The 133,485-nt window shown below is 43.2% G+C and overlaps 1 protein-coding gene and 2 long non-coding RNA genes across 5 annotated transcripts; all 3 read left to right on the forward strand.

The window, feature by feature from the left end:
- Positions 1–9,902: 9,902 nt before the first annotated feature.
- On the forward strand, positions 9,903–31,231 carry LOC125118681 (uncharacterized). Of its 2 annotated transcripts, XR_007132874.1 has the most exons (6): positions 9,903–10,052; positions 10,360–10,461; positions 11,728–11,846; positions 25,384–25,438; positions 25,902–25,976; positions 31,125–31,231. It is a non-coding gene; the product is annotated as an uncharacterized LOC125118681 (long non-coding RNA). The 2 variants fall into 2 exon arrangements; XR_007132873.1 differs by having other exon boundaries at positions 25,384–25,976.
- A 19,808-nt stretch (positions 31,232–51,039) lies between these two features.
- Positions 51,040–53,154, forward strand: LOC125118266 (uncharacterized). The gene is made up of 2 exons (XR_007132805.1): positions 51,040–51,464; positions 52,243–53,154. It is a non-coding gene; the product is annotated as an uncharacterized LOC125118266 (long non-coding RNA).
- A 370-nt stretch (positions 53,155–53,524) lies between these two features.
- Positions 53,525–105,318, forward strand: SMS (spermine synthase). 2 transcript variants are annotated; one of them, XM_047764514.1, is made up of 11 exons: positions 53,525–53,713; positions 75,215–75,335; positions 77,734–77,824; positions 78,338–78,402; positions 83,584–83,759; positions 84,696–84,850; positions 85,293–85,382; positions 96,032–96,146; positions 97,371–97,450; positions 103,275–103,390; positions 104,809–105,318. In XM_047764514.1, exons 1-11 carry the CDS (start codon positions 53,665–53,667, stop codon positions 104,846–104,848), a joined length of 1,098 nt encoding a protein of 365 aa, XP_047620470.1. In that variant the 5' UTR covers positions 53,525–53,664; the 3' UTR covers positions 104,849–105,318. The 2 variants fall into 2 exon arrangements, with proteins under 2 accessions (XP_047620470.1, XP_047620472.1); XM_047764516.1 differs by lacking the exon at positions 53,525–53,713 and adding an exon at positions 54,170–54,267.
- Positions 105,319–133,485: the final 28,167 nt, after the last annotated feature.

Consider the following 133,485-nt stretch of genomic DNA (forward strand, 5'->3'; position numbering starts at 1 on the left):
GGCCCTTTATCTTTCCAAAAAGTCGTTTGTTTTCCCTAAATGTCCTTTTTCCCCTGCTTCTAAGAAGTCATTTGTTCTTCCACAAGTGCCCCTCTGCCCCTTCCCATCCCCTTTAATTGTTGGTAGATAACCCCTAAATTCTAATTGCCTCCTTGAATCACATCCATTTATATATATAATCAAATCTAGGGTTTTTTTTTTTCTCTTGCTAATGTCTTTTCTCAGTTTGATTTGCAGGCCCCCAAATCATTAACTTAAGAGGGTAGAGGAGTTCCTGCTGTAGCACAGTGGGTTAAGAATCTGACTGCAGCAGATCAGGTCACTGCAGAGACGAGGATTTGATCTCTGGCCCAGCACAGTGGCTTAAAGTATCTGGCATTGTCACTGCTCTGATTCAAATTCAGTCCCTGGCCTGGGAACTTCCATATGCCACAGATGAAGCCGTTAAAGAAAAGAAAAGAAACAACTAAGAGGCTAGAGGAAAAGTTGTGTTCTCTCCGACAGACTAAAGTGTCACGGAACTCTCAAGTGGTTCAGAGAGCGAGAGATAATAAAGCAAATATGGCAGAATGTTAACAGTTGTTGAATTTGAATGACGGGTTCAAGGCAGTTCTTTGTACTCATCTTGAGACTTTTGTATGAAATTATTTCAAAATTATTTTTAAGAAAAGAACTAGCTTCTGCATTTATTGATCATCTCCACTGTTATTTTCTATTTTCATCTGTTTCCAATATCAACTCTCTTTTTTGTCTTTTTAGGGCTGCACCTGTGGCATATGGAAGTTCTCAGGCTAGGGGTTGAATCGAAGCTGCAGCTGCTGGCCTACACCACAGCCACAGCAACACAGGATCCAAGCCACATCTGCGACCTACACCACAGCCCATGGCAACACCAGATCCTTAACCCACTGAGTGAGGCCAGGGATCGAATTCATGTTCTCTTGGATACTAGTCAGGTTCGTTATTGCCGAGCCACAGCGGGAACTCCTCATCACCTTTTATTTAACGACTTCCCCTGAATAGAAAGAATGAGGGAAGATGGAACTACCTTTGGGTTTGGGCAAATTATATCTGTCTTAATATCATCTTTTTGAGGATAACACCTTCAAAAATTTTGTGATATAAACAGGCCCACACTAGGCACTCAATAAATGTTATCCCCTCCCCTTCAGTTCAAATCTTACTGCCTTTATGAAGCCTTCCCTCATCACCCCCCACAATAGCAACTTATTTTGTATCACACCGTACATTTGGCTAATTGGCTAAATTTCATACATTTCTTCTCTGATTTCTCTCTTACAATCATTTCCTCTGCCTTATAGGTTGGGCCATTTAATGAAGTTAAACGACTTGGCTAGATAAGGGGTTTGTATGTAAAACATATAAACAGCTCATACAATTCAACTTAAAAAAAAACTAAACAACCTGATTAAAAAATGGGTAGAAGACCTAAATAGACATTTTTCCAAAGAAGACATGCAACATACATGAAGGCCAACAGACACATGAAAAAATACACAACATCACTAATCGTCAGAGAAATGCAAATCAAAACCACGATGAGGAGTTCTAGTCGTGGCGCAGTGGTTAACAAATCTGATTAGGAACCATGAGGTTGCAGGTTCGATCCCTGGCCTTGCTCAGTGGGTTAAGGATCCGGTGTTGCTGTGAGCTGTGGTGTAGGTTGCAGACACAGCTTGGATCCCGAGTTGCTGTGGCTCTGGCGTAGGCCGGGATCTACAGCTCCGATTAGACCCCTGGCCTGGGAACCTCTATCTGCCGCAGGAAGCGGCCCTAGGAAAGGAAAAAAAAAAGACCAAAAAAAAAAAAATAATGAGGTACAACCTCACACTGGTCAGAATGGCTATCATAAGGAGTTCTCTTGTGATACAGCGGGTTAAGGATCCAGCATTGTCACTGCAGCAGCTTTGGGTCACTACTGTGGTGCAGGTTCGATCCCTGGCCCAGGAATTTCCATATGCCACAGCCCCACCCCAAAAAATGACCACAAATAACAAATGTTGGTGAGCATTTGGAAAACAGGAAACCCTCATACACAATTGATGGAAATGTAAATTTGTGCAGCCACTGTGAAGGACAGTTTAAGGGTACAGTTCAATGTCATTGAGTACATTGTGCAAATATCACCACTCTCCATCTCCAGAACTCTTCCTCTCACAAGACTGAAACTGTACCCTCCCAGCCCCTGACAACCACCATTTGACTTTCTTTCTCTATGAGTTTGACTACTCTAAGTATGTCATACAATACTTGTCCTTTTGTGATTGGATTTTTTAATTTAGCATGTCTTCACAGTTCACCAGTGTTATAGAATGAGTTGTAGCACATGTTTTTAAACCTTCTTGGGTTTTAAAAACATTTGTGCTCATGACATTCACCTATGACCTCATGTGTCTTGTTTCCCTTCCTGGTTTATAGACTCCTGAAGAGGTATGATCTTGTACTTGCTCTTGGTAAGTCACCTCATGGTGCCTCGTTCATAATAAATACTCAATCAGCTCTTGTAAGTGGATGGATACCGGCCACTCTATAGTAGAAAATGATCCGCTCTTATCCTTGTATATTCCACTTGCATTCTGCTCTCAGGCATTGGACACAGGGAGATGAATGAGCATAATTGTTCTTTCTACCGTTGCAGTGGGAGCCAGACATAACTTAAGATGTTTCCCCAGGTTGAAAATATGGTAGGCATATGAGTTTTAGGCATGTAGAGTCAGCTCCCTGCTCACTGTGAAAAAATATATATGCAATATTCTTTAAAGAAGATAAAAGGTCTTTTTTAGCAATATGAAGTGAGGGAGAGTTTTGTCATTTTTTTTCTCCTCTGAGAAAAAAATCAAAGTGACTTGTCACATTATGATAAGAGTGAACTTTTCAGTTGGCTGGTCATCAATCTTTGGTGTCATCTGAGTCTGCTGGAGATCCATTTGCCTTGTTATGTTATGCTTGATTAAATAGTTCCTATAAACATTAAGAAATAAAAAAGAAATGGAGCAAGAAATATTGGAGGTCTAGGTTTAAATTGGCCACCCGCTAGTGACAGAAGGTGAAGTTTCTCGAGACCCTTCTTACTAGCACGCCCAGGCCTCTACCTCTTTGAAGCGGTAGAGCTTCAAGGGCAAACCTGGCTTCAGGAGCCCTGTGGGGAATGTGGCCAGGTCAGGGGCAGCCCCAGGAAACTCACATGTCTTCATCACTTCATCTGGCAGGAGCTGCTGCTGGACCACATGCCACCACCAGTCCCACTCCCAAAGCAGAACGTTCAAGGAGTGTGTCTGAAAAGCAGAAGGCACCTACCTGCTCCCAGAAAGAAAGGCTGTGCTTCAACCAGCCAAAGCTGAAGAGTCTACTTCAAGCAGGGGCATCCTGAAGAGATGCAACTGGAGGGATTACTCAAGAGTTTCTGAGCCAGGACCTCTGGCGCACTTTGCAGAGTGATTGGTATGAAGTAAGTGGATGCAACCTAAAAAGTAAAGTGGTTGAACATACTAAGTGATTTCCCTTTGCATGTCTGTGAAAACACCATTAGCACATTTTTTGAACATGCAAACTCTGGAAATAAGGCAAAACACAGGATTTTAAAGCATCTCCCTTACTAAAGGGGAATCAGCGGGCTTTTATTTTAGCAACCTACTATAATTTTCACCTACTCGCGATTGTTCTATGTAGTATGAAATAACTTCTCATACCGAATTGGCTTACCTTTTTAATTTTCAAATCGCGACAAGAAATATAGAGAAAAGGTATCTTTGCAGAATATTCATGGAACTTTGGTAATATCATAGGTTTTTAAAGTGAAGAACATTCTCCCCAAATATTCCTCTCTCTCTTTTCTCTTCTGGCAGGGTCTGTTTCCCATAATAGAGGCTAAAAAATGTCAGGTACTCCCTCTCCCACCCTCATTACAGGTAAGGCTAGCCATATGGCCCGGGTCTGGTCAATGAGCATTTCAGCAGCACTCTCTCTAGAGGCTGCTAAAAAGATTTTCTGTCCTGATGAAAGCAAGATATTTGAGGAGAGCTTTCTTTCCCACCTCTTCCTTCCTGTCATTTCATAGACTACAGAAGCTATGGAGGGCCATATGCAGTCATTAAGCGGTAGCAAAAGTGAACATGCTAAGGATAGAGACATACAAGGATGGAAAGAATCTGGATCACTGATGACGACTGTTTAAACCTCTTAGAGGTAAGACTATAAAACTTCCTCTTACATATGCCACTTTTAGTTGGGTGTTGTTATTCACAGATGAAAGCATCTTAACTAATCCAAGGAGATTTAAATATAGTCCAGGAGGAAATTATTTTACACCAAGTATTTACTAATTTTCTCTCAGATATTGGGAGGGCATATTATTGAGCATAAGTATATGAGAAAATCCTTATAACACTGGGATCACTGGAGGCTCCCAGGATAGAGCCCTTGGGGGTTGCCCTGGTGATGTCTCCGGTATTGCAGCATCAGAAAAAGTTGTTTATAATGTGTGAGGAAAGACATACTACAACAGTGAAAATATACATTAGAAAATTTGGGGGCCAAATTTATAGGCACAGTTACTGTGGCTCAGTGGGTAAAGAACCTGACTAGTATCCACAAGGATGTGGATTCGATGCCAGGCCTTGCTCAGTGGGTTAAGGATCCAGCATTGCTACAAGCTATGGTGTAGGTCACAGATGCAGCCTGGATCCCACACTGCTATGGCTGTGACATAGGCCTCAGCTGTAGCTCCAATTCAATCCCTAGTCCGGGAACTTCCATATGCTGCAAGCACAGCTATAAAAAGAAGAAAAAAATTAATTGGTTTATATTTTAAGGCAAAGATAAGACTGCCAATCTTAATTAGACAAGGATTTTCTTCAGGATTTACTGATAAAATATTTTGATTCACAGGTAATATATAATGAACAAATCCTTTGTTTTACTTTTTGTGTTTTAGGGGGTGTTTTTTGTTTGCTTTGATTTGGGGTCTTCCTTCCTTCCTTCCTTCCTTCCTTCCTTCCTTCCTTCCTTCCTTCCTTCCTTCCTTCCTTCCTTTCTTTCTTTCTTTCTTTCTTTCTTTCTTTCTTTCTTTCTTTCTTTCTTTCTTTCTTTCTTTCTTTCTTTCTTTTTTCCATTTTTGCCTGCCCTGCAGCATATGAAGTTCCTGGGCCAGGGATCAGAGCTGAGCCACAGTTGAGACCTATGCCTCAGCTGTGGCAAAACCGGATCCTTTAATCCACTGTGCCAGGTGGGGACTGAACCTTCATCCTGGCACTGCAGAGACACCACTGATTCCATTGTGCCATGACGGTAACTCCAAATCCATTGTTTTTACCCAACATTTTGCTAGACAGCTATCTTCATTAACGTTTTAATTTTAATTTTTTAATTTCTTTTAGGGCTGCACCCACGGCATATAGAGGTTGCCAGGCTAGGAGTCGAATTAGAGCTACATCTGCCAGCCTATGCCACAGCCACACCAATGCGGGATCCAAGCCATACCTGCAGCCTACACCACAGCTCACAGCAAAGCTGGATCCTTAACCCACTGAGCGAGGCCAAGGATTGAACCTACAACTTCATGGTTACTTGTCAGATTCATTTCCACTGGGCCATAACAGGAACTCCTTCATTAACATTTTAGATTTATAGTAATTTATATGGAACTCGCACATTCGATTTACAGATTTGTAACACTTACACTTTGCACTTGATGTCCATTTTACTTTTCCATGTATTTGCTGAAATAAGACATGCATTTTTCTCAAAAATGCATCAGGTCAAGTGGAAAAAATGAAATTAATATGAAAATATCTGTTAAAGGTGATTAGTATCCAGGCTTTCCGTAGTATTCATCTGTCATTCATCTGGATGTAATCAGAGCTTATCATATACAATTAATATACCATATGTACCAAACCAGTGGTTCTCAACCGGGATGACTATGTCCCCCAGGGGCCATCTGGCAATGTCTGGAGACAGTCTTGATTGTCACAACTGGGGAACTGGCAGGGTGCCAGTGGCATCTATTGGGTGGAGGCCAGGAATACTGCTAAATATCCCACAGTGCACAGAACAGACCCCCAAAACAAAGAATGATCCAATCGAAAATGTCAATATGTCTAATACTAAGAAACTCCAGTCTACACCAAGCACCTTGATGTTTAAAATACAGTATAAGCTGATTTTGAAACCAAGTCCTCCTAAAACTGAATCCCTTTGCCAAGTTTATGATTAACCTCTCTATCCAAAACTTTATTCCCTTTCTTGTCCCTGACTTCTTCTCCTCAAGACTGAGGAGTATCGAAGAAAAGAGGGATTGAACTTAAGCAAGATCTAGAGTTCTTGTTGTGGCTCAGCAGAAATGAATCAGCTAGCATCCATGAGGACACAGGTTCGATCCCTGGCATCGCTCAGTGGGTTAAGGATCTGGCATAGATTTGGTGGCAGAGGTGGGATCTAAATCAACTTATGATCGCATTCAGGGACAACAAGAAACACAAATGTTGTGCCCTGCAAACTCTTTCAAGTTCACTGTCTTTCTTGCTGTTTCTGAGGGCCAGTGGTAAGTTCCTCTCAATTTGAGCTCTACTCTCTTTGCATTCAAGCTCCCAATCTAATTGGCTTTCCTTTTCAGAACAAGTCATCTTTTGCTGGTAAATAATTCTTCCTAGAGCTCAACTGAGCTGGCATATAATTCTGTCTAGAGCCAAGCCCCTTGCCTTTCAGACTGCAATACCCAAGGTTTTTAATGGAATATCCCAGGCCTTGATTCTTTACCTAGATTCCATATAAGGAACTGCTGATAATTTAGTCTGCAATCCCCCATTTGTTTGGAATCCTTCCCCAGATTCCATGTTTGGAACTCCGGTGGTGGCAGCTGCAGTTCTCCCTTTTGTTTGGAATCATTCCTCAGTCCCCATTGCTTTGAGTTTGTTGGTTCAATCCCTCCCCAGTCTAAGGATCCACAGGAATGGTGGTGTGTATTGGGCCATCTGTGGCCAGGACACAGTAACATCTCTTTGTTACTGTCCCTATCTTCACATGTTTGACTTATTTTCTGTAGATAAAGGCTAATTGCTAGTGGGATCCTTTACATCCAGATAGCTGAACATTCTACTCTTCCAGCACACCTGCTTATTTTATGTCTGAGAACTGTGATTCTGGGAGGTGTAAATAGTTTTTTTTAAACGGTAATATCTTGCTAAGTTTGTTTTGTGTCCTGAGAGCTTAGCTTGGTAGCTGAAATGGTGAAGGCCTAACATATGGCTAAATAGAAATGCGGGTTAAACTCCATTTGCAGCCAAGAACTTACCACCCTGCTGCCAGCCCTCAGGGAAATTATACTAGCCATTACAAGGAATGTTCCAAATGAATAAGATTATAAGATTATTTTTAAAGTGACTTCAAAGCAAGGGCTCTCAAATCAAACAAATGGAATGGAATACTGATTTTAAATAGAATGCAGAAGCCTCCAAAAGTTTTTGAAATTCCAAGATAGCTTTGTTGAAAGATTCATCACAAAAGGCTAATTAAAAAACTATGGAGTTTTCACTGTGGTGCAATGGGTTAAGGATTCAGTATTGCTGAAGCTATGGCACAGGTTGTACCTGCAGCTCAGATTCAATCCCTGGCTGGGAACTTCCATATGCCATGGGGGCAACAACAAAAAATAAAAACAAAAACAAAACAAACAAACAAAAAAAACAAATAAAAAAGACACAAAAAATATTTAAAACAACACCTAGGCATCCTGCATTTTACGCTCCTAGGGTTTATTATCAAAACACTGGCCCAGGAGTTCCCCTCGTGGCACAGTGGTTAACGAATCCGACTAGGAACCATGAGGTTGTGGGTTCAATCCCTGGACTTGCTCAGTGGGTCAAGGACCCAGCGTTGCTGTGAGCTGTGGTGTAGGTCACAGATGCGGCTTGGATCCCACGTTGCTGTGGCTCTGGCGTAGGCTGGTGGCTACAGCTCCGATTCGACCCCTAGCCTGGGAACCTCCATATGCCGCGGGAGTGGCCCTAGAAAAGGTAAAAAGACAAAAAAAAAAAAATTGGCCCAAAAATTGATATCTTAATTGTAATTAACTGTGACACTGGAAGACAGATTATCCTCAAAAGCTTTCAACAGCAACTTCAATGCTCCTGTATGGGCACCTCCCAGAATTGATAAAACTCTGAGAGATTTTTTTGGTAAAGTGCTAAATTGTTTCCTGAAAACACCAAGGGGAAACAAATTAAAATTAATGTGATTGTTTAATACTGCCAGAAATGTTTACTGTTTATCCAAGCTGGATTCTAACAAGATATTCGAAAGGATCGAATAACTATATGGTCAGAAATTCGGCCAAATTGAAAGCTGATATTCAGAGCCTGATAAGAATTTTTTTTGTACTTTCTCCCCTTAGTTAAAACTATGTACACAGAGAGAAAGATGCAAGTTGGAGAAAAGGTAGTTGGAAGAGCTGGTCAACTTCTTTATCAGTCAGGCTGCAACCCTGAAGTTTAAAATCCACCTGCTTTTTTTTCTTTGCTGTGGGACTTCAAGGCCTCTTCGAGGTGTTAGAACTCAAAACCTCTGACCAAGACAAGAATTACCAGACCCTTATTGCCCCAACCATCTCATTATAATGCCTTTCTCCCACCTTGAGCAACCTGTCCTACTCCTTCCTACCCCTACTAAGAAAGGCAAGTAGCTCACTCCTCATCCTGCCTCTAGAGGGGCCTTGTATGGCCCAACCAACCAGTAAGTGTATCACAAGACCCTACTTTCCCCCAACTAATCAGCAGGTCAGCAGGTGTATCCTGAGACCTTTCCTCTCTCTGGTCTATAAAAACAGACACGACCACCTGGTCGGGGTCAGCTCTCCCCGATTATCAGGAAATTGTCCCACTGCACTAGCAGCATCTCTTAATAAACTTATCTTTCTTTTTGCCTCACTATGAATCTGGAAAATTATTTTCTAACTTGCATGCACAGACCCTGACATTTGCCAATCCCCCAACCTTTACCTATTCCTCTCAAAATGTTTTAAAAGATCAGGACATTGGAAGCAGAATTGTCTTGCCTTTAATCTGTGCCTTTGTGATCCAGATTTTCTAGCCTCTAGCCTCATCTTCTCTAGGACCTAAGAGCCTTTTTTTTTGGTGGGGGTTGGGGGAGGGAAGGGGGGGCACGCCTACTGCATATGGAAGTTCCCAGGCTAGGGGTCTAATTGGAGCTGTAGCCACTGGCCTCTGCCACAGCCACAGCAACCTGAGATCTGAGCCATGTCTGCGACTTACACTACAGCTCACAGTAACACCAGATCCTCAACCCACTGAGCTAGGCCAAGGATCAAACCTGCATCCTCATGGATGCTAGTTGGGCTCATTAACCACTGAGCCACAATGGGAACTCCAAGAGCCATCTTCTGAAATACAAACTTTGGGGAGAAATTTCTCATCAGCAGGGAAAAAAAAAGGAGATATTTGCTAAGTGGGCTAATGAGAAATCTTACAAATATTCTTCCCAGATATTAGTAACTATAAGTTCTCTGTTTGCACCTGTCTGTATATATGTCTAGATAGATAGATAAAGGTATGACAAGTATAAATACGTCAAATTTTTTTCCATTTCTTTCTTTCCTTTTTTTTTATATTTTTAGTACCGAACCCATGGCATATGGAGTTTCCCAGGCTAGGGGTTGAATCAAAGCTGCAGCTGCCAGTCTACACCACAGCTACAGCAATGCTGCATCTGAGCCATATCTGCGAACTACACCACAGCTCATGGCAATGCCAGATCCTTAACCCACTGAGTGAGGCTAGAGATTGAACCCACATCCTCGTGGATGCTAGTCACGTTCGTTACCACTGAGCCATAACAGGAACTCCTCCATTTATTTCTTAGATTGACTGATTAATTTTTCATCAACATATACTTGGTGTAGCTGGCAGGATATCAGAGACACCTGCCAGAGGATATCCAGAGTCTACTTGGAACCTGCACTTAGTATGAACATGAGTGCTTGAGCCCCACCAGCTTCTCAGTACTCCTCAGTTGTTCTGGTGAGTTCTCATATTTGGACCTTCATTGTTTGAGTGATGATCCTAAAAATTTTATTTGAGCTGGTTTGCACTAAAGACTTGGAGTCTTAAGGGGGTACTGGAACATTTTGTAGGAGGGACCTAGCCTGTCTGGGCAAAAGGCTCAGGGAAACAGGTGCCCAGGTTTTTATTGAATTTGTCTTAAATTAAAAAGAAAATGACTCGATATATACTCTGAACAAAACTTACGCTGGTGGGAAAAAAAACAAACAACTTTTGCTAGTGAAATGAGTGACTGAAGAATAAAGAGACATTTTGCTCCTTTCAGCCATGTGGTGTCCTCAGGCAACTGAGGACCTGCCAGCAGTGTCTGAAGATCAGTCCTCAAGATTTGCAGCAGTTCTATAGTGGAAACCACCACGACCATTATGTAAGTAGTGCTTGGGGGACGCGCGGCGTTTCACAACAGAAACTGATTATCTAGCACTCTGAGCACCCACCAGGGTTTTAGCCTGCAGAGGGAGAAAGCAAGCCATGTAAAAGAAGTTGAACTGAACCCAGGGTAACTCCGTGGGGAGCTAGACTCAGAAGCAGCACACATGTGATCCACCACACCGTCCTCAGAAAGTTGTTGAGATCATATCTCATATCTGAACGAAGCTATGAAATGAATACTGAGAAACTGGCCCTCAGAGGCCAAATAGCTCCCATGCAGACAGCCACCTATGGGATACTAGTTGGGTTTATGTATGCTTGCAAGTACTTAATTGGGAACTAACAGAAATCGGGCCCTGAAATGGCCAAGTTGGGGTTCTTTTGACATTTCAAAACAATTTTGAGTGCATAGTTACAGCCAGAATTCATATGTTCCTACGAGGTCTACTGGAAACGAGACTGGCTTCTAAAAATTAGATTAACAGGGAAAAATATTTGTAGAGCTAGCTCCATGGATCCTTTGACTTGGAGGATCCACTAAATTGTTAAAATTTTAGAGAGCTGTCATCTTAAACTATTGTAACTATTTTAGTGGGTATGAGGAAGCCCCAAAAGTCTTCAAAATTCCAAAATAGCCTCATTGAAAGATTTGTTATAGAAGGCTAATGGAAGATTAATGTTATAAAGGTACCTAAAACTTTAACAACTGCTCCCCTCTATCCTTCTTTTATTGAGTATTCATTCTAGCAATCTTTTGAATTCTCTTTCCACTCAGAAGGCACTCTTAAGTGGTTAGCTTTAGAAATGGGACCTTTAGAAATGAAGCTGTATGCAAGCCTCTTCAGATCAAAGGCCAAAAAGAAGGCCATAGTTAGAGAATTCCTTAAACCCAGGGAGGGTCCTCAAAAGTGTTTGTGAGTAGATCGCCAAAATAGGAAGCCACTGGTCTTACTAAATAGACCATAGCTGACATTTGGAGCCTGATAGGAATGGGGGGGCGGCTTCTCCCTTAAGCTAAATGAGGACGAGTAAAACATTCCGACATAGGTGAATGGGTGCATCAGTCATTGGCTATCACTGAGGTGGCCACCCAGTTCTCTGAGGAAAAAAAATTGTCCTTGCTTTTACAAATCTGGTCTTTATAGGACCAGAAGTATGGCTCCAGAAGTAACCCACCAATCCTTTTACCACTCCCCAAATGTCCCCTATTTATCTTGAGGCTTGAGGCTTTTTTTTTTTTCTTTTTTTGCCATACCCGCAGCACATGGAAGCTCTTGAGCCGGGGATCGAACCCATGCTGCCCTTGTGACCTCTGCCACAGCTGTAGCCATGACAGATCCATAAGCAGACATGCCAGAAGGGAATTTCCTTAAGAAGTCTGTAAGTATTGAGAAAAAAAATTTTTTTGGCCTTAAGGGAACAAATTCACTCTAGGACAACCTTGTCTTTCTCCTCATGCAAATGTTCTATGTGGTCTTCTCTAGGAATTCTTATCTCTGCCATCTTCTTAAAATACAAATTTTGGGAAAGGAGATAGGTAATTTGGAACTTGATTTGCCAAGGACAAATAGAAATCTTAAGTGTCTTCTCCATAAATAGTAGTAAAAAGGATTCAGCTATGTAGATTTGTTCTGTCTGCCAGAAACTCAGTTTGAATCCAACCTCTTTTGTAACTCATGTTTTTTAAATTGTTGTACCTGATTCATGGCTGGAATTTCGGAATAAGAATTATGAGGTCTCTTTGTGTTTATACATATCTATATGTGTGTTGTAGATATGTGGCATTGCCAAAATTAATTTGTAAAAGAACTTTATTGAATCGGCTTAGAGGAAATTCAGCACTTATATATAAGTAGTCAAATAAAGATGATACTAGCCATAATAAATTTCAGATTCACATGATCTTGGAAATACTGTTGAATTAACATCTGGTATTAAATTTAACTTAAGCTCGTTGATTTGATTAATACAGATGTATCTTTAGAGTCATCAACATTAAGTAAAGTACTTTTATTGTACCGAGGTTTACTAGAAATCAAATAAGATCTTATTCTTCTTACAAAGTTTGTCAGCAAGGGAAATTACTTGGTATTATGAAACTTTAAGTAAATGTGAATGAGGTGAGAGCTTTATGTAAACTGTTTAGGAATAATTGTTTTGGGAATGACTGCTTGAAGGATAGTATCTCTAGATTTTGGTAACTTGAAAATAAACCAAATTATGAGAATTCATTCACTATCCTGGACATTTCAAATAGGATACAATATGGGAACATTAATTGCTGGGCAGATCTAAGTTTACCTTCCTTTGCCTTCTTGGGAGAGGAAGACTAAACCATAAGTTAGTGGATCAGGAAATGCTGGTATGACAGTTTACAATTACTTGCTTCTTAGTTTTCACTAGAGACCAAAGTTTGAAAGTTAAGAATTATAAGGGAAGTACTCAGTATGCAAGGAAATTAGGATTTGTGTTTTCAACAAAGAAGGTATGAGGCATGAAAATACATTTTGTTGAAGAAAAAAGGTGGCTTTGTCCTAGAGCTGGTTGTTTCTGAATGCAAAAGAAAGTGAAAGACAGATTAATATGGATACAGAAGATTGTGGGAGGTTTGTGGAGGAGGAACACTGAAAGAGTTTTGTGCATGTTCAGGATGGGCTAAGATAAGATTGAACTTAATTAAGAAAATAAATTTTAAAGGCAAAGTGATATAAAACCTGAATTTGGGAGTTCCCTGGTGGCACAGTGGGTTAAGGATCTGGTGTTGCCACTGTTGTGGCTTGGGTGACTGCTGTGGTGCAGGTTTGATCCCTGGCCTGAGAACTTCTGCATGCTATAGGCATGGCCAAAAAAAGCCCACAAAAAAAACCAAAAAAACAAACAAAAAAACCCCCCTGACTTTGGTTATTGAAGAGGACAAAGCTTTCTTAAAATATTGAACTGCTTTTGGTACTATATTATGAGCTTCTGTGTTAAAGTGATCTATATTTGTCACTGAGATCTTTTGTTATCACTGCCTAAGTGAATGGGTCTTGTTTCACGGTGAGCTCTGATTCTATTTGATCAAGTGTTTTAAAATGTTTTGATATTTTTGACGAACTTCCCAAAAATCAAATCTGAAATGAAGTTCATTTGACCTCTTGCTAATTTTGAGTTTTTCCAAAGGGTTCTTGGAACACCTCAAAATATTTGTTTTCTCTCCATTTCAGAGAGAGGCATATTAAACTAATCAGGCTTATTTGGTATGTTAAATTACATGAGAAATATTGTCAAATGAGTGGTGATAAATCTCCTTAGATTATATCATATGGGTAAATGTTATTAATACAGGCATTCTAGAAAAATTCCTAAAAAAAAAAATTCCTAAAATTCTGCTATATCCTGGTAAATTATATCAGTGATAATTTTAATAATTATATTTGTTGCATGTCACTATAACAACCAAGTTTCTTTTCAGTTGTATTGTAATCAGATCTTTAACTTGGCATTTTAAGTCATTTGTAGACAAATATTGTTGTACTCTCATGCTTTTGCAAAAATGCTTCATCTTCAAGAAGATTCATTGGAAAGACTTTTGATGAGTACAAAATTGTACTTCTGGGAGTTCCTGTCGTGGCTCAGTGGTTAACAAATCCGACTAGGAACCATGAGGGTGTGGGTTCGATCCCTGGCCTTGCTCATTGGGTTAAGAATCTGGAGTTGCTGTGGCTCTGGTGTAGGCCGGCGGCTACAGCTCCGATTAGACCCCTAGCCTGGGAACCTCCATATGCCGCGGATGCGGCCCTAGAAAAAGACAAAAAGACCAAAAAAAAAAAAAAAGAAGAAGAAGAAAAAAGAAAGAAACAAAACCAAAATCTACTGCTGAACTGGAGAAGAAATTAAAAAAAAATCCTAGTGGGAAGTCTGATGGCTTCATAAAAAGGCTAACAAAAGGACTGATTACTGAGTGAGCTGGTGAATATGGCTACAATGTTTATGGTTTTTAATCCATGTTTTCTAGATAAGGAAACCTTTAAATTATACCTCTGTAAGTAGAACTTACAGAGGTATAATTTAACTTTTATATATGAGAAAACTTTTATCTTTTCTCTCAACCTGATCCCTCCAGAAGGTGGAAACTCTTAGGCTCCCAGCAGCTTTCTCAGGTATAAAAATGAAGGCTACCTCCTAACAAGTGCAGGAATCTCAAGGTATTTGGGGGACCTCGAGAACAGAGGAATTCTCCCAAATCCATCACCCAAATCCATCATAGATCCATCATTCAAATCTATCATAGTCAGAATCTATGACATGCCCTTGGTTTATGGCTTTCCCGGCCTTTAGGTTTTTAAAGTTCAATTCGAGGTTCTTTATGAAAAGTTCCAGGACAGCCAGTTTAAAAGAGTCTATATAGTCGATTAACCAGGCATTTGGTAGAAATGAGGGTCATTTTAGAGACAAAAAGATTGTTTCAGTGAATATTAAATTCTAGTTAATTCATGAAGGTCAGTATTTACTAGCTACAACTCATTTCCCAGATAGCTCCTTGTAAAGTTTAGTTATTAAAAGAACACCCTAAATTTGTTTATAAAGTGTATCACAGTAATTAACTGGATGAAGATTGGATTTGCCATGATCTACAACCAGGAGATTATTCATCCTGGAAAAGATATCAGATAAAGGACTCCCAGCCATGTTGGAAGAAACCATATCAGGCTTCTCCTGAATGAACTGAAATTCCTGTTTTTGGAGTTCCCGTCATGGCTCAGTGATTAGTGAATCTGACTAGGAACCGTGAGGTTGCAGGTTCGATCCCTGGCTCTGCTCAGTGGGTTTAAGGATCCGCCGTTGCTATGAGCTGTGGTGTAGGTCACAGACACGGCTCGGATCCCGAGTTGCTGTGGCTCTGGTGTAGGCCGGTGGCTACAGCTCCGATTGGACCCTTAGCTTGTGAACCTCCATATGCCGCAAGTGTGGCCCTAAAAAGGCAAAAAAAGAAAAAAAGAAAGTAAGAAAGAAAGTCTAGCACTGTGCCAGCTAATGTTACTGCCACTTCCACTAAGTGAGACCCCTTTTACCTGCCCAATTAGTGATGCCTGTTCTGCCCATAAATAGTCCTTTATATTAGATGTCGAATATTGAGTAGCTCCTAACAGGACCCAGTGGATTTATGGAGCAAGTTAATGACCTTGGCTCTTCCCAGGTTGGTTAGGGAGATGCACAGTTGGTTTACCTTGGTCTCAAGGTCACTTACAGGCAGCCTTGCAAATAGCCCCTGCCAAGCTGTTCATCTATGTTAATGTAGGCACTCTGGGTTCTATCTGTTTTCCACTGGTGTGACCATTTGTCCACAATATTTGTAAATTCATCTTATGACCCATGAAGTGTCACATTTCTTCTCTGAACAATCTTCTTCCCAGTTTAGGTGAAACACAAGGAAAGTGATTTGGTTCAGGAGGATTTGGGCTTAAATCCTTGTTAATGATATTGTGGTCCCCGCTACCAAAATGGAAGCATTTGTCCCCAGGGGAGGACAGCAAACCAAAATTTACTTGCACTTTCAATGTCCCCCAAGAATGTGACCTTGAAGCAGGCAATCTGAAATTTCCTGATCAATACTAGTGAGGTAATCTGCATGATAAATATCCCTCCTTGGATATTTATTTATTCATTTCCTGGCGCAGCAGAAACGAATCTGACAAGGAACCAGGAGGTTGTGGGTTCAATCCCCGGCCTCGCTCAGTGGGTTAAGGATCTGGCGTTGCCGTGAGCTGTGGTGTAGGTTGCAGATGCGGCTCGGATCTGGCGTTGCTGTGGCTGTGGTGTAGGCTGGCAGTAACAGCTCCAATTAGACCCCTAGCCCGGGAGCCTCCATATACTGCAGGTGCGGCCCTAAAAAGACAAAAAGTACAAAAAATATATATATAGGGTTAGGGTTAGGGTTAGGGTTAGGGTTATATATCCCTCCTCTTCCCTTCCCCCCAAAGAGATGGCCTGGCCTGAAGCAATCCTTTCTTTTCTTTTGCTACAACCTTCTTGCTCCACCTTCCTTCTGTCTATAAAAATCTTCTATTTTGTACAACCCCTCAAAATCCCCTTCTGTTAACTAGATGGGATGCTGCCCAAGTCAATTAGATCTTCAAATTTATTCAGCTGAATTTTGGTTTTTAACACATCCTTGATGAAGCCTTCCTTCCTGGAACTCCTTCTTTAAAAATACTGTTTATCTATTCTTTCTGAAGGTGAACCTGAAGTTGACTAATATTGCAAAGAGTCTTCCCCCAAGTGTGGACTATTGTTATGAGTTCGATGTAAATTATATGTCTGTAGGAAAGTCCCTTAAAAAACTCCTCAGACTGGATTGGTTTGCTGTACAGCAGAAATTGACAGAACGTTGTATATCAACTATAAAAAAAATTTTTTTTAAAACTCTTTGGGAGTTCACGCTGTGGCACAGTGGGTTAAGGATCTGACCACAGTGGTTTGGGTTGCTGTGGAGGTGTGGGTTTGATCCCTGGTCCAGGAACTTCCATTTACCTCGGGTACAGCCAAAAAAGAAAATAAATAAATAAATAAATAAAATTACCTTTACACACTATGAGCATATTTGGAGTTCCCGTGTGGCCTAGTGGTTAAGGATCCAGTGTTGTCACTGCTGTGGTGTGGGCAGGATCCCTGGCCCAGGAACTTCTACATGCCATGGATGCAGCAAAAAAAACCAAACAAACTGAAACGAAACAAAAAAAAAAGTCTTTGTTCCTCAATACTTCGCTATTTATAGAATAGGCACCTACTTTGCTTGTAGAGATAATGTGAAAACATTTTACTTGGAAAGATAGTTACCATCCAAATCTTAAATCTGATATAAGAGAGAAGGTAAAGAACAGCAAGTTTGGAGTTCCCGTAGTGGCGTAGTGGTTAAACAAATCCAAGTGGGAACCATCAGGTTGCGGGTTCAATCCCTGGCCTTGCTCAGTGGGTTAAGGATCTGGCATTGCCATGAGCTGTGGTGTAGGTCGCAGATGTGGCTTGGATCCCGTGTTGCTGTGGCTCTGGCGTAGACCCATGACTACAGCTCCAATTAGACCCCTAGCCTGGGAACCTCCATTCGCCACGGGAGCGGCCCAAGAAATGACAAAAAGACCGAAAAAAAAAAAAAAAAAAAGAAAGCAAGTTCTTCCTCATATTTATAATTTAAATGTCTTTTTTTTTTTTAATTGTTGGCAACCCTTTCTTATGTCTTTAAAGTCTGACCTGGAACACAGAGAAGGAAATTCATTTTCTTTTTAAAGATCTCTAAGGAAGATTGTTCTGCAGTCTATGAGGCTGTTCTTAATATCTAGCCTATAATTTGTCATGCTAAGACATGAAACATTACAATGTAGACTGATATAACTAGTTTGGAAAGCAATTTACAATACTTTCAACTAACCTCAAAAATTTCCATGGGCTTTGAGGCAGTAATTCCTTTTCTGGGAATATATCCTAAGTATAGATTAGGCTTTCTACAAAGAGATGTTCCTAAAAGTGTGATTTACCCTAGTGAACAACTGGAAACTATTAACTGTCCAACAACCAAAATAGGAGGATGATAGATTCTATGGACAAATGACTCAGCATTATATTCACATAAAGCTGTTTAAAATTGTTTTCATAGAACACACGTGATGACTTAGGGAAATACTTTCAATAAAAAAGAGAACAGAGAGTTCCCACCATGGCTCAGTGGGTTAAGAACCCAGCTAGTATCCATGAGGATGCAGGTTTGGTCCCTGGCCTCCCTCAGTGGGTTAAGGATCCGGCCACTGCTGTGAGCTGTGGTGTAGATCGCAGTTGTGGCTTGGATGCCATGTTGCTGTGGCTGTGGTGTAGGCCTGCAGCTGTCCTGATTGGCCCCCTAGCCCAGGAGTTTCCATATGCTGCAGTGCAGCCAAAAAAAAAAAAAAAAGAGAGAGAGAGAGAGAGAACTGGAATTCTCTTGTGGCTCAGCAGGTTAAGGATCCTGTGCTGTCACTGCTATGGCTCGTGTTGCTGCTGTGGTGTGGGTTCATTCCCTGGCCTGGGGACTTCCACATGTCGCAGACATGGTCCAAAAAAAGAGAGAGAGCAAGAGAACAGGATATGAAACTTTGTTCACTGCATGACTGTAACAGCACAAGAAAAGAAATCAAGCAACATCCTGTAAACTGATATCGTCAAAGCTGTTTATACAGAAATTCCACTTTTATTTTAAAGTTGTATTGAAGTATGGTTGATCTACAATGTTGTGATAGTTTCTGCTGTGCCACAAAGTGACTCAGTTATACGTATCAGAAATTCCGCTTCTAAGAGATGACCCTAGGGAAATGATCGGCAATAAGGAAATTAATCGCCATGCAAAAAAGTAGAGACAACTTTAATGGTTTTTTAGTGAAGAAGTGGAAATAATTCAAATGTCCAACAACTCAGAAATAAGGGATTAGTGAGGTCACTTATGGTACAAGTATACAGTAGAAAAATGAGCAGACAATAAAATGATATAGAAACATATTTATTGACTTGACAACAGGTTCACAATATATTAAGTGAAAAAAAAATGTGGGTTAAAAAGAATGAATACACTTAAAAATCTCTGGATTTCCCATTGTGGCTCAGTGGAAATGAACCCAACTAGTATCCATGAGGATGCGGGTTCAATTCCTGGCCCCGCTCCGTGGGTTACGGAGCTGGAGTTGCTGCCAGCTGTAGTGTAGGTCACAGATGTGGCACAGATCTGGCATTGGTGGGGCTGTGGCGTAGGCCAGCTGCTACAGTTCCAATTCAACCCTTAGCCTGGGAACTTCCATAGGCCACACCTGTAGCCCCCAACCCCAAAATTCCTTAAAAGGAAAGAAAGAGATAAGAATGTTTATATGCGTAGATTTAATTCTGATAGGATATTCTCTGCAAAGTTAGCTGGCTATCTTTGAGTGGTGGGATTATACGATGGTTTTTTTTGGAAAATTTTGCTTATATGTATTTTTCATATTCCTTCAGTAAATCTACAATCACAGTGGTTGTGCTTTTGGCACCTGCTACTGGAGTCTGGCCAAAACGATCTCATTCAATACGAGCATTGTAGATAGTGCATAGATGTCTCAGGTGGAGAACGGAAATCACAAAAAAAAATAGGACATGCTTTTTGTGAAATCAAAAAGTAGCCATTCACTTGTTAATTGGGTATGGCAGAAAGAGGACAGCAGAGCATGCAAGATGCACATAGGCAGCAAACTTTGAAATTTACTCAAGATTATTCAACTAGGTTAAAAATGTAGCTTTCTTCTTGCTCTAAGTCTGCTGATTTACCTTGCAAGCTCCCCTCTTCTAGGTAGAAGCAGGGAGGGAGGAACAAGATCAAGGTCAGTTTATTAACCTCGCTTCACCCCCGTGATTTCAAATGTCTTTGTAAGTAGACAGTCTCTACTTGGATGACTCATTTGAGTGCTCAACTAGCAAGAGTTCCGGCCTTCCCTCGGCTCCTCTCCCAGGAGGCATCCGGGTGTGCGAGAGAGGAATGTGGCTTCCATGACCTCAAAGTGGCAGAAGGCAGAAAGTGGCAGTGTTAATCCTGCCCAAGAAAAAGCAGGATCTGGGCCTCATAGCCCTTCCCATCCTCTGCTTGCCCAGCAAGCTAGCTAGCACAGTACTCTACGGCAACCTGGAATGAGGAGATGAGGACTGCTGCGTCCTGTGACGGCCCTCCCAGACTCGACTCCGCCTATCTTTTCCCTACAACCCCATCCAGAATGTTGGGGAGGATGCTTTTCCCCCTCTCCTCTCCAGCCTGGGGGACCTTCCTTCTATATTCTGCACACGGGAGCCAATGCATTGAAAAGGACGCTTTGGGAGTTCCCATTGTGGCGCAGTGGTTAGCGAATCCGACTAGGAACCATGAGGTTGCGGGTTCGATCCCTGCCCTTGCTCAGTGGGTTAACGATCCTGCGTTGCGGTGAGCTGTGGTGTAGGTTGCAGACGCGGCTCCGATCCCGAGTTGCTGTGGCTCTGGCGTAGGCCGGTGGCTACAGCTCCGATTCGACCCCTAGCCTGGGAACCTCCAGATGCCGCGGGAGCGGCCCAAGAAATAGCAACAACAACAACGACAAAAAAAAGAAAAAAAGAAAAAGACGCTTTGTTATTTAGAAATCCCTTTCTCTAAAAAGCCTGGGTTTTATACATTGTCTTACTAAAAAGAGGTCAGGAAAATCAGCTTTGAAATTCAAAGCCGATGAATAGGTCTCTCTGTTCCAGCCAGCACCTGTCTGTCCTTTCTTTCCTGGGACAATATGCTTGATGACTCTGTCAGAAGGCGACCAGGAAATACCAAAATCAAAATGACTTGGTTTAATTCTTATAAAATGTGTTCCCCGGAGAGATGAAATTGGACGAGATTCATTTTCTTGGGTGTCTTGTGAGATCCATCTCTTTTCTTCATAGGGTTAAAGTGTAATTTTCAAAAACATGACTGCAATGAAAATATAAAGTGAATGCTTGTCACAAGTTTATGCTTTAATGAGGGAACTAACAGGATGATAAATCTGGTACAAAAGAGAATTCCAAAGACAGAGATATTCATAGGTTCATAAAGGAAAAGCAAAAGTTTGCTAAATTAGAAGCAAAACAGGGCAAATAAACCATAACCTCTGGAGCTATCACTTTGGCACAGAAATCTTTTGCATCTCTACCGGACAAAAATCCACAAGTTAACATGTCTGAGCTTTAATCAAGCCACAGGATGCTCCCATGGGAAACTGAATCCTTGGGTGGGCCTGGTAGATAAAGACCTTTAAATAAAGCCTCAGTCTCACATTGAGAGGACAAGCAGTCATCCTTTTGCCTTGTTTCCAAGTGTTAGGTCATTTTTCTTGACATAGTCAAATGCTGTGTATATCCCACCCAGCTTTACAGACAGGAACCCAGTCTGGGGGGAGCTGATGGAACAAAGAGCCATGAATGAATTTATAAAGCACTTACAGAAATGAAAGACGGGGCATTTAAAGCAAGTCCAGGTTTTTCTGCTTTAGAGACACAAATGAATAGCTATCTTTAAAAACATGAAATTGTGATGTTTTGCCAAGCCTATAGATTTTATTACCCTTTGCTTTTTGGGGATTCATAATCTAGACAGATTTAATTGGGCCTAAATGATTACATTACCAAGCAGATTAATCTGGTTAAATGAAACCATAAGGGTGTGTGATAATTTTCAAATATCTTAGGTTACGTAGGTTACCACAGCCCATGAAATGTATGCTAGCCTATTAGGTTACCAAAGTGACAAGCATTATTTCATCAATAAGGCATATTTAGAGTTGGCTGAAGTTTAAGGAATTTAGCACGGTTTACACATAAACCACTCTCCAACTGATAGTAGTTTTCAAAACAGTTCTGATTTCTAAAAGCTCATAACAGCTCATTTGTAATACCGTCCTCCCTATTCAGGTGGTTTATGAAATATCTTTTGGTTACAGAGAAATAAAAGAAAACGAATATTACAAAAGAACAAAGCCTGCTCTGAGTAGCAGTTTCCCCATGGAATTTCATTTTCTCAGTGGAGAGTAAGATCATCTGATTAAAAAGCTCAAATTCTCTGAAACTTTCTATTGAAGTCTATGGTGTGTAACATGAGCACATTTCTATATTAAGGTTATTCAGCTGTGGAAAACACAAGAGCTCACATAAAGCTTTTCCTTGAAAAGTTGAAGAAATCTAAGATGCTGCACGTTGGTGCAGAAATGAGAAATCTAAAGGTGTTGATCATGGACTGCTTGGCTGTGTGTTTAGTTGTTGTTGCTGTTTCCCTGCAAGAAAGCAAAGACAAACATTTGGGGAAGCATTATAACTCAAAAGCATGATCAAAGCTAAGAAATGTAAGTAACTGTGTCACAGAAACCTGGGAACATAGATTCTGTTGGCTAATCCAAATAGATAATCAATCATGTTCCTGACAGTGTGGAATGCAGATTCGCCTGCTATTTGCAGACTCTAGCAGGCAGGCTGAGAGCTTTCTTGAATACTGGAACCTGGAGTGGTTTGAGAAATTATTAGTTAGTGATTCTGAAATCTACAGGCTTTTTTTGGACCCGTAAAATTTCAAAATAATATTGAAAATGAACATGATATTCACATCTCATTTTGCCAACTAATAATACTGGGGGGGAAATTTACTATTTATAATTGCCATTTTATAAAAGATAAGGCTTCACAGACTTTGCTTTTTTAGGCTAGTTCATAATTGGATTCACCAGTGGATTTGAGGTCAAGATATCTTTAGGTGAGTTCTTTCTCAAATCTTTCACTAGCAACTAACAGGCACATAGAATTAATTACCTGTTATCCATGACTGATCAAAAATGGACACTGCTTAAAATGATCAAAATGAGACAGATGAGGGCAACTGGATTAGACTTTGGCTCCAGACAGGGGTTTGGTTCTTGAGAGTTTTTCTTTAGGATCCTCTTGTCTTAAGGATGATTTTTTTTTTTTCAAAATGACAGGAGATAGGAGATTTAAACATTGACCAAATTCAGACTGGAGTATGTATTCAGATTTTTTTCTGCTCTACCTGACCTTTAAACAAGAATCAAATCAATTCCTTAAATGCCTTTTACTAAATGTTGGGCTAAGCTTTGGGGCAAAATTTCTCAAACTTAGATCTTCATAATTATAGCCTGAGAACCTATACAAGCAGATATCAAGGTTTTAGTGTCATAGGTTCTGAATGACATCTGAGCTGGTGGCAGTGGAATCTCACCTTTTAACAATAATATAATTCTGAGACGTGTGGTTAATGAACCTCCATCTTCAGAAACATTGTTCTAAGAGCTATAAAGAAGTAACACTTCCAGAATTCTCTTGTGGCATAGCCTTGTCAATGCAATAGCTTGGGTCACTGCTGTGGTGAGGGTTCAATCCCTGGCCTGGGAATTTCCACATGCCATAGACACTGCCAAAAAAAAAAAGGTAATACTTGCAATTTCAGTAATGGCATACTGGTTCATTATGTTAATGAACAGAATTTATTAGACATATTTTTAAAGCATTAAAAAGCTAACAAAATTCTAATAAATTACTGGAATGAGATCCAGAAGAGAATAGAAATTCAGAGGGATGAGCCTGGTTGATTTTGGACTTTTTTGCCTTAGGGTCATTAGCTGACTTTGAATAGACAGTTGAGAGGATGAGCTGTCTTTGTAACAGTCTCATGAGACTAGGGGGACAAAAGTCAGGTCAGGACCGGCCAAGGTGAAGAACTGGTAAACAGTTCCCCACTCCATATGTACACACCCCTAGGGGTGAAGGTGAACTGGAAGCAGCTTGCTTAGAGAATCTTAAATCTTGAACTTAAACTAAGGCAAGCCTGGAAAAAAGCAAATGAACATCCTCTCTAGAGGAAGATAACATCAACCTGGGCACCAAATTATTTCTACAAATAAATTGTATACAATCAAAGATGACTAACCCATATTAGGGGACAGAAAACCATGAGCAAGAGCCACCAGGAAAAATGAACAACAAAATAGACAGAGAGGGACTCCACTGAGTAAATCGAAATGAATATTGACTATGTGAAACAATTGTTATGATGTCCTGTTCGGATAAATAGATTGATTAGATTGATATGTAGGTAGGTAGGTAGGTAATTTAAAATGCATGGCAATAATACCGTAAAGGTTTGGGAGGAGGGTAAATTGAATTAAATGCTATAAATTCCTCACTTTTAGAGGAGAGGAACAATACCAATTAACATTAGATATTTATTTTATTTTCTTACAATGATTTTTATTTTTTCTATTATTGCTAGTTTACAATGTTCTGTCAATTTTCTACTGTACAGCAAGGTGACCCAGTTACACATGCATGTGTACCTTCTTTTTTCTCATATTACCATGCTCCATCATAAGTGACTAGATATAGTTCCCAGTGCTATACAGCAGGATCTCATTGTTTATCCATTCTAGAGGCAATAGTTTGCATCTGTTAACCCCAAATTCCCAATCCATCCCACTCCTTCCCCCTTGGCAACTACAAGCCTATTCTCCATGTCCATGATTTTCTTTTCTGTGTAAAGGTTCATTTGTGCCATATATTAGAGTCCAGATATAAGTGATATCATATGGTATTTGTCTTTCTCTTTCTGACTTATTTCACTTAGCCTGAGAGTCTCTAGTTCCATCCATGTTGTTGCAAATGGCATTATTTTGTTCTTTTTTATGGCTGAGTAGTATTCCAGTGTGTGTGTGTGTGTGTGTGTGTGTGTGTGTGTGTGTATCACATCTTAATCCAATCATCTGTCGATGGACATTTAGGTTATTTCCATGTCTTGGCTATTGTGAATAGTGCTGCAGTGAACATGTGGGTGCATGTATCTTTTTCAAAGAAAGTTTTGTCTGGATGTATGCCCAAGAGTGGGAGTGCTGGGTCATATGGTAGTTCTATGTATAGTGTTTTAAGGTACCTCCATACTGTTTTCTAACATTAGATATTTATAAATGAAGGGTGCATGCTATAATTCTAGGATAACCACCAAAAGAATAGAAGAAGAGCACATGATTTCTAAACTAAAAGAGATTTTTAAAAGTGGATGATAAAAGTGATCATTCCATAAGATGGCAAGGAAGAAAGCAAAAGGAACCTAGAACAGATAGGAAAAGAGATGCACGTAGTAAGGCAGTAGATTTAAAGAAAAATATACTAGTAATTACATTGAATGTAAGTGTACTCAATTTTCCAGTGAAAAAAAACCCCAAAGTTTGTGAGATGGAAAACAAACAAAACCCAACTGTATGTTGCTTAAAGAGAAGCATTTAAAGCATAAGAACAAAGAAAGGTAGAAAGTAAAGAAGTGATATTTACCCCACTAACCACAAGAAAGCTGATATAGCTATGTTAAAATCACCAGGGTACTCTCTACATCTCATTTCAGGAAGGACCATGGAGAACAATGGACAAGGACAAAGCCAAAGTCCAGAGAGGACCAGGTACAGAGCATTCTTCCCAGAGAGAAGATCCGAGGACTGACACAAGAACTTCTTTCACTCTGGGGCAGGGAGTCTGTACTTCTTGTCCAACATGGTTCCTTTTCGCTATGCACCCCTGCTTTCTAGGCTTCTCTTTTCCAAGTGAGCGTTTTCACTGTACGTATCCTGGTTTTGCTCCACATTACATACTGAAACTTGAGTAGTGGGGGGGTATAACGTCCTGCTATTGTATAGGTAGCTGGAGCTGGACTTGATGGAGAGGACTGCACATCTCCCACGGAAGTTAGACTTCATTTATTACTCAGGAAATGGATTGTATTTTACATTATCTCCCAAGGGGAGGGTTGAATGTATTTTATGCTTGGAAATAAGGGTGTGCTTGGACATTTATACGGCCAGAGGTTTAGAAGCGTCGGAGTTTGCTAATTGTTCTCCGTGTCCATTTTCCCTTTCTGCACTTCAGTAATAGAGCTCCTCTGAGTGTGAGCTTACTGCACAACTGACCAGCAAGATACTACACTTCCTGTCTCCTTCCAAGGTAGGTGTGGTCATGTGACCAAGTTTGGGCCAATGGGATGGGAACAAAATCGAGATGTATGTTTATCTCCATAAAGATGAAGCTGCTTGCCCTGAATTTCACACCCCCCCCCCCCCATCAACTGGGAAATGGCGATGATGAAACAATCACTTGGGTGCTAAAAGGGTTGCTGAGAGTGAGTAGAGCTGCCTGTCAGCCTAGGTTCCTGTACCTCCTCATGGAACAGAGCAGTGCTCTGGAGCACCAAAGGTGAGTTGGAAACGTGGAAGTGAGGAGGAAGCGGTTGTTTTGAGCCTTAATAGCAAGTTGGAGTCAGGATTGGAGGCCTTGAAAAGGTTGAGCCCTGCAGAGAGAGTGACCAGGCAGATGGTGGTGCCACTGGTGGTGGGGGGAAGCTTAAGAAAGAGCTCCAGCTGCCTCACATGATGTTTATGATTCTATATCTCCAGGTGTACCTTTCGTAAGAATTCCATGCCCATGTTTCCAAGGGCTGGCCAGAATTTCTCTCTGGACGTCAGACTCCCCAAATTCGACTTTTCAAAGCTTAGCTTTCTTCCCTAGAGAGCTTTTTCTTCCTCTTATATTCCCTATTCTAGTTAAGAACTGCCCCTTTCAGGAGTTCCTGTCATGGCTCAGCAGAAACAAATCTGACTAGCATCCATGAGGATACAGGTTCAATACCTGGCCTCGATCAATGGGTTAAGGATCTGACATTGCTGTGATCTGTGGTGTAGGTCGCAGATGCGGCTCGGATCCCGCATTGCTGTGGCTCTGGTGTAGGCCGGTGGCTACAGCTCTGATTAGACCCCTGGCCTGGAAACCTCCATATGCCGCAGGAGCGGCCCTAGAAAAGGCAAAAAGACAAAAAAATAAAAAATATAAATAAATAACATTCTCCACTAAAAGGAACTGGAATCTGTGGAGAAATGGTTGGAACAAGGAAAGTACAAGCTGAATCTGAACTATTTTGTGATAAAATGTAAGGGAGAGCTCAAAAACATGATGGGGGGGAGTTCCCATCGTGGCGCAATGGTTAACGAATCCGACTAGGAACCATGAGGTTGCGGGTTCGGTCCCTGCCCTTGCTCAGTGGGTTAACGATCCTGCGTTGCCGTGAGCTGTGGTGTAGGTCACAGACGCGGCTGGGATCCCGTGTTGCTGTGGCTCTGGAGTAGGCTGGCAGCTACAGCTCCGATTCGACCCCTAGCCTGGGAACCTCCATATGCCGCAGGAGCAGCCCAAGAAGTGGCAAAAAGACAAAACAACAACAACAACAAAAAAAACCATGATGGGGGCATGTCAAAAGTTCACAGAAGCCAGCGTGAAGAACTTCACTGGCTAACGCTGGAACAATTTGAGCGTAAAAGCAAATAATAACATTAAGAGTTATAAGTTATTGAGGAGTTGCCATTGTGACTCAGCAGGTTAAGAACTTTACATAGTATCCTTGAGGATTCGGGTTTAATCCCTGGCCTCACTCAGTGGCATAAGGATCTGGTGTTGCCACAAGCTGTGGCGTAGGAGTTGCTGTGGCTGTGGCTGTGGTGTAGGCCGGCAGCTGCAGCTCTGAATCAACCCCTAGCCTAGGAACTTCCATATGCTGCAGATACAGCTGTAAACAAAACAAAACAAAATAAAGAGTTATACTTTATTGAATAAAATAAGAATCCATGAGTCCACATTTCAGTGAATGAACAAACAAGTAGATAAATAACAAAAGAAAGAAATCACCACTTGGCTACTATTATAATCATAGCTGATTCAGAGAAGAATCATCAATGTGTGCTAAAACCAGTGGGTGAAAGTTGAAGTAATAATAAGATAATTACAGACTCTCAAAGCACCTCTCCAGAAGAAATTTATTTATTAGCAAAAGGAAAGCAGTAATTTTATAGTTACTGGCAGATGCCAGCTTCAGCAAACAATCAAAATGAACATTCTCAATAACAGGTCTAATTGACAGAACGTGCCTCCTAGTAGGCTACCCTGAGAAGAACTCAGCATCACTTCTTCTGGATTCCTGCCCCAAACTCAGCATCACTTCTTCTGGATTCCTGCCCCAAACTCAGCATCACTTCTTCTGGATTCCTGCCCCAAACTCAGCATCAAAGTGAAAGATGATCTACCAAATAACTGGCCCACACACTCTAAAAAATATCGCTGTTACAATAAACCCAACTAGGATCCATGAGGATGCAGGTTTGATCCCTGACCTCACTCAGTGGGTTAAGGATCTGGCGTTGCTGTGAGCTGTGGTGTAGATTACAGATGTGGCCTGGATCCTGCATTGCAGTAGCTGTGGCATAGGCCTGCAGCTGCAGCTCCAATTCAACCCCTAGCCTGGGAACTTCCACATGCTACAGGTGTGGCCCTAAAAAAAAAAGAGAGAGAGACCAAAAAAAAAAAAAAAAAGAAAGAAATCACAATATTTTCACATCTGTGACATATTTATAATTTTTAATACTCTGAGAGCCACATTTTCAGTGTAACTGGTTTCCTTTCCTTTTTATTGCTATGTATGAAGTTTTATGCGTTCAGAAGCATTACTCTGAAAGGCCAGGCTGAAAGGGCCCCTGGGTCAAAAAAATATGTTGAGCCCTGGATTGGATGCTCTCTGGCTTTCAAAGTGCACATTTGTCCATAGACAAGATCTCTATCTGTCTCTCATGGAAAATGACTCACAACTTAGATAATCATCTCTGTGACAAGGTTACAGTGACATTTTGAGCATTCCTTATATGACTTGAAAGGAACCTCGGGGTGAAACATCCGCAGGCTGAAACTTTTAAACTCAACCTTCCAGATAAATCCTTCTATTACAATTTTTCTCTAGTTACTTTCATGGCAACATGTAGGAAAACAGCACCAGAAACGGAATGAGGAAACCTCGGTCTTACTCCCAGTTCTGCTGTCTGATCCTGGGAAAGTCACTGAACCTCCCTGAATCTCATCTTATCAACACATTCAGATGAGCTTTAAGATCTCTAAGTTCCCTTTACTATGTGTACAGAATATAGTAAAATTCTATATTTCTGCCTTACTGCTGGGTGTGTTCTTTGGGATTTAGCGCTTACTATTCTATCTTCAATGCATTCATTCATTTATCAAATATCGAGGTGGGAATAACTAAGTAACCAAGCTAGAGAATTCTGGGAAATTTTTCCAATGAGTTGCATTTCAGCTGGGTCTTAAAGGCTGAACAGAAATCTGTTATGTGAATAGAGGATTAAGCCATTCCAGGTGGAGAGGACACTTCCAGTGCCCAGGGCGCTCAGGGCCCCTAGCACACTGAGGGGCTTGATAAGAGTTCAAAGGAGACAGGATTTGTGCTGAGTCTGGCCTCCTTGGCTTAAAAGAAATGGGAGGAAAGTATAAACTGGCAAAGTGATATGGTCAAGTTTGTGTTTTGGAAAAACACTCCTGAGAGGAATGTGAAGCGTGGAAGAAACTGAAATCAGAGAGATCAGTTAAAATGGAAGATACTGCAGCCTTTGAGGTAAGAGATCCTGGAGACCCCAGTCAAGGCACCGAACGTGGGAATAGAGAAAGGAATGCAAAAAAATGGAAGGAGGAGGATTTCCCATCATGGCTCAGTGGAAAAGAATCTGACTAGTATCCATGAGGAAGCAGGTTCCATCCCTGGCCTCTCTCAGTGGGTTAAGGATCTGGCGTTGCCGTGAGCTATGGTGTAGGTTGCAGACGCGGCTCGGATCTGGTGTTGCTGTGGCTGTGCTGTAGGCTGGCTACTGTGGCTCCGATTTGACCCCTAGCCTGGGAACTTCCTTATGCCACTGGAAGACATGCAGCACATCTAAAAAGACAAAAAAAGGAAAGGAAGAAAAATGGAAAGAGGAGATTTTTATGAGAAACTGGGTGTGGTGCTGAAGGAGGCATCAAGGGCAACCCTAGCTTCTAGTGAGGACAACCAGGCCAACAGTGACCTTGAAAGGGGCAGTTCTTTTTTTTTTTTGTCTTTTTAGCACCACACTTGTGGCATATGGAGGTGCCCAGGCTAGAGCAAGGCCAGGGACCAAACCCGCAACCTCATGGCTCCCAGTTTGATTCGTTAACCACTGAGCCACAACAGGAACTCCTGGAGAATGTTTTTTAGAAACTATGATCTAGGTCCTGGGTATGTTCATTGCTACTGGGGTGGACCCTCTCAGCAGATAGAGCTGGGAAACAGATGGATATATATATATATATATATATATATATATATTGGATACATATACACAGTCATACATATCTATATCCATTTCTCTATCTGTCTATCATCTATCTATATTAAAACAGGTACCTTTTGTTCCGATCCAGTACAGCAGCGTTCAATCTAATCCTCTCTTTCCATAATTGTGACTACCTCTTCCAAAATAGAAAAATCTGGATCCCATTATGCACAACATATTAACTTACTTGCTCAATCCTAGAATGCATAGAAAATAGTTTCAGAATTGTGAAGTCTTGCCTATCCAGAAAAAGTTTCCTTACTAGAGAGTTCAAATTTATTTAGTGTTCTGTTTCTCTTTAGCCTGAAGGCATGTGGTACAAATTCTGTGTATCAAAGTAGCTTGGATTAATACTCCCTCCCCAATGTTATTATGTCATTTATTTGCAAAAAGCTGTAGTTGATTTTTTTCTGTTTGTTTTCAATTTTAAGGTCCCCTCAGTTGTTATTCTAAGCCACTAACTTCTTGGAGTTCCCATCGTGGCTAAGCAGAAGTGAATCTGATTAATATCCCTGAGGAGGCAGGTTTGATCCCTGGCCTCGCTCAGTGGATTAAGGATCTAGCATTGCTGTGAGCTGTGGTGTAGGTCACAGACGTGGCTCGGATCTGGTGTTGCTGTGGCTGTGGCATAGGCCGGTGGCTACAGCTCCGATTCGACCCCTAGCCTGGGAACCTCCATATGCCACAGGTGAGGCTCTAAAAAGAGAGGAAAAAAAAAAAAGCCACTAACTTCTGAGGTGGTGTATCAGGCAGCAATGGCTAACCCAGACACCATGGCATCATGTCACAAGGCACATGATGTCAGTTTGTCCCATTATCAGTGACAAAAAGTTGTATCATTTGGTTAAAGTCTTGTGTACCAGATTGCTTCATTATAATTAATTAGTAATCCGTGGCATGTCTCATCTTCTTTCTTTAGTAACTCTTGCTATGTGGATTTAAGACCACAGTAACAACAATCAAGGGACCCTACTTCAGAGTTACATTTTTCTCTGTGGAAATACCTGCCTTAATGCCGTGGGAAGACAGACAGAAGGTGAGCACCACTGGGTCAGGGTGGGTTGGGAGATAAATTAGGAGTTTGGATTAACATACACTACTACATATAAAATATATAAACACAAAGGACCGACTCGATAGCTCAGGAAACCATACTCAATATCTTGTTATAACCTATAATGGAAAAGAATCTGAAAGGGAATATAGGTATAATCAAATCACTTTGCTGTACACTTGAAACTTACACAACATTGAAAATCCACTATACTTCAATTAAAAAAAAAAAAAAAAGGTGAGCACCTTGACTGATTACCCAGTGAGTGGGCTGCACAGCTCCCAGAAAAAGGTGGAAATCCAGCTGTGATGAAAACACTTGATTCTATTTGTAGTTTGAGTCTGTGCTTAAGACAGAGTGCTACAAATTCTGTGTGGGTTTGCCGACATGTGATTCTGATCCCAAATCATGAGATTTAGAGAAAGAAGAAAAGCAAAGAGCAGTCTTTCTATTTTAGGCTTTTCATATAGGCTCACATGCCTGCTAAGAAAGAAGTCTATTAAGGACACTGCTTCTTTCTGTCACAGCAATACATTTGTTTCCTGGTTAGGATGAATATCATACCATATAAAACTAGTCAGGCCTATGTTGCCTTCTTGGTTCCATGTCTTTTTTATTATTTATTTATTTATTTATTTTGCTTTTTAGGGCCACACCCAAGGCATATGGAGGTTCCCAGGCCAGGGGTCAAATCGGAGCTACAGCTGCTGCTGGCCTATACCACAGCCACAGCAACATCAGATCTGATCCACGTCTGTGACCCACACCATAGCTCACCGCAACGCCGGATCCTTAACTCACTGAGCGAGGCCAGGAATCGAACCCTCAACCTCATGGTTCCTAGTTGGATTCATTGCCACTGTGCCATGACAGGAACTCCGGTTCCATGTCTTTTAATTTCTGCTCTTAAATGTACTAGTTGATCATATTCGAGCAATTAAATCATGGTCCTCTTTTTTTTTTTTTAATTATTTCTTTTTTATTTTTTTGGCCATGCCCACAACATGTGGAAATTCCCGGGCCAGGGATCAAACCCATGCCAGAGCATTGACCCAAGCCACTACAGTGCCAATGCCGGATCCTTAACCCACTGAGCCACACTTTGAGATGTTCGTGGCTATATCCCTCACACCTAGGATAGTACGAGGTAGGGCCTGAGTGTGTACATGCATGAATAGATGAATACATGGGGATTCCCATTCTTTCATTCATTCCTCACAGATTTATAGCATCCCCACTCTCCTGTTATGTGCCAGGAGCCATCCTAGGCATTGAGCTGCTGAGGTTGATAAAACACAGCCTCTGCTTTAAGGGCTCACAGGCTACAGGGAAAGAGAGAAACATAAACCATGAATTCTAAATCTTGAGGGGAGAGGCAGGCACTGATAGAAATATACTGTGGGTTTTTTTGTTGTTGTAGTTATAAAGCATTGTCAGTTTATTCACAATTTAGGCACGTTGATATGTTATTTACAAGGAAGGGCAAAAAAAGCAGAGCATCTCAGTGAGCTGCTGAAAGAACCTAGCATAGTTATAGAAAAGACAGTCGCAGTGTCATCACCATCATCATCTTTTTTTTTTTAATAGTAGTATTTGAATTAGCTGATGAGTACCTCGGATTACCAGTGTTGCTAAACTAGGGGGAGAAGAGGCCTCCTGTGGTTAACCTGAGTTAAAATTATAAAAGAATGAGATTTTTCTTAGTATAAACTGTAGTCTTAAAAATGAAGACAGGCAAAGAAAAAATATTTTAATATCATGTATAAGTCTTCCTATAGGTAATGGTAAACATATTTATATGTTTTCTATTTTTCTCGAACATATATTACCTAAAAATACATGAAAATAAGACTGATCTGTATATTCGATTTTCTTTCGTATCTTTTTAGGGCCACACCTGCAGCAGATGGAAGTTCCCAGGCTAGGGGTCAAATGGGAGCTGCAGCTGCTGGCCTAAGTCCCAGCCACAGCCACGCCAGATCTGAGCTGCGTCTGTGAACCAACACCACAGCTGATGGCAACACCAGATCCTTAACCTGCTGAGCGAGGCCAGGGATCGAACCTACATCCTCATTGATTGTAAGGTGAGTTCATTTCCTCTGAGTCATGAGGGGAACTCCCCATATATTCTTTTGTGACCTATTTTTTTCTCACTTAACAATACTCTGTGAATATCTCTATCATCAAGTATTATCTTAGGATATCAAGTTTAAAGGTAGCTCCAAAGTTAGATACAAATGTAACTATTAGTGTTATTATTTTTACCAGGCAAAAATCATTTCCAATTCAACTGGACCAAAAAATATATATATCATCGACAATCTTATCAACCTTCTCTACAAGTTAGCATGTAAATATGTAAAGTCATAGAGTCTGGGTGGTAATCAATAGTAATTAATAAGATAAATTTACATTTCTCTAGAGCTACCCTATTCGATATGGTAGCCACTAGCCATACATAGCTACCAAGCACTTGAAAGGCTAGTGTGACTGACTAAGGAAGTGCAATTTTAATTTTATTTAATTTTACTCAATTTTAACTTTAAAACTGAAGCAATGGAAAACATTTTTCCATATCAAATTCAGTAGAGCTACATTTCACTATTGCATCTTGTGGATATTGCTGTGTTTCATGAATCATCTTCAGTATTACACATAAACTCATCATCTCTCTAGTTAAGTGTAAAAGGATTGAAACAATTCATATTATTTTTTCTATGCATTAATTTAACACTGAAATGTGTGTATTTGAACATTTTATACAGACAGCACCATTATAGTGATACCTTTGTGAATCGTAATTGGTAACTAAGTCGAAATATTATTTATGCTTTAAATGATAACATAATTAAACTTTTTAAAAATAAAAATAAGTACAGACCAATTTTAAAATTTAAACCAAAGATGTACGAGTGAGGCAGAATTGAGTGGAGATGTGGGTACTAGCAATAGTATAAGAAGAGGAAAAAAACAGAGATTGGAAGAAAGTATGTTGGAATTTTCATGTAATTTGCTACAGTAGATCGAAATTAAACACTTACTCGTTGGATAAAAATTGTACAAAGATAATAAAGTAGACAATATTAAGGAGCATTTTTAGCATGTACAGAATGAATTTGATGAGAACAGTCAAAAAAGACTCAGTAAAAGTAGTTGACTACATTCAAGATGCGTGTCCAATGAGGAGTTTCTTGGTGGCCTAGTGGTTAAGTATCTAGTATTGTCAGTGCTGTGGTGTGAGTTTGATCCCTGGCCGTGGAACCTCTGCATGTTGTGGGCAAGGCCAAAAAAAAAAAAAAAAAAAGAATGTCCAATTAAAATTGTTTAACAAAATAACAGGCTCTGAACTTGTAACTTTGGCCAGCTTTATAATGGCTTAGATTCTTACACATAAAAGAAAACTGTTTTAGATAGCTATAGTAAAAATGACTTCAGGTATGGAAATTCTGTTTTAAAAATATAAAGGAAAGATTAAAAACAATATGTTTTTTAAAAAAAGAAAGCTCTACATTTAAAGTACAAAATAATTGCCTGTAGAATACAAGACCTTTCTAACAGTATACAAGATTAATTGATTCAAAAATTGGAAAAATGGCAAGTACTTTGCTTTAGCTTTAGATGATTCATGTAACACAGGACACTGTCTAATAGTTTGGGTATGTTTTGTCTCAAAGGACTGCTATATTTGCAGAAAATGTCAATTTATAGCCTAAAAAACCTTGGCAGAGATGTTTTTAAATCTTTAACATTTGTCAAAGGAGAAATTCAGTTAAATATGAAAAAAATATGTCACGACGGATGGTTCTCCAGCAGTTAGGTCAAAATTGTGGATCTATTGGAATTTTATAAACAAGAGGATAATGTTTTTCTGGTGACTTCATATCACTCTATGATACACACTGAAAATAGGTGTGCTCAGTTCTCTGGAACAGACTGTGAAAAGTGTCATGGATACACTTGTTGAAAATGTTCAGCATATACATGCAAATGCTATGACTCATCATCAGTTTATGGAAATGTTGAAAGAAGTAGACAATAAATTTAATGATCTTGTATTCATTGCCAGCACTGATTTGCACAAAGTTTTACAAAGTTTTACCATGCTTTTAACTCCAGTTAAAGATTTTCTTAAAAGAAATGCTTGCCAAATATTCATTAATTTTTAAAAAATGGCAACGTGATCTACATGTTTTCTCACAGATTTCACACTGCATATAAACAAGACAAATTTGAAACTCCAAGGAAAGGAAAAGCTTGTGATTTTAGCTAGGCAGGTGTAAGAATTTATGTTAAAATTGAAATTTTTCATGATTCAAGTCAACAATAGTGATTTTATATATTTGTCTAACGTGAATCAATATTTTAATTTAGAAGGTTTTAATTTCAATAGCATTATGTAAATTGACTGTAAATACTGGAAGAAAAATTTGAAGAATGCCTCATGTATATTGATAAATTTAGAATTGCTTCTTAAATAGTACTGTATGCCTTTGGGTTTAATGTTAAGAATACTAAGTTGGCGTTCCTGTCATTGCTCAGTGGAAATGAATGACTAGGAACCATGAGCTTGCGGATTCGATCCCTGTCCTCACTCAGTGGGTTAAGGATCAGTGTTGCTGTGAGCTGTGGTGTAGGTCGCAGATGCGTCTCGGATCTAGTGGTGCTGTGGCTATGGTGTAGGAGGGTGGCTATAGCTCTGACTGAACCCCTAGCCTGGGAACCTCCATATGTTGCGGGTGCGGCCCTAAAAGGCAAAAAAACCAAAAAAGAATGCTAAGTTGACACAAGTTACTGACTCTGCTTAACTTGGACAGATGTAGTTTTGAAACTTACATGCTTTAACTTTAAAGTCAAGTCAATTCTCCTAAAAAAAACCCTAGTTTTGGAGTTCCCTGGTAGCTCAGGGGGTTAATGATCCAGCATTGTCACTGACCTGGCTCAGGTCACTGCCATGGCAGGGGTTTGATTCCTGGCCCAAGAACTTCCACATGATGCAGGCATGGCAAAAAAAAAAACAAACCACAAAACACTAGTTTTGTCAATGTGGATGAAAATATCAAAAGGAAAATGATTTGAGGTACCCTTATTACATATTAAAAGGATTATATTTTGAATATATTGGGTAAAATAATATGTAATATTAACATCAGTTTCTCCAATTTCTTTTTACCTTTTTTGGGGGGTGGCTGTGCCCATGGCATATTTCTGGGGCCAGGTATTGAAACCGTGCCACAGCAGTGATGATGTTGGATCCTTAAAACACATTGATCCACCAGAGGGTTCCCTTTATTTCTTTTTTTTTTTTTAATATGGCTACTAGAAAATTTTAAATTGGATATGTGGCTCCAATGGACAGCACTGATCTGCATCAGGTAACATACTGCATCAGGTTGTACTTATTTGGCAATTCTCCAGTATGACATTGAAAGAGAACAGAATAGTCATTTTACTATTTGGTAAGTAATCTTATTCTGAAATTTGGGGTAAGTTTTCTTAACATTATTGGCTCATGAAAGACCATGTTCTGTCTGAGACGTGCAGTAACTCAGCAGGTTTAGAGCCTGTGTCTTTGGAAGAATAATAGCCGCTGAGTCGGAAAAGGAAGTCTAGATCCATACTGTGAGAAGTCTTTAAGCATTTGATCTTTATTATGCAGGCAACTGGCAGCTATTAAAGAATTTTGTTTTGTTTTGTTTTTTTGCTTTTTAGGGCCGCCTCCATGGCATATGGAGGTTCCCAGGCTAGGAGTTGAATCACAGCTACAGCTGCTGGCCTACACCACAGCCACAGCAATGCGGGATCCGAGCTGCATCTCCACGGCATATGGAGGTTCCCAGGCTAGGAGTTGAATCACAGCTACAGCTGCTGGCCTACACCACAGCTCACAGCAATGCCAAATCCTTAACCCACTGATCAAGGCCAGGGATCGAACCCACAACCTCATGGTTCCTAGTTGGATTTGTTTCTGATGTGCCACGACAAGAACTCCTACTGAAGAGTTTTTTTCATCATTAGATTTGTTTTCTGGAGAGGTAACTATTGAAGCATGTGGAGCATGAATCGCAGGAAGCCAGTATTACTAAGCAGAATAGAAAGAATAAAGGCCCAAATTTAGGTAATGGGAAATAAAAGGTGGGGGAAATAAGATGAACTTAAGAAAGATTTGGAGATTGGTGGAGTGTAGGAAGTGAAGAGAAAGAATAAAGAATGAGTCCGAAGTTTTTGATGCAGTCAGCTCAATGAATGGTGAGGGTACAGAGTCTGCATAAAAAAAAATACTTAGGGAGTTCCCATCGTGGCGCAGTGGTTAGCGAATCCGACTCGGAACCATGAGGTTGCGGGTTCGGTCCCTGCCCTTGCTCAGTGGGTTGACAATCCGGCGTTGCCATGAGCTGTGGTGCAGGTTGCAGACGCAGCTGGGATCACGCTGTGGCTCTGGTGTAGGCTGGTGGCTACGGCTCCAATTCGACCCCTAGCTTGGGAATCTCCATATGCCGTGGGAGCGGCCCAAGAAATAGCAAAAAGACCAAAAAAAAAAAAAAAACAACTTAGGAATAAACCTGGCCAAGGAGGTGAAAGACTTATATGCTGAGAACTACAAAACATTAGTAAAGGAAACTGAAGATGCTTCAAAGAAATGGAAAGATATCCCATACTCTTGGATTAGAAGAATTAATATTGTTAAAAGGGCCATACTACCCAAAGCAATCTACAGATTTAATGTGATCCCTATCAAATTACCCATGACATTTTTAACAAAACTAGAACAAATAATCCTAAAATATATATGGAACCACAAAAGACCCAGAATTGCCAAAGCAATCCCAGGGAAAAACAACAAAGCAGGAGGCATAACCCTCCCAGATTTCAGACAATGCTCCAAAGCTACAGTAGTCAAAACAGCATGGCATTGGCACAAAAACAGACTCATGGATTAATGGATCAGAATAGAGAGCCTAGAAATAAACTCACACACCTATGGTCAATTAATCTTTGTAAAGGAGGAGAGAATATAAAATGGGAAAAGATAATCTCCTCAGGTGGTGTTGGGAAAGTTGGACAGTCACATTTAAATCAATGAAATTAGAACACACTCTCACACCTTACACAAAATAAACTCAAAACAGCTTAAAGACAAATATAAAATATGACACTATAAAACTCCTAGAAGAGAACATAGGCAAAACATGCTCTGACATAAATTTGTACTGATGTTTTCTTAGGTCAGTCTCCCAAGACAATAGAAATAAAAGCAAAAACAAACAAATAGGACCTAATTGAGCTTATAAGTTTTTCACAGCAAAGGAAACCATAAACAAAATGAAAAGACAACATACAGACTGGGAGAAAGTATTTGCAAATGATGTGACTGACAAGGGCTTAGTTTCTGAAATATGCAAACAGCTCATAAACTGTTAAGCAAGCTAATAAGCAAGCTAATAAAAAAAAGGGGCAGAAGACATTTCTCCAAAGAAGACAGCCAGACCAACAGGCACATGAAAAGATGCTCAACATCACTAATTATTAGAGAAATGCAAATCAAAATCACAATGAGGTACCACCTCACACCAGTCAGAATGGCCATCATTAAAAAGTCTACAAACAATAAATGTTGGAGAGGGTATAGAGAAAAAGGTACCCTTCTACACTGCTGGTGGGAATGTAAATTGGAGAACAGTATGGAGGTTTGTTAAAAAACTGAAAATAGGAGTTCCCGTTGTGGCACAGTGGTTAACGAATCCGACTAGGAACCATGAGGTTGCGGGTTTGGTCCCTGCCCTTGCTCAGTGGGTTAAGGATCCGGCGTTGCCGTGAGCTGTGGTGTAGGTTGCAGACTCGGCTCGGGTCCTGCGTTGCTGTGGCTCTGGCGTAGGCCGGTGGCTACAGCTCCGATTGGACCCCTGACCTGGGAACCTCCATATGCCGCGGGTGCGGCCCAAGAAATAGCAACAACAACGACAAAAAAAAAAAAAAAACTGAAAATAGAGTTGCCATATAATCCAGCAATCCCAATCCTGGGGCTATATCCAAACAAAACTACAATTCAAAAAGACACATGCACCCCTATGTTCATAGCAGCACTGTTTATAATAGCCAAGACATGGAAGCAACCTAAATGTTCATGAATGGATAAAGATGTATATATATAGATGTATATATATATATATATATATATATATATAAATATGTATATGTGTATATATGTATATATACATCTGTGTGTGTATACACACACACATACACACACACACACGCACACATCTTTCCATATATGTATTGGAATACTACTCAGCCATAAGAAAGAATGAGATAATGATATTTGCAGCAACATGGATGGACCTAGAGATTATCATACTAAGTGAATTAAGTCAGAAAGAGAAAGACAAATACCATATATCACTTATATGTGGAATCTAAAATATGACAGAAATGAACTTATTTATGAAACAGAAACAGACTCACAGATATAGAGAATAGAACTGTGGTTGCCAAAGGGGAGCAGAGATAAGGGAGGGAAGGATTTGAAGTTTGGAATTAGCAGAGGCAAGTATTATATATAGGATGGATAAACGACAAGCTCCTATTGTATAGCACAGGGAACTATATTTAGTATCCCATAATAAACCATAATGGAAAAGAATATGAAAAAGAATATATATATATGTATGTACAACTGAATCACTTTTCTGTACAAAGAAACACAACATTTAAATCAACTATACTTCAATAAAATAAATTTCCCCCCAAAAATTTGTCTTTGTGGGCCGCACCTGTGGCTTATGGAAGTTCCCAGGCTGGGATCAAATCGGAGCTACAGCTGCTGGCCTGCACCACAGCCACAGCAAGTCGGAATACAAGCCACATCTGTGACCTACACCACAGCTCATGGCCACGCCCAATCCTTAACCCACTCAGTGAGGCCAGGGATAGACCCTGCGTCCCCACGGAGACTGGTCAGGTTTGTAACCCACAGAGCCACAATGGGAACTCCAATTTCAAAAAAAAAATTAAAATGTTTTAAAAAGTAAAACTTTACTCCAAAAAATAATAGAAAAAAAAATTTAAAAACAAAACACAGAGTTCAGTGTGTTCACTTGACTTTGTAGGGGGTGAACATAACCGATAGACGGGTCCAAAGCTCAGGGGAAGAGGTGGGAGCTGGGGAAGGAGCTTTAGGAATCTTCTGCATATAGGTGGCTAGAACTGCAGGAGTAGATGAGATCACCTGGAGGAGAAGTTCTCCACCTTGGCTGCACTTTACAATCACTTGGAGGGATTGGGAAACTCCACTGCCCAGGCCATACCACCACCCAATCAAATCGGGAGGGGACAAGGCATAATAATTTTTAAAAATTTTGAACTTCCCATTGTGGCTCAGCAGAAACGAATCTGACTAGTATCCATGAGGACGCAGGTTTGATCCCTGGCCTTGCTCCTTGGGTTAAGGATCTGGCGTTGCTATCAACTGTGGTGTAGGCCGGTGGCTACAGCTCCGCTTCGACCCCTAGCCTGGGAACCTCCATACACCATGGGTGCGGCCCTAAAAAGCCAAAAAAAAAAAAAAAAATTCCAACATGCAGTCAGGTTTGAGAACCATTGCTACAGGGTAAGGAAAGAAGACATACCAAGGATCCTGCCGAAACGCAGCATTTAGACAACAGAGAGCGGAACCTGTGAAGAAGTTCGTGAAGGAGCTGTCAAGGCAAAGAAGCAGCGGGAGCCCAAAGATAGTGATGTCCTGGAAGCCATGGGAAATGGAGGTTTCTACATTATAAAGCAAGTTCAAGGAATAAAAGAACCGAGAAAAGGTGAACAAAGATCACCGAACAAGGTGAAAGCCCAGCTGTCTTGGGGGAGAAAATACCCACACACATACATACACCTATGCGTGTGCGCATGGGCACAGCAGTCAGCGCCGAGGTGAGGTTCTCCCCATTATGCTGAGGAGCAAGTGGGAAGGACCAGGAGAGGCAAAAGGCTAGATTGCTCCAAGTTTGGGAGTTTGCAGGAACAAAGGACAAGGGCTTGCAAGGTTGAAGACTTGATAACTCCACATGGGATGAGAACAGACCATGGTGAGGGATAAAGTTAAGGGGAAACAGGGTGGTCTGGGAACTGAAGGTCTTGATGTGCTCAAAGAACAGACACCGTGTACCTATTCTGAATGGCCCATGACCTTAAGTGGAGCTGCTTCCTCTCCCCACCCCACCCTTAGTTTCTAGAATTACTGGAGTTGAGGAGATTAAGGAACTGAGACAAGGGCGTTGGTGGAATCTTCCACCGAGAAGCCGAGAAGCCGAAACTCCACCTAGGATGAGACAGGCGTTGCACTGAGGTCATACAGGTGTCAAAGTTGTCAGTGAAGGTGAGGTGTGGCCAGGAGCCTGGTGGAGAGTGACTGGGCTGGATGAGGCATGTACCTCCTAAGGGTTTTTATTAACTCTGGGAACAATGGGCTGAAAGTATCAAAAAAGGCCACCTTCCTGTTTTCCTCAACCCTGCATTTCAAAAGGCAGACTGTTTCCCTTAAGTCAAGCTTGCCTGTTACCGAGAGATTTAAACATGTCTCAGACACTGCTGTGTCATATACAATGCAGGAGCATTGCTTTTCTCACTTTCCTTGACATAGTCTTACATTTTTCTATACATTCATTGTTTTTTGATAACTTTTCATTTTGATATAATTTTAAATGCAGGCACAGAAAAGCTGTAGAAACTGTACAAGGAACACTTTTATACCCTTTATCCAGATTCAACCATTGTTGGTATTTTGCTTTATCAGTCTATTTTTACATGCATATTCCGCCCCCCCCCCCCCCCCCATCACTAGTTAGTTGGAGACATTTACTCAAAATGCTTGGGCTGTAATTTGTAAGAACAAGGACATTCTCTTATGTAACCACAGTACGCTGATCAAAGTCAGGAAATTTATCATTGCTACAAAGCTATTGTTCAATCCACAGTCCTTGTTCCACTTTTGTCACTTGTTCCAGTAATGTCTCCTGTGACTATTTTTCTTTCCTGGTCCAGGATCCAGTCCAGGCTCATACATTGTGACTTAGTTGTCTTATCTTTTTAGTTTCTTTCTTGTGGAACTGTTCTTCAGCTTAACTTTGTATTTCTTGACCTGGATATTTTTTGAAGAATACAGGCCATTCATTTTGGGTTTTGTTGTTGTTGTTGTCATTTGCTTTTTGGGGCTGCACTCATGGTATATGGAGGTTCCCAGGCTAGGGAATAGGGGCTACAGCTGCAGGCCTATGCCACAGCCACAGCAACACCAGATCCAAGCCGTGTCTGCAACCTACACCACAGCTCATGGCAATGCCGGATCCTTAATACACTGAGCGAGGCCAGGGATCAAACCAGCATCCTCATGGGTACTGGTTGGATTCGTTTCTGCTGCACCACAACAGAAACTCCTTTTTGTTTTTCGTTTTTTTGCTTTTTAGGGAGGCCATTCATTTTGTGGAAAGTCCCTTGGTTGGAGTTTATCTGATGTTTCTTCATGAATAGATTCAGGTTGTACATTTTTTGGCAAAAAGACCACGGAAGGGCTATTGGGTCCTTTTCAGTATGTCCCACCAGGAGGCACAGGATGTTGGTTTGGCCCAACTGGAGATCTTACTGTTGCTTCATAACAGCAGTGGAACATTCTTTGAGCTTTATTTTTCCCATTTGGCAGGCATTTTGCATTGCACTACAATTTTCTTTTTTGCACAAGCATGCTAATGTGAAGTTTCTAAATTAGTTTTGGTCAATTGCAAATAACCAAAGTGCAATAACCTCGTGTTTTTTAAGGAAACAAGTGTACGATAATGGAGTTCCTGTCATGGCTCAGTGAAAACAAATCTGGCTAGCATCCATGAGGATGCAGGTTCTATCCCTGGCCTCGCTCAGTCGGTTAAGGAACCAGCACTGCCGTGAGCTGTGGTGTAGCTCACAGACTGAGCTCGGATTCCACGTTGCTGTGGCTGTGGCATAGGCCTGCAACTGTACCTCTGATTCTACCCAACCTGTAGCCTGGGAACCTCCATATGCCAAGGGTATGGCCCTTAAAAGACACACACACACACAAAAAAAAGATAATATCCATTCATTTCTACTTGTGGAGTTTTATGTCAACAGGTATACTTAGATTAAACAAATTATACTATTTCAGACAAAATGAGAAAAAATTATTTACTTGTAAATAATGTAGAAAAAAGTATAGGAGTTCCCGTTGTGGCGCAGTGGTTAATGAATCTGACTGGGAACCATGAGGTTGCGGGTTTGACCCCTGGCCTTGCTCAGTGGGTTAAGGATCTGGCATTGCCGTGAGCTGTGGTGTAGGTCGCAGACACGGCTCGGATTTCGTGTTGCTGTGGCTCTGGTGTAGGCCAATGGCTATATCTCCGATTCGACCCCTAGCCTAAAAATTCCATATGCCGTGGGAGCGGCCCAAGAAAAGGCAAAAAGACAACAACAACAAAAAAGTATAAACTTTCTGACAGAATGAATATGGCATATGGACCCCAGGCTAGGGGTCTAATCGGAGCTGTAGCTGCCAGCCTATGCCAGAGCCACAGCAACGCGGGATCCGAGCTGCGTCTGTGACCTACACCACAGCTCACGGCAACGCCAGATCCTTAACCCACTGAGCAAGGCCAGGGATAGAACACTCAACCTCTTGGTTCCTAGTCGGATTCGTTAACCACTTTGCACAACGGGAACTCCCAGAATGAAGCTTTTTTTAAACAGCTTCAGCATATGGAAGTTCCCAAGCCAGAGGTCCAATTGGAGCTGCAGCCTACACTACAACCACCGCAACAGCAGATTTGAGCTGCATCTGCAACCTATGCCATAGCTTGCAGCAATGCTGGATCCTTAACCCACTGAGCGAGGCCAGGGATTGAACCTATATTCTCAGAGAGAGGACGTCAGGTCCTTAACCCACTGAGCCACAACAGAAACACCGAGCCACAATGGAGCTATGTATGTATGTGTGTAAACATTAATATATTAATATATTTTTTTCTTTTTGTGTGTGTGTGTTTTTTTTAGGGTCGCACCTGCAGCATAGGGAGGTTCCTGGGCTAAGGGGTGAATCAGAGCTGTAACTGCTGGCCTACACCACAGCCACAGCAACTCGGGAACAGAGCTGCATCTGCGATGTATACCATAGCTCATGGCAACACCGAATCCTTAACCCATTGAGTGAGGCCAGGGATGGAACCCGCATCCTCACAAATGCTAGTCATGTTCACTAACCACTGAGCCACAATGGGAACTCCAATATACTAATATTAATGTATCCTTAAAGTACAAGACTTTTATGATTAACATGGTGCTATGCCAGGTAATAAAACCAGAAGAAACCTCTGGCTTAGTGGAGAGAAGTAAATTATTTTTGCAGCATGGATCTTAACAGTAACTGCTGCATAATGATTTTAGGCGGATTCTTAGAGCCTGACAGAGGGGAGTCATGGGACTGGTTGTGCCAAAGGGAAGAAGCTGCAAACCGAGCCAAAGAAGATTTGAAAATAAGAGCTGTGTCAACATGCATAAATTCACTTGCTTTGAAGAAGCTGCAATGGGATCCAGGAACAGGAACAAAGAATATTTATTGTTTTGCCTTTGCATGCCAAAATGTAATCTCTCTTTTTCTTCTACTTTTTCCTTAAAACAACAATTGTCTGCATGTAGAATGAGTGTGTTTTAAATGAACCATTCAGTGCTTTTTTTTCTGCTCTCATTTCCAGTGCTGAGCAGCAATATGATAGCCTAGAAATCTCCTGACTTTGGAGTCAGACTGACCCACACTTCAAGCCTGGCTCTGCCACGCACTTGTATGTGCACTTCAGCAGGTCACTTGGCCTCATTGTCTATGTGTTTGTTTATTTACTTATTATTTATTTATGTGTTTACACAGGGAATAAACCTTGCTGGATTGGGAGGATTAAAAATGACATATGTAAAGAACTCCCAGTACTTTATAAATACTGTGGCCAATAGTGGACACTCAATAATAGAGGCTGGATATAAGGACAAAGTAGTTTCAAAAAAAGAGCCCTGGCCAGGGAGCTGGGGCACCAGGGTCCTGTTACCAGAAAACTGGGTTCATCTCTTGGTGGTTCTTGAGCCAAAAAACACAATGAAGCCAAAGATCTATCGGGAGAAAGAAGGAGTTATTACTTGCAACCACGTAAGGAGGACACTGGGGATCCTTCTTTGAACAGCAAAATTGGGGGAGTCTTTTGTTTGTTGTTTTGGCCCCACTCATGGCATGTGGAATTTCCCTGGCTAGGGATGGAGCCTGCACCACAGTGGTGACCCAAGCCACTGCAGTGACAATGCTGGATCCTTAACCCACTAGGCCACCAGGGAACTCCAAAAATGGCTTCTCTCATGTCAAGAAAGCCACGCCTGGTCCTGTTTTTCTGGGGAACCCCTACCCTAGCTGCTTACAGTCATGGTTCCTGAGCCTTCATTTTACTAACAAGCATCTAGTCTTGGGCTGGTCCCTCAAACTTTCTAGATTTTTTTTTTTTCCCATTAGGGAAGGTGTGTTGACTGGAGATGTAGTTGAAGGGGCGCTAGCATGCCGTCACTAATGCATGGTGGAAAGTTCTTCGCTGGCAAGCTGAGCATTGTGCTGCGGCAACACAGGTGAGCAAGCACACAAGTAACTAGTCCTGCCTGGATCAGGGTGTGTACATGAGCCGGGCCTTGAATGTTCACGTGTGGGCTTCTCCACTGTTGAAAGGAGGTGTTTCAGGACAAAGATCCAAGTGTCCATTGGGTGAAAGCGTGTGGTGAGGCAAAAGGGCGGCTCCCAGCCAACTCCACTGCAATCAACTTCTGGGATTATCTCTGACGGCTGAGTTGCATCAAAAACATTTAAGATAGGTGGACCCTCTGGGTTTTGGAAATCTTTTAGCTTTACTCTAGGGAAATGGTAACTGAAATAGGAATTGCCCTGTAAACCCCCAGGTACTTACCATTTGAACTGGGGCAAAGGAAACTACCAGTTAAACAATTAGTCTTAACTTGGTAATAGTAATAACTGTTCCATGGGTTGTTTCCAGTGCCAGGCACTGTTGAAGCGCTGTATTTCTATTAATTTATTTAATCCTCAGAATAACTGGGTGAAAGCGGTGCTGTTGTGATACTTCCTTCACAGATGAAGAAATTTTGCCAAAGATCTCTTGCTAAAGGTCACTCGCAAGCAAATGGAAGAATCAAGATTAGGATCCAGGGTGCTGACAAAGGCCCTGATCCTAACCATTCGGCAAACTGCCTTTCTAGAGACGGAATAAGGAAGGAATCGATCTTATAGGAAAGTATATATTGAACTAGTGCTAACAGTCACCTCTTTGAGTATAGCTGCAGTAAATGCTGCATTCAGATGAGAAGCCAGGGCATTTCTTGGGAGCAAAACACGCACAATTATTGGCTTTGGTAACAGTTTTGATTGTGTCACTATTTGAGCATAGGCGCTTAGATAATGCCCTGCAACAATTCAGTCTCCCCTTCCCTAGTGCGCCATTCTTTGCTGCAAGTGAGAGGAAAGGAGGAAGTGGGGTGGGTTGGACAGCATTTCACTTGGAGAATTGAGGGCTTTGTCAAGAGTTTCAAGTGGAGGCTGCCTTAAGGAAGGCTGGTCCTGGAGCTCCCTGGTGGCATAGCAGGTTAAGGATCCCGAGTTGTCCCTGCTGTGGCGCAGGTTCAGTGCCTGGCCTGGGAACTTCTGCATGCTGTGGGCGTGGCCAGAAGGGGGAAGAAATGATAATAATTCTTAAAAAAAAAAAAAAGAAAGAAAAGAAACGCTGGCCCCTGTGTATCTCCTTTGGGCTGAGTGATGGAGCCACAGGCCACCAATCTGCCCGCAAAGTCAGGCGCCCTCAAACTGGAGGACCCCTGGTGGGGGTGGGGGTGCTACAAGGACACCTCTCAGGGCACTGTGAGGCTGCAGGCAGGGGGAGAGTGGCTGCAGACAATAGCAGAAAAGGCCTTCTCATCCGTTTGTGTTCCCCAAGCTAGTTCTAAAAGGGCCAGTGGAGACACCAATGAGGATTATGACTGGCACTCAGGGTGCTGGCTTGCAATGTCTTGAGGAAAACCTATTTTGCGTTGCTGTAGCTGTGGTGTAGGCCAGCGGCTACAGCTCCCATTCCACCCCTAGCCTGGGAACCTCCATATGCCGCGGGTGCAGCCCCCAAAAGACAAACCCAAAAAACCCACAACCGTATTTTGTCATTTACTTTTCTTAAATAATCATCCAGAGAGTTCTACCAACAAACTCTTAAGGGACTTACAAATGGGCTGTGGATTGCCTGGCACCCTGGGGATCAGGAATACAGTCACCACCACCCCCAGTGCCCTGCCCAGTATCTGTAGAGGATTGGTTTCAGGACCCCCTCAGACAGCAAAGTCTGAGAGTGCTCAAGTCCCTTATATAAGATGACGTGGTGTTTGCATTTAACGAATCTTAAAATCATCTCTAGGTTATTATAATACTTAAGACAATGTAAACACTATGTAAATAGTTATAAATACAATGTAAATGCTGTGTAAATAGTTCCCAGACATGGGCAAATTCAAGTTTTGCTTTTAGGGACTTCGTGGACTTTTTTTTTTTTCTTTTCAATCTGAGGTTGGTCGAATCTGGGGATGCGGAACCATGGATGCGGAAAGCTGACTGTATGAGTCGTGCAATGGGCAAGAGAATGGGGAAGTCCTTTGGGCTGTGGGATGGAAATCCTGTGAAATCAGATTGTTATGATCATTATACAGCTACAGATGTGATAAATTCATTTGAGTAATAAAAAAAAGAGAGAATGGGGAAGTCCAGAGTGGGGAACTCTGGGTTGGTTGTCACCCTCATCTCCCTTCCCCAACACCTGACCCCAGAGAACTGGGTCTCTCCGCTTAGGGTCCTTTGGGGTGTCAAGCATGAAGCTCTATTCTTCAGTTCATTTCAAAGGACACAGATACTGAGGGCCTACTGTGTGCCAGGTACGGTGCTAAGCACTGGGAGGATGAAAAGTCCAGTCCTGAAGGAGCTCAGAGCCCAGAGTAGGGCGTGCCCTAGTAATAATAGCACCAACCTCATCATCATAGCCATTCCTTGAATACTTATGTGTCAGATACTGCCCTCTGTGCTTGTCATATATTTATTCATTGAATCCACACAACAGCTCTAGGAGGTGGATACTGTTATTATCTCCATTTTACAGCAGGGGGAGGAGACACAGAGAGATTGATGAACCCGTCCATCGTCACACAGCTAGTAAGAGGTTAGATAGGAACTCACACCAGAAATCAGTTTGGTGGAGATAGGCAATTGCTCCAGGGAGGAGGGAGGCAGGACACCCTCTCCAATCACATACTTCCTGGTGGGTAGGGGGACCTGCTGGTGGGAGGCAGGCAAACCCACAGACCTCAGCTTTGCGGAGTTGTGAGAAAAGTGGGGACGCTTTGAGACAACAGGCTGAGCCATCAGAGGCAGCACATGAAGGCGTGAATAGCTAGACGCTGAAGCCACCTGCCTGGGTTCAAATCCTGGCTCTAGTACTTTCTAGCTACCTAACCTCTTTATGCCTCAGTTAATCCTCTCAGGGCTGATAAAGGATTAAATAAGTTAGCATTCAAGGCTGAAGAATACTCTTCACTGGGAAAAGCACAACCATGAGGCTGGTTTCCCAGCAGCCTTCAATTTTGTTCCTTTTCGCAAACATCTCACTACTAAGTCCACCCCATCAGGCACTGACGTGAAATTTACTTCAGGTGATAAAGTTCACGTAATAGAAATCTCTCTACAGCTTTACCTTACAAACTTGGTTTGTCTACAAGTCTTTTATTTTTTTGATAATTTGGGGCACCTGTATGTAATTCTTTTTGGGGGGCCGCAGGTGCAACATATGGAACGTTCCAGGCTAGGGATCGAATCGGAGTTACAGCTGCCCTACAGCCACAGCAACATGGGATCCAAGCCATGGCTGCGATCTACACCACAGCTCATGGCAATGCTGGATCCTTAACCCACTGAGCAAGGCCAGGGATTGAACCGGCATCCTCTTGGATACTAGCTGGGTTCGTTTCCGCTGAGCCACAATAAGAACTCCCACCTGTATATAATTCTAAGACATTTACATCACCTCAAAAGGAAACCCCGTACCCATTAAGCAGTCACTTGGCTTCCCTCCTTCCCCCAGCCCCAGGACACACTAACCTGATTTCTGTCTCCATGAATTGACATATTCTGGACGTTTCAAGTGGAGCCATACAATATTTGTCCTTTTGTGACTGGCTTCTTCCACTTAGCATAATGTTTCCAAGGTTCACCTATGTCATGCCCGATATCAGTACTTCATTCCTTTTTATGGCTGAATAATATTTTGTTTCTCCATTCATCTGTCGGTGGAAATTTGGTTGTTTCCACCTTCGGGCCATTGTAAATAGTGCTCCCGTAAATATTCAAGTTTTGGTTTGAACACCTGTTTTCCATTCTCTTGGGTCTATACCCAAGAGTGGAATTGCTGGGTTGCAGGGTAACTCTGTGTTGAATGTTTTGAAGAGCCGCCAAACTGTTTCCCATAGCGGCTGCACCATTTTACATTCCCATCAGCAATTCCTCCACATCCTCGCCAGCACTTGTTATTTTCTGGCTTTTAAAATGTATTTATTTACTTGAGTCAGAGCCATCCTCATGGCTGTATCTATTGGGGTTCACATGGCTTTGGGATTTGGCGCTGCTACTCTTCACTTTGCATTGGCATCTCCTGGGTGTTTATATATTTATTTTAACAACCTGATGCCTGGGCTGCACCTGGGTCGAGGCCTGGCAGCAGCAATAGCTTTGAAAGCTCCCTAGGCAATTCCACTGTGCAGCCAAAGTTGAGAATCACTGTATCCAAGATTCCAGGCCCCTCTCGGTGGCTGTACACTCTTTTTAATCAGAAATTTAAATCGTGTTTAACTAGCTGGGCGAGGCTCACATTTGTCTGAGAAATGGTGGGGGAGTGATCCAGATTTCTGTCAGCCATTGTAACCCTGATAGCTAAGGCCAGTTTTTTTTTTGTTTTTTTTTTTGTTTTTTTTTTAAGAGAGGAAGTGATTTCATCACAGCTGCACACAGGGGGCAGGGAGGCAGAGTGTCTCCAAGGGTCCCAAGTGAACTGATGAAAAAACAAAAAAACAAAACAGCAAAACAAAAGGCTACTGGGTAGCAACCCCCCCCCCCAACCTCTCCACAAGGCAGGTTTGGGGGCAGCAGACCAATAGGTGGCCTGTGGCATTTTACAGTTAGCATCCCCCACTTCCCTGCCACCACTAACCGCCTTCTCCTTTTTAACAGAAGTGCTTTGCTGTTTTCGATTTTCTTCCTCCCAGGAGGTAGTTACTGCTGCTAACTGTGCAGGACAGTGTGGCTCTCCAGAGTTTTTAAAAACAGTTGTGGACATGCAAGTTGGCCTAACTGCCAGCACGCACATGGGCCCAGGTGAACCTGAGTTTTGGATAAGATTAGTAACTAGCACGAAGTAGCATTTTGCTAAGAGGTTTTTCCACTCTAAGTATTGACTTCATCTTATTGTCACCACCCTCCAGCCACTCCCCCGCACCTTTGCCAGGAACAGCTGCAGGGGAACAACCAAACACCATGGGGAACAGCAGGGTTTCATGGTAAGGAGGTGTCGAGAAGGACCACACGTAGGACTGGGGCCTGCGTCAGGTGCTTTGTGCAGCGAAGAAGGAAGCCTGGTCTTGCTCTGGTTTGGTGCCGTCAGGAAGCAGGCGTGAGCCCCGAGCTGGTGGCTTAGTAATGTCATCCAGAAGGGGGAAGACCAGACAAAGGCTGGGATTGGTGAAGAAGCAGCAGTTGCTCAGAGGAGTCAGGACCCAGGAACACTGGGTGACTTTGGTGGTTGGGACAAGTTCCTGCTTTGTCCATGTTCTGACATGATTAAGGAGTGGCCTTGTTTTTGATTTATCCCATCCTGGTCACAGAGTGGCCTTGTCTGATGTAAGGGCCCCAGGGAATTGCCTATGTTCAACAGGAGAGGGCCTGGCCTACTCCTGACGGATGCCATGGACTGCTTTTCTGTTTTAGGTCTCCTTTTGGCCAAGTGCAGACAAGGGCAGGCTAGAGGACATTGATCTGTGACATCCACATTTTCACCATTGCCATGGTTTTGTTGTTTGGGGAACACAGGCTGCAGTTGGGTAAGTCTCCTGCTTTTTTGTTTCAGGAAAAGTTGCTGATTTCTTTGATGTGACAACAGTTGCACAGGATACACACCGGTCCACTCTAACACAAGCAATTCCCACACACAAAGTGATGATTCATCCAACAGGCCTTGAAGCCAGGGGCCTAGATTATAAAACCCAGGCAAGGAGAACACGTTCCAGAATCCAAAGAGGTACTTACAGCCCAGCTGGAGGCATTTAAAAAGGCCTCAAGCCCTTGATTCCTGTTTGCATCCTACCTTCCACAATCTTGCTGGGATTGTGTCCTCAGTGGGTAACACATGCATTGTGAACATGCTTAAAATGACCCCAACAATGTCGGCTCCATTTCAAGGCCCATTTATCTCTAATGCTGTGCTAGCATTCTCAGGCCTTTTTGTTACACTCCACTTTTGCTGTGGCTATCTGATTAGTTAATGGCAGAGCATCTCAAGGGTTTTCATCTCGTCTACTCCGCACCTTCAGAAGCAAGGCGGGTGCCAGCGCTGGCCGCTGCCACCTGCCCTGCAGGACACAAGCTGCTGAGCAGGCCCGGCTACTTAAAGTGCAGGCCCAGCACAAAATGAAAACACGGGGCCCCTGGTTCAAAAGTCTCATTAACGATTTCAAGACAGCTCGAGCACAGAGTTAAGCCAAGTGCAGGGCCCTTCTGAGTATGAGGCCCGGTGCTACTGCACAGGTTACATGCTGCATTGTATATTTCACAGGTATGTGCTAAATGAACATATGTGATGTTTCTTTTCACCAAAAATAGAATGCAGTAAACATCTTCACGTTCAATTTTAAAAAATAAGTGGATGAGGCACACTGGAGACCTGTAGAGCCCTGCTGCCCTGGTAACGTGGCACAGGAGGACCAGCCACGTTCCCAGGAACTGGACTCTGGAGGAACATCCCAGGAAGCAGTCAGGAGCTGCAATCTGAAGAACAAGACAGAAGGCTGAGATGGCAGAATAGCTATGGAAATTGAGAACCCTGGATGCATGGAAGAAAGGAAAACATGCAGGGCAACAAACAGGTGGCTGGGAGCAGGAGAAAAGCAACGTGGGAGCTACAAAGGGGAGCAAGTTCTTAAGAAGATGGTCTGTTAAAGGACAGTCGTGAAGACATTGCCCAGTTCTTGTAGAAAGGTGGAAGGACTCAACAAAACAGCCACTGGGAACTGTTTGCGGAAAAGATGAGTATTTAGGTTCCTCCTGCGCTTTGGAGGGTCAAGAATTCACTGCTCTAGATTTTTTCGAGCCATTAAGGGCAATTTCTGCGGAGCTTGGGAACGCAGAGAGAGGCGCATGAGGGCGGATGGGATGAGGGAGGCATTGGCCCAGGGGTACTGTCGTGTAATAAGGGAAGGCTTTAGTGCACAGACACCCATGATCCCTCCTTTGCACATCTTCTTGAACCCTAGTCATAACCTTCAAGTCAAAGACAAGCCCACGGGGGGAGGTTCCCTGCCACGAATGGAGACATCAGTGATGGAGGAGCAACTCTAGGAACGGTGATTTCCCAAGTCAGCAGTAACATGGTCTTCCCCTCCCTTGCGTTTTCCCCATTCCCGTTTTTCGCGAAAACGTACGTATTTGAATACCCAAGGTGCCGAAACGCAAAGCCGACCCGGGCTCACGATAATGGAAATGACAATTCTAAAGGATTAAACTGTAGTATTTGAAGAGTTAAGAAAAAGGCGGCAGTACTTGTAGGCTCCAGGGTGGCTCCCAGCATTTTATTTTCTTGGCTTGATCGGGAAAACGGAGGGGCCTGGGCTCGGGGGCTGGCCTGGGGGAAGTGCAGGGGGTGGGCCCCCCGGAAGTCGTGCTGCGCGGTTTAAACCTAAGGTGACCTAACGGATGGCGGGAGCGCCCGCCCGATCCTCTGCGCGGGGCGCGGCCATTGGTGACGCACGCCCGGGAGCACGGCGCCCACGTTTCCACCATTGCCTTAGCGCGGCCTCACACCCGACGCTCGGAGTTCGGGGCTGCGGGCGTCCTTGCTTCCTCCCTCCCGGAGGCGGGCCCGACCCCGCCCCCGCGCCCCGGGTGGCTCCCGGCGGTCCCTCCCACCTCCTAGCCTAGGCCTCCCCGGCGCGGCGCACTCCCCGCCGGCCGCAGCCTGACACGCCGCGCGGCCCCCCAGTCTCCCCGGCCGCCTCCCCCAGGCATGGCACAGGGCCTCGCCTCACTATGGCAGCAGCACGGCACAGCACGCTCGACTTCATGCTCGGCGCCAAAGGTGAGGGCGCGCGCCCGCCACCTGCCCGGTCGCTCCCGCCGCCTGGCGGCTTGGGGCCAGCGGGGCCGGGCGGGGCGCGCGCCGCGGGCCGAACAATGCGGCCGGCCGCGCGGCCCCGGCCCCGGCGCGGGCGGCTCCCGGGCTGCCGCGTGCACCGGCGCCCGCGTGGAGGCCGCACTCCTGCTCCCGCCGCGCTCCGTCCCGGCGGCAGCGCGGGGCCTGGAGGGGCCGAGCAGCCCTCCGGGCCCCGGGTCATCCACCCGCGCCCCACGCGGGCTCGGCGGCTGCCGCCGGGGTCTCCTCACGCCTCCCCCCCACACACACGGGGAGGAAGACTCCTCGTGGTCGCGGCGCCCACTGGGGCGAGGGGCGTGCGCGGGGCCGGCCGCCCGGACCTTGTCCAGTTCCCCGAGGCGGGCAAATTCCCGCGGGGGCGGGGGCTTCCCTCGTGGGAGTCGGGGCTGGGGCAGGACCGCGCCGCGCTCGCAGGATTCTTAGCCGACTGCGTAGGAGACTGACCCCCGGAAAGGAAGGGGGCACGGGAAAAGGAAACGGTGACTATATTATTATTGGGGGTGGGGGGGGGGTGAGGTCCGAGCGCGGGAATTGTGAGTCTCCGAATCGGAGAGGCTCGGAAGACTGCGAGCCGACCCGAACGGAGGGCTGGGAAAGTGCGGACTGACTGCAGGAATTGCGGAGAGGAGGGTATTTTGCACGTTTTTTTTTTTTTTTTTTTTCTGGGTCCGTCTAACACCGTCTAACACGGGGCGGGGGGAGGGGTGGGACTGTTGGTCTCTCTTGCTGGTGGCTTTTAAACCTGTGAGTGCCGCAGACTGGAATCTGCGCTTCCCGTACGTCCCACTTGGAGCGTTTCCTCCAGGTCTGGTTCTTTCACTGTCTTTCCTCCAGTTGGCTGAAGCCACCTTTTCTGTTAGCATTGAAAAACATGACTTTCACACTTTCTGTTCCCCCGCCCCCGCGCCTGTTTTTTTTTTTTAAACTTCGGAGTATTCACTTTGCATTTTCATCCCCCTCCCCCAATTTAAAGGATTTCCGAAGGCATAAGGTGAATAAAATAAAAAAGACTGGGGATTTGAAGCGAGACCTAGGTTTGCATCTTATCTTGATGGGCTCTGCTTGTGACTTTGGCTCTATTTCTCAACTTGGCTGAGCCTCATCTCCTCTGGTAAAAACAAGGAAGGACAGTGCACACCGCATAGGGCTCTTAATGTTAGAGGAGTTGCTGGAAAACACTACTAGTTAAGTAATAACCGTGTATTTGGGTGTTCGGGAAGCAACTAGGAGAAAACTGAGCATTCACCCTCCTTTCTTAGCTGAGGCTGGACAGAAGGAAGGGAGCTGGGGAGAATCAGGAGATAAAGTGGGGATTGGAGATGGCTAGAAGGTTTTGTTGAGTGATTGCCCTGTCAGCTTTCAGATTTAGTAGTTAATGAAGGTTCTAGCATATTCAGTTTAAAGGTGAAGGGGCGGGGTGAGGCCTGAGGAAATAGTTGTTCAGCTCCTCGGAGTTAAGCCTCGGTAGCATCTTTGATGGCAAGCAAGTGTGAACGTTGACCAGCGCCTGCTGAGCGTGGCTTTTCGAGGCTCTAAGGAGGGTAATCTCAGGATGAGGCTGGAAGATTCTGGCACTTTGCTAAATCTGAGTGTCCTTGCCTGAAGCCTTAAACAGCTTTCAGCTTAATTCAGGTATTGTCTCTTGAAATGGTTGCTCACACAGGGCTTCTGTCTTCTTTTGTGAAAGTGGGGAAAAACTTTCGCTTAACTGTTGAAGAAAAAGCGAGAGAACTTGAACGTTTTGGAGCAGATGCTGGCCAAAGAGGGAGGAAGAACCATGGACGTGCAAGTTTGGAAAGGAGCAGGGGAAGCTGGCAGGTTCAAAGATGGGAGATGTGTGAAAGTGGCATCTAAATAACTGTGTGAAGAGAAAGTAACGTAAAAAGATGGAGGAATATTCCCAGCCAGAGTCTTGGATTGTTAATCTTCAAGATAATGTTTTGATGGCAAGGTGAAGAACATGCTAGAAAGAAAGAATACTGAGGAGGATGTGTATGATGCATGCGTCTGGGTTAGATCTTGAGCCCATCTCTTCATAACTTGTGGGAGTAAGAGAACTCTGGTTGGTATTCCCCCATCACTTGATTTTGTGTGAGGCATGTCACCCATACTGTCCATCCACACTTCTAAAATAAGGGGATCCAGCTAAACTAAGGTCTAAGTTGTTGGCTTTCCTTAAGGGGCACTTAGTAAGAAGTTTACCACCTGTGAGGTCTCTCCAAAAACATTTATTTTAATTGATAATGAGTCAAAAGGCATTACTCTTGGCGTGTGAGTATTGGATGTGACTCAACGGTGAGTCAAATGCCTGTGGAGCCTGGAATCATGTTCTTTTTCCCGTTTGTCAGTAATCCTTCCTAATGCTCCAGTTCCATGATGTGATTTTAATGGAATTAAACTTGACCCACTTATGTTATTATGCTGAGATTCCGTAGAACTTAGTTACCAGTGCAAGCCACCTAGTACCCAGCAGCCACTGGGCCACCAAGGGCAATTATAGGTTGGGCCTGGCGGTGCTTATTTAGTTTTGGCTGATGAGGTAACTCAGGCAATTTTAGTTTCTGCTGAAAAAGATCTCCTCTTTGATCATCTTGTAAAAGAAGTATTGGACTCCGAGGACCCTTGGGCCTAGAAAACATTTTGTGATTTCTCAGCCTGAGGCTAACGAGAACAAACATGTCCCATATTTGTGTAGCTTAAGCATCTCAGGGCTGGTGGAGGACACATTTGTTTACACTAGGCATCAGGTGTGCTGCATAGACAGGTGAGCGAGGTACGCATGGCTCCTGCCTGACCTGGAGAGGTCGCAGTCTTCATGTCCATTTCTCCCCCTGGGCTGGGGGTAGTAGCTTGGAACGCAGACCCCCACCGTCTGCATCCTGGACACACTTCTGATAGGTCATGGCTGTTGGAGAAGTCCTGGTTAAAATGGACTCGAATGATATGATGGTAAGGGTAGAAAGCTAGTTCAAGTCCACCTGGGGAAAACAAGGCACGCATTTACCTGTAGAATTAAGGGGATGGGTCTAATGGGGGAAAGTTCCTGTTACTACGTGTCCGTCTTTGGAACAGCTGATCTGTAGTTTCCGAAGGGAAACAAAGTGACTTATGTTATTCATGTTAAATTAGTCTTAGAACAGCAATCTTGTTTAATAAAGTAACAGAAGGCTTCTTGGAAATTAATGGGCTTGGCTGAAAAAGGTTTACGGTAGGGGTTCTTAAGTTGTGTGCCTTTGACTCTCATGGGGTAGCCTGTGGAGTGCTTCTTAGAATAAGAATTTCAAATGCATAAAATAACCCAGTTATTTAACATGACGTTATCAAAATAAAACCCCAAAGAAGTGGAATAGTGGGTAGTGATACACGCGTCTTCAGTAGCACATTGAAATACAATCTAGCCGCAGGCCTCATAGCCTCCCTAATTTCAAAGTAGAGCTGAAAAATCGGTATTTCCCCTGTCATGTAGTAAGGAAAAGCTGTGCTTTATTGGTGACGGTGGCCAGGTATGGTTGATGATTTACAAGCGTAATTGAAAATGCTGTTTCAATTAGTGAAGATAAAGATGTATATTTTTTCCCATCCTCGCTCACAGACAGCTCCCCCCCCCCCCCAACTTGTGTCCATTGGCCTCTGGGGAGTCCTATGGACTCCCCTGCCCCGGGTTCAGCCCCTCCTAGGAGCTAGAGAGAGAACTGGGACTGTATTTTCTCTATATTGGTCCTTTTGGGAGGAGGTTTCCACTCAGGCCAAAGTTGTAAGCAAATGTACCTGGTTCCTCTTCAAAACATCTTTTTGAAAACATAAAAGCCAATGTTTACTAATTGCCTCCTAGGCTAGGTATTGCCCTGAGCGCCTAATACAGTATTTGATGTAATCCTCACAGAAACCCTATGGTGGGTCCTCTTACCCCCATTTTAAAGAAGAATAAATAGGCCCGTTGAATTTTTTTTTTTTTTTAGCTCTTAAGTAGGATATCTGTGATTCACAGTCGTGTCTATTCGATTCCAAGGCCTTTGTTAATTCCCCAGCTGAGAAGCCTCTTAGTTAAGGTGCTGATTTTCAATGGCCGAAATCACCGTGTCCCTTTCCACCCTGCTCGCCCCCTTTTAGCTCTATCTGGAGACATTTTTTCCATATCTTTTTCCCTTGGGGAGGTGTGCTACTTGAATCTAGTAGGCCGGGGATGCTGCTAAACCTCCTAGAGCGCCCAGCATTGTCAGCCCAAGCAAAGTATCAGTGGTGCTAGGATAGAGAATGCCCCGTGTACGTTCTAACCAGGTTGTTGGAGTGATCTGGAGGAAAAATCAACAGCAAAATTTCCCTGGTTCTTTTTGGAAGCCTCTGGTGCAGGGAAGGAAGCTTGAGGTTTGCACTGGGGTCCGTTAGCACTTCCTACCCAGCCAAGCCTGTGGCTTCAGGTGACCTTTCCTCCCTGATAACCTGAATTATCGACCTCTCCACCAAGCTCCTGCTGTCCGTGTATTTATTGAGCGGCTTTCTAGCGAAAGCATATCGTCTTTGTGTGTTTCAAATAGCTACAACTATCAGCATAAAACCTCAACCAGTTTGGATTGCATCTAGCTTTTTTTGTTCTTTTGCTCAAGAGTAGAAAAGGCTTTCTTCCTATTCCCTCAGCATTATTAGCCCTTGTCCCATCACACTTTATCCACTGTCGTGACAGCCAACAACACTCACACCCACGCCCCTTGTTTAACAATGACACCTGGGGTGGCTGATGACTGGGAGCGGGAACATGCATGCGTGGGCCCCACTCTAGATTGATGTGAATCACAGTCTTTGAGGGGAGCGTAGTACTTGGAATTTGCATTTTTAATCAGCTTTCCTCGCAGTAATTCTGACACTGATTAAGTATGAGAACCACTATAATAGGATCCTCTTTAAAAACAAAAATCCCCCTTGTGCCAGAAACCTTTGAGGCACACGTCCTCCTCATTAAGTCCTGTGGATTCTACCTGTTACCCTCTCAGATTCCCTGCTTCCTGGCTACAGTTTTGGGCCACAGTCTCCCTACTTGTCTCCTCTGGGAAGGGCTCAGTCAACAGGAACTCAGTAGAGCCCTGTTCCCTTTCCCGTTTAAAACTTCTCCCACTGAGTCTTCATTACTCAGATAAAATTGAAACTCCTTATCAGCACTTACGAGGTCCGTGAAGGTTCTCCAGCCTCACCCAACACACAGGTGAGTCTCATACTCCCTGTGCTTTCAAGTAGCCAAGGGGCCCCTGGTCTCAGAATTTTGCAACAGCTTTGGGGAAGGTATTTTTGGTCTGTGCTGCAGGTATTTTCTCGTACCATAATTGTCTCCAGAGATATTTTTCTGGACTGCTCTGGGGAGGTCCCTTATTGGCATCTGCCTTCATTTGGCATGCTCTTTTGCTTTGTTGGGATTTTTTAAAAAACTCCCTCTCAACTCTGCAAAAGATTCTTAATTGCACTGATCATGCTCTGTTTGACCCCAGGCTGAATAATTGCACATTGCTAGGAATTCATTTTGAGAGCTTGCCATTAAAAATTTGTGTAAACCTTAATGGGTTTTTTAGAATATAATTGTAAAGTTATACCCATGTCTTTAAACCTGTAGAGGTAGTGTATGGTAGAATTCGTCTGTGCTTTATATCAAAAAGCCTCACCTGGTTTTTATGTGGTCCTTCTCTGTTATTTTAAATGCTTTGGGAGGGATTGACTATAATCCAGGCATTAGCAACAATGTCCACCCCAGCTAACGAGAGAGAGCTATTTTTTCAAATAATTTGAAGCTCTGCAGGTGATGGTTCTTAAAAAGAGCATTTTCCAATTAAATAACAAACTGGTAGATGATTTGTCTTGTGGGTTTTTTGTTTTGTTTTTGTGGGGAAAAACTGATTTTGTTTTGCAGTGGAGGAGTTACCAATTTGAAATCTTTATTTTCATCCTTTTTATTGTATAATGAAGTTGGCTGTGTTTGAATCACACTCACAGGCCTTCCCTACCTTCTTGGGAGGTGGATTGAAGTGCTGTGGTCTCCCGTAGCCTTGAAAAGGTAGAGATTTTGGTGTTGGACTTGGGACCATGGTAAGAATTGGCGTTAGGTGCTTTATAATTTGAATTGAGACCACCATGGTTATACTAACCTTTGGCAGGTAAGGATTGGTTAGAAAGTCACTGGATTGTGGTTGGGCATCTGTTTAAAAACGTGTTCAATAAAGCTATTACTGAGTTTAGTTTTTGGAATCACGCATATTCTGGGGGTTTTAATCCACCATTTCACTGCAGTTGTAACCTAAGCCTGTTGGTGTGCGCTGCGGCTCCAACCACCATTTCATGGTAGTTTAATTATAGGCTCAGTTCTTTTGAAAAGTTAAGAAAACTCCTCAATTGAATTCTGCAAGCCAAGTATGTAAACCATTGCACAAATGCTCTTTTAAACCCTTATAACTAGGCACTTTTCCAGACCCCAGGAAAAAGACAACTCTGGAGCCCTAAATTGCGGTAGGCCTGCATTTTGTTAAGCTGATGATGTCACCTGTGTTCTGGAATGAGCCCCTGAGCTAGTGGCCATACTTGCGATCAAAGGCATTTATGTGCTAAGCGGCAAAATCAAAAGGAGCTGGTAAGAGCCAGTAGCATGTTTTAGGTTCCTGAGCTGACTTGACCCTGGGGGTAGTTTCCCACGCATCTTAATTTCTCCCTTTGCATGAAGGTGCCAGTGATACCCAAATCCCACACACCGTGTTGTTGGGTGGGATGGCCAATAAAATGTTTGGAAGAATGTCAAATGATACATAAAACACTTAGCACTAATTGCAATACTTAGCACCACCGAGTACTTTGAAATCATGCCAGTGGATAAAGATGCCCAATTCTAAAGAGGTATGAATTTCACTTAATGAAAGATAAGGAAAGTTCTGCTGGCACAAGGGAGAGGTAGAAAATAATGAGTTGGCATGTGATTTGAAGGTTGGTCTACTTTATTTACAGGATCTCTCTAAGTTATTAAAGTAGAATTTTAAGAAGATACTTTGATTTTTTTTTTTTTTTTTTTTTTGGTCGCCCCATGACATATGGAGTTCCTGGGTCGGGGATTAGATCTGAGCAAGAATTGTGACCTACGCCACAGCTGCAGCAATGCTGGATTCTTAACTGGCTGCTATGGGCCGGAGGTCGAGAGAGAAGAGACACTGTCAGTCCCATTGCATCATAGCGGGAACTCCAACCGCTTGATTTTGAAGATAATACTTCCAAGGGTCTGTGTTGCATGACTCCATTTTCCCTGGAATGAAAATTGCGACGATAAGAAGCCCTCCCGAGCAATTCCTGGGATCCTGTTATATTTAGCACCAAATTGTCTCTTCTGAAGGACTGCAGGTCACAGTGGTTAAGCAAGACTCATAGGATCATGGGCATTCTGAATTTCTAGAAAATATTAGAAGATACCTCAAACTGGGTTCAACGTGGGACCCTTTCTCTTTGTTTATTGAGGTATTATTGACACATAACGTATTAGTTGCTGGTGTACAACATAATTTGATACGTAGATATATCGCAAAATGATCACAGTAAGTCTAGTTGACATGTCACCATAGTTTGAAAATTATTTTTTCCTGTGATGAGAACTTTTAACATCTCTTCTTAGCGATTTTCAAATATGCAGTATGATACTAACTAGTCACCATGCTGTTCATTACATCCTGTGACTTATTTATAAGACCCTTTTTCTTAGAACTGGTGCCGTGGATTATGCTTGGGGAAACAGTAATAGTGTAGGTTTTATAAATGTCTTAACATCCTTGCCTGCTACTGATAGTATTCATTGTTAAAATAATTTAAACTATTTAATGCTGCAGCTAAGTGGCTCAGTGGGTTCTGGGGTTGGCCTGTCAGTCCAAGTGTTTGATGTCCCTAAGTGGGGTTTGTCTAGGTTGGAGAGAAAAAAGAGTTTACCATCAGCTTATTCCCTTGGGAATATGATAGGGCTTTAAAAAAAAAAAAAAAGCATTTTGTGAATGTTAACTTGTTAATGGAGTTCCCTTGCATACTTTTTTTTCTTTGAATAAATAAGACGGCTTTCCTTGAAACTGTAGCAGCTGTTCAAGTAATGATTGATGCATTTGTCTTTTTTTACATGTTCTTGTTTGTTTTTAGTTACTCATTTTGGGCTACATACAGGCTGTAGGGAAATAGAAAGGGTGAAACCCAGATCCCTAGTCTTGCCACAAGTAGATAATCACTGTTGTTTTTGGAGTATGGGATAAATGCCTCATTTTTGTCACTTATATAACTAAGGGGGGGCAACACAATCGAGTGATTGGAGCCTGGCTGCTTGAGTTTGGGTCCTAGCTCTGTTACTTACTAGCTGTGTAACCTTGGGCGCATCTTGACCTCTTGGCCTTAGTGAACTGGCTACGCTTTGATTACTTTGTTGAACGGCAGCAGTGAGAGCAGACATCCTTGCCTGCTACTGATAGTATTCAGTCAATTACCATTAAGTACAATGCTGGCTGTAGGTTTTTGGCAGATGCTTCTTAGCAAGTTGTGGGCATTCTCTGTTGCTGGTTTCTGAAAGCTTTTATCTTGAACATGTGTTGAATTTTATCAAATGCTTTTTTTTTTTTTTTTTTTAAGGTCCAGGCCAGGGATCGAGCCTGCACCACAGCTGGCTCCTTAACTCACTGTGCCACCAGGGCACTCTGTCAAATACTTTTTTGCATCATTTTAATATCATGTGATTTTTCTTTTTTAGCCTATTAATATGGTGAATCATACTGATTTCGTAATGTGTATTTTGTAAATACATTGAACCAGACTTGCAGACCTGGAATAAATCCCATTTGGTCATGATATATAATTATTTTCATATGTTGCTAAATTAAGCATTTTAAGGATTTGTTAAGGATTTTTTTTTTTTTTTTTTTTTTGCCATGCCTGTGGTGTGTAGAAGTTCCTGGGCCAGGAATCGAACCTGTGCCACAGCAGCGGCTGTTGTGACAAACCCAGATCCTTAACCCCCTGAGCCATAAGGGAACTTCTGCTTAAGTTTTTTTTTGTTTCTGTTGATGAGAGATACAGATTTGGCCTATAGATTTCTCTTTTTGGGCTTTGTCTGGTTTTGGTGTTAGGATAATGGCTTCATAAAATGAATTTGGGGAAAAAAAAAAGAAAAAAAGGAGTTCCCGTCGTGGCGCTGTGGTTAACGAATCCGACTAGGAACCATGAGGTTGCGGGTTTGGTCCCTGCCCTTGCTTAGTGGGTTAAGGGTCCAGCGTTGCCGTGAGCTGTGGTGTAGGTCGCAGACGCGGCTCGGATCCCTCGTTGCTGTGGCTCTGGCGTAGGCCGGTGGCTACAGCTCCGATTGGACCCCTAGCCTGGGAACCTCCATATGCCACGGGAGCGGCCCAAGAAATAGCTAAAAAGACAAAAAAAAAAAAGAATTTGGAGGTGTTCCCCTTATTTTCTGGGAGAGATTATGTAGAATTGGTGTTAATTCTTTAAATATTTGGCAGCGTTCTCTAGTGAAACCAACTGGGCCTCAAAATTTCCTTCTTGTGGAGTTTTAAAATTTTGAATTCAGTTGCCTTAGCAGTTACAGGGCTATTTAGCTTATCTGTTTCATATTGGTGAGTTGTGGTGGTTTGTTTTTAGAGGCATTAGCTTATTATCTCTCAGTTGTCAAATGTATGTGTATAGAGTCATTTGTAGGGTTCCCTTATTATCCTTTTGGTGTCTGTAATGATATCTCTTGCTTTACTCCTAACATGGACCATCTGTATCTTCTTTGTCAGTCTTGCTAGAGGATTTCAGTTTTTTGATCTTTTCAAAGAAATAGCTTTTTGCTTTATTCATTTCTCTGTAGTTTTTTTATTTTCAATTTCATTGATTTCTGCTGTTAACTTTATGCCCTTCCTCTGCTTGCTTTGAGTTTATTTTTCTCTTTGCTAAGTTGTTGAAGTGCGAGCATAGATTAGTGATTTGAGACTTTAAAATGGAGGCCGGTGCTCTTAAATATTCTCGAATGTGAGATTGTTCCCATTATTAGCTGCTGATGTAAGTTCTATGTATCCCTTAAATTGCAGGGGACCTAGTTAGGTTACTAGCTGTTTTTTTTTTTTTTTTTTTTTTCTTCACATTTAATAAGTTGCTAAGTGAAGTGTAGGAAATGTTTCTTAGATTATTCTAGCCTCAAGTTCTAGAATGTTACCGCTGGAAATTCAGGTTGTAGAATTATAGCAGAGGGAGAAAAATTGGTTAAGGATTTAGAGCTGGAAGAAACCTCAGGCCAGGGGTCAACAAACTAAGGCCCTTGGGCTGTATTCTGCTCTGCTGGCCTCTTGGTGTACAGCCCTCCAGTAAAGAATGATTTTTGCCTTTTTAAAAGGCAGTAAAGTACACAAACGTATTTTGTTTTTGACTTGGCCTGCAAAGCTTCATGTCTTTACCGTGTGGCCCTTAGGAGAGCAAGCCTGCCTACCTCTGCCTTGAGATTATCTGAGGCCAGTGGCTTGCTTCAGAGGCATCTGGGAACATGTACAGGTACAGCTCCCAGGTCCCTCACAGGCTGACCTAGCACACGGCCCTCCCCATGTCGGGGGAGTTGTTTTGTGCCCTTCGTTCTCGGTCTGTGCACCATCCTCCAGCCACGCTCACTTTGCCAGCGCCTCCTTCTGCAGGGGGCGGGCCTGAGCACTGACTGGCTGGGCCTGCCCTGGGCAACCTCGGAGCCAGGGAAGGTGCCGGGCCGCCTCAGGGACAGCTCTGTTAGGAAGGTGTTCTTTGATAGCGCAAAGTTAATGAGGTCCAAACCGCTTTAGCTCTGGAAATGGTATTTCATTGTTGATCTGCAGCCTAGCGTAGACGCTCTGGCAGAAACCCTAGAATTTTTTTTTTTTTTAATAGAAACACAAATGCTGATAGGTCTGACCTTTGAGGGATTCTGCCCACCTAAAGTTAGTGGGAAGAAACCTGGGTATTCATGCTAAGTGCTCAGAAAACATATTTCATCCTTCCGGGATTAAAAAAAAAGAAAAAGTTCTCCCAGTTCTACTTTGGGAAAGAAATCTTGTTGTGGGGGAACTGAAGGAAACCTTCCCCATCCATCCCGCCTTGGGCCAGCCTGTAATCTGTCTCCTCTGTGGGGTGAGGGTGAGGCGGCAGGCCTCACGGTGGACTCTGATGAGCAGTTTTGAACGGAAGGTAAGAGGCTCGTCATTTTTCCTGGGCCAAGAGCCTCAAGCCTCGGACTCTGTAATGCCCCTCTTGCCACCTGCTTGTCCTTTTAATGATGCTGCTGGGCCTGCTTGGGTTTCCTTTAACTTCCCTTTCCTGTCAGGGTGAGCCTGACTCTCAGAGAGGGTTCACTATTGTCGTAACCTCTCATCCGTGTCTGTGCTCCAGCCCAGTGACCCCTTCCTCTTCTCTGGGGGCACGTGCCATGGTGTTGGAGTGCCCCCTGTTCCTCCAGTGACTCCTGATGGAGAGGGCAGATGGACTGATAGTGAGCGTCTCATGGCCACAAACTAACAGTGTCAGCTTGCCACCAAAAGAAAGCCAGGCTTTGGCCTAACCTCCCTTTTCTGAGACTTTTTTTTGTCTTTTAGGGCTGCCCCGCGGCATATGATGGTTCCCAGGCTAGGGGTCGAAGCGGAGCTGTTGCTGCAGGCCTACGCAACTGCCACAGCAACGCCAAATCCGAGCCGTGTCTGCGACCTGCACCATAGCTCACGGCTTAACCCACTGAGCGAGGCCAGGGATTGAACCTCCAACCTTGTGGTTACTACTCGGGTTCGTTAACCACTGAGCCACAATGGAAATTCCTCTGTGCCTTATTTTATCACTCTTGGTTCGCCTCCCATGTGGGTTAAGTCAGAATGTGAGGGCAGGAGTTCTCATTGTGGCTCAGCGGAAATGAATCTCCATGAGGACGTATCTTCGATCCCTGGCCCCACTCAGGGGACTAAGGATCCAGTGTTGCTGCGGCTGTGGTGTAAGCTGGCGACTACAGCTCCAGTTCAACCCCTAGACCCCTAGCTTGGGAACCTCCATATAAGGCAGGTGCAGCCCGAAGAAGACAAAAAAAAAAAAAAAAAAAAAAGGATGTACACCAGAGCTTGAGCCATGTGCCAGCTCTGCAGCGGTAGACCTCCGTGTGCCAGCTGAGGCTTGAGGCCTTTGGGGCAAACGGCTTACTCGGAAGAAGAGGGTACAGTACTGTATTAGTGTTCTGATTCCAGAGTACCGAGGGATTACGATTGTAGCTCATAGATTATTATTTTTTTAAATAAACCCTCCTTTAAGGGTTTATTTAAATTTTAAGGGTTATCTTCAACTTGAAGGGTTTATTTAAATACTCCTTAAGGAGATTGGCTCTCGGTTGGTATTATTTTAAAGTCAAGCCAGGCTCCTGCCCCCTTTCCAGTAGGTGTCGGGGCCCACGTGTCTGTGGGGAAATGGCCCTTGAGATGTTCTGCAGTGGGAAAGGGAAGGCCAGGCCGTGAAACAATTAGCAGCGAGTTTACTGTGTACTAAGTGGACCACAATGTGAGTTTTAAGAAATAGTCATTGTGGCTTGTACTGTAAACAGTGCCATATGGTTTTCCTTAGTATGTTTGCATAAAAAGAGCTGGGGGTGTTATTTCTGTATCCTGTTGTATGGCTGTCAGTCCAGCTTTGGTAGGTCTTTTTCTTTGTTTCTGTAGTTAATTTTTCTAGGTTTGATTTCTCTCCTCTGTGAATATCAGAAACTGTGCTCTGAAAATAAGCCGCAATTGTTGATGTCATGGTCCTTTTCAGTATTTGCAGCCCCACCCCGGTGCTGTAATTTATTTTTTCATTGAGGTAATGTAATTGCTATAATATTGTCTCAGGTAGAGGGTAATGTGAGAAAAAGTATGTATATATGTATGACTAGAGGTCACTTTGCTGTACAGTAGAAATTGACAGAATACTATAAATCAACTATAATGGAAAAAAAACAAAAAGATTCAATAAATGTATGTGTTGCTACAATGTGTATTTAACATTCATAACCACACGAAGTTAAAAATTGTTTTTCTTGGAGTTCCTGTCGTGGTTCAGTGGTTAACGAACACGACTAGGAACCATGAGGACGGGGGTTCGATCCCTGGACTTGCTCAGAGGGTTAAGGATCCAGCGTTGCCATGAGCTGTGATGTAGGTCACAGATGGGGCTTGGATCTGGTGTGGCTGTGGTGTAGGCCGGCGGCGGCGGCAGCGGTGGCGGCGGCGGTGGCAGCAGCTCTGATTCAACCCCTAGCCTGCGAACTTCCGTGTGCTGTGGGTGCGACCCTAAAAAGACAAAAGACAGAAAAACAAAACCAAAACTATTTTTCTTAAGATGAGAACTTTGCAGAGAACTATTAGTAAGTATAGTTACTGTGTATAGTTAAAGTACCCAAGGCACTGAGCCTGGCAGCAGACATACTTGAGTGGCAGGAAAGCGTCTCCAGCCTGAGACAGCACCTGTATGAGGCAGCTGCCCAGACCCTTGCTATTTGATGATGAGGGGTGATTGCTGGGGAGGGTAGAGAAGACCACCCCTTGCACTCCCTTTATTTACTCTGATGTCCATATCCTGTCCTAGGGTTGATTAAAGGGTAGAAGCTGGCTTCTGGAACTTTCTCTTGCCTTGATTACCTCACAGTAACTGAGAATCTGAAGTGCTGCCTGTGAGGCTGTTTTTGGACTGCTTTATTGAGATAGGACTCAGACAATTCCTTGTGTAAAGGACACAGTTTGGTGGGTTTTCGTATATTGCGAGTTGTGTGACCACTCCCACACTTGTGGACCATTTTCATTGTTTGAAGAAGAAACCCTATGAGTGCCCCTTCTCCACCACCCTCACTTCTAGACCCCCCATTCCTCCCAGGCCCTGACAGCCACTAATTTGCTTTCTGTCTCTGGGGATTTCCTTTTTCTGGCCATTTCGTGTAAACAGAAACATACAGTATGTGGTCCTTTGTGACTGGCTTCTTTGGCTTAGATGATGTCTTCACAGTTCACTCTGCTTCTGTGGCTAAATAACAGTCCATCGTATGGATAATGGCACATTTTGTTTATCCACTTATAACTTGATGGGCAATTGGGGTGTTTTCACTTTTTGACCATGAGTCGTGCTGCTTTGAACATTCCTGTCCGCCTGGGTTTTGTGTGATGAGATTAATCATCCTGCAGCTGTTGTAAACGTGGGACTATTATCACCAAGCTTTTGAATTTAAGACAGGCCAAGGAAGCACCTGCTTGCCCTTCGCTTTAATCCCTGGAAATTCATTAGGGTTTTGAATGTCTGAGAAGTCTCCTGATGCACAGACCCTTTGTTAAAAATAAAAAAAAAAATTAAGTATAATGTAAAATTTAAGTATTGAGCTCTTTTTGATTGTAAAAGATGAAGACTTTTTCATCATTTGATTTCAGTAATGTGGACCTGTCTCTCACCGTTCTTTTTTTTTTTTTTAAGTTACATCTAGCATATTCAGAGTGAGTTCAAAAGGTATTCTTGAACACTGGGACTGTTGGGAGCAAACGGCTTGGGTGGGAAGGGCCTCACGAGGAATGCGATGCTGTTTTGTTCTCAAGAGTGGTTATGCCAGTGGGGGGTGGTACTCGAGTAGATTTTTTAAAAACATGATATATTTTACATAGAGTAAGTTTTAGTGTATAGTTCTAAGTTTTGACCAAAGCATATACAGTCCTGTGACCACATCACTGTCAAAGATGAGGACAATGGAGAAGATTTTTAAAGTAAGTGCTCGCATGATTTCCAACTGTATTGGAGTTGTTTCCCTTTCTTCCTCTTTGGGGTTTAGGGGTCTGTCAAGAAGACCAGGAAGCTGTTAAACAGTGCACAGCTCAAGCCTGGCTCTTAGGCTCTCTGATAGCAGGGGTCTTAGGTGTTGGGGAAGGGATGCCTACGTTTATGCTTCCCCTTGTGGGGAGCTGCAGATGGATCTGGCAGCAGCTTCAGGGCCATCCTCCCCCGAAGAGAGTGTAGATCTCTGAAAGGCCGACGGGAGTAGGGCCACAGCTGAGCCCTCTGACCTGGAGGGGAAATGGAAGTGTGGGAAGAGAGGCAGATCAGAGGGAGCTGGCAATCAAGTACAAGTCAGGGCCTGGAGCTCTGGAAATACCAGGGCCTGGGGAGTGGGAGGTGGGCTGGGCTTTGGCTACACCACTTGGGCATGGTACAACCGTGGGAATAACCATCCACTTCTTGGAGCTTCAACTGCTTGAGCTTTGTGGGAGAGAGAGACCTAGGAAACAATAAAATGGAGAGGGGTCCTTGATGGAGAGTTGTGGAATATCCAGCCCCTATAAGTAACAAGATAGACTTGGCAAGGATAGAAATTCATCTCCTAATTTCATCTGCCAGGCGCTGCTTAAATGTGAGAGTGCAGAAAGGAACGCAGCCGCCTAATTTTGCAGAGGGGACTGGTGTGGCTCTGGCCCACAGCTGGTGCAGGGTGATGACCACAAAGGGGCAGAGATTTGGCATTGGGTGGCTTAAAGCCTTCACACCTTATGTCTAGAGTTGTCTTAGTTGATGCTTTTGAAGTTGCAAAAGACTTAAAGGTGCAAGGTCCAGGGGTGCGGAGAGTGCAAAGGTTTTCTGGATGTGTGGAAATTGCTTATTTCCTGAGGGCAGCCTCTAATGGAATTTACTTAGTTAAGGAGGTTACAGTATTGTAGCCTTTTAAAGCTGAAGAAGTTAACTGAAGCATATTTTCCTGCCTTTTTGCCAGAGTGCCTGCTGTCTTAGGTTTTTATTTGGTAGGAGTCTCTCTACTTCTTGGGCTAGTAAGGTTGGGTGGGTACAGTTTGTCTAATTAATTTCTGCCCATCTTATAGTCATAGGTGGCAGTGCCTGACTGCGAGGGGATGAACACCGGTGCCAGGTTCCTTATAGGAGCCCTGTGAAGTGGTGTCTCCACTTGATGGTGTAGGAAATTAGAGCTGTAAGTGAGGGGTGTCCTGGCCAGTGAGTGTGAGTGGCACAGAGAGGTTGTGGTGGGGGACCTGTGGGAAAAGTTTTAGGGGACCGTTAAGGGGGATCTTAGGTGACAGGGGTAGTAACCATTGGTGGGAAAGAGTACAGAAGTCTGAGCTGGCTTTTGATTCTGGACTTGAGATGGGGACAGTGTAGTGAGCATTTGGGTGGGAGACAGGTTCCAGCTGAATATACAGATTGGGCCATCTGGAGCTGATGGGCCAGGTCAGAGCAGTGAGCTTCGTTCTCCTAGAGAGGCCTGTAAATGGATCCCTAGGAGAAAATGAGTCAGGGAGATGAGACTTTGTCTTCCCTTGCCTTCTTTTGGTAGTGGTGTTTTTAATTTGGTCCAGATCTCCAAGTTGATTCTTTAAAGTTGTTGTTGAATAAACACGCCTGAAGTGGGCAGTAGTCTAGAAATGAGGACACATTTTGCCCTGGGTCAGGTTGCTGTGTTTCGGAGCACTTGGGTGGGAAGGCTTTGTCTGAGTGGTTCACTCGTTACACATACATCATTCTTGTCTGGCCAGGGTTTTCTAAGAACCTGTGCCAAGCAACATTTTATTAGCTTAGTTTGGATTATCATATTTACTTGAAAGCGGTGTGCTTATATCTTTTTTAGCATTGTGAATCTACTTTCATATTTTCTGATTTGTAGACATTTATGATTTGTATGACATGGCTATCGTGAGTTCCCAAATTTGGGTGTGTTCTGAGCCCAGGCTCAAGGTGTAACTCATGTGTAGAGCATCTAGTCGTTCTTGAGGGATTGCATTGCCTACCTCCCTTCTGCCCCTGGGAAATTGGGGTGTGGGGTCATCACTTTTTTTTTTTAACGAGGGGGCATCACTACTCATGTAGATATGGCTGGGATTATTAACTGTCCTGTGAGGAGCAGGACAGTCCTTCATACGGCTTGAGGAACCTTGATAGAACAAGCACATTTTGTTTGGTCACATGAAATGCTCCTTACTAGACAGGCATGGAGGTTGAAATTGGATAAGTAATTGCAGAGCATTTTCTGGGGTGCGTCATGGGTTGGTTACCTGTGACTATAGCTAGTGGGGAATTTAGACTCTTTTCAGGCCCCCTGTTTTGTTGAATATTTTCTGTAACCTTTTGGTAACTTGAGTGTAGTTAGTTTGCAGATAGTGGGGCTTTCTCTTTCTTCTTTGTATCTAGCGGTTTGGATCAGTGGTTCTCAAATGTGGCTGCACCTTGAAATTTCCCAGGGAGCTTTAAAAAGGTGATGCCTGGATCCCACCCCCAGATTTGTATTTAACTGGTCTAGGATGTGGCTTCAGAAGTTTTAAAACTCCTCATGTGATTATAATGCACAACTGGGGAGTCCCCTTCATGGCTCGGGTTAACGAACCCGACTAAGATCCATGAGGATGTAGGTTCGATCCCTGGCCTTGCTCAGTGGGTTAAGGATCCGATGTTGCTGTCAGCTGTGGTGTAGGTCACAGATGCTGCTCGGATCTGGTGTGGATGTGGCTGAGGCGCAGGCCAAGGGCTGTAGCTTTGATTTGACCCCTAGCCTGGCAACTTCAGTATGCTGTGGGTGTGGCCCTAAAAAGCAAAAAAAAAAAAAAAAAAAAAAAATTCGCAGCTGGGATTGAAAACCACTGGTCTTAGTTGTTCCAGAATCTCTGCAAAGATACGAGAAAAAGGATGATTAATTTAGCCAAATGGAATTTTCATTAATCCACAAAATGTTTTACTGAGCCCTGAGACCAAGGAAGCCACTTCTTGAAGGCTAGTGGAGCTCATGCCTTGGCTTCCAATTTTTACTTTAAAATCTTGATTTTGGAAAAGAGATTGGAGGCAGTTGTTGCAGCTCTAGCTCCACTTTGTGGAGTCTCCCCAAGGGCTGGGAGCAGCTTGACTGCGGAGCCCCCAGGTCAGGAGGAAGCTGACTATGAAGTGAGGTGAACAGTGGGCAAAATGGCATGGTTCCTCTATCCCTGGCAGGGCTGGCATGCTTGGTGGCCAGAGAGATTAGGTGGTGGCGACAGCCAGAAATGCCGTTCAGACCTGATGTGTTTGTGCTGAACTGGGGGGCGAGCCCACAGTGTAGAAATAAAATAACACTAAATTGGATCTCTTTTGTAATGTGTTTGCTTTTAATTTGAAACCTGGCTGGAGGGCCTCTATTAGCCCACTCAGTGCCTTTCTGCTAATTGTGCCACTTAGAAAAAGGGAACGGTCGCCATGCTGGGCTTGGCCAGCAGTCAAGGTCTTTGCATGCATCAGACAAAGACACCCCTTTTCCCTGCCCAAGGGACAGAGTTTGCCCCAGCTCGGGCCTGGGGCCCTCCTCCACTGCTCAGCCTGGCCAGTGGCACGCAGGGTGGCCCTGCCTGCCGGTCCCCTTTGCCAGCATGGCGGGGGGGGGGTTGTGTTCTGTTTTGTAATATGCCAACAGAACCCAGTTTTGAGGCCGTTTACCAGGAGTGATGATTTGTTTTATACACTTTCAAAACAGAAAACATCTGTTCTGGCCAAGGAGGGATTGAATAATTGCATAGTGGCTTTCCTATTCACAGTTTAAGTACTGCTGGGTGCACTTGTCTTCACCACCCCGTAGCTCAGTCACTTCCATGGTGGCCTGACCCCACCAGGCTTCATGGACAAATATGGGTGGAACGAGGTTGGTTCTTTGTATCAATTTTGAAAATGAAGTCTTTTTAGGGGGCCAAATTGGGTCTTAAAAACCACAGGTCGAGGGAATGTAATTGTGGCCTCCCCTTTTAATTTCTTGAAGCCAGTTTCAGAAGGGCAAAGCCAGCGAGGTTTTTTGCCCAAAGGCACAGTTTTGTTGGGAATGAGTGCAACTCAGAGGAGATGCAGAGGTCTGCTTGTGTCAGGTGATGCTGTGGTGTGGCTGCTGCTCCAGGGCCTCCTTCCTGATGGGGGCCTTTTCCTGGAAGAGGCCCCTGCATTTTGGCCGTCCACCCTGACACTCTCCCGCCCTACCCAGCTCCCCACTCTGTCTTCTGAAAGGAGGAGGTGCCTTCCTCTCTGGTGAACCCCTCCTGGTATTTTTATGGGGGGTCGACGTCCCTTTACTTTGCCCTCTGGTTGCTCTCACACTCCCTGGACCTCACAGGGCTCTGGGCTGGGGCCTGGACTCCACCTACTCGTGTGGTGCCATTTGGGGAGATGGTCTGTCATTTAGTTTTGTTTTAAATGTCGTCTGTGAGGTTTAGTTGCACTATTCTAATTGCTCAGTGTTTGGAGATGGAGAAGGTGAAAAAATCACCCCTTCATTGCCATTTTTGCGCCTGTTTGCTTTTGTTTCTTAAGCAAAGTTAAGTATTTTGGTGAGGTTATTTATCTGCTTGGGCTCTTGTTACAAAGTACAAACGGGGTGACTTAAAACGGCGGAAGCTACGAGTTCCTGTGTGGCTGAGTGGATGGAGGATCCGGTGTTGTCAGTGCTGTGGCTCAGGTTGCTGCTGTGGCGCAGTTTGGATCCCTGGCCGGGAAAGTTGTGCGTGCCTGCAGCTAAAACCGAAACAAACAACACAACGCTACGGAAACTTGCTGGCTCCCAGTCGTGGAGGCCAGCGTCTGAACAGAGAGTATCAGCAGGGACACACTCCCTCTCAGGGTTCCAGGAGGGAGCCCTTGCCTCCTCAGCTTCTGGTGGCTCGGCGTGTTCTTGGCTTGTTGCCGTTGTCACTCCCATCTCTACCTTTGTCTTCCCATCGTCAGCTCCTCGGCCTCCCTGTCTTCCAGTCCTCAGACGCATGAGGATAGTTATTGGATTTAGGACCTACCTGGATATTCCAAGATGATCCATTTCTAGATCCTTAAATCAACTATATCTGCAAAAACCCTTTTCCAAATAAGGTCACACTCCCAAGTTGTGGAGGTTAGGATGTGGACATGTCTTGGGGGTGGGGGGGCACTCTTCTACCCCCTACAGTAGGGGTGGGTGAAATCTTCAGATTTTATTTTATTATTTATTTTTTTTTTTTGCCTTTTTGCCTTTTTGCTATTTCTTTGGGCCACTCCCTCGGCATATGGAGGTTCCCAGGCTAGGGGTCTAATCGGAGCTGTAGCCACCGGCCTACGCCAGAGCCACAGCAACGCGGGATCCGAGCCGCGTCTGCAACCTACACCACAGCTCACGGCAACACTGGATCGTTAACCCACTGAGCAAGGGCAGGGACCGAACCCGGCAACCTCATGGTTCCTAGTCGGATTCCTTAGCCACTGCGCCACGACAGGAACTCCTGAAACCTTCAGATTTTAAATGGCAATTAATTTACATCAAAAAAGTCTTCATCTGCCAAAGTAAGACATACGTGCTGCCCAGTTTGGCCTCTGAACCCAGTTTGTGGCCTTCATTCTTACTGTGAAAGAAGGTGTTGGGAGCATAGTTGCAAAAGTTCACTGGAGATAGACTCTGTGTAGATTTAAAAAAAAATCCTGCCAGTCCTTTTTGGCACTCCTTAGTATGTGGAAGGAATTCTAGTGTAATTTGCTTGTGAAACCACACTGCGGTCAGCTGTGGATCTTTTTTTTTTTTTTCTTTTGCCCTCAGTTCAGGTCACAGGGATGCCTCATTTTGATGCTTTGCAGCCTATGCCGTTTTTTTTCCTTCATGTGGAGAAAACACCAGCCTGTGGAGGGCCCGTGGGACAGTACACAGTAACTCCTCTTGTCTCTTGGTTCTTTATCTTTCCCTTCTCAGGGAATGCGTTCTTTGGCAGATATTACTCGAGAAGAATAAATTGCATTTTGCCTTTTATCTAAGAAGCATTAGTGGTGGATGTTTGTGAGGATTCTAGCTTCAAGTGAACCTGCAGAGGTTAATGAAATGTCTATAACCTTGACCTTAGTCCTACCTGGGGACACTGAGCACCACTTTCGTGGCTGGGGGTGGGTTGTGAGAAAGGGGGTAGGTTGCTCACTTTCTACTATTTAGAAATAGTTAGTAGCGTCATTCCATTTTTTCCAATAATAGAAGCAAGCCATATTTATTGTAAGACCCTCGGAACATAAAGCCCAAGGTTTTGAAGTCCTTTATGGTACCCATCAGCAGTGGGTGGAATCCTGTACTAGTATTGTGTATCCTTGCTAATTTATTTAACTTAAAGTGGAATGTCATTTATTGTGCTTGTATTTCTAATTTCTGATTAGGCTGAGTATTTCGTTAGGCTCTTTCTAGTCTGCTGAATATGTCTGCATTTTTGGCACAGCTGTTTTGTGGTTAGTGTTGGTGCTCTTACTGTGTTACTGGGTAATCTGCAGCCTCTCCTTGTAGGGTTGAGAATGTTTCTACCCCATTTACAAAGGGGATGAGTGATGCTGGCAGCTATATTCAAGTTTTCTTAGCAAGTTTATTCATCCAACTGTGCCTCAGTTGGTTTGCTTCTGGACATTTCATGCTGACTGCTTGGCCTTCTCTCCTCTGTTCTCCAGCTGATGGTGAGACCATTCTGAAAGGCCTCCAGTCCATTTTCCAGGAGCAGGGGATGACAGAGTCGGTGCACACCTGGCAGGATCATGGCTATTTAGCGACCTACATCAACAAAAACGGCAGGTGAGGTGGTCTTGAGAGCTCCTGTTCAGATAGATCTGAGCACTTCAGCTGTGTGTGTGTGTGTGTGTGTGTGCGCACATGCATGCCTGCATGTGCCTGGGTGGTGGTGGTGGTGGTGGTGGTGGTGGTGGTGGTATTGGTATTGTTATGCAGAGGGTAGTGGTGGGGTGGTGTCCCCAGGTTTTTTCTCTCCTCCTTGGGCATCCCTGAGAAGGGGGCTGGAATTCAGTGCAGCTCAGCTCTACCCGCATAGTAGAATCACTTGGGAGCACTTTAACACAACTCTATGCCCAGAGGTACTCCCCCCAGAGATTGAGGCCGCTGGGCATCAGTAGTTCTCCAAAGCCCCTCAGGTGATTCTGCTGTGTGGCCAAGACCTAGAGCCCTTGAGCAGCAGTGTAAGCAGTGTGAACCAGCAGGCAGTGATCCAGAGTTGTTGAAAACAAAGGGCCGTGCTCCACCCCATAGCATTTCTGACAAGCTCCCAGGAGATGTTGATGCTGCTGGTTTGCTGACCCCACTGTGAGTGGCACAATAATGCATGATTATCAACTAATGCAGACCATAGTCAAATGCAGGATGTCAAAGTCTGCAACTAGCTTGACAGGAAGGATCCAAGAGTTCTAAGTATATTTTTCTTACGATTTAGAGTATCTATAGACTTTTTTTACCCAAGCAATATTTAAATGAAAGTTAATATGATAGTAGGAAAGGAAACTTAAATGATTGCGAACAGAAGGCACTGGTGCACTGAGCTTTTTTTTTTTTTTTTTTGGTTTGGCCCTGCCAGTGGCATATGGAATTTCCTAGGGCAGGGATCAAACCTGTGCCACTGCAGTGACAACACCAGATCTTAAGCCCACTGAGCCACCAGGGAACTTCATGTTGAGCTCTTTGCATTTCCCTAGGTCTAGATTTTTATCATCTACACTGGTGTGCAAAACTGCTAAGATTCTTCGTAATTTGCACTCTTTTTTTTTTTTTTGCTATTTCTTGGGCTGCTCCCGCGGCATATGGAGGTTCCCAGGCTAGGGGTCGAATTGGAGCCGCAGCCGCCGGCCTACACCAGAGCCACAGCAACGCGGAATCCGAGCCGCGTCCGCAACCTACACCACAGCTCACGGCAACGCCGGATCATTACCCCACTGAGCAAGGGCAGGGACCGAACCCACAACCTCATGGTTCCTAGTCGGATTCGTTAACCACTGCGCCACGACGGGAACTCCTGCACTCTTTTAAAATGTGAACTCCTGGTATTTTTGATGGTTTTCATTCCATTCTCCCGGTGGTGGGTACTAAGTACTGGAGTTCCATGTGGCTTCATTACTGTGGACCACATTCTCTTTGTTGTTTTTCTAATTTAAAAAACAAAAGCAAAAGCCAGCCACGCCCCACCCTTCCCAAATCTTACTGAGGCCCAGAAGACAGTACTGTGAGATGAGGGAAACTTGTACTTTTCAGCTCTTCATCTTTTAAAATATTTTTCAAATTTTTCTTTAACTATAACGTACACTACGAAGTGATTTTAGGAGTTACTGTCATGGCTCAGTGGAAACGAATCAGCTAGCATCCATGAGGACGCAGGTTCGATCCCTGGCCTCGCTCAATGTGTTAGGGATCTGATGTTGCTGCAAACTGAGATGTAGGTCAAGGATGTGGCTTGGATCTGACATGGATGGCTGTGGTGTAGGCTGGCAGCTGCAGCTCTGATTTCGACCCCTAGCCTGGGAACTTACATATGCTGCAGGTGTGGCCTTAAAAAGCAAAAGAAAAGTAAAAACCAAAAAGAAACTTTTTTTTTTTTTTTTTTGGCGACACCCACGGTGTGCAGAAGTTCCTGGGCCAGGGATCCAGCCCATGCTACAGCAGTGACGAGGCCAGATCCTTAACCCTCTAAGCCACAAGGGAACTCCATTAAAAACCGTATTTAATCTGCAGACTTTACAGAACATGCCACAGGCCCCAAACTCATTGAATTAAACCACCACTTGCTTGCAATCAGAAAAACAGGGCTTTGTTTTGAACTCAGAGGGTAACTGGGAGGACCCAGTTTGGCTCTTCCCTATCCTCCGTTCCTTTTAAGGAGGGATTAGTACACCTGGCAAATCACTGCTGTCAAACCTTCTTAAAAATCAGATTGACAGGACTTGCAGCTGAATCACTTTCTGGGCCCAAGACCCTGGTTTGAAAACCATAGCATTTGATGTGCCTCTCTAAAATCTAAAGGATTGGCACTTCTGCTCTCATGAAGAGGCCCTAGTAAGAAAGCAACGGGGTTAATTTAATTATGTAATTTAGGGAAAAGAAGAGTGGTGGGTTTGCCTTTTAACTGGGTTGGTGTCTTCTTTTGAGTGTCGTAGTGCAATGCCTAACCTTAAAATGATGTTTTCTTCTGTAGCTTTGCCAATTTGAGAATTTATCCGCATGGATTGGTGTTGCTGGACCTTCAGAGTTACGACGGTGATGCACAAGGCAAAGAAGTTGACAGTGTCAGTTTTCCACTTGAATTTACTCAAGTATTTGAGCATCCCCCAAACCGCTCAGTTTACTGATAATATTATTTTCACCTAATTACTGACTCTCTAGTTCACTTCATTTTAAACTTGCCTCCTTTCAGATAAGTGATTTTTTGTTCCTCAGTAGTTTTTTTAGGAACCCGGCTGTCATCTTTCCCTTGAGTGCTTGAGTACTGAATAATGATGTTACTTTTCCACTGGAGGGAATGTAAACCTTTAATCAGGATGGTATATCTGCAGTATCCTTGAGCTGCCCCCTTTCCCTTTATTTTGCTGGTACCTTAGGCTGAAGTGAGGGCTAGCTGGCCTGGGGGTGTGGAATTGGGGCAGGCCTGCGGGCTGCTGTAGGGATTGGCGAGGACAAGGGTATTTGGGTGTCTGCCAGGATCAGCTCTCTCAACATGACCTCAACCTCCTGGTCTGTAATTTAGCTATTCTGCTCAGCTCTTTGGATAAGCCCATTGGTTTCTTTTCTTTTAATTGTAGCTTTTGAACAAAGTAGAAGAAAGAATGAAAGAACTGAGTCAGGACAGTACTGAGCGGGTGAAGCGGTAAGTCCACACCTGAATCCTTTTATATTTGGTTAATAGATAAAATAACCGGAAGGGTGGTGGTATCCGTGAGCAGTGTCTAAGACGTGGAAGAGATCACAGTCTACTTCTGCTTCTGGCCACTGGTAGACTGAGGTACTGGGCCCTTCACACCAAAGCTTCCTTTGGTGTATATGAGAGATGCTGGATGAAATGCAAGACAGGCAGAAAGGAGATGTACACTGATTCCTAGGGACTGGAACTGTCTAACGCAGAGACCCAGGTGGGGCTGGCACCTCGGGGGGAAGCTAGAATAGTCCTCCCCGACCCTGGCCAGGAAAGAAAAGGTCCACTCTCTTTCCTCTGAGTTCTGGGCCCCAGAGTGGAATGAAGCAATTGTAGGAGATTTGGACTGGATGATAGAAAATTTGCCTCAGTGCTGAGCCGACTTTGCAAAGTACTAGGCCTCTCGGAGGCCACCCACCTTGAGCAGCCCCTGGTAGGTGTTTTTCAAATGATAATGAAGGCAGTTGAGCTTTTGTTGAGGAGTGCAGCCCTTATGCCCCCTTTGACTATTTAAAACAAATAAAAAACTGTTCAGTTCCCCAGTCTCACCTCAAGTCCACAGCTAATGGCTAGTGACTGCCATGTTGGACAGCCAGTGGTGTCAGATGTTAAAAGAGCTTGTGGAGAATTAACAGTTGAGGCATTTATAGGGAGGGATAGTAGTCTGGTAGGTCTTGGGAGTTAAGAATGGGAATTAATCTTGCTTGCAGAGCAAGTAATTCTGAGCAGTTTGCTCTTGTCCTGCCTCGGTGGCTCCTTATCAGGTCCCCAAAAGTAGGCCTGTCCCTTGGTCATAAAGGCGAACACAGAGACGCAGAAACAAAGTGACTTTACTAAGGTCAGGCCATCCATCAGCATATGGATGTTCCCTTATGCTGATGGATGGCTTCTCCAGTTGGGGTACTTTCCACAGGAGGGAATCCTTAATGGTAGTTTAAGGAAATTTAAGTACTTAATGGCTCATCCTGCTAAATTTGATCAGCCTAGAGGAAAGCCCCAGGGTAGATGTGAGATAATGGGAGTTAACCTCCAATTTGGATGCAACTTGGAAAGAGAGCTTGACACCTTGTAGAATTTGGCCACTGGATTGAAATCAGTCAGAGCACTCAGACTTGTTGACTCCATTTAAGTTCAGTTTAGGAGTCCTCCAGCCCTTCTCCATCCTTAAAGAACTCATCCACACCCACTCTCCTTTCTGGAATTTTCCTCATTTCCTGCTTGCGAAATTTTCCTAATCTTGCTTAATCCATCTGAATGGAACGGGTACCCTCTGTGTCTTCAATTCAGTGATAATGAATTGGCCAACATCAAAATGCCTAATTTTTTTTTTAATTGGTCTGGTTTTTATCAGGGTTACTTCTAGGAGTGAGTAAATGGATGGAATGTATTGATGGGCTTCAGCACTCCTGAGAAGCCTGGTTCCTTTGTGGTTTTGGTATGGGAGTTTTCCAACTGAGAGTGCAGTTACACTTGAGATTTTCAGTTCAAAACACAGGCCCTGTTTTTCCTTGTCACTGTTTTCGCATCTTTTCTTAAAATCTGGGCGGAGGGGGCAGGAAATTGTTGGGAATACTTTGTTGTTTGCCTTTTGTTTTTGGTCTCAAAAGGTCAAGAAATGGTGCCACTTTTCCGTCTGGGGAATGGCATTGTTAGAGATTGAATCATTAACAAATGACTCAGTAACATTATCTAAAATGGTGTACTCCCCTGTGGCTGATGAATTAAATCTGAATTTTCAATGAAGCAGCTGTGGGCTTTGTTAGAAAATTAGTTGTCATATCTTTTCGTTAAAAAAAAAAAAAAGGGAAGAGGAAAACAAGCTCACATCAGTTATATTGAAAAGAAAAATTTCTGGAATTTACAGTGTACTCAAGGCCCAAGGATGTGTTCTACCTTCTTTCTGTGATCTGTTTGCAAATTTTTAGCAGTGAAGTTCAAAATGAAGGTTGTGTAGGGCCCCAGAATATCTTCCTAGCGCATTCCAGAGAGATGGACGTGTTAGATTGAGTACTTCATCAAGGTCATGGCTTCCCCATCCTTAAAGATCCTTGGTGCTTTGTATGTCATTAAAAGCCATTGTGGAGTTCCCATCGTGGCTCAGTAGAAACGAATCTGACTGGCATCCATAAGGATGCAGGTTTGATTCCTGGCCTCACTCAGTGGGTTAAGGATCTGGCGTTGCCATGAGCTGTGGTGTAGGTCGCAGACATGGCTTGGATTTGGTGTGGCTGTGGCATAGGCTGGCAGCTACAGCTCCGATTCGACCACTAGCTTGGGAACTTCCATATGCTGTGATTGTGGCCCTAAAAAAGACAAAAAAGAAAACATTGTGTTGCAGTGGAGGAAAGAGCTTTTTACCTGCACCCAAGGCACCATTGACATGACTGAGAATGGGCGCTCTGTTCATTGGGTTTTTGCATAGTTGAGTAATTGCGTATTGCTGGCTGGCTGTCAACCAAGGGGTGGGTCTACCCCTGAAAGCTGTGAGTTGATGTTTGTCATTTTCATCCAGTGTCACAGGTGGCTGGCTCATGTTCTCACCTCATTCTACCCACCACCCATCAGCCAGCTGTGGGAAAGTCTTCCCCCAAGTCTTATTTGCCTGCTCTCAGGGGTTGTCCTGATTGGGCACCACATTTTACAAGAAAAACCTCTGGTGTGTCTAATTCAGCAGCTGAATTTGTTTGCCTAAAAGAGGAAGTGGTTAAGTCAGGAGAAGTTAGGATTAAATGAGTGTTTATGGGGATTTGCTTTGTAAATTCAGTGCTTTTTACAGATGTTAGTATTTCCTCATAGAAGCCTTGTTAACCTGTGACAGGTTCAGACTGCTCTCCTTGATCACCTCTTTCTAAGAGTACAAAGATTCATTAGAGCAAGTTAGAGGCAGTCTATCCCAGCATTCTCGGTACTCGGGGGTGGGTTTCCTTTGAGCCCCACTGTATTTGCGGACATAGGACTTGTATGCAGTTGTGTGCAGTGAGTTCTGGCTTTCTCTGTCATATAGTGTCCTCTGCTGGTAGTTTCTAGTACACTCACTCTATCTAGAATACTCAGTCTGTACAAAAACAACTGAATGAGAAAATCATCAGTTTGCAGCCACTCAAAATACTGGTTTAAGCAGGAATCTTCTAGAGCCAGAGCAATTGGTGAAGGTGTGTTGGGAGATTAGAACCCAGTTTCCCAAAACTGCCCCATACTCTGCTTAGTAATTTCAGAGAGAAAAAAAGTACAGTGGAGGGATGGCGTAGGCATCAGCTTCAACCATGTGGTCATGGAATTCCCACTGTGGTGTAGCGGGCTAAGTATCCAGCATTGTCTCTGCAGAGGTGCAGGTTCAATCCCCAGCCCGATGTGGGTTAAGGTTCTGGGTTGCCACAGTTGTGATGTAAGTCACAGCTACAGCTTGTATTGATCCCTGGGCCAGGGAACTTGAATATGCTGTTGGTGTGGCTAAAAAAAAAAAAAAGAAAGAAAGAAACCCCCACATGGTCATGTTTAGCATCACAAGTAATAGGACAGGCCCACATCTTGTGCCCCTTACATGGTGCTTGTATAAGATGTGCCAACTTTTTTTTTTTGTCTTTTCAGGGCCTCACCTGTGACATATGGAGGTTCCCAGGCTAGGGGTCCAATCGGAGCTACAGCTGCTGGCCTACACCACAGCAACACAGGATCCGAGGTGCATCTGCGACCTACACCACATCTCACAGCATCACCAGATCCTTAACCCACTGAGCGAGGCCAGGGATCGAACCCGTGTCCTCATGAATGCTAGTCGGGTTCGTTTCTTCTGTGCCACGACGGGAACTCCAAGATGTGCCAACTTGACTCTAATGAAGAGATCTTCAGGCAAACCTGCTTGAGAGGTTTTCTGAAGAATACCTGGTGTGATCTTGCCTGAGATGTAAATGTCATGAAACACATGGGGAAGGGATGACAATGACAGTGGACCATTTTAAATGAGGGTAAAAAAGGAAAAAAGCAAAATAGGGTGTATGATTCTTCGTGCAAAAGTAGAATAGCTGTGAGGGAGATTAATCATTGCCGTTACACACTTGAACATGGATTCTGTGCGTGTGGATGATGGTAATGGTATTCCATTCACGCGCAGTTACGTGGATATGCTTGCTAGTGGCTATTTGGTTATGTAGGCAGTCTTAGGAGATTACTGCTGGATTATTTGGGGGTGAAATGGAATGTCTGCAATGGCTGTTTTCTCCAGTTTTTTATTAGGGAAAATTTAAAGCATGCCAGAAAGGTTTTTTTTTTTTTAATTTTTTTTAAATTGCCACTGCCGCAGCATATTGAAGTTGACAAGGCTGGGATTGAATCCAAGCCTCAGCTGTGACCTCCACCACACATGCAGCACTGCGGGATCCTTTAACCCACTCTGTTGGGCTGGGATCAGACATGCACCTTCCCAGTGACCTGAGCTGCTGCAGTGGGATTCTTAACCCACTGCACCACAGCAGGAACTTTTTTTTTTCAGTCTTTTGTCTTTTTAGGGCTGAACCCGCAGCATACGGAGATTCCCAGGTTAGGCTAAGGGTCTTATCAGAGCTACAGTGGCCAGCCTATACCACAGCAACACTGGATCCACGCCGAGTCTGAGACCTCTTCCACAGCTCACGGCAACACCAGATCCTTAACCCACTGAGCGAGGCCAGGGATCGAACCTGCAACCTCATGGTTCCTAGTCTGATTCGTTTCTACTGTACCATGATGGGAACTCCAGCAGGAACTTTTTGGAAAAAAAATATTAAAGTATAGTTGATTTACAGTGTTGTGTCAGTTTATGCTGTATAGCAGTGGCTCAGTCATACGTATGTATACATTCTTTTTTTTGATGCATTCCATCATGGTCTATATGGTCTGTCATGGGAGACTGGATACAGTTCCCTGTGCTGGACCTTATTGTCTATCCATTCTAAATGTAATGCTTTGCATCTTCTGACCCCAAACTCCCTGTAAATTCTTATTCCACAATAGTCTTGAAATTCGCTAGTGGCCTTCTTACTGTCTGCCTGGGGTCATGTGGCTCCTGCACATTTTTGGTTGCAGGTCCTCTTTTAAGGCAGCCTTAGCCTAAGCAGCCTTTCTTGTAAGGTTCATTCCTGATTTCATATTTTTTTCCAGATTACCACCCATCGTTCGAGGAGGGGCCATCGACAGATACTGGCCCACTGCCGATGGCCGCCTGGTGGAGTATGACATAGATGAGGTGGTATATGATGAAGACTCGCCTTACCAGAACATTAAAATTTTACACTCGAAACAGTTTGGAAATATCCTCATCCTCAGTGGGGATGTTAGTAAGTATTCTCTCCTTACCCCAATTGTGTAACAAAGTGACAATGTGTTAGATTGTGTTTTCCTGACAGATACCACCATTGGTGGATGTGTCCAGGTTTGTCCTTGGCACGGCTGTTTTTTTTTTTTTTTTTTTTTAATTTTTTAATTCTTTAAAATATTTACAATGGATTAACCTGTGACTTGTCTGGGCTTTCATGTTGTGTAGTAGGGCCATGAAAACTTTGTCTTGATACTGTTTTCTTAGTGATTACTACTTGGATTTTATTTCAAAAGAAAACGTAGTTGCTTATTGAAGAAGTCTTTGTTATGGGAAATTTCAAACCTAAGTAGAGAAAACAGTATGATGAACCCACATGTCCTCAACATTGAGTGTCAACAGTGATCAACTCCTGGCCAGTCTTATTAACCCTAAACTCGGGATCACTTTTCTCCCTCTCATACTGTTTTGTAGCAACTCTGATTTCATAGTTCATCTGGAAACATGTAATTGCTTTTTATCATATCAGAACCATCTAAAGACTAAATTTTCTTGCCACTGACTAAATTTATATGTATATAATCTATATATATGTAACATATTGGGTGTTAGATGAATAGGGTTAAAGTCTACAATCCCCTCATCCCCCCACAAAAAAACCCTCTTTATATTATTGTTGGCAGTTTTTAAAGACTGAAAATGAAAAATTCTGAATTTTCTAGATTCCTGTACTTTTTTTTTTTTTTTTTGTCATGCCCATGGCACGTGAAAGTTCCTGGGCTAGGGCTAGGGATCAATCTCATGCCACAGCAGCTGCCCAAGCCACTGCAGTGGCAATGCAGGATCCTTAACCTGCTCTGCCGCAAGAGAACACTCATCAAGCGATTTCTGGTATGGTAAGTCAGGTGGTATGTGACTTTGGTTAGAGTCACCATTTTGAATCTGTTTCTCCTCCTAGATTTGGCGGAAAGTGATTTGGCATACACCCGGGCCATCATGGGCAGCGGCAAAGAAGATTACACTGGCAAAGATGTACTGATTCTGGGAGGTGGAGATGGGGGCATATTATGTGAAATAGTCAAACTAAAACCAAAGATGGTCACTATGGTAGAGATATCCTTTGCTGTATAAGAGATGGAGTTTAGTGGGCTGCTTCTTTTTTTTTTTTTTTTTTTTTAAGACCCCTGTTAATGTTATGAGGGAAATGTGTTATAAAGAGTATCTTGAACAAGCATTTCGACTTAGTACCAATAGCCTTTTTGTGTAGCCTCCAACAAAGAAGCAGAATTGAGAATTAAAGAGCAAGTGACCTTTGTACCTTGTCTACCGCTCGGAAGTTGCTAAAATGATTTCTTCATTAGAAGAAAATAGAGCTCCTTTTGAGTGTCCTTGGTGCACAAATGGGGTCATTGTCTCATTCATCATTTTTTAAACGGGGTACGAAATTAGTGTTAAAAATGTGATGTTCATCATAACCTTTTTTAAAAGTATTGTATTTCAGAATTCTTGGATACATTGAACTCTAAGGTAAATTTCTCCTTAACCTACTTTGAACATTGACCAAATGGTGATTGACGGATGTAAGAAATACATGAGAAAAACGTGTGGTGACGTCTTAGACAATCTTAAAGGAGACTGCTATCAGGTAATTATGTTTACCAGCTAAAGTTTTTATTAAATCAGCTGATAGGTTGTTGACCAGAAGTGTGTATTCTTAAAACAGCTTTAAGTATAATTGGTTAAAAAGATAAGCAAGAGGATAGATCATACTTTATGGGAGGAAAAATTTTCCTTCTATCCTTCTCGTGCTTGCCTAAGAGCCCCGGAATAAAAGATTAACAAGAGGAAAAATGAGCTCATTAACTCCTGTGTATATGGGAGATACACAGGAAAATGAGTAACTCAGAGAGGTAGGTTTAGAATTGAGGCTTGAATATTATCTTAATACAGAAAGGGGGATCTAGGTGTCTTGAGAGAATAAATGACTTGGGAAAAAAATGAACAGGGCCCTTAGAAGAACAGAGAAATAGGATGACGGTTTGTGACAAAGGTTATCTGAGTGTGGTGTCAGCCTCTTCTTCTGTGATAAGAGGCCATCTTCCCTGGTTGAATCCCTCAGGGAGGGATCTGTGACTATTGAGTTGCTTTTGGGGGATCTGTCTTTGGGCAGATAAAGGGTAGTTCAGAGAGAGCCTCCCTGCATTTGCAGTTTTTTAAGTGCCTACCGCTCAAAATATTCAATAGGCCAAAGTGCCATGTTTTGAGGTGGCCTGTTTTCTGCTCTCCTTTATTCTCTTTATGTGAGCTCTGTATTTGTATTCAGGAAAGGTATGTACAATAATAAAAAAAACTGCCAACTCCAGACTCTGTGAATTTAATAACATTAATTCATTCTTAGATAAAAGACATATCTATTTATGACCTGGCAACCACCACGTTTTGTCTCATTAGCCTGAGTCTGTCTGTGTCTGGCTCTTTCAGAGGGGATTCAGGTATTTAATTGGAAGGTGTAGATGATTCAAATGTTTGATGTAGGAATAATTGCTTTTTGCGAAGCAAATTAGTTTCTGTCCTGAATTCTACTTTGCTTGTAAGTTGACCAGTCATTACAGTTCGTAGGATACAGTTTGTATTATATTTTGAGGGTGTGTATGTTTGGTGCCCATACCTACATTACTTGGTAGAGCAAGATAACTAAGCCAATACCTGCTTTATTTGACCAGAATCCTAAATGTGTATCTCTAGTTTTATAAACAGTTTAGATGAGTGCTTTAATTTGTTAAGTAAATTAGTTTACTCCATGTTCTCTAGTGGGTGTGCATCCAAATTTGATTTCGTGGTATGCTGGTGTTAATTTTTTTAAGCTGTGAGAGGAATTATATCTACATAAAAATGCAGTTGTGATAGTTTTATGGGCAAAAGGGAAAGAACGACAAATGTTTCATGTATATTATTGGAAAGTTCAAAAAGTGAGGGAGGACCCAGCAGTTCCACTCCTGGGTATTTGAAGAAAGTAGAAACACTAGCTCAAAAAGATGGAAACACCCCCATGTTCATTGCAGCATTATTTTTACAATAGCCAAGATAGGGAAGCAGCCTAACTGTCCATCAATAGATGAATGAATAAAGATGTGGTATATATACACAATGGAATGAAACTCAGCCATAAAGAAAAAAAAGAAACCCTGACAGTTGCAACAACATGGATGGACCTTGAAGATATTATTTATGCTAAGTGAGATAAGTCAGACGGGGAAAAAATACTGTACTGTATGATTTCACTCATATAGAATCTCAAAACAGTTTTTTGAAGTAAATGAACCAAACCAAATAAAAATATATAGGTAGAGAGAACAGAATAGTGCTTCCCAGAGAGGAAGGGGAGGGGCGTGAGATGGGTAAAGGGGATCAACTGCATGGTGATGGATGGAAGCCACATAGATAGATAGATAGGGTTTTTGGCCTTGCCCATGGCATGTGGAAGTTCCTGGGCCAGGAATCAAACTTACGCCGCAGCAGTGACAACACCAGGTTCTTCACTGCTAGATCACTAGGGAACTCTGGAAGCTAGACTTTTGTGAACATACTTTAGTATACACAGAAGTGTATACACAGTGCTGTACACATGAAAAGAGAGGAATTTAGGTTCTTCGGAGCATGAGTTTTTACAGTGATCTCAAAATTAATGTTTTTTGCAGATGTTTGCATTGTTAGACCCTTTGCCTGAAGAGTTTTAACATTTAAGCCTCATACCTCTATCACATGGCTATTGTTCCTATTTTATAAATGAAGACATTAAGTTTACAGAATTTAAGACAATTTATTCAGGTTATAGGGTACGTTTAGGGGAATGTTTCAAATTTATGTCTCCCTGCCTCCTTATGTTGACGTCTCTAAATAGATTAAGGAAAAAAGTATAACCAAAACTGCAATCCCAAACCTCTGCAGTACTGTGGGGTTGTAGACTGTTGTATAGAGACTGAATTTGGAGAGAAATGTGAAGATTTACTAACTGCCCTAGTTAGTAAACAACTGCTCAACTTGTGAGTCCATCTGAAGGCACAGCACCAAATGCACATAGCTGGTGACATAGACAGTGAGACATTTTAGAGAAGGGGAAGTATTTTAAGTGGCTTGGCTCTTGAGGAAGTTTGGTGCCCCAGTGCGTTTGCCTTGCCACCCTCCCGGCTTTCAGGAGTAGAATAGCCACCAGGGGGAGTCTGGAAAATTTTTCCGAGGCTGATAATTTTCTTGGCGCTCTAAAGAGGTGAGGGCTCCTGGTCTGTGGGACAACAGTAGGCAAGCCCATTAGCTGTTACCATTAAAAAAAAAAAAAAAAAAGCCTCCTTGGAACTGTTTATCATTTGAAAAACATAATTAGTCCATCAAGCTTTTTTAGAAAGTAGAAAATGTTCCAAAGCACTCCCTATTCCTTTTATAATGATAGAATAATTTTAATGGTAAAGTCATTTTGGTAGTACAGAAAGAAAAGTTGAATTCATGATAACTTGGCATAGTTATAAGGTAAAGGCAGGCTAAAACCTTTTCCTTATTTTATTTTACTTTTTTGTCTTTTTAGGGCCTCATTCGTGGCTTATGGAAGTTCCCAGGCTAGGGGTCAAATCAGAGATGTAGCTGCCAGCCTATACCACAGCCACAGCAATGCCAGGTCCAAGTCGCATCTGCAACCTACACCACAGCTCACAGTAATGCCAGATCCTTAACCCACTGAGCAAGGCCAGGGATTGAACCCGTGTCCTTACAGATGCTAGTCGGGTTTGATAACTGCTGAGCCATGACAGGAACTCCTTTTTCCTTACTCTAAACGCAAAAGTTTGACTGGAAATTTAGGATGGGTTGGAAATCCCGTTCAAAATAATGACCAGTTAAACCTAGGAATAAATTTAAGAAGACTGGTATTGAGACTGTTAAGAATTACGTTAATATCTTCCTGAAAGACAGCAACTGAAGTGTGAAATATGTGGAGAGACAAGTTCTTTCTTAGATGAAAATATCAGTCCCCAAGGGAGTTTTTAGAATTAGAACATATGATTTTGACATTCACTTATAACCATAAATATATAAGATTAGCTAAGAAAAAATTTAATAATCACAGTGACGGGAGATTGGCCTTCTTAATAATTTAGTGTGAAGTGCAGTGAGCAAATGGAAGTATGATGGCAACACATACCCACTTAACCACACCCAAGTATATGTGTACACACCAAGGTAACATAAGGTCTTGAGGTGTTTTTGGTTTGGAAAAGGAGATTTAGTTAATTTAATGAATGTTGACATAATGGGTTGTCTTTCTCAAGAGAACAAAAATAACCCTACAGACCATAGAAAAATTAATTCTGGATGGCTTAAGCTCTCAATACCAAAACAAATACATTTAGGAAAATGTACAGTACTTCACCTTGGAGTTGGGAAAACTTTTAATGAAAGATAAACTCAGAAACTAATGATAGCATAATACCAGCAACAGAGCCAAAAGACTGAAAGTACTGGCAACAAACATGGTAAGGGAGTTAATCCCTTTAATAACAGAAAGAGCCCTTACGCAAATCTTTAAAAACTAAAAGGTGTAGTAAAAGAGTAAGAACTGGTGTTGGTAGAACCCAAGTTCGTGTGCCCAGTGCACTGTGAGGCCAAACTAACCAAAATGGAATTCAGGGTGGCGAATACTTCATTGCAAAGGGCAAGCAAAGAGAACAGGCAGTTGATGCTCTTAAAACCCAACCTCCCTGATGATTTTTGGCAAAGTGTTTTTATAGGCAAAATTTGGGGACAGGGAGCTGCAGGGTGTGAAACCCTCCTCTAATTGGTTAGTAATGAGGTAGCAGGATGCTATTTTGGGAATGTCAGTCATCAGCCTTCTGTTTCCATCCAGTCTGGATTCCACGTGCTTATGCTCAGCCTGAGGTTAACCTCCTGTACGTGTATCAGATTGTTAGGCTGAGAGACACAGAAGGGCTTTTTTTCCTAAGAAGGCCCTGCAGAGCCCTGCTCACTTTTATTCCCCTCCTTAATACTTCTCAGTATTGATGGGAATAGGTGTGGGACAAGAAAGGAAGTATGGTTTTGGATAGAGAGGTTAATTTAAACTAAACTTGGTAGAGGGACCCAGCCTTTGGTTAGTGGGGACTTCAGTTTGATTTTCCACTCCTGTTTGGACCTTCTCCAAATCTTTGAGGAAACGGGGCGATGTCTGCTCTGGCTACTTTCTACCGAAACGGGGCAAAGTCCTGCCTTAACTTGAGGAACGGACACTGAGTTGGAATAGGCTCAGAGGTATGCTGATGGGGAAACATTTTATAGACTATCTATCTGTTTTGTTAATTATACCGAGTGGTAACACAAGCACCGTGTATGTGCTTTTAGTAGTAGACTTAAAGCAAGAAGTGAAGTGTCCTGTAGGAGTAGTTATACCCTGACAACTTCACTAGGAAATTGTCCTTTTATCCTGAACATTGGGGGCAAGCAGTGTTTGGTTAACACAGGAGCTTTCAGTTTTGATAGGGCCTGGTTACAGGTTGTGGGACATCTGATCTTCATCTAAAGACATATCTGAAGTTCCTGACAGCAATCTAAGCTACAGAAACAAACTCTCTCTTGAATAATTCAGTTAAACTTTATAATTAGGTAACAACAGAGAACTATCTGGGAAGTGAGTCTTAGGCGGTAAATACAGACCTCAACAGAACTAGAATTTAGTATTGAAACAATCTTTTTCTAATATTAGCTTCATTTTAAACAAAATATAGCCAAATTGAGAATTTGTTTGAAAAAGTCTGATTTTAATAAACTTGGCCCGATTATTTACATTAGTGTAATTGATCATATGGACTCCTTTAAGTTAGTGTTGGAACTTTTCATAAGGAATCCCAGACTGAACTGTGGAAAAGCCTTTCAGGGCCAGGAAAGCCATGCCAACCAAGGGCTTGCCGCAGATTCCACTTGACGTATCTATAGATTTGGGTGACTTCCCCTCTTCTAGAGGTCTCCAAAATAAGGTTCTTGCACTTGTCTGGAGGTGACCTTCCTTGACTTGATAAGGCTACTGGGAAATCTGAGTTTCCAATTTTTGGAGGGCTCAGGTAGAGAAAAAAAAAAAAATGAATGTTTCAATTCTACTTGCAGCAATTTGGTAAATTAACACTTCTATATGCCATAATTAGCTTGAGGGAAAGAGTTTCCTTATATCTGGAAAACACAGATTAAAACCGCTAATATTTTTTAAAATTTTATTTTGCTTTTTAGGGCTGTACCTGTGGCATTTGGAAGTTCCCAGGCTAGGACGAAGTGGAGCAGCAGCTGCTGGCCTACACCACAGCCACAGCAACGTGGTATCTGAGCCTTGTCTGCGACCTACACCACAGCTCATGGCAACGCCGGGTCTTTAACCCACTGAGCGAGGCCAGGGATAGAACTTACATCCTCGTGGATACTAGTCAGATTCGTTTCCACTGCTCCAGAGCAGGAACTCCCTAAAAACCACCAATATTTTAGACAAAACCCATAAAAATAACAGTATTGACCAGTTAACTCAGTAATCCTTTCAGTTACCAGTTTTTATGAAGCCAGCCAGCAGGTTTTTCTGTTAGGATTCTTGAACTGCTTACCCAGTTCAGGGATATGATCTGGAATTTTATAAGAGATTTATACATGTAAAAAAGTCCTTCTTGAAGATGAAGCGCTTTCGCAAAAACATGAGAATTAAAACTGTGAGTGACAAAACTTAAAAGATACAGTTAAGCAACTGAGCCCAATGTAATTGACAGAAAACTTGGTTATAATAACTAGACTTATGACTAACATTTTATCACGACACACTAGAGTTATAGACATTCTGTATCATTTTTAGAATATCTCTAATAGCAACATTTTCCCATAAAGTATGACCCGAGAAGGCTTATCACTCATTGGGCAATGCTTCCCCTGTGTAATTTAACCTACCGAATTGTCCTAGTTAATATAATCTCTCTGAGACGCCTCAGAGTTGCTCTGTTGTATTCCAAAGTGAGCTGAAGATCAAAGGAACTTAAATTAGAATTTTATATTTGGGAATTTTATCGAAAATATTAAAAAGTTTCAAAACACCTGGTGAAGTAAGGTCATAGGTTACTGTGAAACAGTACCCTTTCACCTGACCTAAGGGACAGTAAAAGATGTCAAGGGCAGATGCAAAAAGTTACACCTGGAGCTCTCAAAAGACAACCTCACAGTCTATTATCAAAGCAGTTCAGCACTTGAAGAAAACTTTGTTTCCCAGCAGAGGGAGAAAACCAAAGTCCAACTTTGAATCAGCCTTTTTTTTTTTCCGGTCATCCCTGTGACATGTGGAGGTTCCCAGGCCAGGGATTGAACTGGAGCCACAGCACCAACCCAAGCTGCTGCAGTGACAATGCCAGAAAAGTTTGTGTGGTGCAGTGGGTGAAGGATCTGGCATTGTCACTGCAGTGGCCAAGGTCGCTGCTGTGGCACAGATTTGATCCCTGGCGGGAGAACTTCCATCTGACACTGGTGTGGCCAAAAAAAAAAAAAAAAAAGGTTGGGGCAGGGAAATGGGATCATTTTTATGCTATGGTATCAAAGTGAGCCTTTTGGAAATGGTTTGGCTGTTATCTTGGGTGTGTGCACGATGTCTCAATACAAGTCTCAAACCTGTTCTCTTTGTAGTTTTGACCCTTATTAAGGAGGTCTTGCTAACTTGAATGCTGATTCAGGTTCACCTGGAAGTGAGGCATGTGAATGTGAGTGACGTGTATTACTATTGTTTATTATTACTGTTTTAAACTGAATTGGCTCTTTAGAAACTGAAAAATGGCCATGATGGGACTCTCCTGACTTCCCAAACTGGTTTTTGCAGGTGCAGTTAGAAGCTAGCTAGCTTTCTAGAAGAAAAGGGCATTTATCTCCCTGTGCCTTGAAGATGAAAGTGATCTACCTGGGCTCTTAGGAACTCGAATCATCTATGATCCCTGAGGCTGGAGGGGAAAGAGGCCTTTTAAACTTGAGCAGGAAAACTCTGAGGATCCCGGTGTCTATATAGATGTGTGTCTAGGTGTACCTTGTAAATAGGAAGTGTCTCAGCCTCCAAATGGCATTGCCAAGATGGGTTTATGGGGGAGCCCTATTTAACTGGCTTAAAAGAAATTAAGCACTTAGATAAAATTCTCAGAAATAGAAAAAAAATTGGTCAAAATGAATCTCAGGTTCATGTGATATGGGCAATATTCACTATTAAATTAATAGCTGGGGAGTTCCCGTCGTGGCGCAGTGGTTAACGAATCCGACTAGGAACCATGAGGTTGCGGGTTCGGTCCCTGCCCTTGCTCAGTGGGTTAACGACCCGGCGTTGCCGTGAGCTGTGGTGTAGGTTGCAGACGCGGCTCGGATCCCGCGTTGCTGTGGCTCTGGCGCAGGCCGGTGGCTACAGCTCCGATTCGACCCCTAGCCTGGGAACCTCCAGATGCCGCGGGATCGGCCCAAGAAATAGCAACAACAACAAAAAAGACAAAAAGACAAAAAAAAAATTAATAGCTGGTATTAAAGCTAGTCTAAGTTTGTTGGTTTGATGAATATAGACACATCTTTTTTTTTCTTTTTGCCTTTTTGGCTGCACCCATGACAACACTGGATTCTTAACCCTCTGTGTCACAAGAGAACTCCCCTGTCCCTTTTATAGTCTTTAGCCTTCTGGTTCCACGTGCTTGTGCTCAGCTGGAAGTCACCGTCCTCCACCTGGGTGGGGGCCTTCCTTCAGTTTCAACCTCCCTCTTTTCTTTGATACTCCTCAGACTCCCCCCCCCCCTCTTTTCTTTGATACGCCTCAGGGGAACAGGTGTGGAACAAGAAAGGGAATAAATGTTTGGCTAGAGAGGTTAATCAAACTCGCCAGACGCGCTGAGCTTTATGGGGACTCGGTTTCACTGGTACTTCTCAGAAGTTGAAGGTCAAGTAGCCTGCAAACCTACAGCAAGATGCTCACCTCTGTTGGTGGCCTGTGTGTGATGTTCTTATGAAAAATCAGCAAAGGACTTGACAAAGTCCAGGAACAGGGACAACATCCAGTACTGAGAAGCATGCAAGGACACATGGTGCTCACATGCACTGCTGATCAGAGCAAGGGCTGCCTTCAAAACTAAAAATGAAAGTCCACATGCCTTTTGTCTTGGCAACCCGATGTTTGAGGCACCTATAAAAGGAGGTTTGCCGTGGCTTTGTAGAGACCAAGGCTTGAAGATGGTAAGAGTTCAGCATTCTTAGTGGACTGATAACATTTTTAAGAAACATCAGTACCTGGAGTGGTGCTAGGTGAAAGTTTCCAAGTTGATGTGTGCAATCCTAGTTTTAAAAAAGACAACAAGCATTTGTGTTTCTGTGCGGGTAAGTGCTCATGAGAATCTATCTAAGCACAGGGGAAAACGGAACATATAAAGCAGGATTGATATGTGAATTGAAGGCAGCTGGGATGTTTGTGCTTTCTCGATTTTTTTTTTTTGTCTTTTTTGCTATTTCTTGGGCCGCTCCTGCGGCATATGGAGATTCCCAGGCTAGGGGTCTAATCGGAGCTGTAGCCACCGGCCTACGCCAGAGCCACAGCAACGCGGGATCCGAGCCGCGTCTGCAACCTACACCACAGCTCATGGCAACGCCGGATCGTTAACCCACTGAGCAAGGGCAGGGACCGAACCCGCAACCTCATGGTTCCTAGTCAGGTTCGTTAACCACTGCGCCACGACGGGAACTCCCTCTTGATCTTTTTTGATTGCACTTGATAACATTCAATGAAGGAAGTTATAAAATAGGATGGTGAGTTCCCGTTGTGGCTCAGCAGTTAATGAACCCGACTAGCATCCATGAGGACTCGGGTTCGATCCCTGTCCTCAGTGGGTTGAGGATCTGGCGTTGTTGTGAGTTGTGGTGTAGGTCACAGACACAGCTCGGATCCTGTATTGCTGTGGCTGTGGCGTAGGCTGGTGGCTGTAGCTCGAACTGGACCCCTACTAGCTAGGAGGTTCCGAGGCTAGGGGTCAAATCAGAGCTGGCACTGCTGACGTACACCACAGCTATAGCTACGCCAGATCTGAACCACATCTGTGACCTACACCACAGCTCACAGCAACGCCAGATACTCAACCTACTGAGCGAGGCCAGGGATCGAACCCACAACCTCATGTTCCTAGTTGGATTCGTTTCCACTGTGCCACGACGGGAACTCTACATGTCAATTTTTTTTTTTACACGAACATGTCTTTTAATTTTTTTCTAGTTATAAAATACAAGAATAGCTTCTTTCCAGGGAGTCACCTACAGCTAGGTGGGTCTCCAGCATATAGCTTCAGTACTTTGGAGATACGGCAAACCCCAAACTTAACTTCCTGTATCTACTGTAAAGGAACTGTATGAGAATTCCAGCTCTTACTTGCTATACTCTGCTCCGTAATAACTCTGTGATTGTGGGAGCTGGTGTATACTACATGGCTTTATTAGCAGCGGTACTTGAAGGGTTAGACGAAATTGAAAAACTGTAGGTTAATAGTTTGAGGTAGGATGGAAAAATATCAAAGTTTTTAGAAAGTAAAAAAAAATGCAAAAATAAATCAGCAGACGGCAGAGTTATTCAGTGCTTAGTATAAAAGAAAAAAGAGGAGTTCCCGTCGTGGCGCAGTGGTTAACAAATCCGACTAGGAACCATGAGGTTGCGGGTTCGGTCCCTGCCCTTGCTCAGTGGGTTAACGATCCGGCGTTGCCATGAGCTGTGGTGTAGGTTGCAGACGCGGCTCGGATCCCGCGTTGCTGTGGCTCTGGCGTAGGCCGGTGGCTACAGCTCCGATTCGACCCCTAGCCTGGGAACCTCCAGATGCCGCGGGAGCGACCCAAGAAATAGCAAAAAGACAAAAAAAAAAAAATAAAATAAATACAGTAAGAGAAGCCATAATAGATTAAAGTATGAACTGGGTTTTTAGATCTAGGTATACTTGGCCCGGTTTCTTACTGGGTACCTTTGAGTAAGCTTGATGACCTTTTTTGTTCACTTCTCCATTTGTAAAGTGGGGGTGCCCCTGTGCCTGGGGCGGAGTTGTGTAGGTTAGATGAGCAGGCAAGTGAAGTACACGGTAAGCCCTGGATTTAGCTCTCAGCAGGCATGGGTGGAAGTCAGGGTTGTTCATTTGGCAGGTGCTGTGGATCTCAGGCCCCTTGTGCCTGTCCCCCTTCCTTCTACAAGTGTTGAATTACTTCCATGTGTGTTGGTTTACCCACATCTATTCGTGTTCCCTCTGGAAGGTTCTAATAGAAGACTGCATTCCAGTACTGAAGAGGTACGCCAAAGAAGGGAGAGAGTTTGATTATGTGATTAATGATTTGACAGCCGTTCCAATCTCCACATCACCGGAAGAAGGTAGATTCTGTTTTCTGTTTTTAACCAATGTACTTGATCATGGAATTTTTTTTCTTGGCACTAGGTGAGAGTGAAAGATCTTAAGAGCTGCTCTAGGAGGAGTTCCCGTCGTGGCACAGCAGAAACGAATCTGACTAGCATCCATGAGGATGCAGGTTCCATCCCTGGGGAACTTCCCTATGCTGCAGGTGCATCCCTAAAAAGAAAAAAAAAAATGACTGTCTAGTGAAGTTCCTTCATTTATTAAAAGTAGTTAAACTGAGGGGTTCCGTTGTGGTGCAGCGGAAATGAATCCAACCAGGAACCTTGGCAGTCCCTGGTTGCTGTGAGCTGTGGTGTGGGTTACAGACTCGGCTTGGATCCTGCACTGCTGTGGCTGTGGCGTAGGCCAGCAGCTGTATCTCTGATGAGACCCCTAGCCGGGGAACCTCCATATGCCTCTGGTATGGCCCTAAAAAGCCAAAAAGGCAGAAAACAAAAAAAGTTAAACTGAGGCTCATGGTGGAAAGATGGCTGGATTTGGCTTTGGTCAAACCCTGTTCTGTCACTAAATGAGCAAAATTAACTCTTTTGAAACACACATGAAATAAAATGACTCGTAATCATACCATTGAGACATTAGCATGTTTGCTAATTTATTTACATGATATAGTTTTGTTTTTTTTTTTTAAACCTGTGCCACGATAACATGGTGACCTTTCTAAGCAATACCACAGGCAATCTCCCTTCTCAGACCACATACTTGAAATCACTGCTAGCTTAGGATTTCAGTGGTAATGTTTTTTCAATTACCTCTTCCTCCTGGTGGATTTCCAGGCTGGGTTCCCACATGAAGACCCTTGCTGACCGTCTTGGTTTCTCCCTTGGGATGTTGCTTTCCCCCTTACTTAAAGCTCTTATCTTTCAGATTTCAAGCACTGCCTTTGGTTCAAATCTTCATGGTTATTGTGAGAGCAGTGCTACCACATACGTGCACATTTGCTCTTGATTTGGTTTGTATATGTGTGTATGTGCATGTGTGTATAAGACACAAAATAGATGACCATATATTACTATTCACAAATAAGCCCTGGAATATTGAGCCTTAAGCTCATGGCTATTTCTTTTCTTTTCTTTTTTTTTTTTGTGTGTGGTATCATTGAATATTAATGTGAATATTTGACTTCAGATGATTCTGATGCATGTAATCCCATATTTATAAAACTTATTTTTTTTAACATCCAGATTCCACGTGGGAGTTTCTCAGACTGATTCTTGACCTCTCAATGAAAGTATTGAAACAGGATGGAAAATATTTCACACAGGTATAGGCTACTTAGCTGTTTTTTTTTCCCCAAAAAACTCTCAATAAGAATTTTATATTTTGTGCTTCAAACAACCAAAATACCTAGAGAGATACTGACATAAAGACTAATGGTAGCATTAACTATGTAGTTACTTGTAAAATTAAGACTAAATGAAGGTTAGGATGAGTATAGGATGTAATGGCTAAGCACTCTGACAATGTAGGAATAGTACAAGGACCAAAAATTATGGCAAGTGAGGGCAAGTGGAAAAGCATGTGCAGGATCTTGTATGTATTTTCAGTAATACATATGGGCAGTGATGGTATTAATATCACTATTCTGAGGTTATATTTGTAATGTGGCATAAAGCATTTGAGCAGTTAGGCAGATTAATTCTATCATGCCCAGCATTCTCAGTATAAAAGAAAGTAGTTGAAGGTGTAATATAGAAGTAGATAAATAAAGCCTCAACTGTACTGAAAAAAAGAGTTTTATATGTTGAAATTTGAATGTGTTTTCTTGAAACTTAAATCTGTTAAGGATAGAACGGCATAATTAGATTATGTTCTCTCAAACAGTAAGTTTGTACATAGCTGACCCGTCATCTTTAGGAAATTCTGCTGTTTGGGAGTTCTGTTGTGTCCTGTTACCAAAAACTGTTAGCAAATTTGGGTTTGGCTGTAGTATGAGCTGCTGCCACCAGATGGAGACACAGACCATGATTTTTTTTTTCTTTTCCCCCTCTTCATTGTCTGGGAGGTTTCTTAACACAGTGTAAGTTTTTTTTTTTTTTTTTTTTTTTTTATTGTGTAACATAGGAAAAAATAATTTAAGTCAATACATTTTTAAGGAATTTCACATGTTCTAATTCTTCCACTGCCAGTCGCTGTAGTTCCTCCATTGTTTTAAGTCATAATCCTCAAGACAGCCCTTTCGAGCAGAATTCTTGTTCAATCCACAGTTGTGTTAGTTGAGCTTCTTTGATCTACAGTGGAACATGGACACACTTGAAAATTCCCCACCTGTAATCTTTGGGATTCTAGGGTATTCTCAGTGGAAAAGCCATCAACATAAATTTCAAAAAACTGCTTTGGCTGTAGTATGAGCTGCTGCCACGAGATGGAAGCAAATTGTGTTTTCCTCATTTTCTAGAAAGCTTGAAGTTAGTATTTTTGACCCTTAACATTTTGAGAATGACAGCAAAAGCAGCTAATTGACCATCAATGTCTTGGTACAAAAATCTCTTGATTCACAAGCAGAAGATAAACACTTAGCATTGTACTCTGGTCCCTGTAATTTTTGAGTATTTTCAGGAGAATTCTACCTCCCCCTCAACTCCCCCCCTCCCCCAAGCATTAGTATATTTAAATGTCAAGAACTGCTAGAAAGGTCCAAACTTTATTCTCCCCCAGGATGAAATTAACACCCTGCCCCGGGAGGCATTTTTAATGCAGGCCACAGTTTGTGAGACATTTATGAGATCAGAGAGTCAAAATGCCCAGGACAACTTGATTTAGTTTCCAGCCCATTTTGTTTGCTTTCTTCTCTGCCTGTATGTAAGACCCCCTACACGTGGCCATTTCCTACCTCGCCCTTGGTGAAGTATGAAGCTTTAAGGGGAACAGACAACTGTCTGTGAGGGGACTTTTTTTTTTTTTTTTTTTTAAACAACTGATGTTTAAGAATGATTTTTAAAAAACACATTTTAGAATTGACTTTTTAAAAGCCAGGGGTCTGTAAACCACAGGCCAGTTTGCACCTACTGCCTGTTTTTCCTATTTTCTTGGCACACAGCCATGCCTGTTCAGTAGTGTGTCTGTGGCTACTTTAGGGCTCCAACTGCAGTGTGGGGTACTCATGATGAAGACTGCATGATCTGCAAAGCCTGAAGTATTGCCTGTCTGGCCCTTGACAGAAGTTTGCTGACCACTGGTTTATAGGAACTCTGTAGGCAAACCTACTCAAAGTGGGCTTATTCTTGTAAAAGCAACCCAAATTCAGTGAGTTGGGTTTTTCATGAGTGACTATTTCTTAAGCAGAACATATATTGATAGAATTTGGTTCTTTCTGTGTTTCTGCAGGTAGAAATCTCAGGGAGCTTAATTAAGTTGGGGAAGAATGTGAGGCTCTGGCATCTTTAACCAAAAGATACTGAAAACAGTTTGGATCTACTGCAGACTAGTCAGTTAATAGTAGACAACAGGTGCAGTCAGGAACCAAGTGTGACTGTTTTCTTTTGTTGTGAATATTTGCCTGGTTGACTTGACTGCATTCTTGGAGAACTGCTTTCTAAGTATAGACAACTAAAAGAAATGCTTATTCGACTGATCATCACCACCCATTCATAAATAGTGATCATCAGGCCTTGACCAATTGCTTCTGCCAACCAGCTTTTACTAAACATGGCATTAAATACGCAAAGCTGTGCTGATTTCTAAGAATTGTCCAAAAGATGTATTAGAACGTTTTTCCCAACCCTGTGTTCATTACAGTTGGAACCTCAAGGTGATCTCATTTTATGATACTCAGGAATCCTGCAGTATGTTGGGTAGTTGTGTGTGCCATGTGGACCAAATGGATATAGGTTTTGAAGAAGCAGTAGTTGAGTTTGACTTGGCATGTATTGACGTCATTGCCACAGTGTAGTACTTTGCTTAACTGCCAGGTGGTGTGCTTAGGAGAAGCCCTTGATACACACCCACCCCCCTTCCTCTAGCCAATAGCTTAGAGATGGAGTAAAGTTAAACAGGAGATGAAAATGTTGTTGAGCCTATTACTGGGTGACTAACAAAAGCTAAATGCTCCTGTCTAAAATTGCTCGTATCACAGTGGCAAGTTCATGATGTCACTAGTGTCACTTGGCTAGAAGACAGCCTTGTTATTGGGCTCCAGACTTGGTGAAAATGTCCGGGGGTGTATGGGAACTGAGCTACCAGTCAGGCAGGCCGGAGAAATTTGAATCCGGAGAATTGGTTTTGTGAGACTAGGAGGTAGGTCATGGGACTTGACCTCGCTCCCTTTTTTACCCCACTACCCATTAAAAAAAAATTTAGGTCCTTTGAATAAAAAAAAAATGTGTGTGATATTCATGTAAGTTATGATTAAAAAAATACAACCCCCCTCGACCCTCACAGTCTGACCTGGATGTTACTAGTACCATTGACTCTGTATTCCTCCCTCATCCCTTCTCACCTTCTGGAAGTAAGCCGTCTTCAGTATTTTGGGTTTTTTTTTTTTTTCTTTCGTGCTTTTCTTTATAGATGTTACACATGTGTATGATATCCTAAATCATCATATTTAGTTTTGCTTGACTTTGAACTTGATAAAAATGATGTCATTAGGGATGTTTTCTTGGGTTACAGAAATGACACAAGCTCTTTAAAAGATAGAAACAATACTGAAATCTATGGAGTAAAAAAAGCCAGTGTTAGCTCCTAGCCCCACAGCTAACATGGGGCAAGGAGAACCTTCTAGAACAGAAGCCACTGTATTCCCCCCCGCCCCCACACACACCGCCTGGCCACATTATTCTTTTATTCCTATCTTTGATAGGTACTTAATTCTTCGCTCTTAGATTTTTCTGCATCTCCCACGTGTCTTAAAAAATGAACAATGTAGTTCCATTTAAAATACACAGAAAAGTGAAATATGTTACTTCTTTTGGGTGGGTATTGCTTTGCGGTTTTTTCTTTTTTCTTTTGTAAAATGCTTTTTGATAATATTTGGGAAGAACAATTTGAAACTATCTTATTTCCTCACCACATTGTTTGTAAGGAGGTCTTCCCATATACCCTCTATAAAGAGAGAATGTAGTGTCATTTTTAAGATGGCAAGGAAAACTTTGAACTGTGAACCTTGGTGGCATTTCTATTCTATAGCTTCCCCAGTAGTGAGGTGTTCTAAAAACAACCAGGCAATGTTTTCTATTTGTGAATCTTAAATTACACATGTGGTGTTTATATACTCTCATGATGAACTTGATGTTGAAACCAAATTATATGCTGGTGAAGGGCACTTTGGCCAAATCCCACTGCAGGACCCTAGATGATGGGTTACTAAACAGGCTGGCACTGAAGGATGACGACATGCTGAGCGAATGTGCTAGGTTAAAACTGCCAAGGCCAGCTCTCGGAATAGTCCTGTCAACCCACTTGGCCATGGCTGGCTAGTTGGTTGGCTTTGAAATGTCATCCTCAGGAATGCTTACATCACAGGCTGCTTTATTTGTGAATCCTTTTCATCTCACATTGGACTTACAGTGCTATTTTGAGACAAATTGATGGTGAAGTTCTTAAGGATGGAATCAGCAGATATATTCAATAGTCATTCAAATGTTAAGAACTTCAGAGGTGGCAATTACCCTGTGGTGCAGCAGATGAAGTCTCCGGTGTTGGCACTGCAATGGCTCAGGTTGCTGCTATGGCACAGGTTTGATCCCTGGCCTGGAAACATCCATATGCTGTGTGGGTACAACCAAAAACCAAACACCCTCAGAGGTTAAAAGTAATTAGGTTAGTATTAAATACCTATTTTGTTTTCTAAATACATAATGAAAAGCCCTTAGGGGAGAACTGCTCAAATGATAACTCTACCCTAGACCTATTGAATGAAATTTGAAAAAGGCTCCCTATGAATTCATAGGCACATTGAAGATTGAGAACCACTGCTCTAGAATTAGGCAGGTACTGTTCCTATATTCATTCAGTAGCTCTGTGTCTTGACCAGCATTGCTGATGCTCTTCACCCCCCCTCAGTGGTCACAGAGTGGCTGCTGAAGCTCCACACATCACATCTAAGTTACAGGCTAGAAGAAAGCTGAAGAAACCTGTTCACTCTGTTTCTGATTGTCCAGAATCAAGTATCACTTATAGTGGAATATAAAAAGTAATACAAATGAAAGCTATATAGAAAACAAACAGACTTATAGACTTAGAACATAAACTTGTTATTAAAGAGGGGGAGAAGGTGGCAGCGAGGATAAATTAGGAGTATAGGATTAATAGATACGAGCTACTATATGTGAAATAGATAGCAAGGACCTACTATTTAGCACAGGGAACTATGTTCAATATTTGTAATGAAAATCTGAAAAGATATTTATGTAGTTGAATTACTTTGCTGTACAGCTGAAAATAACACTGTACATCAATTATACTTCAACAATAAAAAGAACAAATTAAAAAAACTTTGCCACCAGACTTCAACTATATTTCATTGACTACCTCCAGCTTTTGGGGAGGCAAAAAAGTGGTGGCAAGAAATGGAGTAAAGTTAGAACAAGGAAGTCCAGAGAAAATTTTGAAGAGTAGAATTGGGGAATATCCATAGTGTATGTATCCTGAATAGACTTCAGTTCTCTTACACCTTAAAATAAATGACAGATTTTGGGGAGAGCACAGGGGTTGAATATAGTTCTTAGACTCTTCAACATCTAAGTTCAAAAATCTTAGACTCTTAGGAGGGTTGTTGTTCAAGCCATTCTGGAAGTGAACAGCATTGTCTTTTCCATTCTTTGTTCCCAACACAGTGGTGACTATTGGGAAAACTTACTTTGAACAGGTGATGTGTATGAATCTTTGCCAGTTGCATGGTGTTGATATAATGATTGTGTCACTAATGAGAAATTGGTCTCACTGCTTTGTATTGCTTCATACGCTAATAACTGGAAATTGCTTGGTAAGTGAGGTAGAAGGATAATGAGCTAATGAGTCTATAAATAGAACTTGATGTCATTCGTGAATGTACAGAAGCCTTATTTTCAGAGAGGAAGTTTTATCTCATTTATTAGAGACCCTCGGTAGGACCTAAGAATCTTATTGTTGCTTTTCTCTCTTTGATTTAGGGGAACTGTGTCAATTTGACGGAGGCCCTGTCACTCTATGAAGAACAGCTGGGGCGCCTGTATTGTCCTGTGGAATTCTCAAAGGAGATCGTCTGTGTCCCTTCATACTTGGAATTATATCCTTTGACCATATCATTGTGTTGCCAAATCAGAACCCCCATGTAAATCACAAGCCTGTTTAACATTTTAACAGCATTTGGTCTGTAGTATATATGAGGCCCTGGTTTTCAAACTTGGCTGCACATTGTAATCCCCCGGGAGATTTTAAAAAAAAACACCAATTCCTGGGTCCCACCCTCAGATGCTGGGGTGTGGCTTGCCACAGCTTTCCAGGTGCTTTTAATGATCTGGCCCCACTGGTTCTTGCAGGCAGTCCCCAGAGCTATGGCATCACCTGGAAACTAGTTAGATGTGTGGATTCTCAAGCCTCACCGTGGTCTGTTGCCCACCCAGAAACCCCAGCGGGTGGGGCCCAATAACCTGTCTTAACCAGCCCGCCGGGGGGTTGCAGTGCACATGAAGGCTTCGGCCACTCTAGTCTAGAACCCACTCCAGCCGGAGCAGGCTGACTGAAGCAGCCCATTCTACATTTATATTGAAACTGTCCTACTTTAATATTGGTTTCTGCACTTCATTCTAATTTGTAGTAGAGACAGAGCTAAAAATAATGCCGGGCATCAAAAAGTTAATGTTGGTGTTCTCCATTAGTTCCACTTGGCAAAGTTGGTCCAGACAAATAAGAAGAGAACCTGGAGAAACACCAAATGAGAGCATTGTCATTGGAAATTTAGAGTGTATATCCTCCTCCTACAAAGCAGACTCTAGTCTGTGGGCAAGAGCTTCCTTAGTGGGGGTGGCAGTGTCCAGCTGCTGTGACTGCTGCTGGTCTGCGGTATGGCCCTGGCCTGTGACCCTGGGCGGGCTCTGACAGAGCCGTGACCGCAAAAATCCTCTGTGTTTGCCGGGCGGCCCAGGAGACTTGTGACATCTCTCCCCCATCTTGATGTGGGTCCCTCTCCAGAGCCCTGGTCTGGTCAGGTCTTTGTCTCCATGTTGAAAAGCTTTGGAAAGCCCTTGATGATGTCTGGGGAAAAGGCGTCCAGCCTCTGGCTCTCCTCTGCTTCCTCTTCCTCCCCATCCTTCTGCTTTCTCCTGCTTCTCTTCCCACTCCCTGTCCTTCTCCCACCTCTCCCCACTCCACCTCTTCTTCCCTCTTGTCTTCCTCCTCCCCACCCTTAGTTTGCATATTCATTCCCTAAAACATTTTAGAGTCCTTGGAAGCAGAAGTGTTACCAGAGAGAATCTTTGTGTCCCTTTAACCTTTTCTCTGCTCACCCCTCCCGCACCTGTCACAGGTGTTGGGCATCCAGGCTGCAAAGTGGCCTTGTTTAAGAGGCCTTTATTCTCATTACCACAGTGCTGTAAGCTCTGAAGCTTTCATCCATCTTCCAATTTGTAGGCCCAGTAAACACATTTTAAGTGATGCCTGCTCTTCGTTGAATTACCTGCTCTTATTCCTTGACTCCCTGTCCAGGTGGGTATTTTACACTGTTTGGAAGAAAGCTAAACCTTGAAAATCAGTTTCCCCAATCACGTGTGCTGCAAATAGCCTTCCTGACCTTCATATGCTGTACATGACATCGAAACGAGTCAGGCAATTGATTGTGAATTCCTTCAAGTTTCCTTTTTTTAATTTTTTTTAATTTAAAAATCGAATGGAAAATGTATATTTTGATGAGCTAGGGTGTTTTTTTTTTTGAAAGTCAGCTGAAGGATGATTAGACAGCACAGTGAAGGCTGCTAAATGCACTGAACCCCTAGAATGTGATTTTTTTTTTTCTTTGTGGGCTTTTTTGTTCTTGTTTTGGTAGACTTTGAATTTGGTTGTTTGGAGGAATGAACATTGTTTTCTTCTGGAGGGATGTTCTTAAGGGAGTTTATTTCACCCCCAAATTGACATAGATATTAAAATTTGGTGCTTATAAGGAAAGACTTAAAAAAAAAAATGAATAGCATTGCTTCGATTAAAATTGCAAATGAGAAATTTCATGTGTCTGTTGTTTTATTTCAGCCAGGTCCCTTCTTTCTCATTTCTGATCTCTCAGAACAAAAGTGTCTCTCCTTGGTCTTTTTTTAGTTCTATTATATCATTCGATGCCATTTATCTCTTTATAATAGAATGACCTTAGGGCCTTTTTTGAACAGTAGTAATGAGTTCATTTACCACTGTGGTAAATGATACACAACCTATTACATTCGCCAGTTCTTCATTATAAAATTGACCTGAGGATAGAAAAAGATTTGGCCTTACTGTAAAGTTGAAAGTCAAAAGCTTATTTTTATGCCCACTCTTATCGGCGTATTAGATGCGAAAAGATGGCTTTGGATTGCTGCTGTGAAATTTTTTTGAGAAGTGTTTTAGAGAGGCCTACAACCACAAGAGCAACCTAAATTCACCTAAGGAGATGTGGGTACCAGCTTGGTAGTGTGTTTGTGGGGAACAGTTGACGTCAAACATGAGGTTATATTAACTTGGGTTGTTAGACACCACTGGATTATCCTGTTGTTTAATAAAAGGTTTATGTTTTAATCAATGGAATGGGTTCATTTATGATGAATTTGCAGTAAGTAAAGCATGAAAAATGAAATATCCATTGTCTGTTTTGAGATAAAATAAGTGCTAATCCAGAACATTCTTCCTCCTGAGATAGGTTCATTTTATTGAATTGGCATGGGAGAAAAAAACAGTAATGCATAAAGGGAGTTAGAGTTATGTTGGAACTAGATTGACTTTCAGCAAATTTTTTTCTTGTGCATAGAGGCATTGGTAGGTATTTAGAATCCTGCTTACTTTCACCCCCACCTCCCCTAAGACTCTTCTGTAATCCTTTTCAAAGTCTCTGTATACTATGTAAGATTAAAAATGACAGTACTATTACTGTTAGAGCACAGTTTGGGGTAAATAGATTTGGTTTTGCTTTTTTCTTTTTCTTCCCTTTTAGAAAAGAAGTCAAGTATATCGCTGTCTGGATATGGTGTTGTTTATATGTGCCATAACTTTATCCTTGAAGACTAGTTTGAGGCTGACGATAAATCTGATAAGTTTGGTGACACTCAGATCCTGCCGAGAGTTAGGAATGAAATGGATCCGGTTAGGCCAGGCTGTGAAAGACACATTGAGGAAAGAATAAAGGATGTGATGTGAGAGGAAGAAGGGAATGGAAATAAATTTTTTTATTTGGAGTGATAATGATGAGTTCTGATCACAGTCTCTACTTTGTAGTCGAGAAAGGATGTCAGGTTTTTGGTTTTTTTTTTTTTAATATCTTTGTAACTGTTCTGAAAAGAAAGCATGCAAACTGAACTATTGATAACTAAAGACAACCTCTACTTTCTTTTTCTATTAATGGTATAGTTGATTTACAGTGTGGTATAACCTCTACTTTTGCTTCATTTAAGGAAATGTTGTAAAATCCAAGCACTGTTACGTTACTTTAGTGTTATTTAGTGTTGTAGTCTCCTTTATAATCTAAAATAGAATATACTGTAATACATAGCTGTTTTTCACTTGCATACAGGACACATGTGGCTATAGTTTAGATGCTATTCAGCACATCAGCGGATGGCAAGAATTTGTTTATTAAAAATAATTCTTCTTCCAAAAATGTGGTTGAATATTTAAAGAAAACGATGAATGGTGATCCGACTGGGCTGGAGAAAGGCTGGGTTGACAGTGTTTCTACTGGGTAAAATAAAAATGAGCTACTCTTTCCTGTGCAGTTGAATGGGTCACCTTCTTGCTTGACTTAACTTGCTGACGTGAGAATTTGCATTGGTCTCAATAAATTGATCAGTTTCATTCTGGTGAAGGCAGCATGTGTGTGTGGGATGTGTGATGTGAAATATTGTTGGCCTGTGCCCAAAACTAGGGCAGGGCTACTTAAAAATGTGGTCCTTCAACCAGCTCTTTGTGTTCTAAGCTCTTGGTATTGTTGGCTTCAGCTGAAGTTTCTCCTTCCCAGCCAGACTTCCTCAGTGGTCTCTCCCACAGCACCTGCTCCTGCCCCAATCTTGGGACAGCACGTGAGTAGCGACATCCTAGAGGCCAGTTGGGCAGCATTATTTAATGTGAGCTGCTCCATGGCCTTGAAGAAACACTTAACCTCCTTCTCTGTATCACCCTGTTGCTCAGTGTCTTTGTTCTACATAATCTTTTAACTCAACGATGGTGCTTTGGGTTAATACACAACTTGCCTTGACATTTTCTTGCTCAGTGTTAAAATAGCTTTGTGATGTGGTGCTTAGTTTCACTGAGTCGGCCAGCAGTCCAAATTCGAAATGTTCCCTGGAGGTCCCGTGGCTAGTAACACTGAATTTAGGTTCCGGCATTCTGAATGTGCTGTCAGAAGGGATTCTTAACCTTTTTTGGTTCCACAGGCTCCTTGGCAGCCTGGTGAAACCTGTGAGCCTCCGCCTCACAAACGTTTTTTAATACAGCGAGCAGATAAGGTTACAGGGAAACAAGTTACATTATTTTTTGAAGACATGCTTTAATATTTGTGCATTAATGACCTGTTACATAGCTGGATCTAGTTGTGGGTCAAATATTATATGGAAGCATAATGAACATAAAGAGATCTCTAGTGACTGAAATGTGCTAAGAATGCATCTGTTGGAATTCTCACCATGGCTCAGTGGGTTAAGAATCCGACTGCAGTGACTCAGGTTGCTGCAGAAGTACAGGTTGGCTTCCTGGTCCAGCACAGTGGGGTTAAAGGGTCCAGTGTTGTTGGAGCAGCGGCTTGGATTCAATCCCTGGCTCAGGAACTTCCATATGCCTTGGGTGTGGCCATTAAAATAATAAACCAGGAGTTGCCTTCATGGCTTAGCGGTCAATGAACTCAATTAGTATCCCTGAGGGTGCAGGTTTGATCTCTGGCCTCACTCGGTGGGTTAAGGATCCGACGTTGCCGTGAGCTGTGGTGTAGGTCGCAGACATGGTTCAGATCTGATGTTGCCATAGTGTAGGCTGGCAGCTGTAGCTGTGCTTTGACCCCTACCCTGGGAACCTCCATATGCCGTGGATGTGGCCCTGAAGAGACCAAAAAAACAAACAAACAAAAAAAAAACACCCCAAGGTATCTGTCTTCTCTTGACAAGTCGTACATAGGTATTGCCAGTGCTAACATGGTTTTGTCATCTGTGCTTAAGTTTAAAGGAAATACTAGATTTCAGTTAAGGGTTAGTAAAAATAAAGGATTTCCCGCCCAAGTTCAAGGTTGCAAAGAATTCTGCCCATAGGTGCCAGGTTAAGAACCTCCCTGACCTATAGTTTCTGCTTCCATTGTTTGGTTGTATTTAGATGGTGGGGAGGGGTAGTTGGGTCCCTTTACCCTGCTGTCACAGCCTCAAATCAGTACTGGCAGATGAGTTCTCCTTGGCCAGAACCATTTAAAATCTCAATTACCTAGTGCGGTCATTCCACTGATTTCTGCTTTACTCATTATTTCAGAAATGGGAAATAGAACATGGGCAAGAAATAGCCCGGAGCTTTTGGAGGGCAGTTGGAATACTCTTGGATGTGATTTCCCTCGGCATTCAGGATAAATGTAACTGGACAGGTATGCTTATCTCCTGTATCTGGAGGTCCCAGTGAGGCCCCGGATGGCTTATTAATGCAAACTGCATTTCTGGGTAAAAACCGGTCACATGGTGGTCATTTCAGTATGAGTGATTCGTTTAAGGTGGAATATTAGGAAACAGACCCTGCTCTGCAACTTTGCAGGGGAATCTAACAGCATAAATGAGTCAGGGACTCTCCTGGGTTAAGCCAGCTTATTAACAAGCCAGGTTTTGACAGAAGCACTCCAGTGTACAGAGGGAGGACTGGGGGGTTGCCACCCCATCGCCTAGAGATGAAAGCCCAAGAATGTTAAGATTGTCAGGGGCAGTTCTCTGCAGACGCGTGCTTTGACACTGGAGTTAGCTTGTCAGAAATCATTCCTGGTTCTGCCTATTAGGAAATCCTTCTTCCTTGTCTTTGTTCTAAAATACTCTTAGCAATTTGGTTCATGTTTGTGTTGGTAACTTAGGTTCTCCACGTAAGTGATGCTGACAGCTCTTAGTTTTTTGCAGAGGGACAGAAATGCTGCTTGGACTACATTCTGTGTCCTCTCCTTTCCAGACAACTCTGCCTTTGTCTGCTTTCAGTTGTCCGAGTTAAATTTGACACAGGAAGTTATCCCTTTGTCCTTCCTCCCGGGGCTAAGGGGGAGACCTTTTGTCACCATATTCTGTGTGTTCCTTGTGTGCTCCTTTCAAACTCAGTGCTTTTTCCTCCTCAGTCCTACTAAATTTTTTAAGTCTCCATTCCTTAGCTGTTGTCCATATATGTTTATTTTTTTAATTTTTTTGGTCTTTTCTAGGGCTGCACCCTCGGCATATGGAGGTTCCCAGGCTAGGAGTTGAATCGGAGCTGTAGCCACCGGCCTACGCCAGAGCCACAGCAACTCGGGATCCGAGCCGCGTCTGCAACCTACACCACAGCTCACGACAACGCCGGATCCTTAACCCACTGAGCAAGGCCAGGGATCGAACCCAACACCTCATGGTTCCTAGTCAGATTCGTTAACCACTGCGCTATGATGGGAACTCCCATATATGTTTAAATGTTTAAAGAGATGGTGTGTCCTGGTGGGAAAGAAACACCTGAGTGTGGTTTCTGACTCTGCCACCCTAGGAACTAGAAGCATTTAACTCTGAAGTGTGGTGGAGGCAGGGGAAGCGAGCCCTTTAGCTCAAGTGCAGCGGATAGATAGCTAGAATATAAACTCTACAGGCCACCACTGAGTACCTCCTGCTCACGTTTAATGCTTTGTACATGGAGTTAAAGTGCATTGTAAAAGGGAGCTCTTAGAATGACATTTTCCAAGTGGAACGTAGAAGAAACAGTGGTGTGAGTAAATTCCATAGGGTTGGGCACTTTCAAGAGGAAAAGCAGCCTATGGTGATGAAGGGAGAGGTCCCTGCACCTTCAGGCATTGCAGGAACAAGGATGTCTGCTGGGCCCCCTCATGGGTGTAGTCTCGGTGTGGGTGGAAGTGCTGTGTAGGTGGACGGGGTCCTTTCACCAGGGGTTGCATCTTTTGGGTTCCTTCTTGGTGCCCTCAAAGGCTGAAGAGGAGCAGAAAACTCAGGAAGGTGTAGCCCATCCAGCCTGGAAAACTGGAAGGAGGTGTAGAATCTGTGGCCATTTTGGGAGTCAGCCACTGCTGCGATTTCCTCTTGTCTGTTCTCCACCGTCAACTCTGGTGCTCTTGAACGTCTCTGCGCGTGGTGACTCCCTAACTGTGGGGTGGGGTTCGCATACTAGGCCTCTATTTTGGTCTGGGTCAGCCTATGGGGGACTGTGGCTCGGGTTTCCACACCATTCCATAGAGGCCAGGGAGCAAGGCCACAAGACTCTGATCCTGGCCACTTGTGCCTAGTTCATGCCTGGTCCTTGGCTCCCACTGGATAAATCCAGAAGGGTTTGTATCCAAAAATAATGAAGCAAATAATAAAATTATAAACCATCGAAAAAAATGGAGTGTCATGAGGGTATATGGAAGATGCATAAGTAAGTGGAGGACACAAATATACAAAAAGATGAGGCACTTACTCTAAAAAGCTGGCTGTCAACTAGCTAAGGGGGAGGCAGTGCTGGAGTTGAAAACGGCATTTGGCAATCATTACAGTGAAGACTGAGGCAAGAATCATCCACTGATGTAAAAATCTGGGGGGACGTTTTAACAAAGACCATGTTTATGTGGCCTATGTTGGGTGTCTCACAGATTGCTTCTGAGTTGTGTGTCAGTTTTCCTATCACCACTTGAACAAATGACCAAGAACTTATTTCCTTAAAAGAACATGAATTTATCAGGTCAGAGCTCTGAAATGAGTCTTACAGGCTCAAATCTGGATGTGGGTAGGGCTGGTGCCCTCTGGAGGCTCTAGGGAAGAGTCCATTTCCTGCCTTTTCTAGTTTCTAGAGGCCACCTGCATTCTTTGGCTTCTGGGCCCTTGAGTGTCAAAGTCAGCAGCACAGCACCTTTTAAATCTCTGCTTCCATCTCAGCATTACCTTTCTGATTCACCACTGTCATAAGGTCCTGTTGGGGTCACATTGGGCTTATCTGAACCGCGATATTCTCCCCAATTCAAGCTCAGCCACACCTGCAAAGTCCCTTTTGCGACATTAGGGAATGCGAGTTTCTTGGATTAGCATATTCACATCCTTAGGGGCCATTGTTCAGCTCTAGTGACTGAATTACGTCTTTCAGGCTTTCAAACTGCTACCCAAAGAAGCCCTACCGGCGGGGCCTTCTGCACCAGATCACAGAGGCTCGGGAGCAGAGCTCTACCCATGCTGGCTGTGTGGTAGAACTAAATGCAGGTGCCAGCAAGACTTGGGATGGTGTGGTTGGTGGTTGCCTGTCCACACTCGGGTTCATATGGGGCCCACTGTTTAGAGACAAAAGGCCTCTGGCAAAGACCTTGCTTTGAAGACCCTGTAGTTTCTTTGCTGTGAGATGTTTGTACCCAATCGGCCAAGACGCTGGAGGGCACAAAGGGTTTTTTTTTCCTTGCCCTGTGTATGTGGCAGAAGAGAGGAATGGACAGCAGGAGTGGGGCTGAAGCCTTTTTACTTAAGGCAAAGAGCCCCGTTTTAGAATATTTTAAATTTGAAAATAGGCTCACCTTAAAAAGCTGTTCATTTAGTTTAATGTGAAATACTGGCTGAGGATTTAAAAGGTTCACCTGGAACCATAGTTGTCCTGCTAGTTAGAGGAATAGAACAACTAGGATGGTGCTTCTCAAACTCATGTGTGTATAAGAAGTACCTTGAGGATCTCCTTAAAATACAGCCTGATACTGGACGTCTGGGGCAGGGCCTGGGATCCTGCATTCCTCATGGGCCAATCAGCTGATGTCTCCTTTTGGTCTGTGGACCACACTGAGTGGTAATGGGCTAGAGTGCTGGTAAGTGGGAAATCAGGCGGATGGCCTTGTAGAAAAACATGGAGAAAGCTGTTGCATGAACTGCTGCTGAATTGAAATGTTTTAAATATCAACATTGTTATGGGCGGCTTTGAAAGTGCTCGATGTTACCCTGGTAATTGCTCAAATGAATTTGTTTGATTTCCAAGGGTTAGGAATGTTCTCATGGATTTTATTTTTGAGAATGCTAAGCATTGTTTATTTGATGCTGTACATAAAGCACACTAAAATGCCTCTCAGTAAAAGGCAATATTTTAGACGCTGAGAATTTTAATTGTCATAGGGAACACCAAAAAGAGAAAGTGGACATTGTCAGTTAATATTCAGCTCTTGCTTTTACAGGTAGTAGTCCAGGTGCATTGTAGTGGAAACACAGGTGAATCTTGCTCTGTTCTATGAGACAGTGAAGGGATCGTCTCAGTTTTTAACTCTAGTGATATAACCAGATATAGAGATCTGCATATAAAACCAATCTCCTGCAGGCTTTGAGAAGGTATTCATCATCTTCCTGAGAAGTTTAACATTCTTGATTGAAGATTAATCATCGTTAGGAGGGGAAAATAGTGATAGTACCTGTTGAACTGCAGTTACTACTAAAATTCCAAAAGCTGACCATATTTAGCCACAAACCAATTTGCTATCAGGGCTTTAACGAACATTCCATCAGCCATTCATGATCTGAATTCTTGTGTATGAGATCAATTTAAATATGGTACACATATGAAAGTCAGACATTTGGGTTTGGGAATAAATAAGGCGGTGACCATCAATTACTCATTAGTAGCTTTTTTGAGCTACTACGCTGAGTCTGCCCTTTTTCTTCCCTTCTTCCTAATGCCAGCAGCTAAGATCCTTTTCGTTCCAGTGATGGATATACTAGCTATTCTGCACATACTCCATCAGTATCTCCTCTTCCTAGGTGTTGCCTTTGTTCTTACTGGCACCTGTGTAACAGAATCCAAACCATGGAGGTTTGGCCCAGTCTTTATGCTTGCCTCTGTTTTCCACAGTATGGCACTGGGTACACTTCAGAGCAAAAATATTGCCCCTTTTTAAGTCACCCATTTTTTTATTTTTTTATTTTCCCACTGTACAGCAAGGGGGTCAGGTTATCCTTACATGTATACATTACAATTACATTTTTCCCCCACCCTTTCTTCTGTTGCAACATAAGTATCTAGACAAAGTTCTCAATGCTATTCAGCAGGATCTCCTTGTAAATCTATTCTAAGTTGTGTCTGATAAGCCCAAGCTCCCGATCCCTCCCACTCCCTCCCCCTCCCATCAGGCAGCCACAAGTCTCTTCTCCAAGTCCATGATTTTCTTTTCTGAGGAGATGTTCATTTGTGCTGGATATTAGATTCCAGTTATAAGTGATATCATATGGTATTTGTCTTTCTGGCTCATTTCACTCAGTATGAGATTCTCTAGTTCCATCCATGTTGCTACAAATGGCATGATGTCATTCTTTTTTATGGCTGAGTAGTATTCCATTGTGTATATATACCACCTCTTCTGAATCCAATCATCTGTCGATGGACATTTGGGTTGTTTCCATGTCTTGGCTATTGTGAATAGTGCTGCAATGAACATGCGGGTGCACGTGTCTCTTTTAAGTAGAGTTTTGTCCGGATAGATGCCCAAGAGTGGGATTGCGGGGTCATATGGAAGTTCTATGTATAGATTTCTAAGGTATCTCCAAACTGTTCTCCATAGTGGCTGTACCAGTTGACATTCCCCCCAACAGTGGAGGAGGGTTCCCTTTTCTCCACAGCCCCTCCAGCACTTGTTCTTTGTGGATTTATGAATGATGGCCATTCTGACTGGTGTGAGGTGATATCTCATGGTAGTTTTGATTTGCATTTCTCTTAGAACCAGCGATGTTGAGCATTTTTTCATGTGTTTGTTGGCCATCTGTGTATCTTCTTTGGAGAACAGTCTATTCAGGTCTTTTGCCCATTTTTCCATGGATTGATTGGCTTTTTTGCTGTTGGGTTGTATAAGTTGTTTATATATTCTAGAGACTAAGCCCTTGTCGGTTGCATCATTTGAAACGATTTTCTCCCCTTCCGTAAGTTGTCTTTTTGTTTTCTTTTGGGTTTCCTTTGCTGTGCAAAAGCTTTTCAGTTTGATGAGGTCCCATGGGTTTATTTTTGCTCTAATTTCTATTGCTTTGGGAGACTGACCTGAGAAAATATTCATGCTGTTGATGTCAGAGAGTGTTTTGCCTATGTTTTCTTCTAGGAGTTTGATGGTGTCCTGTCGTATATTTAAGTCTTTCAGCCATTTGGAGTTTATTTTTGTGCATGGTGTGAGGGTGTGTTCTAGTTTCATTGCTTTGCATGCAACTGTCCAGGTTTCCCAGCAATGCTTGCTGAATAGACTTTCTTTTTCCCATTTGATGTTCTTGCCTCCCTTGTCAAAGATTAATTGACCCTAGGTGTCAGGGTTTCTTTCCGGGTTCTCTATTCTGTTCCATTGGTCTGTCTGTCTGTTTTGATAGCAGTACCACACTGTTTTGATGACTGTGGCTTTGTAGTATTTCTTGAAGTCTGGGAGAGTGATGCCTCCTGCTTGGTTTTTGTTTCTCAGGATTGCTTTGGCGATTCTGGGTCTTTTGTGGTTCCATATAAATGTTTGGATTGTTTGTTCTAGTTCTGTGAAAAATGTCCTGGGTCATTTGATAGGGATTGCATTGAATCTGTAGATTGCTTTGGGTAGTATGGCCATTTTTACAATATTGATTTTCCCAATCCAGGAACATGGAATCTCTTTCCATTTCTTTACATCTTCTTTGATTTCTTTGATGAAAGTTTTATAGCTCTCGGCATATAGGTCCTTTACCTCCTTGGTCAGGTGTATTCCGAGGTATTTGATTTTGTGAGGTGCAATTTTAAAAGGTATCGTATTTTTGTATTCCTTTTCTAATATTTCATTGCTGGTATACAGAAATGCAACTGACTTCTGAATGTTAATCTTATATCCTGCTACTTTGCTGAATTTATGAATCAGTTCAAGGAGTTTTGGGGTTGAGTCCTTAGGGTTTTCTGTGTATAGTATCATGTCATCTGCATACAGTGACAGTTTGATCTCTTCTCTTCCTATATGGATGCCTTTTATTTCTTTTGTTTGTCTAATTGCTGTGGCTAGGACTTCCAAAACTCTGTTGAAGAGCAGTGGTGAGAGTGGGCATTCCTGTCTTGTTCCAGATTTGAGTGAGAAGGCTTTCAGTTTTTCCCCATTGAGTATTATATTTGCTGTGGGTTTATCATAAATGGCTTTGATTATATTCAGGAATGTTCCCTCTATACCCACTTTGGCGAGGGTCTTGATCATGAATGGATGTTGGACTTTGTCAAATGCTTTTTCTGCGTCTATTGAGATGATCATATGATTTTTGACTTTTCTTTTGTTAATGTGGTGTATGATGCTGATTGATTTGCGTATGTTGAACCATCCTTGTGAACCTGGGATGAACCCTACCTGGTCATGGTGTATAATTTTTTTGATATGTTGTTGGATTCGGTTGGCTAAGATTTTGTTGAGAATTTTTGCATCTATATTCATCAATGATACTGGGCGATAGTTTTCTTTTTGGGTGGTATCTCTGTCTGGTTTTGGAATTAGGGTAAGTCACCCATTTTTAAGTCGTTCTTTTGCTGTGAGCAGGAGAGAAGCAGCCACTTGCTCACAGGCTGGACGTCCTGTTCTCAAGGATTTTGTTAAAAAAGGCAGTTGGATAAACCATTAATCTGGGCCTCGAGTTTAACCCCCTCAGTGCTCCCCAAAGGGCATTTATAACACCCCAGCATTTGAGAAATTACATAACTGGCAGTGGGTGGAGGCCATTGAGTGGAGACTTTGAAGCAATGACCAGTGCAGACATTTTCAAATTGTTCCTGCAATTCTGAAAGGAGGTGGGAGACCATGTTCAGTGTGCAGACATTGCCCTGACAGCTAGAAAGAAGGTTCTAAGCACAAGGATTGTTTGGGAAATTTCAGCTGCCTCTGTACACTGATGCCAGATAGAAACGTGGAGACAGAGCTGGAGGAAACAGAAAAAGTAGCTTTAATTGCCAGGCAAAGAAGAGAACACAGCAGGCTAGTGCCTCAAGGACTCTGCCCCCTCCCTCCTTTCGAGGGGGTAGTGAGGGGGTAGTGAGGAGTCTTAACAGTGAGGAGCAGGGCTTGATCAGCTCATGGACATTTTCCTGATTGGTGGGTGGTGAGGTCATTGGGAGTCAGTGTCATCACCAGTCTGGGGTCTACGTGCTTGTGGGTGGCGTACGCTTGCCTTCTTCCACCCAGTGGGGGCTTTAGCACCTGCAAAACAGCTCCAAGGACATGGCTCAGAATTTTATCTATAGTCCTTGAAGAAGAACTAACTCGAGGTCCTTGACTTTGTTGAATGGCCATGGCTACATGATCATTATTCTGTCTTGCTTGTTCTTTTCTTCCGTATTTTCTCACTTCCCTGACTAAATTGAGTCTTTAGTAGAGTTTTTCTATAGATAAAAAGGCAGGCAGAGGACATGAGTGGGGTGTGTGTGGGGGGGTCCATGCTGGGAGGGCCTCACAGGGCCCTGTTCAGTTACAGGATCAGGGATTATACTTTTTATTCGACTAAACCTGCAACTTGATGATGCCTGGATTGTGCTTTGATTTCATGGGTTTAGGTAAGTTTGTTTATTTCTGGGGAGAGTAAAACCAGAACAGATTTTAATTCATGCTGGGTGTTTTCAAGTTTATTCCAAAATACAAAGACTAAGGGGAAGGCTTAGAGGCTCTCATAACTCCATCCTGACATTGTACTGGAATAGCTCTCAGCAGCGCTTATTGGCCACCTTTGCTGCAGCCTCTGTGGAAGAGGGCCCTAGAAGACAGTATTTGGGATATATCCAGGGCAAAGTGTAGAGCAAAAGAACATGTAGGCAAACTCTTAAATAGCGAAAAAAAAAATAAGTGGAAAACAGCAGCCTGAAGCAACAGGACACTATGAAGGATGCCGGAAAGAGAAGCAGGAAGGAATGAGTATCGGCTTACTAAGGTGAAGAGTATAAAGAAATCACAGGTTGGAGTTTCTGTCGTGGCACAGTGGTTAGCAAACCCGACTAGCATTCATGAGGACACGGGTTCGATCCCTGGCCTCACTCAGTGGGTTAAGGATCCAGCATTGCTGTGGCTGTAGTGTAGGCTGGTGGGTACAGCTCTGATTGGACCCCTAGCCTGGGAACCTCCATATGTCTCCGGAGTGGGCCTAGAAAAGGATAAAAAGACAAAAATCACACATGTTTCAGGTAAAGGATGAGTAGTGATGTTGGTGGCTGACTGCAAGTGCTTTAGGAAACATTTATAAGAAGACAGCAAAACTCAACAGTTGACCCATGAGTAATTCAGGGGTTATGGGCACCAACCCCCTCGCACAGTTGAAAATCCAAGTATAACTTTACAGTCAGCCCTCAGTATTTTCAGTTCTGCATCCTTATATTCATCCAACCCCAATGTAGTACTGTGGCGTTGACCATTGGAAAAGATCTGTGTATATGGGGACCTGTGCAGTTGAGAGGTGTTCACGTGTCACCTGTAATAGTTAACTCTTTGGCAGGTATATACAAAGATAAACTCTTAGATTGTCCATCAACCCAAAGGCTACAAGGCCCTTTTAGTCTAATATTCTCCCACCAGCAAGATACCTGTTATGGGTTGTGTCCCCTCCAAAAATGTTGATATCCTAATCTCTAGTACCTGTCAGTGTGGCCTGATTTGGAAATAGGGTCCTTGGAGATGATCAAGTTGAGATGAGGACATTAAGGTGAGCTCTTATTCAATGACTGGTATCCTTGTAAAATAGGGGAATTTGGAGTTCCCGTCGTGGCTCAGTGGTTAATGAACCCAACTGACATCCATAAGGATGCCGGTTTGATCCCTGGCCTCCCTCAGTGGATTAAGGATCCGGTGTGGCTGTGAACTGTGGTGTAGGTCACAGATGGTGGCTTGGATCTAGCACTGTGGTGTAGGCAGGTGGCTACAGCTCTGATTCGACCCCTAGCCTGGGAACCTCCATATGCCGTGGGTGCAGCCCTAAAAAGACAAAAAATGGTGGGGGTGGGGATTTGAGCCCAGAGGCACATGATGTGAAGACACAGGGAGCACACCATTCTTTCTGTAGGTCAAGGAATACCTAAGGAGAAAGGCATGAAGCCAGTTCTCCCTTACAGCCCTCAGAAGGCACCAATCCTGTGAACACCCTGATTTCTTTTTTTTTTTTAAATTGAAGTACAATATTATATGTTATAGGTAGTACAACATAGTGGTTCACAATTTTTCTTTTTTTTTTTTCTCTTTTTTTTTTCCTTTCTTTGTGGGGCTGCATCTGAGCATGTGGAAGTTCCTGGGCTAAGGATCGACTTGGAACTGCAGGTGCCGGCCTATGCCAAAGCCTTGGCAGCACTGGATTCGAGCCACCTCTGTGACCTACACCACAGCCCGCAGCAACGCCAAATCCTTAACCCATTGATTGAGGCCAGGAATCGAATCTGCCTTCTCACAGACACTATGTCAGGTTCTTAACCTTCTGAGCCATGATGAGAACTCGTGATTTACAATTTTTGGAGGTTATACTTCATTTATAAAGTATTGGTTATATTTCCCATGTTGTACAGTATATCCTTGTAGCTTATTTTATATCTAATAGTTAGTACCTCTTCATCCCCCACCCCTTTATTGCCTCTCCTTGTGTTCCTTCTCCCCATTGGTAACCACTGGTTTATTCTGTGAGTCGGCTTCTTTTTGTTACATTCACTAGTTTATTGTATTTTTTAGATTCCACATGTAAATGATACCATACAGTATTTGTCTCTCTCTGACTTCTTTAACTTAGCCAAATGCCCTCCAGGTCCATCCACTTTACTGCAAATGTCAGAATTTCATTCTTTCTTATGGCCGAGTAGTAGTCTATTGTGTATATACCATTATCTTTAGCCATTCTTCTGTTGATGAACACTTAGGTTGCTTTTATACCTTGGCCATTGTAAATAATGCTGCTGTGAACATTGGGGTACATATCTTTTTGAATTAGTGTTTTAGTGTTTGTTTTTGTTTTGGATGTATACCCAGGAATGGAATTACTAGGTCATATGATAGTTCTATTTTAGCTTTTTAAGAAACTGGACTGTTTTCCACAGTGGCTGCACCAATTTACATTTCCATCAACTGTATGAGGGTTTGCTTTTCTCCACATCCTTGCCCACATTTGTTATTTACAACACCTTTATTTCTGAATTCTGGCCTGTAGAACTATGAGAGGACTTTTTTTTTTTTTTTTTTTTTTGCTTTTTAGGGCTGCACACACGGCATATGGAGGTTCCCATGTTAGGGGTCGAATCGGAGCTGCAGCTGCCAGCCTACGCCATAGCCATAGCAATGCCAGATCCCAGCCATGTCTGAACTACATCACAACTCATGGCAACGCTGGATCCTTAACCCACTGAGCAAGGCCAGGGATTGAACCTGCACCCTCATGGTTCCTAGTCAGATTCGTTTCCCCTTGCCACAATGGGAACTCCGAGAATACATTTCTTTTAAGTCACCCATTTTTTAGTACTTTGTCATATTAGTCCCAGGAGACTAATACAGATGGTCTTCAAAATAGGTGGCAGGTGGAGGAGGGTTTATGTGTCAGTCAGCTATTATTTCAGCAATACTGCATAACAAGCAAACTTGAAATTTCAACAACTTATAGCAGCAAGTGTTGATTTCTCTCTTACCCTTCCGTGGTTGGCTGGGGTTCAGCTGATCTAGTCTGGACTCTGCTGGGCTCTGCTCTAAGCTCTGAGTTGGGTCAAGGTCTGCTCCACATGCCTTTCCTCCTCCTTGGATCAGTGGTACTTGATACATGTTCTCCTGATGAAAGACGGGAGTGCAGGAGGGCAAACACTATGACACAGGCACATTTTCCGCCTCTGTCTGTGCCTTGCCCATCACTGTCCATTGGTCCCATTGCACGGCCAAGCCCAAGGTTGAGAGGCAAGGAAGTATGCTCTGTCCACCATGGAGCCATGGCCAAGATGTGGATGACAGGAGAGTGAAGAATTGAGAACAATTCATTCTACCCCCATTTGACTTCAGAATTTGATGTAAAATCCAGAAAGTGCTTAATGCCTCCTGTTCAGAAATCACGGTGTTTAAAGAAAGAGAAATTTTTTTTTTGTCTTTTTGCCATTTCTAGGGCCGCTCCTGCGGCATATGGAGGTTCCCAGGCTAGGGGTCCAATCGGAGCTGTAGCCGCCAGCCTACGCCAGAGCCACAGCAACGCGGGATCCGAGCCACTTCTGCGACCTACACCACAGCTCATGGCAACGCTGGATCGTTAACCCACTGAGCAAGGGCAGGGACCGAACCCGCAACCTCATGGTTCCTAGTCAGAATCGTTAACCACTGCACCACGACGGGAACTCCCTAAAATTTCTTATTGAGAGAGATCACAGATTGTCCACCTTGACTGTGAGAAATGTTACAGCCCTGTATGGCACTTGAAGTGAAGCAGTCAAGAGTTATTAGCAAAGAGATAGTAAAGTCTTTGAAGGAAGTAAGCAAAAGCACTAAGAGGTACCTCATAAGTAAAATAATACTGTGAATTTCACAGACATCCTGCCTTGTTATGAGATGTTGAAGTCTTTGGCTTCCTGGAAGGAACATTGTTCTGGAAGCTTGGGAATGGTGTCATTGGGCGAACATATTCTGGTAATTAGGGAGCATGAAACACAAGACTTAATTGCATTTGCTCCTTGGACATGGAAGTCAAGAGTTAGAAGCCTAGTACCTTCTCTTCACACCTTGCTTTCAGTAGTAGTATCAGGACTGGCTTGAGGAGTTCCTGTTGTGGCTCAGTGGAAATGAACCTTACTAGTATCCATGAGGATGCAGGTTCACTCCCTGGCCTCAGTCAGTGGGTCAAGGATCCAGTGTTGCCGTGAGCTGTGGTTTAGGTCGCAGATGCAGTTCGGATCCCATGTGGCTGTGGCTGTGGCTGTGGCGTAGGCCAGCGGCTATAGCTCCGATTTCAACCCCTAGCCTGAGAACCTCCATATGCTGCAGATGTGAGCCTAAAAAGACCACCAAAAAAAAAAAAAAAAGGCACTGGCTTTTTCTCACCACATTCAGGACAAGCAATGCTGACTCCTATAAATATTGTTTACTCACGGATGCAGGATGTAATAGTGGGCCCAGCCACTGGATTCATATCTTGGCTCTGCTACTGCCTGGCTCTGGAACCTTGGCCCTCATTGCATCTTTAAAATAAGGATAATAACGGCTCCTTTGTCTTATTCTGTTTGGGCTGCTATAATAATACCATAGACAGGGTGGCTGATAAACAACAGAATTCTGTTACTCATACTTGTAGTGTCTGGGAAGTCCAAGAACCGTCTTCCTTATTGATGGCTGTCTTCCTTCTGTGTCTTCACATGGCAGATGGGTCAAGGAGCTCGCTCCCTCTCTCTCTCTTTTTTTTCCTCTTTTGGTTGCATCGGCAGCATATGGCAGTTCCCAGGGCCAGGGATCGAATCTGAGCCACACCTGTGACCTTATGCCATAACTGCTGTAATGCCAGATCCTTAACCCACTGCACCATGGTGGGAACTCCTGGAGTCTCTCTTATAAGGGCCCTAATCCTGTTCATGAGCCTCATGACCATGACCTAGTCACCTATCAAGAGCCTCACCTCCTAATACCATCTAATTGGGAGTTAGCATTTCAGCATACGAACTTGGGGGACAACTAAACGTTCCGTCTATAGCAACCTACTTCTGGATCACCGTGAGCATCAAATGAAAGAATTTATGCTTAGAGTGGTGCCTGGCACAGAGTAAGTGCTCAAGTGTTAGCTTTTATTATTTACCAACAAGAATCAGGTTTCAAAAATGAGTTATGCAAAATCAGGCTTTATATGCATTCAGCCAAACTGCCTGCTATATTAAGCTACTGCTGCTTTTAAAAGAAATCAGGTGTTGGAATCTCCCCACACGGTTGCTTCTCTAGGCTTCAGCCTCATTCAGTGTTGCCAGCTTGCTTTCCAAACCGGGGTACCAACTTACACACTATGATCAGGGCATGAGAGTTGAAGTCGTTCTATTGCCAACACTTGGCATTGTTAGACTTAAATTTTTGCCAGTCTGGAGGTGTGAGATACTAATTTCTTGTGGTTTAAATTTTCATTCGCCTGATTACTAATGAGGTTGGGCACATTTTTATAAGTTAAGTGGCCAGCCAGTGTTCCTCTTTGGAAAAATGCCTGTCTTCTGTCCATTGGCTATTAGGCTTTTATTTTCTTACTGATCTTCAGGATAATCGTCCTGTGTTGCTTATATTGTTACAAGTACCTACTCTCAATCTGCCCTTGTGAAATCTTTTTAAGATGCATTTTGTTTTTTCTGTGCTTTTTGGTCTTTTTACAACTGCACCAGCAGCATATGGAAGTTCCTAGGCTAGGGGTTGAATCAGAGCTACAGCTGCCAGCCTACGTCACAGCCACACTACATCTGAGCTGCATCTGTGACCTATACTGCAGCTTCTAGCAACACCGGATCCTTAACCCACTGAGCAAGGCCAGGGTCCAAACAGGCATCTTCACACATGTTCACGGCTATGTTAGATTCTTAACCCATTGAGCTACAATGAGAGCTCCCTAAAGTTTATTTAGTTATTTAGTCCATGCCCGAAGCATGTGAAATTTCCTGGACCAGGGGTCGAAACTGCTGCATAGTAGCAATCTATGCCACAGCAGTAACAACACTGGATCCTTAACGCACTGAGCCACCAGGGAGCTCCAAGACACACTTTTGTCTTTTTTCCTTTTTTTTTTAGGGCTGCACCCATGGCATATGGAGGTTCCCAGGCCAGGGGTCGAATCGGAGCTGTTGCTGCCAGCCTATGCCATAGCCACAGCAGTGCCAGATCCGAGCCGCGTCTGCAACCTACACCACAGCTCCCGGCAACGCTGGATCCTTAACCCATTGAGGGAGGCCAGGGATCGAACATGCAACCTCATGGTTCCTAGTCAGGTTCGCTTCTGCTGCACCAGACCGGAACTCCAAGATGCACTATTTCAATTACATTTTATAATCATCAGGAGACTACCTTGGCTGTACTTGGTCTTTTTGTTTATTAATTGTTTTCTTTTTTTAGGCCCACATTTGTGACATGTGGAAGATCCCAGGCTAGGGGTCCATTTGGAACTGCAGCTACCAGCCTGCCCACAGCCACAGCAACACCAGATCCGAGCCCCATTTGCAACCTATGCTGCAACTTTCGGCAACACTGCATCCTTAACCTTCTGAATAAGGCCAGGGATTGAACCTGCATCCTCATGGATACTAGTCAGGTTCTTAACCTGCTGAGCCACAGTGGGAACTGCCATTAATGGTATTTTTTGAGGAACATGAAGTTTTGATGTTAACAAAGTCGCAAATTTCAGATTGTTTCATTTATGACTTCTGTTTATTGTGGGTTTTTTAAAGAAACTTTTCACCAGCCTGATTTTCTCATATATAGTCTTGTTTCAGTATTTTAAATGTTTGCTTTTTTTTCTTTTTGGTCTTTTTGCCTTTTCTAGGGCCGCACCCATGGCATATGGAGGTTCCCAGGCCAGGGATCTTATCGGAGCTGTAGCCACCAGCCTACGCCAGAGCCACAGCAACTCAGGATCCGAGCCGTGTCTGCGACCTACGCCACAGCTCACGGCAACGCTGGATCCTTAACCCACTGAGCAAGGCCAGGGATTGAACCCGTGACCTCATGGTTCCTAGTCGGATTCGTTAACCACTGAGCCACGACGGGAACTCTCGCTTTTCTTAATTAGGTGCTTCATTCTTTGGACATTCCCCACTCCCTTTTTCTGTTAGAATATGAGGAAGGGTTTTTGTTTCGTTTTGGTATGCTATGAATTGTATTTTTTTCTATTGTGATCACCATTTGTTCCAGTACTCTTAATTAAACTGTCCCTTCATTCCTCAGTGATTTGAAAAGCATTTGTTCTTCTCCATTAAGTTATTCATTTATTCGTGAGCTGGTTTCTGGGTCCAACAGCCTTTTTGGACTTTGAGAAAGTGATAGTTGATGGGGCTATGCCAGAAATGTACTTTAAAAAGATATGCAGATGGCCACAGAATGCCAGTGGATTATATTTCATTCTAGAATATTACAAAAAGGAAGAATATGCTGAGCACAGTCTAGATGAAATTTTTTCCGATGGCCATGATATACTTTATTTTTAAAAATTAAATTTAAACATTTAAAATTAGCTGCTAAGTTATGTGGGATCAGTTATCACAGGCTAAATAACTGCATTGTGACAGATTACGGAGATGCACTGAATAAAATATTTCATCAAATGTAGTAGTTATATCTGAGATTACCAAGTTTGTGGACAGAACACTTCAGCATGTGAAATCCAATAAAAAAAAATAAAGCTGTATCTTGGGTACCATTCAGATAGTAGATGTGTTAAGCCAGGCCCCATATACCACCTTAAAAAAGAAACATTACTTGGTTAGTAATGACCACAAAATTATGCTTAGTTAAGCAGTGAAATCTACATGGTTATCTGTCTTGATTCATTCTTTATAACCCGTCTATTCCCCAGAGTGATCAGAGGCCGCTCACAATGTTAAAACAGGTTTAAAAGAGGACAGCTGAGAGTAGAAGAGATGCGAGCCATCAGCTGCCATATTGTGTTGATCACTTATTCCAGCACCATTCAGAGCATTTCCAGGATCTGCTGTCTTTTCAGTTTCACCTCTGAAAAATAACCTTGGATTGAGGGCAGCATTATACAGTTTCTCAAAGCATAGCCAAAGCTAGTCGCCTGATGATTATAAAATGTAATTAAAACAAAGTGCATCTAAAGAAAGATTTCACAAGGGCCTGCCGCCTCAGTCATGTCTTTGCTGGGAGTTCTCTGCATGTCATTCCCTACCTGGTGAGATGTGAATGGAATCGTCTTGGATCTTGTATCTAGACTTTCTCATTTATAGTGGTAATGCACTGGGTTAATCCACTTCTGTGGGGAACTGGTTCTGATACTCTTTATGCCAGGGTAACTCTCAGGAGGACTGCATAGTTTATGAGGGCAAAAAGGTGATCATTTGTTTATTCCATGACGTTATGGGTACTTGTGTGTGTCAGGCCCTGGTGCGGTACCCAGCAAACCAAGATGACTGAAGGCCCTCACAAATGCTCCCCAATCTACTTGGGGAAACTAATTCACAGGCCTGAAATAATGGGCTGGTGTCCCATGACCCCGTGTGTTGTGCCCCAAGGACATTTGAAACAGTGCAAGTAACAATCTAAAATGGCCCAAAAGGGACAGAGGAAGGAGGGAGGGAGTGTTTTTCAGCACGGGAACGGAAACTCTGATGGTTAGGTGGAAGATAGAGTGAAGGGATAGCTGTATATTTTCCAGGTTTCTTTTTTTTTTTCTTTTTTTAATTCATCATCATTTCAGATAGAAATGTTTAAGGGAAACAGCAGGGAAGGGCTGCCAGGAACATAGCAATTTGGTTTACCAAGATCATTATATTTAGTACTTTAATGTCTAGCTTTTGAGGTAGGGGGTGAGGGGGGTTGAATTTAAGAAAAAGTAAACAGTTGTTCTTAATTATACCATACTCTGGGACTTGGTGTGCTAGCTTCAAACAAAAATAATCCAGCCCTTTCACCATTTCAGGAACATCAGTGATTAAACAGAATCGATCGTCTGAGTGGTTACGATGGGGAGTTATTACAGTTAAATAATGCTAAGCCTTTGAGATGAGCAGTAAACGCCAAATGAAATTCCTGGCTAATAATATCAGCGAGGCAGTCTGTTGTGTAATGTCGTATTTATCACCTCCTTAGGAAGACAAATGATCTTTCCTGTTGGTATAATGTATTATATTTTTGAAATTCATATATCACCTCATGAATTTTACACAATACTAAACCAATAAAATGTTCCTGGAATTCAACACATTGAAAAACATTGTCTCCTTAAACAAATGAACCTGCATAAATTATTTAAGAATGCCTAAATGAGGTCTTTTCCTCTGGCCTTAGCTGTCAGGGTCCTTGGTTGCATTAGGGGGATCACTTGAGGTCTATATTTCTCTTCTTTAAATAAAGAAACAAGATTCTTGTCAATTAAATCTCTTGGGGTAGGCTGGATATGAAAGGATTTCTTTTGTTGTGGTGGTTAAAATATTGCTTCTTAACATACCATGTTATTCTTTTTTTGGTCTTTTTTGTCTTTTTAGGGCCACACCCGTAGCCTATGGAAGTTCCCAGGCTAGGGGTCCAATCGGAGTTGTAGCCGCTGGCCTACACCACAGCTCGCGGCAACGCTGGATCTTTAACCCACTGAGTGAGGCCAGGGATCGAACCTGCATCCTCGTGGATGCTAGTTGGGTTTGTTAACCGCTGAGCCACGATGGGAACTCCAGCTATGTTATTCTTTTTTTTAAAAGTTTTATTGAAGTGTGGTTGATTTACAAGGTTGTCATTGAAAAGACTTCAGTTGGCAGCTGTCTGCCAAGGGCTCCAGTTTTGCCCTGAGAACTGGTTGGGAGGGGACCTAGCTCTTGGTCCTGATTTCAGGAGGACTTCAATCCGGCTGTCCTCCAGCTGCGTCCCTCGCCACCAGGGAGGGCTCTGAAGTGACAAGGGGATGTTTCTGTGTCTACTTCTAGAACACTCCTGTATCCCCAAGTCTTGAAATTCTCTGCCCATACTGCTCAGGGCCCATGGGGGTCTCTTCAGTTTCTTGTCCCCCAGCTTGATGGAAGCCTCTGCCTGGCTCAGGGCGCTGCTGCTGGTGGGGGTGTGAGCAGAGGAAAGGAGGTGCCAATGTGCTTTTGTGTGGCCCTTCACATAGTCTGAGAATTGTGCATTGGAACCTGGCCTCCCAGGTGGGGAAGAGGAATATTTACAGGTGACGGGGGTAGGATGTACTTGATTTAACAGTTTGTAGCCTGATTTCCAGCTGTAAATGAGATGTGGATAGACCTGCATTTGTACTCTTGTCTCAAAATGTAGAAATGGGCTTGTAGAAGTGTATTATAATTTTTTTTAAAACACGGACAATTAGCATTCATTATGTTTGGAAGAATAATGGCAAATATTATATTGTGTCAAATGAGCTCCTTTTAGAGTAAAAAACTTTCCTCTGTGGCTCAGCGGTTTAAGGATCCGGTGTTGTCACTGCTGTGGTGTGGGTTCAGTCCTTGGCCGGGGAACTTCCACATGCCATGGGCATGACCAACAGAAATAAATAAATAAACACCCCACAAAACTTTCAAATGCATTACAAAACTGAAAATAATCAGCTGAAATTTCAAAATCTTAGTTCCCATCCTCCATTTGTAGAACACGTCCTATTTAATGTGCCCCCATCTTTTTTTTTTTTTTTTAATTTTCCACCGAATACTTTATTGGCAGAAAGTTCTAGGACACAGGGATATGTCTCCATGATAAAATCCAGGCTTGGTGCACCCAGAGCACACCTGACAGTAAGGAATGCAGTGGTGAGGTACGGCCGAGGAGAAGAGGTGAACAGGACGCCTCAGCCACTCTCTTGAAAGAAAGGATTTCCCAGTTGTCCTCAATCACATCTAGTATCCTCAGAGAAAGTTCCCATTGCTGTTGCTGTCTAGTCCTTGGTCTTCATTTGGCTGCAAAATCACATTCTGAATGTAGCCTTTTCAGGCCAACGTCTGTCATCTCATTGAGATTTCAATTGCATTCATCCTGCAGTATGAAATGCCTTTTCGCTCAGGTCCCAGGGGTAAAACGATGTCCAGATCCCAGCCCTCAGGCGGCTCAAAGACATGTGTATGTTCACACCTGGCTGTTCTTATTACCAGTGGCAACACAACCAGTTAGGAGTGGGGACTGGACCAGAGTCTGTGAGGAGAAGATGAGCCATTGTTGTGGTTTTAATTTGCATTTCCTTAATGACTTATGAAGCTGAGCTCCTTTTTGTAGAGTTATTGGTCACTTGGATAACCTCTTTTTGAAGTGTCTGTTCAAGTCTTTGGTCCACTTCTTCTCTTGGGTGATCTGTTTCTCCTTACTTCTTCGAGCATGTTCTGTGTATATTGCAGCTATGAAGGACAGGCACCATTTTGACATACCTTCCAGACAGAGAGAAAACCATCAGCAGTGCCTTTAACACATTTAATTTGTGCATCTTGTGTTGGAGAAGAGCAGGAGTTGGTGTGACTTTAAGACAGTGAATGAGGAAGGGAGCCGGGTAAGCAAGTGTGTGGCTAAGCTGAGCTTAAAATAGTGCGATAATTCTATGCCCCTTGGAAAGGAGCTGCAGCTCTGAGCCCTCAGTGCCTTCCACTGCATCAGCCTTCTTGATTTCTTCCACTCCTCTGTTTTCTGCTTCCCTTTCCTTTTCTTTCTTTTCATTCCATTCTTTCATCCTCCCTTCCTCCTTTTCTTGTCTAGCAAATCTGCCCTGGCAACTTACCACAGGTATAGACAGCCCTGAATTAAACAAACAAACAAACAAAAAACCCGAGGAGTTCCTGCTGTGGCACGGTGGGTTAAGGATCCAGCATTGTCTCTGCAGTGGTGCAGGTTAAAAGGATCTGGCATTGCCGCAGCTGTGGCATGGCATAGGTTGAAGCTGTGGCTCAGATTCAATCCCTGAACTTCCATATGCTGTGGTCGTAGCCAAAACCAAACGAACAAATAAACATTAGGAAGCATCTCTGGATATATTTATGGGAGATGCACTACTAAGAAGCACAGTAATAATAATGCTTAATGTTTCTTCGGGCACTGTTTTAAGTACTTCATCTTATATCTGTAAGATACTTTTATTATCTCTGCTTGTTAGGTGCAAAATTGAGACCCTGAGAGCTGAGGCAATTTTCTCAAGGTCACAAAGAAGTAATTGGCATTGAGTGCTAGGAATCCAACCCGGGGAGTTGGGTCGTGGACACCATGCACTTAACCTTGGTCATTGCTGCACTGTACTGCCTGGCAGCACGGAAATGTGCGGCATCCTGAATGGTGCCACTAGGGTTACGGAGGAAGGAAAGAGAAGGGAACTGTAGCTGTGCACGTTCAGTCTGCAAAGTAGAAACCACTCTAGTTGTTTAAAAGAGAGTGTATATATATATATATTTTTTTTTTAACTTAAAACTTTTTCTGTTGAAGTATACTCGATTTACAGTGTTGTGTTAATTTCTTCTCTACAAAGTGATTGATTTATATATGTATATATATATTATTCCTATTCTTTTCCATTATGGTTTGTCACAGGACTTTGAACATACTTCCCTATGCTGTTCAGTAGGACCTTGTTGTTTATCCATCCTGTATATACTGGTTTTCCCAAAAAGAGTGTATTTAATCCAGGGAATTGGTTCCAAAGGTATTGGAGCCAATTGGCAGAAGGAGCAGAGAGGGGACGATGTTACCCAGAGTTCAGTAACTGTAGAAACCTGCTTGCTGCTGCTGCTGCCACCACAAGGGGGAATGGCGTTGACCTTGAGTCTGCAGGACACTCACCCCTGCACAGTGGCTGCTGAGTGGGACTCCAGGAGCCACGGTCCCACTGACGCCCTTGGAGCCTGCTGTAACCTCTGTTGCTGTTGCCTGCTGGAGCCATGGGCAAGAACCAGGAGCAGGAAACAAAAGCCAAAGGAGGCTTCTTCTTGCCTCCTTCCTTCTGATGGGCCGTGCAGGCCTCCCATTGATAGACTCTAACAGGAACTCAGCTGGCAAAGGAGCCTCGAAAATGTAGGTGGTGGGCTTCACGTTAAACATGCTAGAAGGTCAGAGGGATGCTGAGAGTCAACGTGTATCCTCCGTGCACAGTATTACACAAGGAGATGTGGATATGGGGAAGAAAAAAGCTTATTTTGTTGAATCTAAGATCCATTTGGTTGTAAGATGTACCACGATGCCGCATACCATTAAGAAAGAGAAACGCTGTCAAATTCTACACCACCAACGTCAGGTATACTCAATTTCTAGAGATGTTCAAGCTTCACAAAAAGAGTCCCCCTTAAAGTTGATGCAACATGGTAAATGCCTGCATTCAACTTACCTGGGATGAATTCCTCTAGAGTGGATCGTAATGGAATCTAAGTGACACAACAGATTGTCCCATGACCTTGAGAGGAAGAAGGGTCCAGGAGGACCTCCCTGAGGAGGCAGAATCTAAGCTGCGTCTTTTTAAAAAATTTTATGGCTGTACCTGAGGCACATGGAAGTTCCATCCTAGCCACAGCTGCGACCTACCCTGCAGCTACAGCACTGCTGGATCCGTTTAACCCACTGCGCTGGGCTGGAGATTAACCCACATCTCCGCAGTGACTTGAGCCATTGCGGTCATACTCTTTTTTTTTGTCTTTTGGCCATTTCTTGGGCCGCTTCCGCGGCATATGGAGGTTCCCAGGCTAGGGGGTCGAATTGGAGCTGTAGCCACTGGCCTACACCAGAGCCACAGCAACGCCAGATCCGAGCCACATCTGCAACCTACACCACAGCTCACGGCAACACCGGATTCTTAACCCACTGAGCAAGGCCAGGGATCGAACCCGCAACCTCATGGTTCCTAGTCGGAATCATTAACCACTGAGCCACGACGGGAGCTCCTGCAGTCGTACTCTTAACTCACTGCACCATGGCGGGAACTCCTGAGCTGAGTCTTAAAAGATGACTGTGAGTTTCCTGAGGAAATGATTTTCCAGGCAAAAGGAGAAATCTTTTCTAGGAGCACAAAGGCTGGGTGAGGTTGGGGGCGTTTGGGAACTTGAAGAGATAGAGACTGACTGGCGTGTGCGGCGTAAATTGAGGAGCCGTCTCATGAGGATTACATGGGTTCCACCTTGCAGGGCCTCCATGTGAAGCATTTTGACATGTTCCGAAAGGCTAATGGCAAGCCCTGAAGGGTTTGAAGCACCATCAAAAGTCCACTTGAAATTTGACTCGGGACGGTAATTCAGTTGGTTCATGGCCTTGTGGCTGCAGCTGTTGTTAAATATTTCAACACGCCCTTGCTTAGCTGTGGCTGGCTGCTGTTCTGGGCCCCCCTGCAGCCTTATCTACCCCAAGCCCTCTCCTGGGACCCTCCAGATCCAGCAACCAAGACCGAGTGCCTAGTGCTGGAGTCGAGCGTTTAGCTAAGCTGCACCACGGTGTTGCTCTCTCAGCTTCCATTTTGTTTGGCCAAACAGTCTATAAGGGCCTTAAACTGCCACTCGCCCCTCGTACGAGTGTGTGCCCTAGATAACAGCCCACAGAGACACAAGCCAGTGGGCATTCTTGATGTGACTCCCCCAGCAGCCTTTGTGATGAACAGTGTCCCCACCTCCCTGGGCCGGCCCCTCGTGTGCCCCTTAGATAAGACCCCCATGGAACCTGCCACAACCCTGCCCTTTTCAGTCTGAAGTGACCAATCCTGCCTTAGCTCAGGAACTTCAAAGCATTCCACCCAAGGACCCCAAGAAAGGCATGTGGCCTGGGTGCTACCTCTCTGCACTCCGCCTTCACCTCCCCATGTGGCCAGTGGAGGTGTGTCTGCCGTGTACTTCCTCCTCCACGACCTGTGAGTAATAAACTCTTTCACTTTCTCTTGTGGGGTCTCTCCTTCAACTGGGCTCAACCAACCAGTACGCTCTGCTCCACTTTCACAAAGCCATAACTGCTCGCCACAGCCGGGGCCACTGAGGCTGGCCGCAGTCCCCTGGTCAGTGCCATGCCACCCTGGCTGTTAAATATTTTGAGTGCCATCCCTGGCTTCACTACCTGAGTTGAATGTTTGGTTTTGTCACTTTTTTTTTTTTTTTGTCGTCTTGCTATTTCTTGGGCCGCTCCCTCGGCGTATGGAGGTTCCCAGGCTAGGGGTCGAAGCAGAGCTGTAGCCGCCAGCCTACGCCAGAGCCACAGCAACTCGGGATCCGAGCCACGTCTGTGACCTACACCACAGCTCACAGCAACGCCGGATCGTTAACCCACTGAGCAAGGGCAGGGATCGAACCCTCAACCTCATGGTTCCTAGTTGGATTTGTTAACCACTGCGCCACGACGGGAACTCCGGCTTTGTCACTTCTTGAGTTTACTTTCCTACATTGTAAAGAGACTCAGTGGTTCTCTAAGCCAGTGGTTCTCAAGATGTCATCCTCAGACCAGTGCTATTAGCCATCACCTGGGAGCTTGGTCGAAATGTGAATTTCTGACCATCCCAGACTTACTGGATCAGACTCAGCGATCTGTTTTAACCAGCCCTCTAGAAGATTCTGGTGCCTGACCCCTCACATTTGAGAATCACTTCTCTATACGCCTCTTGCCTTCATAAACATCTCTGAGTAAGCTCTCCTTACAGTTGGCAGCAGTCAAAGATGGTCAAACTTCTATAGCTTAGTTTAAATGAGGGGTCAGGATGGGTCTGATAAATTTGAGGATTTAGCGTGTAAGCACTGGCTGGATGAACAGCAACGCAGGATCTGAGCCGCATCTGCAACCTACACCACAGCTCATGGCAATGCCAGATCCTTAACCCACTGAGCAAGGCCAGGGATCGAACCTGCAACCTCATGGTTCCTAGTCGGATTCGTTAACCACTGAGCCATGACGGGAACTCCTCGCCTCCTTTTATCAGACTCCTGCAGTCCAGGACACTCTGCCCCTGCCCTAATCACCTCAGGGCCAGGTACTGGACAACTAGGGACCACTCCTATAGACCAGAGCCTGCTGAAATCATTCCAGTTCTAAACCCGCTCAGTTGCTTACCCTGCCTTGCTCATTTCTTCTCTTGAAAACAACAATACAGGCTTTTCCCCATACTTTCCCCTTATCCCTTCAACTCTCTGTCCAACCCTGATGCTATCCCCTGTGGCCCTGTGTGACTTGGCATGGCCCTTCCTCTTGGAAACTGTGAGTAATAAACTCTTCCTCTTCTTTTTTTAAAATAAACTTCTTTTGAAGTATACCTCTATGCCTGTCATCTTACCATACTTGTTTGTTTGTTTGTTTGTTTATTTGTATTTTTAGAGCCATACCCATGGCATATGGAAGTTTCCAGGCTAGGTGTCAAATTGGAGCTGCAGCTGCCGGCCTACACCACAGCCACGGGAACACCAGATCCAAGCTTCATCTGCTACCTATGCTGCACCTCACAG

The sequence above is a fragment of the Phacochoerus africanus genome, chromosome X, assembly GCF_016906955.1.
Source record: "Phacochoerus africanus isolate WHEZ1 chromosome X, ROS_Pafr_v1, whole genome shotgun sequence".
Classification (NCBI taxonomy): Eukaryota; Metazoa; Chordata; class Mammalia; order Artiodactyla; family Suidae; genus Phacochoerus; species Phacochoerus africanus.

Coding starts and splice junctions, on each gene's coding strand:
- SMS (XM_047764514.1), top strand. CDS start 53,665: ATGGCAGCAGCACGGCACAGCACGCTCGACTTCATGCTCGGCGCCAAA. Junction 75,336..77,733: donor TACATCAACAAAAACGGCAG/GTGAGGTGGTCT, acceptor TTTCTTCTGTAG/CTTTGCCAATTTGAGAATTT. Junction 77,825..78,337: donor AAGGCAAAGAAGTTGACAGT/GTCAGTTTTCCA, acceptor TTTTAATTGTAG/CTTTTGAACAAAGTAGAAGA.